The sequence below is a fragment of the Populus alba genome, chromosome 4 (assembly GCF_005239225.2).
Source record: "Populus alba chromosome 4, ASM523922v2, whole genome shotgun sequence".
Lineage (NCBI taxonomy): Eukaryota > Viridiplantae > Streptophyta > Magnoliopsida > Malpighiales > Salicaceae > Populus > Populus alba.
In genome coordinates, this window is record NC_133287.1 from 21,942,944 (window position 1) to 22,084,936 (window position 141,993).

At 32.7% G+C, this 141,993-nt stretch overlaps 13 protein-coding genes across 24 annotated transcripts; 5 read left to right on the plus strand and 8 right to left on the minus strand.

The window, feature by feature from the left end:
* Positions 1-10,075: 10,075 nt before the first annotated feature.
* LOC118038837 (zinc finger transcription factor YY1) lies at positions 10,076-14,913 on the minus strand. The gene is made up of 6 exons (XM_035045284.2): positions 14,644-14,913; positions 14,312-14,370; positions 13,781-13,980; positions 12,660-12,749; positions 11,608-11,751; positions 10,076-10,717 (listed from the first exon to the last, which is right to left on the minus strand). Exons 1-6 carry the CDS (start codon positions 14,751-14,753, stop codon positions 10,175-10,177), a joined length of 1,146 nt encoding a protein of 381 aa, XP_034901175.1. The 5' UTR covers positions 14,754-14,913; the 3' UTR covers positions 10,076-10,174.
* A 2,049-nt stretch (positions 14,914-16,962) lies between these two features.
* On the minus strand, positions 16,963-18,768 carry LOC118038836 (serine/threonine-protein kinase-like protein At5g23170). The gene has a single exon (XM_035045283.2). The coding sequence runs from the start codon at positions 18,431-18,433 to the stop codon at positions 17,351-17,353; it is 1,083 nt and encodes a 360-aa protein (XP_034901174.1). The 5' UTR covers positions 18,434-18,768; the 3' UTR covers positions 16,963-17,350.
* Positions 18,769-20,406: 1,638 nt separating this feature from the next.
* Positions 20,407-23,245, minus strand: LOC118038835 (transcription termination factor MTERF8, chloroplastic-like). 3 transcript variants are annotated; one of them, XM_035045280.2, is made up of 2 exons: positions 22,020-23,245; positions 20,407-20,892 (listed from the first exon to the last, which is right to left on the minus strand). In XM_035045280.2, exon 1 carries the CDS (start codon positions 23,119-23,121, stop codon positions 22,048-22,050), a length of 1,074 nt encoding a protein of 357 aa, XP_034901171.1. In that variant the 5' UTR covers positions 23,122-23,245; the 3' UTR covers positions 20,407-20,892; positions 22,020-22,047. The 3 variants fall into 3 exon arrangements, with proteins under 3 accessions (XP_034901171.1, XP_034901170.1, XP_034901172.1); XM_035045279.2 differs by having other exon boundaries at positions 20,407-20,896; XM_035045281.2 differs by lacking the exon at positions 20,407-20,892 and adding an exon at positions 21,155-21,565.
* A 9,007-nt stretch (positions 23,246-32,252) lies between these two features.
* Positions 32,253-34,686, plus strand: LOC118038834 (transcription factor TCP8). Of its 2 annotated transcripts, none has more exons than XM_073408617.1 (2): positions 32,253-34,339; positions 34,420-34,686. In XM_073408617.1, exon 1 carries the CDS (start codon positions 32,561-32,563, stop codon positions 34,319-34,321), a length of 1,761 nt encoding a protein of 586 aa, XP_073264718.1. In that variant the 5' UTR covers positions 32,253-32,560; the 3' UTR covers positions 34,322-34,339; positions 34,420-34,686. The 2 variants fall into 2 exon arrangements, with proteins under 2 accessions (XP_073264718.1, XP_034901166.1); XM_035045275.2 differs by having other exon boundaries at positions 32,254-34,339; positions 34,443-34,686.
* Positions 34,687-42,586: 7,900 nt separating this feature from the next.
* On the minus strand, positions 42,587-46,850 carry LOC118038832 (protein EI24 homolog). Of its 2 annotated transcripts, XR_004685838.2 has the most exons (12): positions 46,672-46,849; positions 46,507-46,572; positions 46,131-46,281; positions 45,753-45,805; positions 44,850-44,984; positions 44,645-44,708; positions 44,330-44,415; positions 44,167-44,249; positions 43,846-43,922; positions 43,627-43,742; positions 42,990-43,111; positions 42,587-42,896 (listed from the first exon to the last, which is right to left on the minus strand). XR_004685838.2 is itself a non-coding variant. In XM_035045274.2 (11 exons), exons 1-11 carry the CDS (start codon positions 46,791-46,793, stop codon positions 43,045-43,047), a joined length of 1,020 nt encoding a protein of 339 aa, XP_034901165.1. In that variant the 5' UTR covers positions 46,794-46,850; the 3' UTR covers positions 42,587-43,044. The 2 variants fall into 2 exon arrangements, 1 of the variants encoding a protein (XP_034901165.1); XM_035045274.2 differs by having other exon boundaries at positions 42,587-43,111; positions 46,672-46,850.
* A 7,721-nt stretch (positions 46,851-54,571) lies between these two features.
* Positions 54,572-59,963, plus strand: LOC118038831 (ATP phosphoribosyltransferase 2, chloroplastic). Its single transcript, XM_035045273.2, has 11 exons — positions 54,572-55,023; positions 55,129-55,188; positions 55,288-55,401; positions 56,289-56,354; positions 56,457-56,564; positions 56,678-56,761; positions 58,231-58,332; positions 58,486-58,599; positions 58,694-58,774; positions 59,004-59,123; positions 59,602-59,963. Exons 1-11 carry the CDS (start codon positions 54,739-54,741, stop codon positions 59,695-59,697), a joined length of 1,230 nt encoding a protein of 409 aa, XP_034901164.1. The 5' UTR covers positions 54,572-54,738; the 3' UTR covers positions 59,698-59,963.
* A 3,695-nt stretch (positions 59,964-63,658) lies between these two features.
* Positions 63,659-72,117, minus strand: LOC118038830 (ribosome biogenesis protein BOP1 homolog). 2 transcript variants are annotated; one of them, XM_035045271.2, is made up of 18 exons: positions 71,840-72,117; positions 71,494-71,577; positions 71,008-71,112; positions 70,738-70,892; positions 68,178-68,295; positions 67,950-68,051; positions 67,599-67,755; positions 67,415-67,523; positions 67,229-67,331; positions 66,979-67,129; positions 66,752-66,884; positions 66,563-66,669; positions 66,407-66,477; positions 66,226-66,286; positions 65,233-65,460; positions 65,063-65,147; positions 64,638-64,816; positions 63,659-64,000 (listed from the first exon to the last, which is right to left on the minus strand). In XM_035045271.2, exons 1-18 carry the CDS (start codon positions 71,981-71,983, stop codon positions 63,915-63,917), a joined length of 2,178 nt encoding a protein of 725 aa, XP_034901162.1. In that variant the 5' UTR covers positions 71,984-72,117; the 3' UTR covers positions 63,659-63,914. The 2 variants fall into 2 exon arrangements, with proteins under 2 accessions (XP_034901162.1, XP_034901163.1); XM_035045272.2 differs by having other exon boundaries at positions 71,487-71,577; positions 71,840-71,980.
* Positions 72,118-76,334: 4,217 nt separating this feature from the next.
* LOC118038829 (nifU-like protein 2, chloroplastic) lies at positions 76,335-80,013 on the minus strand. The gene is made up of 4 exons (XM_035045270.2): positions 79,795-80,013; positions 79,571-79,682; positions 79,101-79,411; positions 76,335-76,661 (listed from the first exon to the last, which is right to left on the minus strand). Exons 1-4 carry the CDS (start codon positions 79,888-79,890, stop codon positions 76,473-76,475), a joined length of 708 nt encoding a protein of 235 aa, XP_034901161.1. The 5' UTR covers positions 79,891-80,013; the 3' UTR covers positions 76,335-76,472.
* Positions 80,014-82,714: 2,701 nt separating this feature from the next.
* On the minus strand, positions 82,715-83,730 carry LOC118038828 (WEB family protein At1g75720-like). Its single transcript, XM_035045269.2, has one exon. It carries the CDS (start codon positions 83,616-83,618, stop codon positions 82,884-82,886), a length of 735 nt encoding a protein of 244 aa, XP_034901160.1. The 5' UTR covers positions 83,619-83,730; the 3' UTR covers positions 82,715-82,883.
* Positions 83,731-91,467: 7,737 nt separating this feature from the next.
* Positions 91,468-118,901, plus strand: LOC118038827 (DExH-box ATP-dependent RNA helicase DExH7, chloroplastic). Of its 4 annotated transcripts, XM_035045265.2 has the most exons (34): positions 91,471-91,862; positions 91,930-92,035; positions 92,149-92,357; positions 92,777-92,830; positions 93,811-93,961; positions 94,045-94,436; positions 95,042-95,260; positions 97,141-97,252; positions 97,352-97,534; positions 97,984-98,063; positions 98,365-98,487; positions 98,683-98,769; positions 100,446-100,546; positions 101,563-101,620; positions 101,894-101,959; positions 102,980-103,062; positions 103,152-103,335; positions 104,148-104,294; positions 104,384-104,485; positions 104,584-104,736; positions 106,250-106,354; positions 107,996-108,136; positions 108,273-108,362; positions 108,449-108,505; positions 110,083-110,166; positions 111,920-112,018; positions 112,134-112,274; positions 113,032-113,102; positions 113,984-114,053; positions 114,308-114,400; positions 116,269-116,481; positions 117,183-117,275; positions 118,127-118,249; positions 118,565-118,901. In XM_035045265.2, exons 1-34 carry the CDS (start codon positions 91,566-91,568, stop codon positions 118,640-118,642), a joined length of 4,365 nt encoding a protein of 1,454 aa, XP_034901156.1. In that variant the 5' UTR covers positions 91,471-91,565; the 3' UTR covers positions 118,643-118,901. The 4 variants fall into 4 exon arrangements, with proteins under 4 accessions (XP_034901158.1, XP_034901159.1, XP_034901156.1 ...); XM_035045266.2 differs by lacking the exon at positions 97,352-97,534; XM_035045267.2 differs by lacking the exons at positions 118,127-118,249; positions 118,565-118,901 and having other exon boundaries at positions 91,468-91,862; positions 116,269-116,509; positions 117,183-117,274.
* Positions 118,902-121,909: 3,008 nt separating this feature from the next.
* On the plus strand, positions 121,910-125,326 carry LOC118038826 (uncharacterized protein At5g49945). The gene is made up of 3 exons (XM_035045264.2): positions 121,910-122,974; positions 124,563-124,766; positions 124,855-125,326. The coding sequence occupies exons 1-3, from the start codon at positions 121,994-121,996 to the stop codon at positions 125,083-125,085; spliced, it is 1,416 nt and encodes a 471-aa protein (XP_034901155.1). The 5' UTR covers positions 121,910-121,993; the 3' UTR covers positions 125,086-125,326.
* A 1,762-nt stretch (positions 125,327-127,088) lies between these two features.
* LOC118038824 (embryogenesis-associated protein EMB8) lies at positions 127,089-137,341 on the minus strand. Of its 4 annotated transcripts, none has more exons than XR_012169762.1 (14): positions 136,933-137,341; positions 136,785-136,846; positions 136,238-136,335; positions 135,854-135,943; positions 134,525-134,647; positions 134,037-134,114; positions 132,329-132,414; positions 132,108-132,156; positions 130,219-130,275; positions 130,008-130,138; positions 129,126-129,209; positions 128,752-128,821; positions 127,622-128,240; positions 127,089-127,429 (listed from the first exon to the last, which is right to left on the minus strand). XR_012169762.1 is itself a non-coding variant. In XM_073408888.1 (14 exons), exons 1-13 carry the CDS (start codon positions 137,289-137,291, stop codon positions 127,803-127,805), a joined length of 1,725 nt encoding a protein of 574 aa, XP_073264989.1. In that variant the 5' UTR covers positions 137,292-137,341; the 3' UTR covers positions 127,089-127,384; positions 127,791-127,802. The 4 variants fall into 4 exon arrangements, 3 of the variants coding, with proteins under 3 accessions (XP_073264989.1, XP_073264988.1, XP_034901154.1); XM_073408888.1 differs by having other exon boundaries at positions 127,089-127,384; positions 127,791-128,240; XM_073408887.1 differs by having other exon boundaries at positions 127,791-128,240.
* A 998-nt stretch (positions 137,342-138,339) lies between these two features.
* On the plus strand, positions 138,340-140,147 carry LOC118038808 (protein WHAT'S THIS FACTOR 9, mitochondrial). The gene has a single exon (XM_073408488.1). It carries the CDS (start codon positions 138,500-138,502, stop codon positions 139,808-139,810), a length of 1,311 nt encoding a protein of 436 aa, XP_073264589.1. The 5' UTR covers positions 138,340-138,499; the 3' UTR covers positions 139,811-140,147.
* The last annotated feature ends 1,846 nt before the right edge of the window (positions 140,148-141,993 follow it).

A 141,993-nucleotide genomic window follows, 5' to 3' on the forward strand; every position in this document is an offset into this window, starting at 1 on the left:
TTTCTTGAATGGTGGCTAATTTATTGTTGAAGCTGCTTTCCATGGCTGGATTTTCGTGTGTATATATAAAAAAATAATATAAATTATATTTTTTATATTTTTGATTTTTTTGTTATCAGAGTTTTAATAACCAAGCGGTTAAGAGTTTAAATTTTATTATTTTTATTTATTTGATAAAAATTAAATACAACATAGTGTAAGTTTGTATAAATTTCAGGTCTAAAAGATTTTTTAATAACCAAGTGTGTGTATAAAAGAAAATAATATAAATTATATTTTGATATTTTCAACTTTTTTGATATCAGAGTTTTAATAACCAAGCGGTCACGAGTTTGAATATTATTATCTTTACTTATTTGATAAAAATTAAATAGAATATAACTTTTGTTTGTACAAGTTTCAAGTTCAAAAAAATTTTATTTAAAAAATATATTAAAAAATAATATAAATTATATCTTATGATATTACCTACCAATTTAAGTTTTTAAATTAAAATGATTTGTATCATTAACAACTCGTTGAAAGGTTAATAGGTTGTTAATGTATTGACTGAAGCCTTGTCTCTATATATTGACTTCATGTATGTAACTCTAGTGTCTGTAGTTACAGTTTATGGATGAAATATCCTACCATAATGTTATTATTTGAGAAAATAAATAAAAAATGAAATTTTGTTGGCAATAAATATAAAAAAAAAAACGAAAAAAGAATTGAAATTAGGCGATAACTGGTAATTAGAACAATAACATTCATAAAAATAAAAATAGAAATTAAAGGCTTTTGAATCTGAGACATCCTGAGCTTCAAGCAGATCATAAGCTGGACTTATTTATTCTTCTGAGAAGAAAAACATATATGCATGGCGGTCGATAGAGCACATGCAAAACAAAGAAGAAACGAAATACAATGAACTTGGAAAATAAAACAATAAACAAGAACGAAAAACAAAGTGCAACGGAACATATATGGTTTCCATTTTGATAGCTTGATCATCTGGTCTTTCTTCACAGATCTTTCCTTCTTTCTCTTTTTCTAGGCGCGACTTTTCACTGTCATTTTGTACCCACCTTGGTCTTCCCTGCGCAAGGTAACGACATCACCGGCGTTGAGCCTCAGATGGCGAGCGATTTCAATCCAGCCTTTAGTAAATGCAAGCCTTCCCGCTTTGCAGGAGCAGTGAACACGAACTTCCACTCCAGCTTGCTCCAACATGATTGGAAACATGTTTTCCCTTGCATCTTGGAAAGGTGGCAAGGCTTCTCTTCTCGTATCGGTCGGTAACTCCAAACGTCTGTCAATGTCAACAGATGTGAGTTTCTTCATGAAGATCTCCATAGCCATAATATGTTTTGAGATAATTTGGGATTCAAGAAGATGGTTTGCAAGCACGTTTTATAGAGGGGAGAATCAGAAGACTTGGTATGATCTCTTCGTATGGATCATGTCATATATATATATATATATATATATATAATTTTGATAAAACAAATTGTTAAGAAACCAATCAAAGGTTGGTTTGGTAATTGGAAATGCACAATTCACAACGTATAAGTAACCAAATCGTCGGTGGATTTCTAGATAAACCTTTTATAATATTTATTTATTTATTAAAGAAATGAGTTCAAAAGAGTGGTAGAATTAATGTGACAGATTGCTTTAGCATGTTGAACAAGTCTATATATTCAGGAATGGTAACGAATTTTACAACATGTTCATAAAATAAATAGATATATGAACATATAACCTTTATTGACTACTTATGGGTTTTTAGTGACCATAATACTTGGTGTCAACTCCTTAAATAAGACTTTTCTTTATCTAAGAATAAGATGCCAATTTTTTTTTAATGAGATTTGAATTTTTTTAAGGTCACCATGTTGTCGAGTGCGATAAAAATAACAACAACAACAACAATAATACTATTAATGTTATTGATATTAATAGTAATAGTGATAATAATAGTTACGGTGTTAGTTATAAAAATAGTAATAATATTTATTTTAGTAATGATAATAGTTATGATAATGAATAGTAATAATGCTAGTAAGGCTAATAATAATATCAACAACAATAGTAATAATATTAATTGTAATAATAATTGGCTTTAGAAATGCAAAAATATAATTCCACTAGATTTCATAACCCGATTCACCGGTTCAACATGCTAGCCCGGGTAACTTAGTTCACAAGTTAGATGAGTTTACTCACTAAATGAATATGATTTTTTTTTTTAATTTTATCCTTCAATATTAGATTGGTTGAGAAATAAACTGTAAGATTTATTTTTTATTGTCTCAAATAAATGTCTATTTTTAGGTTGATGTTCAATTTCGTGAGCATATTTTTTATCATATAAATAAAAAAATCATTTATAAATTTTTTATTAAACTTAATATAGTCCATTACAATGTCATCAGGAGATTAAAATCAATCCAATCTATTATTGTTTCAATAATTTTTTAAAAAACAAATTGTCATCTTAAAATTTTGTTAAAAATTATGTCATGTTTTTTATCAATTATCAAAATTGTATTTAGATCAATTAATAAAATCAATCAATTTAATTTGGATTAATTCTCGTATAATTTAGTTGGCAATTCATATTAAACAAAGAGTTAAGTCACAAGGTCTCAAGATTGATCCATTAATTAAACTAAGTTTATTAACATGATAAAAAAAATCTCTTCATAATCTTAATATTTTTTTTATATTTAAAAAATTATATACATATATATAATTTTGATAAAACAAATTGTTAATAAACCAATCAATAGTTGTGAAATGAACATTTCATAACGTGTAATTAACCAAATTGTCGGTGGTTTGCTTTAGAAATCAAATGTTTGACTGAAAGAAATTAAAAAAAACTTGCTATCATTCTTTGGTGCATATATGGTAACATCATCTTTTTTCTTTATTTATTTATTAAAGAAATGATTTCAAAAGAGTGGTAGAGTGTGATAAGACTGCTTTAGCATATTGAAGAAGTCTATATATGTAAGAAACCAAATCCTTCATGAATCGTAACGTGTTTTGCAACATGTACATAACATAAATAGAAATACTAGCAAAAATAAATAAATACAGAACAAATAACAAATTATCAAGCTCGGTTATCAAATATTATGATCATTTAGTTGATTATAATGGACTGAACTTAGTTTATTATAATGAGGTGATTTATTATAAAATGAATCAGAGCTTATAAAATATTTTAGTAGGTTCACAACCAAGGGCGGAGCCAGAACTTTTTTTTTTCCTGGGCTATTAAATAAATATATAAATATCTTTTAAGATTGATTATTAACTAATGTACATGAATTTTTAAAATTAATAATAAAATTTTAATTCAAATACACTATTCAAAATATTAAAAAATAAATTTAAAAATACATAAAATTAAAGCGAAAGTAAAAATAAACTCACTATTAAAGTTACATCCTTCGATGTTTTGTAGAATATAATTCATCTATAATCGAATCTGAATCAATATTATAACAATCCCTCAACCAGGATAAAATAACAATCTTATGTCAACTGGAAAACAAAGTAATTAATTTTTTTTTTCTATTTCAATTTCTTCTTTCTTCACTTGATTCTTTCCTAGATTAGTGTTTTATAAGTTGGACTTTGTAAGTTTACAAGATTATTATCTCACTTCTTCTTTTTTTTTGGAATTTTTTTATGTTTTCTCTTACTTTTTCTATTTCTCTCTCGCCTTTTCTTTTCTTTCTTCTTATATTCTGCTTCTGCTTAATCGGCAACATGTAAAAGGAAGGAGGAGCTTATTTGTTTTATTTTTTAATGACAAATAACCATTTTATTCTTAATGAGTCATTTTGCTTTTATTTGACAGTTTTTTTTTTGTTAGCACTACCAAGCTCCGTTCATCCTAAACTCTTAACTAGATTTTATTCAATATATATTTTAAGATCCCTCGTAAAATTTTAACTTGATCTGACGGTTGGATTGAAAATTACGTCCAATAACGTAAAACTGATCAAATTGTGATTTTTCATTAAATTTCTAAATTTCTCCAAAAATTCTAAAATTTTAACCTAAGCTAAAGCATCATATTAGAAGGCTCCACGCAAATTTTTAGATTTTTTGATAAGTTGATTGAGAATTATAATTTTTTTTTACATATAACTAATTAAAAAATATTAATAAAATCTTGACTAGGCTAAAGCCCACCCTAGCCTTTGTCATCCGCCTGTGTTCACAACATGCCTTTTAATAAAAAAAATAATTGAGTTTTGCTCATTAGCCACCGTTACAAAACTATAAATGTAAATATCAATATAAATTTTTGTTAATAAAAATGTAAAGTCTAGTAGTGATTTAATATTTATTATGGAATGTATTGTAAAATAAAAAACATTATGGTTTTCTTGTATAGACTGATCTTATATAATATAGTATATTACTCTAATTACCTGATTAAGACAGCCTAGCTCTTTATTAAAGTATCTAGGTTTTATCTTGCGAGCGCGAGACGGTGCGTGAATGAGTGTTAAGAAATATGAGAGCATGCTTGTCGGTATGCGACAATTTGCGAGCTGAGGATTCAGAATATCTTGGTATGATAAATAAAAAAAGCAAGTTGGTGTGGACAGCACACAGATCTATTAGTTTTTCAACCAAGCTCCCATGAATGTGGAATCTCAACTTAAAACGGTTTGATTTTTAACTTTTCGCGTCAAAAACAAACCTCGGATCTTGCATCATCACACGACGTCAAAACCTGAGAATCCGACAATAACAATATATTAATGCACGACCACTCAACATAAAACGATCGTTTTGTCTCGGACCAGTATCAGATATGCTGTGATATTGAATTTAATTAGAAGACGAAATCGTAACTACTTAGTCAACGGATGTTCACTTTTGTGTACTGAGAAGCTCAAAATATGTGGCAATTTCTTGAATGGTGGCTAATTTATTGTTGAAGCTGCTTTCCATGGCTGGATTTTCGTGTGTATATATAGAAAAAAAATAATATAAATTATATTTTAATACTTTTGATTTTCTAGTGTTAAAGTTTTAATGACCAAGCGGTTAAGAGTTTGAATTTTATCATTTTTATTTATTTGATAAAAATTAAACACAACATAGTGTGAGTTTTGTACAAGTTTCAGATCTAAAGATTTTTAATAACAAAGTGTGTATGTATGTGTATAAAAAAAATAATATAAATTATATCTTAATACTTCTAATTTTTTGGTATCAGAGTTTTAATAAAGCAAGTGGTCACGAGTTTGAATATTCATCATTCTATTTATTTAATAATAATTAAACACAATATAGTTTGGGTTTGTACAAGTTTTAAATCTAAAAATTTTTTAAAAAATAATATAAATTATAACTAATATCATGTAACTGTTTAAGTTTTTAAATTAAAATGATTTGTATCATTAACAACTCGTTGAAAGGTTAATAGGTTGTTAATGTATTGATTGAAGCCTTGTCTCTATATATTGACTTCATGTATGTAACTCTAGTGTCTGTAGTTACAGTTTATGGATGAAATATCCTACCATAATGTTATTATTTGAGAAAATAAATAAATAAAATGAAATTTTGTTGGCAATAAATATAAAAAAAAAACGAAAAAAAATGAAATTAAGGGATAACTTGTAAGAAAAATAACATTCATATATAAAAATAAAAATAGAAATTAAAGGCTTTTGAATCTGAGACATCCTGAGCTCCAAGGCTCATTGGCATTGCAATTACTATCCGTCTAGATCATAAGCTGGACTTATTTATTCTTCTGAGAAGAAAAACATATATGGTGGTCGATAGAGCACATGCAAAACAAAGAAGAAACGAAATATAATGGAATGAACTTGGAAAATAAAACATATATGGTGGTCGATAGAGCACAGAGCTTTCCTTCTTTCACTTTTTCACTGTCATTTTGTACCCACCTTGGTCTTCCCTGCGCAAGGTAACGACATCACCGGCGTTGAGCCCCACATGTTTAACGATTCGAATCCAGCCTTTAGTAAATGCAAGCCTTCCTGATCTGCAGGAGCAGTGAACATCAACTTCCATTCCAGCTTGCTCTTCCATTCCAGCCTCAAACATGATTGGAAACTCGATGTCCCGTGCGCCTTGGAAAGGCAAGGCTTCTCTTTTCGTATCGGTCGGTAACTCCAAATGTCTCTTAATGTCAACAGGTGTGAGTTTCTTCATGAAGATCTCCATAGCTATAATATGTTTTGAGATAATTTGCGATTCAAGAAGATAGTTTGCAAGCACGTTTTATAGAGGGGAGAATCAGAAGACGTGGTGTGATCTCTTCGTCTGGATCATGTCATATATATATATATATATATATATATTTTGATAATTGTTAAGAAACCAATCAAAGGTTGGTTTGGTAATTGGAAATGAACAATTCACAACGTATAAGTAACCAAATCGTCGGTGGATTTTTAGATCAACCTTTTATAATATTTATTTATTTATTAAAGAAATGAGTTCAAAAGAGTGGTAGAATTAATGTGACAGCTTGCTTATAGCATATTGAAAAGTATATATATGTCAAGAAAGCAAAAAATCCTTCATGAATCGTAACATATTTTGCAACATGTTCATAAAATAAATAGATATAAGAACAAGAAAATTATAGAACAGATAAAAAATTATCAGGCTCGGGTATCAAATATTTTTATCATGTTAAGTTAATTATAATGAACTAAACTTAGTTGATTATAATGAGGTGACTCACTATGAAATGAAATATAGCTTGTAAAATATTTTAGTAAGATTTGTGCACATTATATGATCAAATCAAATCAAAGGCAGTCCAAAAACAAGTTAATTACAACATGCCTTTCAATAAATAAATAAATAAAAAGCCTATGCGAGCTAGCTAGCCGGTTTCATTTTTCAATATTTATTTTTTGTATTTTAATTAAAATATATTATAAACAAATACTTGACATGACATGATATTAAAATTATTGTTCAGTTTTTTCATAGTTTTTAAATAATAATATTATTTTTATGAGAATGTTAACAAGTTTTTTATATTGTTTTTTATGAGTATGTTTTTTATGTTCCCATAAAAATATGTAATACTATTAATAGCCATGAAAAACTTGAAGAATAATTAAATATCATTTTACAATGCATTTTAACAAAAATAAATAAATAAAAGCACAGAAAAGAGAAAGCACGCTTAGGCCAAAGTTTATTTTTATAATTGTTTAATTAAATAAAAAACATATTCTCAATAACAAGGTTGTTAAACAGGTCAGGATCATGATCTAGATCTCTGACCTGCGGAGTCCATACGCTGTGGCTGAAGCAGGTCAAATGTAGGGCCGCCGCTGTTTCGATCTCTTCTTTTCTTTTTCTGGCTGACCTGAAGTGGTTCAGTTGTTTGTCTGTATCATCTTTGTATTAATTAATGTATAAAATTATAACCTCCCATTGATTCCGTTGTCAACTTTCTTGAGACAAGCTAAGCATGTCGAGTTTGATAAGCAAGCAGTGGCGGCTACAGCCCGTTTGTCTTGTCTGGTGAACTCTTGACAGTATAAAGTTCAAGTATCGCACCACCCTTCCAAGATTATCAACGATCTCAGGGGCATAATCTTCATATTTTAGCGCGAGTTCATCACTGTATACAAGCACTCGAGGCGATTATCTTTATTTTGATAAACTAAGAAAAAATTATTTTATCCACATGTCAAATATTATCAATCTAAAAATCTAGTCTAGTGAACTCTTGACAGTATAAAGTTCAAGTAGTCCTGCTATCGCACCACCCGTCCAAGATTATCAACGATCTCACGGCCATAATCTTCATATTTTAGCGCGAGTTCACCAGTGTATACAAGCACTCGAGGCGATTGTCTTTATTGTGATAACTAAGAAAAACATATTTTATCCATTTGTCAAATATTATCAATCTAAAAATCTTGTCTAGTGAACTCTTGACAGTATAAAGTTCAAGTAGTCCAGCTATCGCACCACCCTTCCAAGATTATCAACGATCTCACGGGCATAATCTTCATATTTTAGCGCGAGTTCACCAGTGTATACAAGCACTCGAGGCGATTGTCTTTATTGTGATAACTAAGAAAAACATATTTTATCCATTTGTCAAATATTATCAATCTAAAAATCTTGTCTAGTGAACTCTTGACAGTATAAAGTTCAAGTAGTCCTGCTATCGCACTACCCTTCCAAGATTATCAACGATCTCACGGCCATAATCTTCATATTTTAGCGCGAGTTCACCAGTGTATACAAGCACTCGAGGCGATTGTCTTTATTGTGATAACTAAGAAAAACATATTTTATCCATTTGTCAAATATTATCAATCTAAAAATCTAAACTAAAATCTTATAGTGTAAGGTGAGTCTCATTCTAGACGAAATCGAAGGCCATGCTCAAATCGACCGTCTTTCGTGCAAAAACTGACAGAAAGTTAACCAGACAGATGCGATAACGAACCTTGAATGTTCGTAAATCGCTAGACCATCATCATCACACACAGCTTCCCTAGCTATCTATATACATGGCCAAGCTCCAACTCAATATCTCAATCAAGATTTACAAAGCTCTTAGCATAACTTCTTCTATTCTATACCTGCTTAGAAATGGAAGTGCTCGTGGAGAAGAAATTGAGCCAAACTGACATAAAATATCGTTTGGCGTTTCCGACCAATAGTCTGCGGGCTTTCCCAATGCCTGAAGGAGAAACTGCTGTGTATTTTGAATCAGCAGATACCCTTGAGAACGAGTGGAACTTTAGGCTTTCCATTCGTGGGGAAAATGATCACTGGGACTGGCTTCAATTTGTGCGTGAGAAAGGCCTTAAAGTGGGTGATAAAATCTTGCTGACGAGGGAAGAAGGCGTGAATGGAGAGAGATACAGAATAAAAGCAGAAAGAAAGATTTTCAAGGTTTGGGCTAATGTGCAGTAATATTGGAGTGCAGTAAATTTGGTTTTGGCCTGTCAGTCTGGGACGTTATAGCCGGTGATGAGCTAGCTAGTGATAGAGCACGTTGCATTAGTTTTCCAGTGTCTTGTTTGTTTTCTTGTCTGCTTTCATAATTATGTCAGAAAATATGAATAATTCCTTGCTTCCCTAGCAAGATGAAAGAAAGTGTCTCTGCCTGTAATCTTGTTGTGTATTTTGAGCTTTAATGTTTTTTACTGCAGCTGGTAGCATAAACATTCTGTGTTCTTAGTTAGGATATGATGTACAAGCCTTGTCTGAATATATATTACGTAATTCAACAACTTAAATTTTTAAGTTGAAATTGTTATTTGACAGGATTTAAAAACCCTTGAAAAGAAGAAACACTTACCGTTGAACCATAGCTAATTGCCCTAATTTAGGTTTCCCTCAAGGAATAAGAAATGGTGATAAGAAGTGGTATTGTGGTAACTGGTATTGTGGTTCTGATTGTCAGTGTTTGCAACCCAAGATGAAAAGTTACTATTGAAGCTTGGTATCAATATATATATTTTAAATAAATTATACAACAATACCTCATTGCAAGACGTGAGATGCTTGAATTTTGTATCTTTCATGCTCCATTAAATAAATAAAAACGATGACATAAACTCGTGCTGGTATGCTGATTTATAGGATATTTGACTAATGAAAAAGGATGAATATTTGACCATCTTTAAGGTATATTAACCTATGAAAACCAGATTTAATTCCTTCTATTCACTTCACTGAGATAGCATCAAGAAATTGAAAGAAGAAACCCTAACGACTGGTTAAATTTTAAGTTTATTATCACAAATTTAAATTTTGAGAATCACTAAATGCTTATATAATTATTAATTTTAAAATTTATAAAATTAATCAAAATATATACAAATTAACCTAACACTCATGTTAATTAAAAAATAATTCAAAAAACAAGCTGCATTTGACCACACATTCTTTTGTTAAATTGATGGGTAGGGAATATGATATATTTGAAGTATGTATAATAGTAACGTTATCCAGTAGTTTTTTTTAATGAAATAAAGTTCGAGTAAACAAACAAAAAGATTTAAGAATGACTTGTTGGGGCAGAGGAGGAAGGCAATACGAGCCAAAAAATTATGTATTTATTTAAATTTTAGCATTTTTTTATTTTTATTTAGAACTTACTAAAAGCACAAACCCCAAAGGAAAGGAAAGTGCCCTAGTCTTCATCCTCCGTCTCTTCATCATCATCCTCGTTTCCTCCATACCTCCATCCATCCTCTGCATTGTCACGATCCTCTTCCTCGGTTTCTTCACTATCTTCTTCTTCTTCATACGTCTCATCCTTAATTGTCCAAGGTTTTTTCACTACATTCAATGTTGCAGGTGGTGGACTTGAGCCTTTTCGTTGTCTGATTTTTACAGGAGGCATCTTCAAGTTTGGCTTGGACCTGCTCTGTTTCTGACTTTTCCCATTCACACGCTTTCCACCATAAGCATCTTGATCACTGCCTTCATCCAATTCATTGTCAGCATTAGGTGTTGCATTCTCAGCATTCTCATCTGCCATGTGGCCAGGATGCTCTCTTCTCAGATGGAGTTTGAGCTTGTATTCATGGATGTAATCCTTTTCACACCCTTCATAAGGGCAAATGTATGGTCGATCTGATGATGCAGAGCCATAAACCCCTGGAGGAGTCTTGGCATTCTTAGGTATCCTCTCTGGAGGTGTAGCATATTTCACCACTTCTGGAGTCGGATTCTGTAGAATTAAAGAAAAATCTGAGGATCAGAACTAAATTTTCAAGTGATTTAAAGTAATACACTAAAAGTCCCCTGTCTGAGCAGTGAATTCATCCATAGAATGGGTGCCTGGAAAAGAAAAGGATGGTTTGGCCCTTAAAGTGTGGATGGTTCCATGAAAAGAGAGAGAATATGTTCACGCCATATTACGAGTTGCAATCCAACATGTAAGACCCACATGACATTGATTTGTGTCAAATTGCATCTTTAAACTGAAAATGCAACAAAATTCTTTTCAGTGCAAAGTTTTTTATTCAGATTAGTCCTTCAACGGGGACGAGATTTCCACTACTTATCCATTACCAGCCCAGCATTTGTTCGAAAATTCCTCCCAAATACTTGGTTCTCAGGTTACAAGAATAACACATCAAATTTCCTCACAAGGTTGAATCGATCCCAAACTATAATCTAAATCAATCCAATATGTATCGTATGCGGTATAGTTCTGAGGACTCCAAGCCATTAGGGCATTTGAAATTGTGTTACAACTTTTACTCCAAAATCCAAGGTTTTGTCATCTCTACCTTATCTTGCATAGAAAATGTACTTTATTTTAAAAAATCAATGTCAACAAATGCTAGAGATATGGTATAACATTGAACAGTCAATGCATCAAGGTACCTTCATCCACAAACATGAGAAATAACTTCGAAAATCAAGACAGTAGAAAAGCAAAGTACTGCAAATGTTATCAATTTGTCCAAGAGCATCATGGTACATAGTATATGTTGATAGCCGCTTTAAATGACTTACAATTAAGAAAGTAAATGAATAGATGCAGAAACTGCTCAACTATTTAACAGTGGAATGGCATGCCAAAAGCATTACAAGTGAATGATTGGAACTTGCCTTTTCATGATGAGATGCAATGTGGTTCTTCAGCTTGTATTCATGAGCATATCTCTTTCCACATTCTGGGAATGGACAGATATGATAGTTTTCTTGTGAATGTGTTTTCATGTGAGATCTCAGGTTGAAATCCAAGGAGAATGCCTGAATCAACCAAAATCGAAATTAGACAGAAGTACAGCCCTGAATATTAAGTGATGCATCCACCACAACACAAGTAAAGAAGCTATCCGAAGCACACGATATACAATGATGTAAAACAAGTCATCAATCTGTCACAGATGATAACTCTCACAAGAGCCTAGAACAGTGAACACATCAGTTTTCTGCCTTGGATTCCAGCATAACTTGAACCAACCATTCTCTTTGAACCTCCTAATCATCTGCCAAGTGCAACAATCAACCAACCCTTCCCTGTCCCTTAAAAAAATAAAAATAAAATAAAAAACAGAGAAAAATAGGTTCTTTGACCCATCCAACCTCCAAACCAATTGTCCAAGGCATGTTAAGTTATGAAAAATTGGGAACTTTATTCTAAAAAAATTCTCATTGAAAACAGTAATCAGGATTTCTTGCACAAATGTAGCATTTCTCCAACTGATTGTTTCTCTGAATTTGGGAAACACAGTAAATATATTTTTCACTGTTTCCCTTTTTAAGTTGTTCCTTTCTCAACGAAAAATAATATGCAAAGATGAGTCTTTTATTTTTAGATTTTTTTTTCCAACAAGTGGATGCATATCCAATTTTCCATTAGAAAATGAAAACTTGATATGGAGAACAAAACTGAAATTGGACATGAAAAATGTTTTTTTACAACTTAAATGCCTCCAAATTGCTGAGGTTAAAATACAGGTTCAAACTTTAATTGTGGAATTTGGAAAAATCAACAAACTGATTGAAAAATAATAAGAAACCTGAATGTAAGATAGTAATGAAAGAATTAATTTACACACACAAGAAACATGAATATCATTTATTGAGAACATAACAATCTAACCATCAAGGTGTCAACTAATTAAAAGAAAAATGTTAGTGGATAGATTTATCACCTTACCACAGCCTTCATGAGGACATATGAAATCTCTTTCCCCTGTATGAATTAAAAAGTGTCTTTTCAACTTGGAACTATCCAGAAATTTCTGCAGCATATACACAACAGTTAAACACCATATTACAAGTTCAGAAAAAGGAAATAGTAAAATGTTTTAAGAGAATTATAACATTTGAATGTTAAGAATAAATTGAAAAAAAAAAAAAGCTTTTTTGTTACAAAATTACACTTAAAGATGCATTAGGCTCGATCATTACAGAAATCTATGCTGCATATGTAGGTTAATTTCACAATTTCAACAACAAATAACTTTGAGCAATCTTGTTTTTCCCATGTTCTCTTTCTGATATGTGCTTTTGACATCAACTATCAACCTCTTCTAATTATTTGTCCAGCACCCAAAAAATTAATAACAAGAATTTTAAAACCTTGAGGGGTGTAACTCAACTGGTCAGGCCCTAGGTTTGCTCCCTAGAGATCACCAGTTTGAGTCTCACAAACCTCAAGACCACTGAAAGCTTACATGGTCGTTAACTTCAAGGCCTATGAGATTAGTCAAGGTGTGCGCAAGCTAGCCCGGACACTCACGTTAATAAAGAAAAATATAACAAGAAATTCAATGTCACATTGCAAGTAGTTAACCTCCAACATGATTTGTCAAAATTCCAACTGAAATGTGTTCTCTCAAGCTTTCCCTCTTAGCTTAACAGAAATTAACTTCATGGGGACATTCCAGGAACATAATGAGACCTCATCATAAAGAACACAAATGTTGAACCAAAACATTAAACAGTACTGGCTTTCATGGTAGCAGTAGTTGTAGCTTCTACAGGCATAAATAATCCAGAGTCACCGAAACCATGTTACTTATCATTCATTTTTTCACCACTTCACAGCTGCTCAAGAATTCTTAAAACAGTTCTTTTATGATTTGAATTAGAAGTGTAGTGTGTCCTCTCTTCACTGCCTAAATATTTCAAATGCCTCGTGACGTTGATATTTCATCACTATTTATCTTCTCAAATTGCAAAGTACATATAAAAACACTCAAAGGTTTCACCACACAAACGTAATATCTTCAAGAAACAAAATAAAACTTAAAAAGTTTAAGCTGAGCACCTTTCCGCATCCCTCATAGTGGCAAACATATTGTCTCTCTCCATGTATGTGAGAATGCTTTCTCAAAGCACCAGCATCGATAAAGGTCTTGCCACACCCTTCAAAACTGCAAAGGAAAAGAACCTCGGTAGTAGGCTCTGGTTCTGGCTCCGATGCTGGGGGCTCTTTTGCCTTCTCTTTCAAGGCATTTAATTGGTTCTCTAACGTAACAGAACAAAGAACATAGTTAGGTAGGATTAGCATATCAAAATTCATTCAACTGAGAAACCTCTCAACAACTTCTATCTTCTTCCATAACTGCAAGAAGGCTCTACAAAACAAAACCTCAGCTAAGCAAATTAACTGCCAAGTCTTACGTCATCTGCATTGAAATGTGGTTTTAATTAAAGAAGACAAAGGCATATACTTCAACCATAAAACATGGAGCAAATTTAATGATTCTCCATAGATTTGCACAAAGAAAAACATTATATTCTGTTAAGAACAAACAAATGTGATCACTTAAAAAGGAAATGTACTAGTATAATTTACCTGTTACCCATTTGAAAAGAGAACACCTTCCACCAGTTGCCACCACATCTTGAGGCACCCTGAGACAACAGAAGCAGAATCGATCAGATTGTTGGGATTGGACAATTTATCAACCCATTTTCCAAAAACGAAACACCTAACCCAAGTTTTCAAAGAAACCAAACAGAAAGCCATAAGAAAAGAAAAGAAGAACTCAGTAAACAAGAAAAATAATAAAAATCGAGTCTTTTGGCTCCTAATTGAAAAACCCAAAATGCATAACAATGAAAAGAAAGAGATATAATTGTACAGCTGACAGGAATTGAGAAAAAGAAGAGAATTAGAGGAATTACCATTCTTTGAACCATTTAACAGTAGGAGCCTTTGATCTGATAATGGGGCGTCTCTCAAATATATTGTGAGTGAACTGATGATGATGATGATGATGATGATGAGCCTCCATGTTTTTCTTCAATGGCAGCAATAGATAATTTGAATAAATCTTGGGTTAGGGTTAGGGTTTGAATAAGAGAGGGGACTAGGAGATAGAGAGAAGATATGGAGTATGCATGGACGATAGAGCTTTAACAGTGTCCCTGTTTCTCAAGGAAAGCCAAGACATGTTGGATGACTCCCTAATCGACTTTCTATGTGTTAACTACAACTCGGTACCCTGAATATGACAGGGATGTCCAATTAGTCTCTAAACAATAAGTTCTTTCTATTTTTTTTTATTTTTTTTTTTTTGAAACCCTGCCGGTCCAGGTCTCATACGAACCAAGCCAGCTAGGTATAGGGAGTGTTTGTCATTGAATTTCAAACTGGTTTTTATCAAATTTAAAATAAAAAAAAATTAGTGTTTTTGAATTTTTTTAATGTATTAATATTAAAAATAAATTTTAAAAAATAAATAAATATATTATTTGAATGTATTTTCGACCAAATAACATTTTAAAAATCAACCGATATCGCACTCACAGTTTACCACACTTTGAAAATTCACTTTTAGAGATGTGTTTGGAATTATAGTAGTGCAATGACAATTCAAAATATTTTTTGCTTAGAAATACATCAAAATAATTTTTTTAAAAAAATTATTTTTGATATTAAACATGAAAACAATAAAATATAAAATATTTTAAAAAAAATAAAATTTAAAGGAACGCCTTCCCAAATGGGTAAGAAACAAAACAAGTTCACAGCCTAACAAGTTTCTGAGTTTTTTCACTTACAGATACGGATTCATTCAAAAACAACACTTCCACCAGTATCTGCAACCATGCATCTTGCTGAGACTCCACATACTGGACGTTGTAAAATCCATCTTGGATCTTTCAAAATATACAGGTAATTAATCCAACTCCTTGTCAAGAATCAATGAATTCATGTGACAGCGCTTGTTCACTAAAGAACCTAAACCCATCATATAAAGTGCAAAAAACCCAAAAAGTCTAAGCCAAGGTGGTCCATTTGTGACTATGAATTATGTATGCTAAATGGTAGGTGGGAAAAAGGAGAAGAAAAATGGCTAAACCAAGTTGTTTGATCATGCAAAGGATGATCCTTTTGCATTACCATGTATTTTGAAACAATAATCCTCGAGAAACTTCACAGCCACAGCTGCATCTTTACTATCTTTGGATTCCTTGTCTTTCAAATCCGAGGTTATATTATAAGAATATAAATTATATTTGAGAATTTTATTTAATAATTTAAGCTTTTGAATTAAATTGATTTATTGATATAATATCATAGTTTGATATACAAGTAATCACGAGTTTAAATCTCATTTATTTCATTATGTTTAATTTTAATTAAACACAATATAATATAGATATGTTCAAATTTTAAATTCAAAGAATTTTCACTTGAAAAAATATAATAAATAATAATATAAAACATATCTCAAAAATTTACCCACCTAACAACTTAAAACAATTATTTCCATCATCTGCGCTTTTAAAACAATTATTTTTTATCAATTCTGAGATTGCTGCTAACATCATGTAAATCCGCAGGTCCAAGAATATACTAACACCAATATATTTTTCTCCAATCTTTTCAGTCTCTTTCAAAGCACCGCTGCCTTAATTAGATGTATTAGGATCATTTTCTTGGAAATCTTGATTAACCACTTCATTAGTTTACCATATCATCCATCAAGAAAACCCCAACAGGTTGTCTTCTTCATCCTTCCATATTGACTCTGTGTATAGATGTTAACATTGTTTTTCTTTTATGTAACATGTTTAGCTGCAACAATGTCTTTGTAAGTTGCTTTTGTCTGTCTGCCTGCCATGGACATGAGGCACTCGCTAGCTCTCACTTCGAAGGAAAAGAAGTAAAAAATACATGGTGGTACAAGGAATGGAACTGCTAATGATCTCCTCCTTGTTGGCGCGCACGTTACCACGAATCCAATAGGCCTCTTTTGTCTGTGTGTGTGTGAGTGAGTGACCTGCTGATCAACAATCGACAACTGACTCTACTGCATCTAGGTTTAATTACAGTCTGTGACTGCGATGGTTTCTGTTTTTTTAAGTGTTTTGTGTACTGATGTTTTTTTAAGGTTTTTTCAATAGTTTTATGTGTCAAGTGTTGAAAAAAAGCTACATTTTAATAGATTATCAATTAAGAAACATTATACATCACGTTATCAAACATTCACTTGCTAAAGTTCTAATAAAACTTCATATTAAAATATGTGATCAAGAATTGAGATTAAAAGCTAGGTCACTCAAGCATGTTCCTCATGATAATTACATAATTGAGTGCACCCCACCTATGCAATAGAACACGTATAATATAAAAGGATATTGGACAAGAAAGTGGAAGCATACATATATATTTGTAACTTCGCCATGGAATGACAGGGCATCAAACCAACCTTCGTTGATGTAAGCTTTGCGCACCAGCTTTTGGGAATTTTCTGCTTGGACTACATGCGCTGCAGGTTGATTGTTCACTAAAAGACACACCAGTCGTGTAACCAAAAACCAGAACTGTGTGGCCAGCCCCTTGACTGGTCTAGTTGATTGAACCAACCTTGACCAAGACGATTCAATTTTGTGTGATATTAGCCAATATCTCCCATAAATACACCTTCCCTTTAGAGATATTACTGTGCAGATCATCACATTTTTCCTCCTGCCATTGCTCAAGAAACTTTCTTGGCCTTCTCATTAGCATCACACTCCTCATAAGACTTGTCCAACTTGGGATTTTTACTCTTCCAGCCAAGCAATTCTTGTCCATCCCCATGACAATTTCACTAATTGATGGACGGTTTTCTTCCTTGCATGAGACACAACGCGAGGCTACATATAACAAGTGCTTAATCGTGCCCTCCATGAATGTTGGCAATGCGATTCTCGCGTCACATATATCCATCAATCTTTGCTTCTCAATCAATGGCACTGCCCAATCAACTATTGAAGCCGGCAGCCTAGAAACATCGATCGCTTTTTGACAGCTAACGATCTCTAACAAAACAACTCCATAGCTGAAAACATCATTCTTGGTGCTTAGTTTGCTAGGTGTGGTGTAACAAGGATCCAAGTACCCAATCGTGCCAGCCGGTTGAGTCTCGTGATCAGGGCTTGATGATGAATCCACGCGCAGCACAGCAAGTCCAAAATCCGCCAACTTAGCCTTCCAATTTAAATCAAACAAAACATTAGCAGATTTAATGTCTCTGTGAATAACCAAAGGCTTGCCCTCGTGAAGGAATTGGATTGCCCTTGCGATTTGGATAGCAATTTCTACTCGTTTAGGCCATGATGGTGGAGTGGCATCAACATGCAACAGGTCATGGAGAGAGCCGTTAGGCATATGCTCCATAACCAAAAGCCTGTTCTTCTCCTTGCAAGTTGAGTGGTGATCATCATCATGAGTCGTTCCAAGAAAGTTGATGACATAAGGACTTTCACGTAGGGAGGACAAAACACATATTTCATTCTCAAGCTTCTTGGAGTTGTCGATGGAGACATGGTCACTGCCAACAGATGATTTCTTGATCGCAACAAGCTTGTTTTCTTCAAGTGTGCCCTTGTAGACTGATCCATGGCTTCCTTTTCCTAGGAGTCGTGAAGGAGAGAAGCTTCCGGTTGCCTTTACAAGCTCCTTATAGTCAAACTCCACCATCGATCTTTCTTGTTCTTTTCTTTTCGTTAACAAGTACTTGCTAGGTTTGAAAGAAACTGAAGTGAAACAAAGAAAGAAAACCAGTACTACTGGCTCAAGCTGGTTGGTTGAAGGGGAAAGTGGGGGCTTCCTGGAGTTGGAAAATGTAAAGAAAAAGGTGATGTAGAAGGCGGAGAATAAAGGGAGCTTTGGGTGGCATGAAAAGAAAAAATATAATGGAAGAATTATTGGAGAAAGGAAAAGATAGTAAGAGATAGAGAGAAAGTTGGAGAAAAGCAAAAGCTGTGCTGTCCTAGTTAAAAGAAACGCTTCTGACGAGGGATGAGACCCCGTCGGTCGTTTTGTTCCCCACCACTCTTTCATTTTATTTATTTAGAAGATGCTAGATGATTCACATGTACTATCGGGTTAAATTAAAAATAATAATAAACATAAAAAAATATTTAAATATTACTTCTTCTTTCTTAAGTAGATAACCTTAAGATATAAAACCAAAAAATTGATTTTTAATGGTTATTATCGGATTTAATATTAAATAATAAAATTTATAAAAAATTTAATTAAAAAAATAATGTAGAAAATAAATCAAGTTAACTCAAGTTAATTGTTAAGTAATATTACCGAGTTATAAAACTAGGATAACCTAATGAAAAACAAACAAAAAAAATCAGGAAACTTAATTTTTAGTTAAACACAATATCAATTAATGAAATTAAAAAAAAAAATAAGTCAATTAGATTAACTTGCGGCCTAGGTCATGAGACATGAACCACCCAATACAAAACAAGTTCAATGTTAAATGACTCATAACTCAGGTAATAGATCAATATAACCTCTTAGAAAGGGAAAAAAAATTGATTTAAACGGGTTAAAATATCAAAACTCATGACCTTGATCTTAAAACCAAAATGTCCTCATAAAAAATAAAAAATAAAATAGATTATAAAACTTAATTTCCAACTAACTTAATATTAAATAATAAAATAAATAAAATTAATTAAATAAAAAATATATAAAACAACTCAAGTCTATATCGCTATGAAGGTCCAGGAACAACGTCTATATGGTGCTGAATTTGTCTCTTGAACTGTAAACTCAAAGGAATCTTGTCAAAAACAACAGCTTCAAGTTCTTTCAGCAATGGTTGAACAAGCTCATTATAATCATTTGAAACAATTTCATTCTCTTCACTATCAACAATGAAAAGAATTCTAATTTTTCAGAGATGATACTTTCAAATTAAGAACCGAACCAGTACTGGAATTTTTAAATTTATCGATTGAATGTTTTGTTAGTAGTTAGATACTAAATCTCTCGAGATAACTTTGACCAACAAGCTCATGAATGGTTACTGTTTGTAAAAATAAAAATTATTCGGTGATTGTTGTTTTGTCTGTACCGTCAATAAAATAATTACAGATGAATTTATAAATGAAATAAACATGTCAAAAAAAAAAAAAAACAATATTCATTTTATTCTGCCAATATATATCCCATGATGAACATGACACATCACCAAAAAAAAAAAACATATGTAATTTTTCGGATGATTTTTTTAATATTATCTATGGAATTAAATTGTTAGTAATTAAACACTAATAATAACATTTATAAAATTCTTTCTTTTAATTTTTTAAAATATACCGACAAACTTAATCTATCAATAAAACCAAACCGTTAGTAATATTAAAATAAAAAAATCAGTTATAAATGAAAAAATTGTTTAAATCCACAAAGTTTTCACTCACATGTCACCATAAAACACTTAGGCCTTCAAGGTATTTTTTTTAGTTCCTTCATAAAATCGATCCACATATATGAACAGTCGAACATATGGCATCAGTAGAATGAAAACTCAAACCACAGTAAATTTTAGGTGACTTCATGATGTTGGGGGCTATGAACGATCGAATATGGATTTGTTGTAACTGGAACATGTGAAAAGCCTAATAAATATATTTAGAGACCAGATAAATAAGTTTAAACCCAAAAAAAATATATGATCATGTCAAACAACCTATTTGATAGAAATAATCTTCAACTTTTGATTTGATATTTGAATTACATGCAAACAAAGTGACTTTGTCGACTCATGTTGAGAAGGCCTTCAAAAAATAAAGCCTAAAATGTATTATAAGGGGCAAGAGATGGCAGAAGAGAAGAAAGGAATGCCAGAGACAGCCAACCATCATCGTCTCCATACGCTCTGCCCAGTCGAACCATCCCTTTCTGCGCGCACCCATGAGCACTAGGTAGGGCTAGCACCACCACGAAAAATACACCACCAGGTCCCTAGCAAAATGGTCGGAAAATTCTCCCACCGAGACGAGTGAAGATCCCAATTTATGCAGAACTTCAAGCATGCTCACCAACTGCAAGCCTTTTCCGAATTGGTGCACAAATCAGCAGCAACACGACTCCTAACATTTGGAAGACATAACTTGCAGAGCTCGCACTATCTGTCTAGATTGATAGAGTGAGAGAGAGCGCTTCTAAAATCTTAAATGCGGTAAATCCTATGCTTAAAGCTTTAAAATTAAGAATGTCTTCTAAGGTATTGCATAAATGATTCTCGAAAAAGAAAAGACTGCGTCATAAATGCAACGAATTCAAACATCCAGTGGAAAATGTAGCACAGGCCGAAAGATTGACAAATAAATAAAATTGATGACAGAAAAACAAACGATCAAGAGAGAACCTTTAAGAGTAGAATGCCCAAAATGATCAGAAAATGAACTTGTTTTACTTGTCATATCCAAAAATCAATTAACCAAAATAGAATGAAACCCAAGAAAGCAAAAGTAACTCTAGAGGTGATTCTAGAAGGCCATTGTATGGTACATTTCAAAAGTGAATTGCTCCTTTGGCTATCCATTTAGCGTTGCTGGTACCAACACACATCTCGAACAAGCAATGGACATTATCCATACGCTTGATAAAATATTTCTTCAAAACTTTCTTCCCATGTGTTTTTAGCAAATGGGCAAGTTTCTTTTCTCTTTAACCAGTTTATTCGACCCCAAAACCTTCATAAGATGGTACCTTGACAGAATCATTTTGTCAATCTTAACAATGCAGTAGTTGTTTTCTATGTTCCCATATAAGTGTAGTGCGTTGAAACAATAGGTCGAACTGCAGCAAAAGCCAAAATCAAATGATAGAGCTAGGAGAATCACCAAGAGATGACAGTAAGAACCAAATGTACATATAGTGCCCCTTCAACAAACTGAGAAATACCGATTGGAATATGAACAAAAAGAAAAGTAACTGAAGCAATTTACTCGACTCTGATGATGTGCATTACACAAGGGAACTCTCTTCCATGAAGTGACTATCGTTTACTCTAGCTGGTACCATCTTATATCTCCAATAAACCGACAATCATTGGTAGTTATACAAGTATTTATTCTCAATTATTGCCAAGCAAACTCAAAATGTTAGTCCCATTAATCAGCATCTTTGACTCCAAAAAGAAAAATTGAACAATAAAATCAGAAACATAATTCGATCCGAGCACACACACAAACTACTTCTGAAGCAAGTTAAAGAGTACTATTACGCTGTGCATTGCAGAAGCAATACTTACTTTTTTGTCATAAAGAGTGAGTTCTTTTTTACTTGTCAGTACCGCCATATATCTGCAATAAGTCCGGAGCTTTGTCCGCGTATTTGGTAACATAATTCAGCAGGAACTTCTTCTCGCTGATTGTTAGCGGAGTAGCAATATTCCAATCTCCTTCAATTAGCTTTCTCGACTCCAAAACCTTCATAACATTGTACCTTGGACGAACCCTCTTATCAATTGAGAAACCAATAAAATAGGGATAGGTAATTAAAGATTGCCGTCCCAATTCCATGGTATTAAAGAAAAAATCCATTGCGCCCCTGATTTTCTCCTCTGAACAAGTTAATAGCGGGGGGAATCGCTTAAAGGCACACAAAACCTCACCTTCACTCCAACCCATACTTTTCATCACCTCAATTCTCTTCCTCCAGGTTGATTCAGACACTATAACGAGCACAGCAAGAACACGTACAAACATACTATCCCCTGGTTGAACGCCCAATTTTTTAGTAGCAGCCACTGCATAAACCATCTTATCATGCTTCTGCCCCATAACCCTTGGTTGCCACTGCATCAGTTTTGCTATTCTATCGATGGACACTCCCTCTTTTATCAGGAAATCGGTATTTAACTGCATATCACCATTTAAGGGAATCGACAACAACCATGGAGCACGCATAATAGCTTCTACAATTTCCTCGTTACTGGCATAAAAAGGCTTCAAAAACTCAAAAAATGGCTTAATATGAGAACCCAGATGCCTTCTCAAAACGTCCGGGTTTGATACAATAAGCTGGGGCAGAAGCTGACCCGCAAAGCCATTTTTTATGAAGAAGTCAAACTTAGGCTTGAGAGTATCTTCTGTTCTGGAATGGAGGACAGCAGGCCACTTCTCGATCGTTTTGGCGATGTGGGTATCCTTAAAGTCGTTAGATTTCAGGAATTGGATGACAGATTGGGGCTTATGGAGGTTATTTTCATCGATTTGGAACTTTTTGGAAACTGAGAGGGCAGATTGTAGAGGAAGCCCACAAGAGTTGACAAGGAATTGAACAGTAAATGATGATGAAGATGTTTGCAAGAAACGTTTTTGAATCAGAGAAAGCAGGAGGTTTCTCCTCATGGCTATAATATTGGTGGCCGTTTCCAAATTGCTCAGAGAGAGAGGGTTTTCGTTAGGGTTTTCGGCAATCAGCGCAGCAACGGCCACACGTTCATTGAGGTGAGGCTATCACTGTCCCGGATCCGATAGGGTTATTATAATCAACAATCCAGTTTAAACCATTAGTTTTTAAACAAAACTGATTAAATAATATATTTTAACAAATAAATTATTTAGAAAAACATAATTAAAAAGATTTTATAGATTTTTCAAAAATATTTTTTTAAAAAATAAAAAAAATATTATTTTAATATATTTACAAGCAAGAAACACTTTATAATTAATACTTCTAAACACCATCATCAAGCCATACTTTGATCCATTTTAAAAAATAAATTATAATTGACTCCTTATTATACAAGCTAGTGAAATGAGAGGAAATTTATATGTTTTAATGCTAAAATGGTGTTTTATGGCAAATTAAACCTTATGTTTTAGCCTCTAGAATAGACATATTTATAATTAAAAATTATGATGAAAATTATAATTAACTCTTTTGATATGTTAATGTTAAAAAAATTTTAAAATATTATTTTAATATATTTTTAAAAAATACTTTAAAAAAAATCTATTATCATACTTTTAAATATTCTATTCAAATTATTCTTAGATCTATTTAAAGAACAAATTATGTTGAATTCCTTTTTATACAAGCTAGTGGAATGAGGGGAAATTTATATGTTTTAAATGTTGTTTTATTGCAAATTAAACCTTATTTTTTAGTTTCTTGAATAGACACAACTACAATTAGTTCTTATTTTTATTGAGAATTAAACCTTAATTATACACAAAATCTCCTACGTCACTCATCCCAAGTTCTTCATCATCACAAATTTCTTTTTTTCCAAATTGTTTTCATTGCAAAGTTCTTGCAATTGCATCAGCTTTGCAACCCCATCAACATACAATCCCTCTTTGATTAGGAAATTAATATTTGATTGTGGAACACACCTGAAATCAAATGAAAATAACCATGAAACTTGCTTATTCAAAGTGTTCATATCATTATGGAGTTTTTCAATATTCTTAATTGGTTAAAAAAGTTTTGGTTTGACTTATTTTAACGTTTCGTTTCAAAGTTAATGTCATAATTATGGCATGGAAAAAATACTATGAAGATACTATGGATATAGATTTATTGTTTCTTAGACTACACTACAAACATAGAATATTTGTATTATAGTCGATAATGTAAAGTCATAGAAAGTATTGTTTTACTGTTTTTTAGTTAAAAAGTAATGCTACGGACTATTGTCTTTTTATTTTTTGTATCAAAAGTTGTTGGTAAGCTTAGCAGCCGAGCAAAACTTAATATCCTTAGGTCTGGCTATCCAAGAATACCAAAAATTAATACAAAAAAATATTAATTTGAAGTAAAGAAAAAAACTAATATAAAAATTAAATTTTTTTAAAAGCATTTTTGAAACACAAAAACAAAATTACTTTAATAAAAAAATTCAACCCAACCTCAAATAAAAAATAACTATCATCACCCAACTTTTATAGAATATAAAGATGTTTCAAAACTGAAGTGAAAACGATGTCTTTCAGCTATTAAAAACACTTCTTTTTTTCCCTTTGACTTTTTTTGTAAACTTTTTTTTTGCTCTAGTTCTAATGTTTTAGACTTTAGCTAGTAGCCACATCCAAAATATTGGGTCTGATTGGACCACCAAATTTAAGATATTTAAAATATTGTTTATACTTTTTATATTTGTTTTATATTTTTTAAAAAAAAATTATTATCAACTTATTACAAAGCACGGTCCTATATATATAGTTTTCTACATACACAAGTTATTTGTGCACTAGAGTCTCAATAGTGCAAAACTAGTTTCCTATCTCATTGTTGGTATCTTATCAACATGTAAATTCAATTGTTATTTATTTATTTATTTATTTTGACTCCTATAGTTATAAAGTTGTTTGTCTTTAAAGTATGGTTGTTACTATAAAAACAAAGATATATATATATATAGAATAAAAATTATAAAGAATGTGTTATTGAATGAATCGATGTGTAGTTTTTAATAAACTTGAATGAATTTGAATGTTTATATTATAATTAAAGATATTTATAAATCTTAATAATATCAATTTATCTCATAGAAAGTGGTATAATAATAAAAATATCTTAAAAGTTAACTTGTTGATTATTATATTTATTATGTTATTGGTGGAAAGAATTGGTGTTCACTGTTAATATGATCGTGGTGATTTGTTATGTTGGTAGTGGAGAAATTAATATTTTTACTCTATTCATTTTTTACTTGTGTTTCTTTGTATATATTCAACAAAAAATCTAAAAGGAAAAATCAAATTTTCCCTATTTTGTAAAACTTTTCTTCCAATTGGCTTGTTAACTCTTGCTGATGAGAACTAGCCATATGGCACCTATTTTATGTGGAGAAGAGGATCTTGTGATATGCACGTGATGCTCAGTCCTTAATTAAACTTCTCAAAAGTATTTGAAAAATATATACAAAAGAAAATGAAAATGATTTGCCATCATGCTTGCTATAAAAAAAAATTAAATATGTTTAAGCTATAAAATAAAAAATGAAAACGTTCTAGAAGGAAAAAAAAACATATTCAAGACATAAAAAAAAAAATCAAAAGTACTCAACCATTAAAATTCCAAAAATGCCTATAAAATAAAATAATTTAAAAAAATTGTTTTTATTTTATTAAAAAAAACAAATAGCTTTATTATTTCTTAAACATTGTGAAATATTCTACTTAACGGCTCAACATACCTTGAAGGAAAAGACTAGAGGTCCATTATCTTCATTAAAAACGTTCAGTCTTGTTTGTTTTTACGTTTCAAAAATATTTTTTTAAAAAAAATAAATTTTATTTTTTATTTTTTAGCATTTTTAGATATTTTGATATACTGATGTTAAAAATAATTTTTTAAAAATTAAAAATATATCATTTTAATATATTTTTAAATAAAAAATATTTTAAAAATTAACCGAAACCTCGCTAAAAAGCTACTGGCCTTCTGCCCTTCATCACCACCATTGGGCTGCTCATGGACTGAGGCACTGTTTACAACAAAGCACTCTCTATTCATGCTGAATGGTCTCCTCTAGGCCATTTAGGGCAAAACATTGTGCCCTAACCCTACTTTGCTACGTTTGCTTGTTCATGGTGATCTTCAAAGTCCATTGCCATGGTACTCTCTTTGTATTATATGCAAGCCATTAATTATATACGGCAGCTGAAACGTTTGATTTGCCAAAGATATAGATATCAAAAGAAATTTTAAGATGATGGGATTTGTGTCAATTTATCATCTTATTTTATGATTTTCATTATTGAAATACCTCAAAGTTTCAATCTTGGTATAAGGTATAAAATGTAGATGTTATGGGCGCAATTTGACTCGTTCAAAATTTTGAAATTGCTAACCTTCCTCTTGTACTCGCCAACATTAAATTCTAACAACCACTCGCTTCATATTTCTCTAAATATTTTATGGATGATTCAAAAAAAAAAACCTTCCATGAAAAGGGTATCACTTAATATTGTTTTTGTGTGCATCCGCTATTTTAAAACAATAATTGTATTTCAAAATATATTTTTATACACTATTACATATATTGTTTAATTATGTTTCAAGATATGTTATTTTTACAAAACGATAAGATTCAAAATATAATGAAAAAAAAAAAGATAAGATAATATGATAGAAGAAAGAAATGGGAAAGTAAAAAAAAAAAAAGTCATTGAGAATATATCAGGGTTTTATTTTCAGTATATTCAGTGCAGTTAAAAAATCTCATTGAGATAATTATAATTACATCTTTGAAAAACATCAAATAAAATTATAATTAACCACATAACTTCAAATAAAATCTTTAATATATTACGATTATATTTGGTGGTTTTTCAATGTATGGTTAGAATCATTTCGTTGATATCGTTCTAGCAGTATTAGATATATCAAAAATTGAGCTCTGATGTGTTCTCAGTGATCTATTTTTTTTGTATTTTTTCTTGATCATTGAATTTTAAATCTTATTTATAACTATTGAATTTTAAAATCTCTAACTAATAGAAGCAAATAAAAAGTGACATAATTTTGAAAGAACTATTATTCTGAAATTGTGTAAAAAAAATAAAAAAAATATATATATATATACTTTTCTAAGAAAAATTTGAAATTGCGTTGGAATTCTAAAATACCCCCATAAAAACGCAGCAGGTCCTACATCACTGCATTGTACCCCAAAGTTTAGCTGAGTGCATTTGAAAGCCGAAGCAATGCTGACAAGGATGCCTGAAAGTTTCTGTTTATGGGTCAAAGCAATCCACCAAAATCTAAGGGTAAAAGTATAATGAATAATAATACAAAGCCCTTTCATTTTTCAAAATCTTATCCTTCATAAGGTACTGAAATTAAATTAAGATGTTTATAAATATATATATATATATATATATAATTAAAAGCGAGGGAAAGATGAAGCTTCAAGGTAATTATAATTTAGTCCTTCGTAGTTTAAACAGAATTAATCAATTAGCTCACGTGATTTTAGAAAACAATACATCTAAGTGTTCTTTATTTTCTAAAATTCATTTACTTTACTTCATCTTTTTGTTTATCTTATATTCTTTTCCACCTTGCTTTAATGTTTTATTTTAAGAAAAAGAAAAGGGAAAAAAAGTAGATAAAATGGAGAGACTGGTAAAAAAATAAAGTATTTTTTAAAAAATAATTAACACTAGTCAAATGATTATTTATACTAATATAATAATTATTAAAAATTTATATAATTATTAATTTTAAAACCTATAAAATTATCGCTGAAATTAACTAGAACTTCTAGTTAATAAAAATAATTATATCTTTTTATAAACCACAGGGACCAGGTCATGGCTAACTTTTTTTTTTTTAAGTCCTAATCTGCAGCTATTTGTATTTCTTGTATTTACTTTTCTGGCAAAGAGGAAATAAATTCAGGGTCAAAGGTCAAAAGGGGAAATTGAGGGATACAGAAAGAAATGAGGATTTCAGCACTGAAAATTCAAGGGGAGGCACTGTACAAATTCTAGCAAATTCAGGCTGTACACAGCGACAGACCACTCATTTCAAAGAAGTAGACCACGTGGAGGCTGAAAAAATCTGACAGTCCTGTGACACCATCATTTTGGAATATGATGTAACATTTAATTTTTTATTTTAGATTTTTTATTAAACATTTAATTTTATTATTTAGAACAAGAGTTTTTTTAAACAAAAAAAAAGAAGAAGAAGAAGAAGACACTTTGATGAAATTGGGAAACAAAAGTAAGATAATCATTATAAAAAAGATTAAATGAAAAAAATTATTATTAAAATCTACTTCTAATTTATTTACCGCGAGTTAGGTTAAAAGTCAATTTTCATAAGAAATTTTTTTTATCAAACATTGTTAATATTGTTGTTTCACATGCTAATATGTATTTTATATTTAAATAGACACAAAAAAGAAATTCATTGTTGCTTATTCAACACACCTTTATCACCTAGACTACATTAACAATATATTATATATTTTGATAGTAGGTAAAAGAAAGAAAATCAGTTAGGTGTTCACCATTCATACAAATAATGAAGAACCATAAGCTTTCTCGAATATTTTAAATGTACTGAGTAATTTATTTAGTTTTTTAAGAAATTGAATTCCAAATCTTTTCTTTGTAAAATAAATAAATAAACAAATTTCATTGAATGAAATAATTTTTACAAGATATCACAATCTTCTTGATAGAAATAAAATAACTACACCCATATAAAGGATGATAATGTTGATATGAACCAAGTCAAATATAAATTTTACCTTAAAATATTTATAATCTTGCGAGATTATATATATTTTTCAAAACGTACATTAGATCGAGTTAAAATTTTATAGGAATATACTAAAAACATTGAAATATAATGTTGTAACATTTTAGATCAATTAGAGTTTTGGAACATTTTATTTAAATTGGTTGAACTTGATACTATTGTTTGGGAAAATTTATCAACAAAGTGTCATTTTTTTGCTATTTTCAGCTCAATTAATCCATACCTTTAATAGATTAATTTTGGACAACAAAGAAATATTAAATGAGGTTTATTTGTGCTCTAAGCTTGTGCATGGTTTTAAGCTATAAAGAGTTTTTAATGTAGCTTGAATTCATTAAAAAAATAAAAAATTTTCTGTTATAAAATATATATAATGGCTAGAAACTTTATAAATACTCTAATTTCAGTTATTTTTATTTATTTATTTTGGCTTTCTTTAAGTTTCGGCAACATAGAGAGTTTTTCAATATACCTATAACTCTACACCACCGTTCATAGATCTTTAATTGGATTAAACATTGGCGAGATGATGGGACAAAGATATGGTTTTATTATTATGAGATTATTTGATTTAATTATGTTAGATGATTATCTGTTTAGTGTTAAGTAGTAGCTTTTTAATAAAGTGGGTCCAGTTGGAATTAGCTGGCTGATTAGTGCTGTCAAAATTAATTAATTAATTAACTAAACAATATATAAAAAGTTCAAAGATCCCATCCCATCAAAGAAATATAAACATAGACGGCTAAAATGATTTGGGCACATGGTAAAGGTTTAAAGTGGCCGGCCCTAAACATGAGTGGACAAAAATGTACTTTGCCATATATATTTTTTAGGACCACTTGGGGGATTTTTCAAAATTGGTTTCTCCTTCTCTCATCTAAAAGGGACATTATCATAGTAAAAGGAGACAAAAGAAACTATTCATATATATATATATATATATATATATATGATAGACAAGGGTGTCATCTATTGGTTTTGAAGTTAGATCTAATTTGTAAAGATAGATGGATTGAATTTGCAGTTTAACATTACAATTTTATTGGATTAAGTAAGCGAATGTTTGATTTTGTTTTACAACTTGTTTTTTAAAGTGTTTTTTGTCTAAAAAAACATTAAATTGATTTTTTTTAGTATTTTTGAATGTTTTTGATATAAGAATAAATAAAAATCTAAAAAAAATATTGTTTTAATTTTTTTTTAAGGTATAGCTTCATAATATAAAATGTGTAATCATGTACGTTTATTGTATAAAAAAATATTGAATTAATTTTTTTTGGTGTTTATGAATGGTTGGAAGTGCTAACATGAAGAATAAATAAAAATCTAAAAAAACATTGTTTTAATTATTATTTTTAAGCATAACTTCAAAATATAAAATGTGTAATCATGTATTTTTATTTTATAATTTTAGAGTTGTGAGAAAGAAGTTTTACATAAATATATTAGTTTGAATGTAGATAATTTAATTCAAAATGTGATCTGAAATGTATTTAATTTTAATGCATGAAAAATTATAATTGTTAAAAGAATTTCAAAAGTATAGATTAGTGCATGCATGGAAAAACAGCTCATAATCTATATATAATCACAAATTATTGTATTTGATTCCTTTTTTCCCATGGGAAATTTTAGGGCTTATGATGATAAGCATGACAAAAGTATATTAACAGTTTAAGATTTGTAGTTTAGTGCATGATGACATCTTTTCATAGATATCTCTTGACAAATAACCTCCAAATGGAGTTTCAAAGGGTACTTACGTTTTCCAAACATATAATTAGGAGTAAAAAATTTGCATGTAAACACTTTAAGTTATTTATTTGAGAATATAATAACAGTTATTTTTTATAATATTTTTATTTAAAAATATATTAAAATAATTTTTATTTATTTTTTAAGAATTATTTTTAACATTAACACATTAAAATGATCTAATATATATATATATATAAATTAATTAATAAAAATCAATTTGTTAGAAAACTGAGTTCCCAAACACACATAAAATATCCTATAAGATTTTTGTTAAATTAAAAAAAAAAAAAAAAATCTTCCCCCTTGTCATCCTTTGATTTTTTGGTGTTTTTGTTGGGTACTGAAAATGTATTTTCTCTCTCTCAACCTCCATAGATTACATTGCAATAAACACTTCTCTCCTGCTTCAAAATCATAAATATTTTCCATCCCCAAACCAATAATTCCCAAAAAAAATTATATCCATGTATCTTTTATTTTTACCCGATCAATCAAATTGCTTTGTTATTTCAAGTTAATTCTAATTCTTTCCATATATAGTGTCAATAGATAAAAATAAACATTTTTTATTTTCTATCAAGAATCATAATTATTAAATTCGATTTGTAAACCAACTTGGCGTGCAAGATCTGAGTTATTAGTTCAGTAAAAAATTATTTTAAATTAAAAGATTTTAACTAAATTGAAACTAGAATTTTTATTTGAAGTTGAATTAAAAAAAAAAAAAAAACCTCTACCTAGAGGCAATTCCAATGTCGATGACTAGCAAGTAAGCATTCCAAGAACACATATTGTCAAACAACATCATGATGGTGACGGTACCATTGTATAGCTTTATTAAAATCGGCATCATTTTTCAATAATTGCTACCATGTCGACTTTACCCAGTTGAAGAAAATAATTATGGGTATTTTAGTATTTTCACACGTAATTAAGTTGTGTAATCAAAAGTAGGCGTTCCCCAATTGACTTATTAATTCAACCCTAAAGAAAAGATAATGCTATTATAAGTCCAAAACTATAAAGAAGGAAAAAACAAATTTAAGAATTCATAGGTGGGATGAGCTGTCCCACTGCATCAGATGCTCTGGGCTCTGTATTCAAATCATGGCTGGTGGAGGAGACATGGAAATAGGTATGTATTGGGATTAATTTGCGAGTTACTAAATCATTTTCAGTTAATTATCTTTATTAAATTAGTGTTGTTTTGTTATTTTTAAAAACAATTAAATCTCGAGGGTGGTCCGAACAGGTTACCTAATTAGCCTATTAAAATCTACTTGGATCGATCAGGTTTTGCATGATTAATGTTTTTATTTTCTATTTTAACTTGAAATCCGATTAGGATTAGGTTTTCGAGTTATAAATTTTTGGTTCAACCTGTCATGTCGGGCTAAGTTTAACGATCACGATTGAAATACAAAATATGACCCTACCAATAGACTTATGCTACATTTTCTTCGTCCAAAGGTCCCCCAGCCCACCTGCTTCATTTTGGACAGCCTCTTCTCTCAAGTCTTTAACCTAAGCTCTCTCAGGCGAAGACAAGAATCAAGCAGCAGAACCCCCACGGACTCTTAGTCTTACTTAGGAGGTCATCCCTGCAAGATTTTTGAACTCTCTTACTTTTTCTCTTCACTTCAAAGATAGATGAGAGAGAAAAAAGAGATGGGCTTGATCAATCCAACAAGAAATTAATATATTTTTGTTTTTTTGTATTTTTATATATATATATATAACAATAAAAAAAAGATAAAAATAAAAGGAGAAACCAGGCCATCAAATTCCTCCACTGCCCCACAAATGGAACTCTCAAATTCGCAAAGCAACAAAGAAAATAATACAACTCAAGAGCCCCACCAATCTCACCAGCACCACCGTCACCACCTCCAGCAACAACTATCTTTTGATCATGGCAGATCATCATCATCAGGAGGAGGAGGAGGAGGAGGACCATCTCATGGTCCTTTCATGGGCTCCATCTCCATCCAAGCTGGCCTCCACCATCACCATAATCTCGGTGCATCGTCAACTCCAACCACAGCTAATACTGGGTCTGTACCTTCACCATCATCTTCACCTCTATCTTCTTCCTCTTCCTCCACCTCCGCATCCACCTCATCCACAACCCCACCACGCCTGGTCGACGCCTCTCTCGCCATCGCCACCAGTTATGACCCTTCTCTCGTAGAATCCACGAAGAAGAAGCAACAAAATCTATCCATTGCTCCAGCTGCCACAAACAGTACTAGTGCAGCCACAACAGCAGCAGTAACACCCGCAAAGCGGTCCACAAAGGACCGACACACAAAAGTAGATGGTCGAGGGAGGAGAATTAGAATGCCAGCAACGTGTGCAGCGAGGGTTTTTCAATTGACAAGAGAACTGGGTCACAAATCTGATGGAGAAACAATTGAGTGGTTGTTACAGCAAGCAGAATCAACAATTATAGCAGCCACTGGGACTGGTACTATCCCAGCAAATTTCTCAACGCTCAATGTTTCTTTAAGGAGCAGTGGCTCCACTCTCTCAGCTCCTCCTTCTAAATCTGCTCCTCATTCTTTCCATAGCGCTCTTGGTTTGCCTCATCATCCTCATTATGAAGAAGGGTTTGCGCACTCAGCCTTTTTAGGGTTCCACCACCAGCAGCAGCAGCAGCATCATCATCATCTAATGACAGCAGATCAAATAGCGCAAGCACTGCCAATTGGTGCCGATGTCGGTGGCAGTGGCGGCGAGAGTCGTGGCGGTGGAGAAGAGAATTATATGAGGAAACGCTTTAGAGAAGATTTATTCAAGGAGGATAATCCACAAGAACAAGGAGAAAGTGGTGGTGGTCGCGGTGGTGGTGGTGATGGAGGAGAAGAGCCTCCCATTAAAGCATTTAAAAGTGATTTACAGCTGCCAAAACCACAGCAACAAGAGACAGGATCTTCAGGGTTGCTTAGGCCATCAAATATCTTGCCTACCACTGCCATGTGGGCAATGGCACCAGCTCCGCCGAGCAGTGGTGCTGGCAACACATTTTGGATGCTACCAATGACTGCTGGTGCCGGTGGCGGTCCTCCTTTGGCCACAGCCACATCTGTGGCTTGTCCTAGTTCAGAACCCCAGATTTGGCCTTTCGCTACAGCAACACCAGCAAGTGGAAACCCATTGCAAGCTCCACTACATTTCGTCCCAAGATTTAATCTCCCCACTACTAGTCTTGAATTTCAACGTGGAAGAGGGAGTCCTCTACAGTTGGGGTCTATGAGTCCTTTACAGTTGGGGTCTATGTTAATGCAGCAGCAGCACCAACAACAGCAACAGCAACAGCAACAACCTTCACCTTCTCAGTATCTGGGGTTAGGCATGCCAGAGTCTAATTTGGGAATGTTGGCTGCTCTCAATGCATATTCAAGAGGTGATTTGAACATGAATCCCCAGCAAAATAATCCATTGGATCACCACCACCAACACCACCACCACCACCACCACCACCAGCAGCAGCAGCAGCAGCAGCAGCAGCAGACTCAGGGTACTACTGATAGTGGAGATGAAGATCCGAATACTTCTCAGTGACAGAATATCACATAACAAGTTGGTTGCTCTTGCTCTTAATTCATCCCTAAATTTTAATTTTTCATTTTGATGATCCATTGGATCAGCGAGAAAGCTAGAGATTTTTGGTTTCTTCTTGCAGATTTGGGAGTAGAACTATTATTGCTAAGTACTAGTAAGTAGTACCGTGGATGTTGATGCTCAAGTCAAGAGTAGAGGAGAGAGTCCTGGCTAGCTTCTAGTTTCCATTTTAGTGTGGTTTGTTAATTTTAATTTATGAAAAAAAAGATTCTAGATTGATGTCGAGAATTAAGTTAATTAATTTGCATATGTAATTTGTTAGTTTGGTCCAAAGGGGACAAGAAAAGGAATATATATATATATATTTTTATATATAAATATATATATATATAGAGAGAGAGAGAGAGTTTGTATAGGAGGATATTAATTTATTTGTATTTAGTAGTATAAAAATTATTTATTTTTGTTTTGTTTTGAATTAATGAGAAGCGAAAAGAATTTACAATTGAGATTTGTTTGCTCTCTAAATTTTCACCTTCCCCTTCTTTTTATGTGAAACCCATCTTGGTGGTCGGCTGATCTACCAAATATCCAAAACGCGGAATCTCATCAAGTTTCTTATAAAAGTAGATAAAGATATTGACTTCATAAAAGCTGATTTATCTACTTTGATTTTTAATGATCAGATCGAATCTAAATCAAATATAATCAAAGCTAATTTTAAAATATATTTTTTAATTTTTTTTAAAAAATAATTTTATTTTAATAAAAATAAATAACTCAATGACACGTGGTTTATTTAGAGTGTCTTTCATAGTGAGTTATGTGAGTTTTTTTTTTTTTTTTTTAGAGTTACATGTTATTTAAGCACAAATGACATTTCACTAAGACATGCAACACAGCTAGGCCAAGCTTTTGGAAAATTGAATTTTATTTTTGTTTTAAATTAATTTTTTTTATTTTTGAAACCTTTTAAATAAATTTTTTAAAAATAAAATAAAAAATTATTTTAATATATTTTTAAACAAAAATTACTTTTAAAATTAATTGTTACTGTAATGTCAAATATCATCTAAAAACTACAAATATATGTTTTTTGGTGATTTTTATTATGGACCCCACCCATACTCACCTCACTACAAGTTATTTGGAATTGCGAACGACATTTTAGTTAAATTTGAATTTTTTTTTTCATTTTGATTTTTATATTTTTTAGGTGATTGCATTATTTTTGGACTAAATTAAAGGATAATTAAATTAAATTTATTGATTAAGAATAAAATTAAAAGATAGGAAATTAGAGTGTAAAAAACAACAAATAAAAAATAATTTCAAAGTTCTCATAAAAAGTTAATTTTAGACCTCAAACTTCACATATTATACCTATTATGTCCGTCAATACCTTTTCGATTTAGTTTTGGCATAAAAACTTATTTTTATTTTTTAGTTCCTGGTTTAAGAGTGCAGAGAAAAAGATCACCGAATTCCACCGGCACAAGGAGAAAATTAGCTTTGGAATCAATTCCAATCAACAAAACAGTTGATTTTTGTGTCGAATAATTTTATTTAATAAGGGGAGCTCAACTTAACTGTTTTTTTTTTTTAAAAAAAAAAAACTTTAAAATGTCTAGAAAAACACATTTGAGCTTGAGAAGGTTTTTTATTTTAAGTTTTGGGACAATCTTTTTAGTTTTTTTATGCTATGAATAGATTTATCAAGGTCACTAAAATGTTTTGAACAAAAAATGGGTTAAAAAAATTAATTTTTGATAAAAAAAAAAAAAAAAGGAAAACCTTCATCCCCAATGCTATTGTGGTGGCTGGAATTTGAGCAAAATCTAATGACGCTCGATTGCCTCAACGGACAACACATTGTCAAACTTATTTCTTTTTCAAAAACAATTGGGGTGGATCATAAAAATATAAGGGCTAGGCACGCAAGCTCTTACTAAATATGCCAGATGTGTTGGTCTAGCAGCACTTGATCTTTTTTTATATATATTTTTTTAAAAATTTTTAAATTTAGATTTAAATTGATGCTCAATCTCTCTCTTATTTTGTTTATTTATCCTCTTTTACATAGTGAATATTTTTTACTTATTTTGCATACTTTTAGTTTTTGAAAATATTATTTTAATTTATTTATATTTTTTATATATAATTTTTTTTATTCAATTAATTTTGTGTGTATTTATTTTTATTATTATTTGATTAAATAAAAAATTGATGTAGATAAACAAAATTATTAATTATAATCGGGTTCAAAGTTTTGTTTTCACTTGTACAGCCAATTCAAGATGGCTTTATTAATCATTTCCATGTTTTCTTCCTGAATTCTCCATGGATTTCCATCTCCCCAAGCACAACTAAATAATACTCATGTAATGAGAACATACAATAGCAACAAAATTGAACTCTTGTGGAAATTAAATTGTTTCTTGCTCTGAATATGATTAGCTAACACTGAGATAATTCATATATTAAAGCAATTAAAATAACTAGTTCATGAAAAACACCAAGATGGAGATTTTGTCAAAACACTAAATTTTCATGTATAATGAAGAAGTCTAAAGCAAACTTTGAGCTTCTTCATAGTTAATTATTGGGTTCTGAAGGTTGAAAACAATGTACTTGAATGATCCACAAAATTGTTTTTGTACTTCTTTATCAAAATTATTGATTTTAAATAAAGACTTATTATGATCTTAAAGCAATTTTCAATAAAAGATGAAAACTATTGAACAATAATTTTTATGCATATGTATAAAAAACAATAAAAGAATAATAAAAATGATAAAAATGTATAAAATACTTACCATAAAAAATAACAAAATAGATACATTGAATATTAATGAGTAACCTTTTTAAAAGAAATTTATATTAGATTAATATATAATTATTTATAAATTAATTTTAATATTACCATAAGATTATACATATTTGGATAATTATTTAAATATTTTTTAAAATAAAAAATAAATTATCGACCATCTCAAAAGAAAGCTAGGCACAACTAAAACTAGAAAGATGGGTCTTTACACATGGCTTTCTTTTTTCTATTGTCATCTACCCTTATTTTTCTTAATAAAATAGATGATGTATTGTTAGTTTAGATAAACAACACGTCATCTTCTAATTCAAATTTTAATTGCCTCTAACGATAAGACAATTAGGATATAAGTTTTTCATCTTTAAATATCTAAATTTTAACTTTTTTTCACCTAAAACACCTCAAAAAACCCTACAAACCTCTATAAATTCATTCTCAACCTCAAAAACACTTTTTAATTAGTTTAAAAGATTGTAAATTAAACTTAATAAAAAAAAATTCACGGGTCTTAATTTATTTTTTTTACATGTTTGAAGGGCAAAACCACTTCCATTAGATTTTCATTTCTAAAATGAACTCATTGACAATAAAATCAAACTTTTATAAATTGATCAAATGCTCTCTCCCTTTGCCAATAACTTTCTCTCTCATCTCTTAATGTTTAGGTCCTCAATCTAAAAAAAAACTAAAGTTTAGAATCAAGCCATAATTATCTTAAAAAACAAGGATTAAATATGCAAATATTTGAAATTTAAGGGGCCAAATTAAAGTTTTATGCGCCTTTGAACTATGTTAATGGAAAAAGGCTCTATTTTTCAAATGTTAATTTTTTTATCCATATTCCTTCAATTTTCATTTCAAAAATAATCTAAAAGCCAATTCTATAAAATTAATATTTAATTTAACCACAAAATACTTCATGACAAGTTGAATAGGTGAGAGCATGAAAATTAAAATGGATACAAATACACAAAACCATGCCAAAAAAAAAAAACTTGCACGGATAAAATTGAAAGAAAAGTTTAGAGACCAAAGTACTAAAAGATGAAAAAGTCAAGTACCTAAATGAAAAAAACCAGCTATAAATAATGATACAAACAAAAATATGTGAGGATAGATAGAATATCAAAAGTGAAAATACCAAATTGTTTAGTTTTATTCAAACAAAAATATGCTAGGATAAATAGAACATAGATAATGAAAACACCAAATAGTTTAGTTTTATTTATAATTGTAATTATAATATTAATAGAGAAAAATGTTCGACAAACCAAAGAATTTCATGCTTAACATTGAACTCATATCTAAAGTTTTTTTTCGTACTATTTATTTTTATATTTCAAAAATATTTTTGAAAAAAAAATTAATTTTTTTTACTTCAAATTAATATTTTTTTTTTGTGTTTTCAAATCATTTTGAGGTGCTGATATCAAAAATAATTTTTTAAAAATAAATAAAATATTATTTTGATGTGTTTTTAAATAAAAAAACACTTTAAAAAACAAATACAACCATACTTCTAAAAGGACAAAAGTCAACTTTCATCCACTAATTAAGCAAAACTAGAAAAGAACATTACTGTATATATTAATTTAATTGTTTTGGATACCCAACCCAAGACTGCTCCACCATTCCCTAGTTTCCGCAAGAAATAGACTCCTTTGGGATTAATTTATATATTTTTCTCCTTAATGAAATGATGATTGCCATGCACAAACTACGCGGAAAGAAACAACATAGAAATAAAATAAAATGAAAAACATGGTAATATAAAATTATATTGAATAGGGATTACACAAAAATATTTATTTAAGTTTTTATTATTAGATATTTTATTTTAAAGTAATCTATATAAATATAAGCTAAATAACTCTATTTATATTTATATTAGTAAAAACATCATGGATAAACTTGAAAAAATAATAAAAAAATTCTTTATCAAATAAAAAATCTTAAATCAGCTAAGAAAAACAATGTAAATCTTGAAAATTGGTCTTGTTTAAAAGCCTTTATGATATCTAATTGGTATAAGATTCTAATACTACAAATTTTTTTTTTAAATTTTTCTGTTAAAATTTTCAACTCAATCTAATTATCAAATAAAAAATTATACCAAAGAGATTAACCAAACAAGGACATGAATGTTATACCCGACCCGGTCTAATAGATTAATATGAAAAATTTAGGATTTAAAACTTAATTCAAGCTAATTTTTTAGTTAACTAAACAAGATATTAACCGGTTAAATTTTTATTGACTTGGTTGGGTTTTTAGTGAATTAGCTATTTTGATTAAATTCAATTCAAACTCGGTTGAGTTAATATCAAGAGAATTTCTTAAAAACTCATTTCATTTGTTTTTTTTTTAAATGTCTTCTTTTGTATCAAAACAAAGTAATTTTGATTATATATATATATATATATATGAAGGGTTGATTATTCATTACCGGAACCTTATCTCTTGTCGGTTTATATATCTATGATCGTGATGAGTATCCCTGATTGATTTGTTTTGGTAATCATGTGATGTGTCGTGCTCCGTCTTGTATTTACAAGACAACCTCGTTGTGCTGAAATTAATTTAAACCGACGCCCTCACGTGAAATCATTGGACTCCTCTGTGTTTGGGGACTCTTTTGCATCCCCAAATATTTGTAAATCTCACTAATTTATTGACAACGACATTGACAATTCACACTTGGAATTTTTTCCAGTTGGATTTATATTCGAGAAAATCTAGTCAGATTAAATATGTTTAGCTAAGTCAAAATCTTATTTGGTTTAACTTGAAATTTAGTTCATGTCAAGCTTTACATATAATATTTTTTAGGTTAATCTACCAGGTTAAATTTAATAATTATAGATAATATTATGTTAAATTACTTTAATTTTTTTAAGTATAATATTAGTCTTATAACTATTGTCACGAAAATGATTTCAAGCTAATTTTTAATGCAAGAAAATAAAGTGTTAATGTTATGGATGTGCTTTACATATATTATGATTTTTTTAATTGAAAAATGAAAATAAATATTGTTTATGTTTAATAAAATAAATTAAAAATATATAAATAGAAAGAATTTTTAATTTTAAATAAATACTAAAATGAGAAGTTAATATTATTCCCAGTGAAATCATAAGTTGTCTTTTTTATATTATATATTTATATTTATTTTATCCTAAAGATTAATTACAGTTACTAAAAACAAATAATTTTCATTTCTATAATTACATCATACAAATATAATTTATTTATATACAACAATAATAATAAAAAAAAACTTTATTTTTTGCAAATAAATCATCAGGCTAGCTTGCTAATTTTTTTTATTGCACGTGTTATTAAAAAAAACTCTAAAATCTAGGTGAAGGGTACAAATTAATATCCATTCCCATGGGGTAGTATATATATCATAGTTTTCAAACCCGGTTTGGTAGATGATCTAGTTCAAGGTTCGGGTTCCAGATTTTAACCGGGTTATTTTTTTTTAAAAAAATAAAAATAATGTTGTTTTAGTAAAAAAAAATCAATAGGTTACAACCGGGTCGTACCAGGTTTTTTTATTTTTATTTTTTTTCAACCCGCCCCGGTCCAGTCCCGGTCGGCCGGATTCCAGGTCAACCTTCCAAACTGGGTTTTCAAAACTATGATATATACTACTGTTGGCGAGTAATTGACGTGACTGTTCTTAAAATCAATTAACTTTTTTTTTTACAAGTGTTTTTCTAAATTTTTTTTATTTTTAAAACATTTTAATATGTTAATATAAAAAATAAAATTTTATTTTAAATATATTATTTTTAAAATAAAAAAGAATATGTTACTGTACCAAACTGGCTATCATTAAAGCCACCGTAAGCGTCGTCGCCACCCGGGTGGCAGCAACAGTGTCGCCACGTCCTGAAGTGACAGCTTTCATGTAAGCAACGGTGACTGCTCACACAAAAGCAATTTCCACACGTGGTGGAATGAAGAACCAGTAATTGACGTGGTAATAACCTCCACGCCCTGTAATTAAAACAATTTTTAATACTAAAGCGAAAAGTGTAAAAAGACATGTTCAAGTACCCAAGTGAAGTCTTACATGCCAAAATGAAAAGGGGGTCTGTTTTATTATTATTTTTGTTTAATTTAGTCCTTATTCTTTTAATTTCTCTTTTTATTAAACAACAAGTAAGTTGCTGCAGCTTAATAAATCCTTGTATCGGTAGGAAACAGAGAAATCAAGCCTTCCTTTAAAATCCTTGTATCGGCAGGAAACAAGAAGGAACAAATAAATTAAGCCTTCCATTTAAATTGCTAGCTTCCGAAGTAAACAGGGAAAGATTTCCCTCTCAGACGTCCCGACCGTTTGTGATTCATAGCTCTATTTATACAGCACAAAGACAAAACAATAGTGTTCTGTCTTAACGGATCTTGCTTTGTAGTTTCTCTAATTCAATCAATGGCAGAGATTAGAACAACTGGAATGCCGAATCACCAGAGGAAGAAGATCCTGAATAGAGACCAAGCAAGCCAGGCTATGAGCTTCTCCAAGCGAGCGAAAACCTTGAAGAAGAAAGCTCACGAGCTTCAGACACTGTGTGATGTCAAGATTTGCATGGTCTGTTTTGGTCCTGACAGCACCGTCCAGACATGGCCAGAGGGTGCTGTGGAGGTCAAGGATGCAATCATGTCCTACAAAGGACTCGGTGATAGAAAGAAATACGAGAGCAGCCTCTTGGGTTATTTGCATGATAAAAAGATGAAGCTTGAAGTCAAGAAACGGAAGGTGATGAAGAAGAAGGTTAATAAAGAGCTCTTTGCCAAGTGGTCCGATCATGTTGATGGGTTATCTGATGAAGCTTTGAGGGACACAGTCAGCACTTTAGAGTCTAGATTGTTTGATTTGAAAGAGAAAATAAAGTTATGCATGCAGAGGGACAAGGTCGAGGCAATTCAAGATCATGTTGATATGGAACTTGAGATGGATGGATCATCCGTTCCTAGCAGTGCTGCTAGTGCAACTGCATGGCCAGCAGAGGTCATGGATACAAACATCAACGTTGTGGAAACTGTTGCTAATAATGACAAGGATGCAGCTTCCACCAGCTTTGAGATGCCACCACCACCAATAGATTCAAGTGACTGGATGGAGAATTTATGTAACTGGATGGCGAATGATGAAGCCTATCAGCATGGTTTTGAAAATGATGATTGGTTTAATGAGTGGGAAGCAACACAACAATGTGATGATTGTCAGCTGTAGTAGTTTTTGGCTTTCTTTTTTAATGTTAAGATGTATCTAGATTCTACACTACTAATTCTGCAACTCAAAGGTCTACTGAAAATTCAGTGCAAACAACAATTGAGAAGAAAAAAAATGTATGTATGATGGTCAATTAATCATGCCTATTTTACAGAGGAAAAATCGGTAATGAAATAAATAAAGAGAGTTTGACAACTCAGTACAAATACTTCAATTATCAATGAAATATTCTTGAATGTGTACTGTTTACAGTCACAGTGTTTACAATTTCTGAAAATCGAACATCAAAGTTATACAGGAATTAGAGTAATTAATAATGATCCTTGAACTGTACATATATGCCAACCGGAGTTGATAAAAATGCTATAGATATAGTAACAACAGCTTCCTCCTACCCACAAAAGATATAATATGATCCCTCTTAAGTCTTAACCATGATGCCATACTAGTCCTCCAGTCATTCTATTGATTTCTGTAAACGTTGATTTATAATATTTCTGTCCCACAAGAACATCATAAATCGTGTTGAATCACACCACTATTCGACATGCTTAAAGGATCTTGAATTTGATAAAATAGAATGAACTTACTGTTGTCACATCATGGAAGAACCGCCACATTGTGGAAGAATTATGCCAGAACTTCTTAGAGTGCCTTATTGTCTCCCATCTGATCTCGAGTATCCAAGGGCAAGAGAGATAAAACCCGCATCCTACAGAAAAAAGCAGCCTATCAAGATAAGTAGAAATGAAGCCAGTTTTTCATCTGAAAAGGATTATAAAATTTGGAAGAAGAAGCCCAAGACCTAAATCCAACAGCAACTTAAGGCTATTAAATTTCCTGATCTAAAAGAAGCCCATTAAATTTTATCCATCTCTGGCCATGGGAAGAATGATACCGAAAACACAACTTAAGGCTAGTGTAATTTCAAAATCAAGCTTGAGCACAATATTGATAAGCTGAGTGCTTTGTCACATTCTAACGAGCCGCACTCCTGAAGCTGCCCTCCATTACAGAGGCTCATTCAGCATTGTTCAAGAAAAAATGAGTTAAGTTTACCAATAACTCAAGCCCAGCAATTATAGTAGGCTGATGAAAGGATGAGTCCAAGAGTTCATAATTCTGATAATAACAAATGCTGTCAACATTAATACCCCAGACAATGTAAGCACATCCAAATGCTATTTCTTTTCAGTAGGAAAATAACTCAGCAAAGAGGAATCTTACGATAATGTATCTGCTGCATAAAATATTGGAAGCCTTCCCAATCCCACACCTTTCCATTTTCTTCTTTGTGAAAAAATAAGTTGCTCAGCCCCTGAACCTGTCGCAGCCAAAACAAACTGCAGGATATCTCTGTTACTACAGTAAAACCTAGCAAAATGGAAGCATGTGCTTTTGAGGAATTGGAAAATTGAGCAGAAAAAAAGGAATAAAACTATGTACCAGAGGAAAAAGAATGGCCATAACACCATAGCTCACAAGAGGAGAGAAGAAGAAAATAGCCAAAACACAAGGGCTTCCTGGAAAGACAAGGAAGAAATCACCACCATTAGGCAAAAGAACATTAACCTGCTATGTATAGAGTGTATTACAGGTTCCACATAGAACCACGTGTGGATTTTATCAAGCCAGTATCACTTTACAACAAGCAGCAGAGGAGCATGGAATCTCGAAGTTAATACAACCTTAAACATTATAATTTTCCTGGTAAAATTATTGGCTAAACACTAAGTGGCATCAACTCCAGTTGAAATAATATATTACCAAAACCAGCAAAAAAGGCCCAGTTAGATTCAAAGAAATCTAGCCTTTTGTCCAGAGCCACTTCAGATAAATTCCATTTGTACCTAAGAAAGTTAAATGCACAATTAGTAACTACCCAGTCAATAATAAGACAACAAATAGCAGATGTACATTCCTCACTTACTCGAAACAGTAGTAAGCATACATCCATGAAAGGAGTACAAAATTGAGCGCCTTTCCTATATGTGGTATAAATCCCGTAGCATAAACCTGCATGTAATTTTCAGGTATGAGAATTAAATAAAAAGCAGAGACACAGAAAAGTGGAGCCTTGTTAATTCCAAATCAAACACGTATCAGCTGATAAATTGCTTAAACAAAAAATAAGTTGCTGCGAGAAACTTGAATAGGATAAAAATGGAGGTAAAATATTAATAAAAAAAGAAAAAGAAGGATGCCATAGTATCTATCTATTCACATGCAAAGGGGCATAGTCTACCTCTAGAAAAAAGAAGGTCAAAAGAAGTATAGAATACACTTGCTCTCCAATACCAATCATAACCCTGCATAAAAAATTATAAAGAAAAAGTGAGCCATGCATGTTCATTGTCGAATAAGATTGTTTATTTGAGGCAAAGAAATGCAAGCAATGAGGAGCAAAGAGTCCATTCTAGAAACAAAATATTTACAGGTTGGAATCCTACCCTCCTAGACCTGCAGGCTTGTCCTTCAAGGCTGTATTTTCTGGGGTCTTGACCTCATTCTGACTTGAGAGTTCCAGTATATCATGCCCGTTTTTTCCCATTGCCGCAAAACCATACTTAGCAATATCATTGTACCTTGATTAAGAAATTAGTTGAAAACATTTGTGGATAAACGTCGAAAATTTTGTCAGGACATGCACTAAAACACTTGTAATGCAATTTTCAAAGTGTATGGTAAATCTGATGCAGACCACATAGGAAGCAAGATTAATGTTTTTCTGTAGACAAGGGTATGTCTGTATTTCCAGATTGTTTAAAGGAAATTCAGATCCAGAAAAACCTCCAAAGCTGTCATGCATCAAAAGTCATATGCTCAAACTTTCTAATTAATTTGATAAGATTTCAACTATTTGTTCATACGCTATTCTCCATTTATATGGGTCATGCACAGGGGCATACAGGAAGATATAGCAAGCAAAGTTAAGGGAGCATGAGAAGTTTAAACTCTACAACAAAATAGAATGGTGAAAAAGAAACATGGATAACGGAAAAAGGCTGTAAATAAAACAAAGAGAGAGGAGAAGAAACAGCGAAAAAGAGATGTTGATTGGATAGTGCAAACTAGATGAAGATAACTCTACTTGTAGAAGCATGGAAATTGCAAATTCCACTCTAAACTAATGCATCTTAAGATAGCCTTGGTATTGTAATTGACAAGCCACAGAAGCAGAATGTAATCTAGTACCTAAAAAACACAGATACTCATAACCTTATAAAGAAGATTGTGCCAAAAAAACCCCATCCAACTCACAGACACCATAAGCTGGCCAAACCAATCAAGGAAATATTAATTAAGTACAGAACGCATCAACAGAATAGGCATATAGAATGAGAGAACAATACCAAATTGTGCTCAGAATGATGCTAAATATGTACAGCGGATAGAACCAGAACACCTGCACATAGTGAGTGGATAAGGAAATTAACCTTGGTAACAATTAATAGATATCTACAAGAATATATTTGTGCACTAACACGCATATGCAAATCCACACATGCACGTATGTAAATTTGTTCACTCTGCGCCTATAATTCAAGAAACCATTGATTATACTGGCATGAGAATGGTGGTGAAGGAGAAAATGACCATAATGTTGTTTAATCATATCGACTATAAATAGAATACTAAAGGTCGAGATTGCAAATGGCGCTGAACCATGCTGTTTTACAAGACATGTAACAAAACCATATAAATGAAGATGACAAGCACAGAAGACTTACATAAAAGAGTTGTATGAGTCCAAGGCGCAAAGACGAGTAAAGTTTTGAAACACTGTCAAACGAGCACGGTCCTTGAGAAGAAACTTCTGAGCAATGATTAGGTAATATCCATAGTAATGTTGGGATGACCACTGATTTTAAAACAAGTATACTGCAGGGAAATGAAGACTCAAATATTCATATAATCAAATAACTAATGATGAACTGTTTTCAGCCTTTCTTAATTCAATAAACCAATAGAACGTGAATTTTGCATGCTTCATCAGGTTCTTGACATTTTCTCTAAAACTGACTAATACCCAGATAACAGCACAGCCTATAAACAATCCAGAAACCATCAAAAACATTATATATACAAAGAGAGAGTCAGTTTTACCTTCCTAAGAAAATAAAACCATTCAAAAGAAAACACTGCCCAGTTCGAACCAACAGATTTCTTGACCTGCCACCACAAGATTTAAAAAACAAAGAAGAAGAAAAAGAAAAATATAAACTTGATTCGTTGATTATTTTTTTTTTTTGGGGGGGGGGGGTGATAAACCTGGAGCAGAGAAAAACAACTCTGTGAAGACAGCAAGCTTCCCTGAAACCTTCAAGCCATAGTAACAATCCTTGCTTTAATTTTGGTCTCAATATGCCTATGAAGCGCTTCGTCGTTTCCATTCAATTCAATTGTGGAGAGGAAGAGAGAGAGAAGGGGGGGGGGGTAACAGGGACGATGGATACAGAGAGACATGAAAAGACAAGGACTTCGGCTTGACTTTATTACCTTAATTAACTCATGACTTTGCTTACGTGACAAGCTTGTATTGGTTCCTAACTATCCATTTTCATTCTTCTGAGAGCAGAAAGATTATTTTATTATATTTTTGAAATGTTTTTGATGTATATTAAAAATAAATTTTAAAAAATAAAAATATATTAAAAAACAATTATTAGTATAATATCGAACATTACCTCGATCTAACTTAAAAATAATATTAGTTTTTCAAAAAATTTAAAATAATTTTTTTAAATTTTTTTTTAAAAACTAAATTATTTAATTCAAGTATTAAATTGAGACTCTCAGATAAAGTCTTAAAAGCTTCTCAATTTATAATTCTTAAGTAATTTGTTTTTGAAAATAACTTTGTATTTGAGAGCTATTGTTATTCTTATTTTTTTGTATTTAAATTAAGTTGTATATGTTAATTAATAATTATATATTAAAATTGATATAATTTTTATTTTTCTAAATTATATAATAAAATATCATCTTTGATTTTCAATTAATATATTTGACTCAAAAGTAATTAGTGGTGAATATTTTTAAAATAATAAAGATATTTTCCAAGCTTGGATTTAAAAAAAAAAACAAAAATATATACTTTAAATAATTTATTGATGTTAAATCCGGCAAGGGGGTAAGGTGCCTAGAAATAAGAATGTGAGTTTTTAAACTATTAAATAAGATAAATTACTGACATGTTATTATTTGAAACTACATAATAAGTAACTTTATATGTATATAGATACACGAGACTTTAATGTTTCTTTAAAATACCTTAAAACTCTTTTACAACTTTATCAATGTGCAGTTGTAGGATTACACATATATTGATATAGCTTGTTGACAATATAGGCCATGTATAATCTTGTTAAGCAAAAATATTACATAGAACCAACAACAACTTGACAATACAATTAGGTCATATATTCTAATAAAAAAAATTTGGGTTATATATTGGATCATCATCAAGATACTTAGTTGTAGATTGAAGAAAAGATGAGTTTTTACTTACTTAGCACCATCTATCTTAGTTTTGGCCAACAAATCTTAAAGATATTTGTGTTGTGATGTAGAATATCGTTATCTTTTCTAATGACTTCAATACCTCAAAAGTAATGAAGATCACCAAGATTTCTTAAACAAAACTAAGGCTTATTATCAATATAAATTGACTAACCATGATGGGATTGGTTCACATGATGATTATGCCATCCACATAAACAAATATATACAAGACTTCAATACCATGTTTATAAATAAACAAGGAGGAATCAATGTGTGAACATGTAAAAACCAGCAGTAAGCAAAAAAAAACTCAATATTTAGAACCATGCTTTTAGAGCCTGCTTCAAGCTATAAATGAAATTATGTAATTTGCATACATATTGAGGGTATTTATCATTAATAAAGCCTTGTGTTTATGCCATATATACCTTTTATTTGAGACTTCCATTAAGAAATGCATTAGAGATATCTAATTTTTTTAATGTCCAACCTTTAGAAATTACAAGACCTAGTATAATTCTAATCATAATGGCCTTAATAACTTGGCTAAAAGTAGCTAATTAATTGATTACTTCTTATTTGGTATAACTTGTTACCATTAACCTTGTTTTGCACCTTTCCATTGTCTTATTTGCCTTATGTTTGTGCTTGAATACCTATTTATTGCCTATAACATTAGCATTAGGTGGTTTTGGAACCAAAATTCATATGCCATAAGAAATTAATATTGTAAGCTCAGTTGCTATGACAACTTCTCATTTTGGTTGTTGCATTATTTTAGTGTGAAAAATTGGTTCTTTCACATACTTGTTATTGGTGCTAGTAAGAAAAACTTGTTTCTTTTTGGGATTTGGCCTTAAAGTCATGGGGTGTGTTCTCACCAATTTTGTAGTTGTAGAATCAACTTGTGATAATAGTTAATGGAAAATTATTACAAGAGCCTCTATAAAAACTACAATTTAGTTGATGTTCTCTTCAACATTGAAATTTTCTAACATGTTCACTCTATTAGTTGATTTAATTTGTTAAGTAATAACAATATTTTAAGGTGTTGAAATAGGGTTATTAGTTGAGGAATCAATAAGATTAGTATTTGTAGGTGGTGGAGGTTGGAGGGACTATAGACACCTAGGATTATAGTAAAAAGAATTGGTTATAGTATGTTGACATTTTGTTCTTGGAGTGACCTTCTAAGAATTGAGATACTTAAACCATTTTTTAATTTATACATGAAATAACTCTCATCAAACTTGACATGTCTACATGTATAAGTCTTATTTGTATCTAAATTAAAACACAAATAACCAAAATGATTAGGTGAATATCCTAAGAAAACACAAGGTCTACTTCTATAAGCAAACTTATAGGTATTATATGGTTTTAGCATAGAATAGATAGTACAACAAATTTTTTTTAAGAAATTTATAATCAGGTGAACTCTCAAATAATTTCTCAAAAGGACTAGCATTATTCAACACGAGCATTCTATTAATCAATTAACATATTGTTGCAAAAGCATATGACCAAAATCAAAAGGGAACACTAACATGAACCAACAAAGTGGGACCAATATCAACTAAATGCCTGATTTTTCTTTCTAAGACTCTATTTTATTTATATGCATGTGGGCATGCAATCCTATATTAAATACCATGCTATTATAATACTTGTTTACAACTATACTTACAACCCTAGTCTAATTGTAAGGTCTTTAACTCTTTACCAAACTGTCTTTCTATCATTAAATAAAAATTAACAAATATCTGATAAACATCACTCTTTCTTTGAATTGGATACATCCATGAAAATCTTGAAAAATCATCAATAAAAAACACAAAAAAACTTCTTTATTAAAAGAATTAATAGAAGTTAGTCCCCAAACATCTAAATGCATTAAGTCTAATGGTTTAGTTTTAATGGAACATATACTAGAAAAAGTAGACCTACTCATCTTCCTTAAGTATCAAGAACATACAACTGTTTAGATACATTTATTGCATCAATATAAGGTAACTAAAATCTTCTAATGATAGATAAAAGGGAAGAATAATTTAAGTGCCCTAATCTCACATGTCAATCCTCTAAATCTGCCTTCTCTTTTCAATAAAGGCTTTTGCTCTTAAATTGCAATTTTACGGTCCAATCCCAAAGAGCCTTTACAATCCATCTTCAGTATGGCCTCTAAGCAAGGTTGTTTAAGTTTTTTGGTCCTTCATAGAAAAATAATTAGAGTGGAATTCAAAGAAACAAGAGTTGTCTTTTTGTAAATTTATTAACAAAAAAAAAAGTTTCTTTAAATCCTATGAGCATACAAAATGTGTTTGAGTTTATTTGAATTTGCTCCTAATAAAATGGATTGGCCTATATGTTTAATTGGGATACCATTATCATCATCAATAATAACAATATGTACCTTTATAATCCTTAGAGATATGCAAACTAACAAGATCTAAAATCATATGATGACTAGTAGCAGTGTCAGGAAACCAATTTAAATCATCGATAAAGATGGTAAATGTAGTCATATTTGAGATGGGTGAATCAAAATTCCTTTCATACCTTTTTTTTGGTTGAATGATTCTTTCACCTACAGATCCGAGGAAGACCCTTGTTGAATTTCTTAGAATTTCTGAAACTATTACCTTATTAATTGTTATTGTTATTGTGATTCTTATTATTAGTAGTGGTTTAGCAACATTACTAGTAGAGGCAGGTGAATGAATAGAGTTTTCCATCAAAATTTCATAAGCAATTAATTGACCTGATAGATCATGAAATGTGACATGATCTTTTTGGGAAGAAATGGTTGTAATAATAGGATGATACTCATATGGTAAGAGTATGAAAATATTGGCATTAAATCCTGTATTAAAAATTTGTAATCCTGCAAATGTTAAAGTATCATCAATTAACTTTGCTTTCTTTTAAAAATTGTGTCATAATTTTGAAAGCTAATGTCAACTCTTTCAAGGCCAAATGGAGTTGGAGTTGTATGTTGTTTAAGACAAAATTAAAAGCTTGTTTTAGTGCTTATCAAGCATCATAAGTTGTTGTCATTCCAATGACATATGGACAAACTTCTTCTATCAAAAAAGAAAAAAAATTCAACTCAGCAACATTTGATCCTTATAAAACAAGTTTGAGACTCTAGATTAGGTTTAACTTGGTTAGATCATGCATTAAAAACTTGTGGAGAAAGAGCTGGTTTAACGTCTTTAATATGACAATTAAGATTGTAGCAGTTCAAAATTTATGTGAATTAGGTATTTTAAATAAGATAATTGGATGAGGTTAGTTTGATAGAGAAAGATTAATGAGAGAAAGGCATGGTAGGGGGTAGTAAGGTAGGAAGAGAAATAAAAGAAGGTTAAGAGGTCGTAGAAGTAGAAGAAGATGAAATTGTCATGTGTGTTTGTTATAATACCATGTTTGAATAGAAACAGATGGAGAGCAAAACTCTTCATTATATTCATTGAATGTGTCATTTATAAATACAAATTACTGAGTGAACTTTTAAACTATTAAATAAGATAAAACATTGATTTATTTTTATCTAAAACTACCTAATCTTTTTTAATTTAAATAATTTTAATTATATATTTGAATATTTCTAACTTGGAGGAGAATGTGTTGGCTCATAAAGAAAACGAGAAAAATAATAAAGAGTGTGTGGTGTTGGTGGATCCAACTAAATATACCAAACTCAAACTCATGCTTTTGTTAAACTGTTGTAAACCTATTTTTGATTCTTGCTATTGATGACTTGGTTATTAAGAAAAGAAAAGGGGAATTAGTGTGCTGATAATTAGGTTAAGTTCATATTTGACATTAAAAGTAGGTTATAGTTATAGTTATGGTTGTGGTGCAGTAAGGAAAAAAGATGTTTAAAACAACCGAGTTTTTTGTACTTTTTAACTTAGGGCTTAAATAGGTTTCATATAAAAGTTGTTTTAATCCAAACATGGAAAGTTATCTTTTGATGTTAGAAGCTCCAAAGGCATGGTTACTCTTTGCCCCAAACGAATCCAAAGTTGGATGTTTGGTAAAATATGAATTTGCAAATATGGAATACTTCACCTCCAAGTCTAAGTAATCTTTTACAAGTTAATTGATGTAGGATAAGATAGTGTACTACAAGTATAAAGAAGTCGAACTCTATATAGAAGATGGAGACTTAAAGAAAGAAGAGAGAAACCCTATAAAAAAAAATGGTGAATCTCTATAGAAGATGGTTGGAGAGTCGGAAAAAAAAAAAAAAAACACCCTTGAAGCATGGTTATAAAAATTGACCTAGAAATCAACCTAGAGCAAGTCCTAGGTCACAGGTTAGGAGGATTGACAAAAAAAATCAAAACGATGTTGTTTTAACAAAGAAGATTCAGGAAAAAAATCAATGGCTTGATTGGGTTAATCAGGTCAATTTAAGTTTCTGACCGGGTTAGTTGAGTTTTTTTTCTAATTTTTCCTCAACTTAAACCGATCCAGGTCTTGGGTTAGCTAAGTCTAGACTTGACATGTCAGACTAATATGAGTTTTAAAATAATGCCTCGTAAGAAAGGGTTCAAATAAATAAAAAAAATACACACTCAATTCTAAGAGAAACCTATAATCGAAGAGGTAAAGCAGCTTTCTAACATTTCATGCCCATAAGCAAAACTAATCTTTAACAAATCAAAGTGTTCCAAGTTTGGGAACCATGTCATGAGATGGATATGGTACGTGTGTGTTTGACATTGCGGTTTATGGTGTTTTTTAAAAGTGTTTTTCACTTAAAAATTCTTCAAAATAATTTTTTCAGATTTTTTTTTTTTTTTTACACAAACACATCAAAATCATCGTATAACACTAAAAAATACATCAATTTGATGTTTTTTTACACAAAATACACTTTTAAAAAGCATCCAAAAATAAAAGTTCCAACACTCTCAAACACCTTTTAAAGTCATGCATCACACTTCCTTTATAGCTTAAATTAGTTAGATGACTCGCACTATACTAGACCAATTTTTCCTGATATAAAGAAAAGGATGTTAATGCGACACCAGCATTTTCAAATTAGTAAGAAAAAACTAAGCTTTAGGTGACTAAAAAGACTACACGTGTTGTCAGAGGAACAACTTGAAAAGAAAACCAAACAAAATATCATGAAGGGAACATTTGATGCTTATATTCAATCAATTAATTTAATTTAATTTTTAAAAAATATATTTTAAAAAAACCTAAATTTAATAAAGAAAAAAAACATAACTCAAGTGGTCATGTCATTTTCAAAAGGATTGAAAAAATCCAATAGAAAGTGAAAACAAAAGAGCCTAATTTCTAATAAAACAAATATCAAAGGATAAAACTGAAAAAAAAATGAATTTATAAAAAATATCAAGCAAACTCGGAATGAACATTTTAAACCCTAGTTAATCTTTTAAATTCATAACTGTTAAATCCTAGACCCAAACTCAATAAATAAATTCATCACCCAACCAATTGAACGTTAAATGATGAAACTGGAAAAAAAAAAAATATCAGCCTCAAAAAATTTCTAATGTAGAAAAAACAACAATAAAAAATGAGGATTAAAATTGATAGGACTAAAAAACTAAAAAACAATGAAAATATAAAAGAAATTCAATTTTAAAAATGTTCTAAAAAAAAAAAAAAAATAACGATTAAGTTTGACATATGAAAAAAAATTCAAAGGGGATGAAACTAAAAAAATTCTAATTTAAGAAATTATTTGAAATAAAAACAAAAGGAGGTAAAAAAAACAAAAAGTAATTTTGAAGGAAAAAAACAAATTATAGGATATCTTCAAAAATTTGAAGGGTTAGCACGAAAATCAAGAGGTGAGGGGGAAGGGGAAAAAAGGGTTATCGACTCCAAACCAGAAATCCAACGACCACACGCGTCATCCAATCATGGAGGCATCACCGAGATGAATCCAATACTATCCTAAAAGGCAGTGTTTGGCCATTGAACAACGCTATTTGCATCATCCAAAGCACAGTCAGAGTGTTCACTTATTGCCTTAATTTTCATCTTTATCAAATGACTAAATTAACAACTAGAATCTAAAAACTACAAATAAACCAAAATAAAAGGATATAAACACCATAAACTCAAGCTTATTCATTTTTTTATATATTTCAGTGGCAAAAAAGGTTATTTTATTGTTTCAAAACAAATAAATGGTCTAAAAAGCCCTCGAGTGCTTTTTTGTTTTTATTTTTAATGGTATGAGTGTAATTTTATTGTGTAAATAATATTGAAAAACAGAAAAGCTCCTGAATAAAATATATATACTTTTTACAAAAAAAAAAAAACAAAATCATTTCACTGTGCTAAAAAAAGCATATTAACAAATTTATCCCAGATAATTTTATAATGGCTAATAAATCCCCTGGAAAGGATAATTTTACTTCTAGTTGCAAGTTTGGCTGGTTTTGTTAGAAGGATGAAAAAGTCATTTTACTATTTCAATAATCATTATAATGTTTCTTGTGTTATATTATTTTGCTGATGCATTTAAAGTTTTTGTTAATTTTATAGAACTAATAGCACGTCAAATCAAAATTATTATGCTTTTAATAATTTGATTCTAAAGTTATCATGCTAAAATAAGCAGTCGTGGCTGTAAGCTTTGACGTTTGAAGCTTTCCAAAGGACAATGTGTTTTGAAGCACGTGGTTATCGCCGTAAATATTTCATTTAATTTTCCGACCCGGAGTGTAGCTGACAAAACAGCAGAAAGCCAGGAGAATCAATTTCAGCATATCCATCTTCTTCCCTGCTGCCTCATCTCTCTGTCTATCTCTTCGCTCAGTCCCGCATTCAATAGAGATGTCTCTGTCGCGACTTCACTTGCCAAACTTCCAACAATGCTCCTCTCCTCTCTCTTCCTCCCTTTCTCTCCCTCCATGTTTTCATGTCCCTTGCTCTCAAAGACGACGGCCACATACCACTTGGAGCAGCAGCATTGCTTGCTGCTTGCCCCAGCAGCTGCAATCTGTTGCTGTTATTGAGAAAAATGAGACTAGTACTAGTGTACTGTCTGAAAGAAAAGTGATTCGTTTCGGTTTGCCTAGCAAAGGACGCATGGCTGCCGATACTCTCGATCTCCTCAAGGTAATGTTACTGCATTCTACATCAGTGCATGGTACTGTCTGTCTCTTTCAATTTTCTGTTTTGTCCCCACATATATAAATGAAGTCTGTCTTGATTATTGTTTAGGATTGTCAGTTGTTGGTGAAGCAAGTCAACCCTCGACAATACGTTGCAGAAATTCCTCAGGTTTCTAATCTCTCTCGAGATGTTAATTTGATTGATACTATATACGATAAACAGGCATATGTAATAGTTTTACTGCAACTACTCTTGTCTCTTGTACAGCTTTCCAACATGGAAGTGTGGTTTCAACGACCCAAAGACATTGTAAGAAAGTTGTTGTCAGGAGATCTGGACATTGGAATTGTGGGTTTTGATACTTTCAGTGAATATGGACTGGTAAGCAGAATTAAGGACTAACTATAGTGTACTGTGGAAGTTATTTGGCTATCTTTTTTTTACTTGCGATTTATGTCTATTCATTGATGTCTATGAGATCCAAGCTGGAGAAGTTACTCACCCCTTTTGTGTATTAATTAAAACATTGAATCTTCTTTTAGTGAGTAATTACTGTTCATTTATTAGAACACATTGAATCTTTTTCTCCCCTTTTTAGTTTCAACCTCATAGAGACAACTGATTTTATGTGTTTTTGAAATGTTGGCATTGAGATTCAGTGTAGAAAACCGTTGGCACATGTTCTTGTTCGATTCTTAAAGCATTTCCATCTCTAGAAGTTAGGTTAAAATGCGATAGGTGCATGTTTAAATTGGTGATACATTATCTCCCTTCGTTTTTCCTTTCCTAAATTGTGAATAGCTGGAACATGGTAAATGTTGCTACTGTTGCTAATGGTCAAATCTCAATTATCAAGGGTTCTTGAGTGTTGCTGTTGTTAATGATGATTTATAATTGAACAAATCTCAACTACATAAAGGGTTCCCTGCAATACAAAGACAACTGAATTCTTGTACCATGCAAAATACTTGGTATACACAGGCTTTAGAAGGCCATAAACTCTTACTGCAAAGCTAAATTCCCAAGCTTAGGATCGAGCGTTGGTTATTTTATAAATGTAGGCCAAACTTCAGTTATATTTATGTTTCTTTACCTGGTGAATTCAACTGTTGTTTCTCTGTTTTAATATGAAAAAGTATATGGTTGGAGAAATGAAAATCATTTGGTTGCATCATTTCCTTTCCAAGCTTGTTTCTGTTTCTTTCTATCACAATTAAAGAGTGCATTTACATTGGAAACTTATTATTCAATCTAAAACTCCTTGTCAGGGAAATGAAGATCTTATCATTGTTCATGATGCTCTTGGATACGGGGACTGCCGTTTATCCCTTGCAGTAAATTTTCCCTTTTTCTACTTGAAGTCAACTTCAACCTTTGAAGCTGATTTGCACATAGTTTTCACCGTCCATAACATTTCATTTTTTTTTTCCTTTCAGATTCCTAATCATGGGATATTTGAAAGTATAAATTCACTGAGGGAGCTATCACAAATGCTTCAATGGACAGCTTCGAAACCTCTACGAGTAGCTACTGGCTTCACTCACGTATGATAACTTTATTATAACATACCCTGATCAATGCTTTCTGGGAACATTTTCTCTTGCATTTGCCTTTGGTGAACCATTTGAATTTAATTCTCTTTTGCCTTTATCTACAGCTTGGTCCTAAATTTATGAAGGATAATGGGTTCGTGAATGTGACATTTTCAACTGCTGATGGAGCACTGGAAGCTGCTCCTGCGGTGAGAATCGATTCTTTAACATAAGTGAATCACTTTTTTCCTCGTCTAATATTGTTTTGAATGATTTGATATTTCAGGTAAGCCTGAATGAAAAGCCAATAGAATGTTGCTAGTATCTAAGCTTATTTATACAGTTATTGTATGTCATATATTTACTACCATTACATATTGAAGATTTAGCTTCATGACACCGGCCCTTTCTCTGCTTCTTTTTTTTTTTTGGACTTCTTTTCTCTTGCGTTTACAGGACAACTATTTTGAATTTATAATGAACATAATCTTTTCACCGATTAGAAAGTGCCCCAGCCCCTTCTTTGTTAGGTTTCTTTTCTTTTGCTTAGTTTTTATCCTTGTCTATTTTGATTCTTTTTACAGGAATTAACTATTTGGTGTTTTATAATAAACTTTATCTTTGCACAGATTAGAAAGAGAATTTCGAAAGTCCAACTTTCTTTCTAGTCTGGTGCATTGATGCAAAGAGAAACAGGGAAGAATCCTGTTTTTTTTCTTGGCCCACCGAGGTTCTTGCCTCGTGAATGAGGTTCTTGGAAGATAGTTTTGATTTATTTCACCACAACTCAGCAGGCTGCAGTGGACATACAGTTCTTACGTGATCCCCCAGTTCATCATTTCATATTTATCAATCTTCTTTTTTTCCTGCAGAAACAAATTATGAGACATGCTCAACTTTTCTTTTATATGACATTGTCTTTCCGTTTGATTTTTCTCATTAAACTATTAACAAATCGGTAAATAGCTTTACAGAATTCGACTGTCTTCACTAACCATGAAAATCCATTGACCTGTAATTTCAGTGCAGTGAGAATATTTCATTTCAATTTTCAACATTTAGACATTGTCATTGTTAATGTTTTAGTCCTGGAGGTTAGTCAGGAAAAAAGGAGTTGATAAGGTCAAGATTTCAGTTCATAATCTAGAAAAGATTACATGACTTGATCCTGTTGAGCTGCACTTCTGCAGCTGTGTCTCTTGCTTCTTGGTTTAAGAGTTTCTTATCTTGGATGATGATGCTCTGTATCCCCACGCTTACATGGAGATTACATGTGTTCCTCCCTTCCCCGTCTTCTCTTTATCCTCTCTTTTCTTTGAAATCGTGCATCACAGTATTTATTTGTTTTTCATTGGATTATTTGCATGAGTCAAAAGTTAAAGATCTGACCTTGTTGACATGCTGTGAATATTCAGTGACTAACATGTTAATTTCCATCCAACTTTTCACGTTTTGACATCCTATTGGTTAGAGATATTTTAAGCCAGGTGGGGCTGCAATGAGGTCAAGTGTTCTTAATCTGGAAAATTTTAATTATCATTAACAATAGTCTTAATGAGCTGCACTTCTGCTCTATTCACTTGCGACTTCCACCTCTTGAGCAATCATAATTATGTGAATTTTATAGTCTGGCCATACACATGTATCTACTGAGACTATCGTTTTTCTATTATTGTAGATGGGGATAGCTGATGCTATTTTGGACCTTGTGAGCAGTGGAACAACACTGAAAGAAAACAACTTGAAAGAAATTGAAGGTGGAGTTTTGTTGGAGAGCCAGGTATGCGATCAAGGTGCATTGAAGCTCAGTCGAGGGTTTCTCTTTTCTTTTCTTTTCTTTTCTTCCTTTTTGTTTATAACCTGTCTAAATAACTGGTTTTACATTCTGCCTTTAACACGTTTTGTCTTGCCTTAAAATCCATACATTCTTCAGGCCGTTCTTGTTGCTAGGAGAAAATCATTGGTCGAACAAGAGGACGTGAGGTGCAGAACAAAAGAGATTCTAGAAAGATTTGAGGCTCATTTGAGGGCGGTTGATCAGTTCACGGTGTGGTTATCATCTTTCTCAATCTTCACTCTCCCACCTTATTCTCTTTCCTGTTCACGTTCTGTTGTTTTAACACTTTCTCATCTCATGGCAGGTGACTGCACACATGAGAGGAAGTAGTGCAGAGGAAGTGGCTGGACGAGTGTGCAGCCAACCATCTTTGTCCGGATTGGAGGTGAGGTTTGAGACAGAAGCAAACTTTCTCGTGCCCTCTATCTTTAGTTTAAGATCCAATTAATGACTAGCATATCCGGTATTTTTGCTTGACGAAACTCACACTACCAAAACGGGAAAAATCAAAGGCCAAAGCCTCATGAGGCCGAGAATGCTGAGATGCTAACCACCTATCTACCCCCTCAGGTTTTTTGCAATTTGGAAGCTCATCTGTGTTCTTTTTATTACAGGGACCTACTATAAGTCCAGTTTTCTGCAAACATAATGGGAAGGTTACCCCTGATTACTATGCTATAGTGATATGTGTTCCAAAGAAAGCAATATACAAGTCTGTGCAGCAGCTGAGAGAGGTGAGTTGTCTAACCATAATAGACTAACAGAAGCATGATGCCGTGATACACAAACTGGATCCATATTCAATGCTGAGAAGAGTGCACTTGATGTTCTGTTTATTCTTACTCTCGCTGTCAGTTGCTGTAAATCTAATCAGGAGGGGTTTGGGTCGGTGGAGTGGTAATCTTGTCTCATTGAACAGTTCATCCCTCAGTCTCTGTAGATAACTTGTATATCAATGATGGCTCTGCATAACTTAACTTGGCAATCCTGACACGACAAACTTTTGGTTTGGTGTGGACATGACAGGTCTCCAGAACCCTTCTATATTGGCTTGAATTCTATTATGTGTATGTGACAATGTCGTAACATCACTCTGTGAACTCTACACTTTTACCTCCGATGCATGCATTTAAACCATGGCTAGATTTATTATCTGAATCCCAACCTAACAGGACTGGGTTAACATGGCTTCTTGTACATATTTTGATGTAGATTGGAGGCAGCGGTGTTTTAGTTTCTCCTTTAACTTACATTTTTGAGGAAGTCACGCCAAGATGGAAGGAGCTTCTTTTAAAACTGGGGTTGTAATTTAGGGTTCTACCACTTCCTTGCAAATTTGAGCCGCTCTCAAGGTCGAAAAGCTTTGTCAAGTTTAATGAATGAGCAGGAAGGGAAGAAAACGTGTCAACAAGGCTCTGGTGACTCATGAATTTGTTGACAGTCTGATTCTTTAATGTTCTTTCATGTCATGTTTTGTCTTTAATTTATTCTAAGTCTTTAAATTAAAATTGAATAAAGATGATTTAATATTATAACAAGAGCCCGTTCCATTTCAGTGTTTACCTGGACATAAATTATTATAGATTGAAGCTGTGTGATGATAAAATTATATTTGGCAAAGAAATTTGTGAAGCATGCACTTAAGGGTAAGATTATCTCTTCCATGTTATATATTTGGCATTGAAAAAATAACTGGGGATAAAATGATCCATTTAGGTGTTTTTTTGCTACAATAAAGACATTGTTTACTCTTCAGAACACAAAATTTTAACTTTAAGTTTAGGGTTTTTTTTTTATTTTTTCAAAAAAAATAAAAATAAATAGTGAAGATGTAACCATGTTCTTGGGGGAGAAAACATATATTTGTTGAGGGGCTTCTCCGTCCTTTTTTTTTATTGAAACAGTTCAAATACAAAATTATTCCTTGGGTTTCAACAAAAACAATGGTGCATGTAGGGTGTTTTAGTCATTTCCATAAGGTTTTATTGTAAATATCATGTTGGGTCAAGGTAATTGGGTACTTATATGTATATAAATTATTATTTATATTCAGAATTGGTTGATGCGTACTGTGCACGCTCCAGCAAGTTCTTGGGTTTTTCCCTCCCTCTTCTTCTAGAAAAATCACTTTATCTGTTGCAAAAAAAAAAAAAAAAAAAAAAAGATGGTCCAGATATTTTTATGTTAAATTAACTTTGTTCTTCATTCGTTGATAGACTATAGCAAAGTGAGTCTAACATGCTTTACAAACTCAAGTAAACGTGGTAAAACATGTTTGTCAAACCCAAGTTAATGGGTTAGTCATGTTTGTCATATCCTATTGCCTGACGTACTAGACCATGCAAGCGTTTGACCTGTTTCTTTTTTTCATATGTTATTTTTTTTTTTTTAATTTTTTAAAAAATAATGTATTATTTGTGTATATTTTTTCAAATAAATTTTTGATTTATGTTTTAATAAGATTGTGCTTATTTTAAAATGATATTGATTGCGTTTAGTTTTTAGGGAGATAAGTACGATTTCATCCATGGTTTTTTCTTAATTTTATATAGATTTTTTTATAGGAATTTTTCATACATGTGCAGTCATGCATTGTTTATATTTTTTATATATATATATATATTATTATTCAATAAATTTTATGTGGATCTGACATGTTTCCCACACCAAGGTGTCAGCCAAATCCAAAGTGTATGGACCAAGCAAGTAGCCAAGTCTAAAATAACGTAAGTCAGGTATTTTATCAGAATCAAGTAAAGTGAGTCTAACATGTTTGCCAGAGTCAAGGCACCTGGACTTAGCATCAGCTAAGTTCAAAGTGGGTGGACTTAGGGGGTAACCAAGTCCAAAGTAACATGGGTTTATCATGTTTTTCAAATCCAAGTAAACATAGGTTAGGCATTTTACCGGACCCAAGTAACTTTGGTCTGCCATATTTGCCAGACCCAAGGCACCTGGACTTGGTGCCAGTCAAGTCTAAATTGCATAGACCAGGCGGGCAGCCAAGTCCAAAGTAACGTGGATCAGATATTTGGTCAAACTCAAGTAAACATGGGTCAGATATTTTGTCAAACCCAAGTAACATGGGTCTGGCAAGTTTGCCAACCCAAAACCCCTGGACTTGGCTAGCGTCAAGTCCATATAACTTAGGTTTAACATGTCTGTCAGACCCAAGTAAGCATAGGTTAGACATGCTTACCATATCCAAATAACGTTAGTCTGACATGTTTGTCAGACCCAAAGCATCTAGATTTGGCATTGGTCAAGTCCAAAGTGTGAGGACCATACGGGCAATCAAATTCAAAGTAATGTTGGTCAGATATTTTACTAGGTCCAAATAACATGAGTCTATCAAGTTTGTCAGGCCCAAGATGTCTGGACTTGGCTAGCACCAAGTCCACATAACTTGGATCTAGCTTTTCTGCCACACCCAAGTAAACGTAGGTTAGGCATGCTTGCCGGACCCTACCAATATGGGTCTTCCATGCTTACTAGACCCAACCATGGTTTGTATGGCATGTTTGCCAAATCCAAGCAACGTGGGTGTGACATGTTTGTCAGACCCAACCAAGTTTTGTCTCGTATTCTTGCTAGACCCAAGAAACATAGGTATGTCATGTTTGCCAAACCCTATTGCTTGGCTTACCAAGCCTACAAGCGCTTGGTTTGTTTTTTTATATATTTTTTTTGTTTGCATTTTAAAAAATAATGCATTATTTGTGTGTATTTTTTCAAATAAATTTTTGGTTTATGTTTAGGTTGGTATAATTCATCTGTAGTTTTTTCTTAATTTTATATAGATTAAAAAAATTTTAAAATTGATTTTTTTATTAGATTTTTCATATATGCAACCTTGCATTATTATTTTTTTTTTTTAATTATTGTTCAATAAATTTAATGTGTTATGAGCAATCTTGCATTGTTTTGTTTTTTTATAATTATTATTAAATAAATTTATGTGAATGTTGGTTTCTATTATAAATTTTACGTGTTTTTCTACTATAAATTTATTTTGATAAAGAAATTTATTGAACATAACCACGTAAAATACATGTGTTGCGATGTGAGATATCTTGATTTTTATTTTTTGCTTAGTTGTCTCAATTTCATTTTTGTTTATTGTTGGTGAATTGTTTTCCATTACTTTACACAAAGTTATTGGATTGTTTAATTAGATGTGTGCATAGATTTTTTGATTTACATTTAAGAGTTTTTTGGCCAATGCTTGATCAAGAAAGTTTAAAAGCTTAGGTACTCTTAAGTTACTTTCTCTTGGGGGGGAATTTACCTTCTAAGACGAATGTTAAAGGTATGTACCATACTCATTTTATACACTGGGTTCAGGTTCAGACACATAAAATATTTTTGCAGACATTTAACTAAGTTATTAAAAGTCTTTGCAATAACAAAAAGTTGACAAACATTTGTTATTCTTTACCTGTTAATCGTTGTTGTTGGGACTTCACTTCTCACTTAAAAGTTGGGCTTTCATATTTTTTTTATTTATTATGTCACTTTTTGTTTCGAGTTGCTCAAAAAATTTTATAATAGATTCATGTGTCTCTTTACATTTTATAATTTAATTTTTATATGAAATTTAAAATAGTTTAATTAAGTTTTTTTTATATATTACTTATTTATTGCTTGAAAACCAAATCATATATCTTTTATTGCTACTTGAATACATGTTTAGAAAACAATTTTTTTAATTGTTTTATTTTTTTCTAATTGTTTTACAATTAAAAACAGCACGCATTTTCAAAAATAACCCCCTGCATAAACAACCTATCTAGTACATTATAAAAATAAAAATAGCTTAGGCTATTATAAACCATCAAATTCCAACATGTTAAAGAACAATGAACCATATTTTAAACTTCACCCAAAGTTTATATTTTCTTAAGAACATGTTCCGAAAGGTTTTTCGAGTCTTGTAACTCTTTTTTGTGATGCGAAGTGGCAGTCAGCCATAGTTTTATAGCCACAATGGAAACTTGCTGTGACTAGCAGTCAGATCATCAGATAGCCATTGGCAAATGGTCTCCGGATGCTGTTCTGGAAAATAGAGCTGGAATAAAAGCATAGACCAGACTACAAAATAGGAAGCTTAGAATACGTATTTGAATCAGTTCATATCCAAGCCATCTCTGTCATGTTTCCAGGCAGTATCTCTTCTCACCATTACTTTATTTCATTGGTTAATTGAAGCTACTATTAAGAATTGAATGACTCAATTAATTGAACAAGGGAAATTCCCAAGCACCAAAACGAAGAGAATCAATATTGGATTAAAATGATAATAAGAGAGTAAATTTTCTGTCACCGTCAAAATTATAATCAAGGCCTGTTCGAATACCATATGCAACACTAAATGATGGAATATCAGTAGCTGAACCTATTTGAAATGCCTGGACTGTAATTTCTACCACACAATACAGCTCCAACTCCATTAAATCCCTACGTCATTTGGCTTGCAATCTTTTCTCAAACTGGCCTGAAATAATACATTCTTCCTTTTGCATCATCTAGTGACAATAAAGTTTTATCAAAGAATCAGCACCAGCAGTGAATAACCAAGGTTGCCGTGGGTGGAACTTGCAGTCCAATACTCCTACAATACAATCCAGAATCAATTACAACAGTGTCAGTTTCATCTCAACGGTTGATGTTGGGAGGGTTCTTTTGACTGGTATGTAAATGCATTAGCACATATATAATATGACATGCTACAAATACTACACAGGAAACAGAAAGTTTAACCACAATGCAACCCCATACTATCACTTCTAGCAATAAATGAGAATCAATTTGATAACTTGTATCATTATATATGATGAGAGGAGAGTATTAATAGCCAAAATGGATCAGTAATTCCTGTTATATCCGTCCAACCAGCCAATGAAGATGTAAAGTGATGATTACGAGAATCAAAATATGTTGAACATCACAGAGGTGAAGTTGTATCAGATCTGTAGTGAACATGGATTTTTTTGCCCCAACTCAGATCTAGTAAAACAAATTATGGCTGCACTTTGGCCAAAACTGTTCTATTATTGGAAAGTCATATCCTTCAAATGCTTATGAGGAATAGACAAACACCACAGCCACAGCTTTGCTCAGAGTAAATACTAGTAGTATATGCTCAAATTTCAACCCAATCCTAATTCAGGAATAGGACATGTATCTACCCCATACTTGACAATATGTGTGCATATGTGTATGTGACATGTGTATCACAAAGCACTGACCTCTTCCATTTGAACTTGCATGCCCACGGAGAATTTCCAGAGGAACAATAAGAGGATTCTGATTAAGATCTGAATAAACTGTCCCATGAAAAACATATGCAGTGCAATCATCAGAGCATGATGCAAATAATGGGTATGAATGGTGGAAGGCCACATTGGTTATGTCTTTGGGATGACACCTGAGAAATTAGAAATTCACATCATATAAGGCATGAAAAGAAAATCACATCAGGAAAAGATGGTTATCACATGAAATAAAAGCATAAAAGGTAGGCAAACACCAAATTTAAGAGTAAGCACATGATTTTATACGTGTACATTTTCTGCAAGATTCATCTGGCTGAATGCTTGAAATATGTCACTTGTTTTAAAATTTCATATTGATTTAAAATTAGGTGACCAAATAATATGATCAGAATTCATACTTGAGAACTTTGTAAGGTTTAGATGAAAGGTCCATGTCAAACCAACATAATTTCCCCTCTCTGCTTCCCACAATTACGTTATCACCTGCATGGAAGTCAACAAGAATGTTGTAGGAAAAGAGATATATATGATAACTTGGAAAATCTATCAACAAGAATGAGGAGCAGACCAGCAGGATGAATTGAAATAGAGGAGACTTCACGTAATCCAGTCTCCAGCTTCTTAATCAGCTTTTGCTTCAACAGATCATAAACACGGACATTCTTCTTTGTTGAAACAAAGAAGATGGAGCGAGTAGGATGAAAAACTGCCGACACCGGTAGTCCATGCAGCTTAAATGGATGTCTTTGTGTAAATTTCTTTGAGAGCTGGTGGATAAGAATTGCTTTTGAATCACGTAATTAATTGGTCAAGGCTACAAATCATAGGCAATTGGCATTCTTGTTTCTTTTGGCTTTAAGTAAAATTGCTCTGACATGTGCTTTTGTTTGCATGTCATTAGTATGCATGTCTAATTTCATAGATATCTCAGACTGACTTGAGCATGCATACCTACCTATTTCTGATAAATGAATATCACACTTTTTGATATAGAGTTTCCCACATTACACATGTTAATTTCACAAGAAGATTAACAGTCCTTGGAATCAAATGAAAACAAAACCAGAATACAGTATACAAGATGGGTGAGCTTCAGAGCATGGCCTTGCTTTGGCAAAAAGATGCAAAAAATCCCAATGGACTAGTAACACTAGAACACAAAATGGCAATTCTAAGCTCATGGACAAAATAAGATCAAAGGATTGTCAAAAAGTGGAAATAAAAACTACCCAATGAATCTACAAAAGATGAGAAATGCATGCTTTTTTAGTTTAGAAACATCATCCACATTAACATGCAGTTTTTCTACCAACCATTGGCACTGAATGCAACACATCCCTCACTGCATATGAAGGAAAAAGCATTCCTCTGCGATCATGAAATTGTCTTCTTACAAAGAATAAGAATGAATAAGAGCCAGAAAAGTATAAATAAAAGGAAAACTAAGTAACCAAAATGAGCACAGAAAAGTTAATTGAGACCGGTAGACTTCATGCATGGAACAGTACTATATAGAACTAGAAACAAACTACAATCAAATGACAATGAAAGAAAAGGATATCAGCTGGCATCACAGTTGAGAAATAGTCTCCTTTACGATGCCATTCAACTGAATATACAGCCTGCAAGAGCAAAAGAAAGTGAGGGATGAATAAGAAAAAAGTTTTCAAATGAAGTATCTTCCATTAAAACTAGTAAAATAGTCTTTTTCACAAATGTTCAAAATGAGCAAAGAAAATTACCTTGAAATGCCTTAACCTGATTCCTTCATGCTCATCATCTTGAAGCCAGCTCCAGCCAGACACCTTGTTGCCTATAAATAACCAATAAATGGCAAAAAATAAGAAAATTCCCGTTGGCCATAAAATAACAATGCATGAGCCATTTTTTACACTGACCAGAATCTTCTGGAGCTGTAGGTGTCTCAACTTGCAGAAGCTCCTTAACTTTTCTCTGTATTTCTTCGTTTCCCAACCCACTGTTCAAAAGAAATACATCTTGTCCCCTGCCAAAGTATGCTTGCTTTAATTATATGTGATGAAAGGCTCAACAAAATTAAACCCACTGAAAAATGCAATAAGCCTTACACAGTGACAGCCAAGATAGGAAGCTCTGGCAAAGGATTCCATGCTACATATTGGACAATTTCACCAAACTCCCAGACTTTAATACATCTACAAGTCTCAACCTCCCACAAACGCACAGTTCCATCACTAGAACCTTTCAGAGAGCATGAAAACATAAGATCCACATCCAAGGATAAATTTGATGTTTGATGGATAATACAATAAATGGTGAAGATGAACATCCAAACCTGAAGCAATCCACTGTCCTGAAGCTTCAGTGGAAATGGACATAACTGCACCCTTGTGTCCTCTATACTCAAGATAGCACGTCGCTGGGTAAGGTCTAAGATCTTTTCGGCTTGGCAGCTTAGGCTTTAAAGATTCAGGATCGATATTAATCTGCAATATCAAGAGTCCAGATTCTGATTAGCTTTATGACGTAGAACTTTGGATAGCTTGCAGACTACCTTTAATCTCCAATCTGGACTGGTAACTTACACGTTTCTTGCGAACTCTAGGACACAAGTATAAATCCAAGCAACGCTCAAAAGAGTCTTTAACAGCATTCTCATAAGCTGGGATGCTCCTCAAAGATGTAAACCTGAGTGGATGAAATATTGTTAAGATGCTAGGTGTTCAAAGATAAACAAGATATAAAAATGAACAGGTCAAGAATTGAGTTACCTTTTAGGGATAAATTTAGGACGGTCTTCCTCATCCATCAACTGATATGAATTGATCTCCTCTTGTGTTGGGATGTACTCTAGAGAAGGATTATATGACTCCTCATGACCTAAAAGAAAAATCAAGTTTAATAAGTCCCGTTCATTCAAGCAATGTGAAAAAAAAAAAGTATATAATATCATACCTGGCAAATTTGGTTTTGGTGCAGGAATGTAAGACAAGTGCCCAGTCTTTTCTGATGAGCTAGCATCATCCCCCCACAACATGTAGAAACGTGGTTCTTCTTTTGGCTTGTCAAACTTTATATATCCTTTGCGAATTGCCCTAACAAGTCCAAGAACCTGTAGATTCATAAAACAAAAGGCACAGAACATGAAGCATAGAACCATGTCATGATTTCACAAATGAACCTCTCCAGATAAAATTCAGAATGGTAAGTAATTAAAACGATGATGGCCATTCAAATAAACCCTAAGTTGAATGTAAATTATTTCTCCTCAACGATCTTGGATCAATAAAATATGAAATGACTTGCCTTTTTAGCTTCCCATTTTGAGGGGATGAATCGACTCTTTGGCTCTGGTGCATTTGACAATGGATGCTTTGCATCTTCCCATTTAAACCAATCAACATAAGGCTGAATGAACACATAAGATATCAATTTTGACCATATAATGTTAAGCATTATATGTGTGGAAAATGATAATCCAAAATTATAATTGTATAAAATATTTGAACATGGAAATGAATGAGAACTACAGACCACATATGGATCAAAGTCAGCATGTGGAGCTTTTCCTTTGAGCACTCTACGAACAAGTTTGGTTTCTTCTTTTGTAAGCTCTACTTCCTCATCATTGTACTCATCATAAATCTTGCGCCTGAATACAAAAATATTCACCATTAGCAAACACATTAGCTTAGATTAAACTTGATTAAAGTTGATACTTCACAATTTTCTCAAGGGGTTGGGTGAGATTGCTATGTGCATGTGCACTTCAAAGATAAATTTTAGTAAGATAGAAAAGGATAAGAAAATGATTCATCCTCCTGAATAGGAAGTGCAAAATATTGAAGGATGAGTGTGATCCAATCATGCTGAAAACAATCAAGACAGTCATTATAAAGTTCCAAGTTTTTTTTGTTCAGGTTGAAATCAGCCAATTCAATTCATACAAGGAGTGCCAAATCAATCCACAAAAGTTCCATGAGTTGGACATCATAAAGACTCCATATCCAACCTCCACAATAATTGCTATGACAAAAAATAATTATGGAACATTTTTCCCTCTCAATCAAAACACTAAAATCACTAGAAATAGCATAATTCTAACAACTTAATTTTTCAAACCCAATGTTGTTGAAAAAGCTCAGGACAATAAAGCAGTGATCCACTACCGCTCTTTGAGCCTATGAACAAAAAGCAAAGCACAGGCACATATACCTGGCACACACGTTTCTATAGCACTAAAAAAGATCTAGAATAATAACTTATCTACCCAAATAAGAAATGGTAGACTGTTGTGCTATTGCACAAAGGTTGTAGGGGTCCAGGCTATTTAAATGTTTTGAATTTTCTATCTAGTAATCTGCATAATGATTACCAATCATTGAACACTAAGACATGATAATGCATTCTTTTCTATTGTCCTTACAAAACATGAACATTTTAACGTTATGTGTATGATTCAAACAATGACTCTACCATAGACAAAACTATTAAAAATTACTAATAAAATATTTCCAAAAGATAAAACCATCATCCTCATTAAGTATAGGATGAGCATTAGATGAGAAAGATAGGCCCCTCTAGTCTTCCTTGACTGCATGCTTTTTTTCTTTTTCTCTTTCTTCTTTTTTCTCTTTTTCAGTTGCAATCTTTTACATTAAACAAATTTCCTTAAAACATGAGATTTCCATGTCCTAAACCTCTCGAATTTAGGGCGCCAACAATGAACAACCTAAATGGTCACCTTTCATTTCCTTTCCTTGCTACGACTGAGGCAAATCCCTCATCAGTCAGTTTCTTTTATTCAGCATCCGCAACATAAATAGGAAACAAAGGTAGATGCCAAAGCTGTGTTTGGTAATGTTTTTAAGCTACATTTGGCCAGAAAAGGCATCAGATTGGTGCTTTTATGGGTGCTTCTAGATGATTTTGATATGGAGATGTCAAGACCATCAAAAGCACCCAAAGAAATATTAAATTGATGTTTTTTAGACCCAACACACTTTCACAAAAGCACTTGCATAGCATTACCAAGCACACACTAAATAGGAAACTAGCATGCTTGAATGATGAAAATGCAAACCCCGATAGGAAATATGTTCTATCACTTTTCCAGACTGAGTAAAACTCTCTTGACAACATGATCCTGAAATGCTATTGAAAGTAATATCATTCAATGAGGAGCAGAGTACTAGGTCATTCCTAAATGCATCCCTCTCACAAGGCTCGATGTCACTCCTCTCTAAGTCAATTCTACCGAGAACAATGACAGCAACTTTGCATAAGAAAGAAGATGAAGGATCATTTTCACAAGGTCACAAGCCCATTAATGATGCTTTAAGCTCCTCGTAACAATAAAACATGGTGGAGGAAGAGCAACCTCTAACTCAATGCCTCCACCCATATTTAAATTTACTCACATCCAACACTATATTGAAATTTCAACTAACAAAATTTTAAACCCTCTAAAAATCCAACTAAGACAGCTCCTTTTCCCTGTTTTCCTAGTACTATGCAACCATTTGTTATAAATAAGGAAGTGTCAAACCAGAGAAATCAGAGACACAGTTGGGCCCTATCTAATTCATAACATTGTGATATCTACCCAATATTTTTGTGGACTAGAATGGATTAGCTTGAGAATCTTTCAAGGAAATGAATTATTTTTTTATCGTATCTGATAAAATAGTTTCCCCAACTTCTGATGCTCTAAAGCTGGTTAAATACAGGGGTTTCTTACTAGATAAATGAAAATTGGGGGGGTCATTTGGTACTAATTTCTACTTTTTTCTGGATGCCTTTTATTCAATGATGTATGGCAATAATTATTCCTAGTCACAATCACAAAAAGGAGAAAAGAAAACCATGATATTTATGTTGGAACAACAGCTGACCAGTCCTTGCTCATAGAACCACAAAACATAGGAAGAATAGAAAAAGATAACTCCAAAGATAGGAAAAAAAATACAATGCAGCAACTAAGTGTGGATGGGGAGAAAAGCCTAGATAACAAAAGAAAAATAAGGAAAAAGTAGTTTGCAGTCATTGATAAGTATTGGCAAGAGAAACACATGGATTCAATTGAAAAACTCACCAATTTTTTGAGTCGTCAACATTTGCCAGAAATGAATCGAGTTTATCTTGTTTTTCTTTCTTTTTTATCTTCTTTCCAGCAATGTCATACCCAATATGTTTTTCGTCCATATACCACTCCAAGGGAACATCACCAACCGTATTTCTAGGAGCCACCTTTTGAATGAAAATAACCAAGCAAAATAAGTTCCGCTCAATAATGAATTAAGAAAATACCGAAATAAATTAAAATTTATTTTTCCAGCATCAAAGGAAGGTGAAAAAAATTTACCTCATCCTCAGAAGAATCACTTTCTTCAGCTCCTTGATCAGGTTCAGAGTCTTCACTCTGACCATCAATGGCCAAGCCCTCACTACTGCCAGTGTTGTGAATGCCCTGCAATAGTTATTATTAAGATATTAACGTACAAATGACCACAATACCATGGAAACGTTTCCAGGTGAAACATGAAACTTCTTAATGTCAAAGAACAGAGGAAAAATATTTCCCTCTGTTTAACTTTAATAGCCGGGAATCTATAAAAAAGATTTCACTATAAAAAACTTGAGCCCTAATTTTGATTAGAGCCCATTCAAATTACAACCACTTCTAAACCAAGCATTATGGCTGGACGAACTTTTAAATACAACTAGCCTTCTCTTTATTTTCTTTGCCCTGAAAGAGCACATGCTAGATAACATCAAAATTTATAACATTTTTTTTTTAAGTGTATGTTGGTAAGTATTGCACATGCAAATGCAGGCAATTACCATGTACCTCATCTCCAGAGGATTCACCATCGCCAGCTTCTGACTCTCCTACTGATTTATAATCCTCAGAATCATCATCCGCAGAAATTTCCTACCATAAGAAAGTTACTCAAAACTCATTAACGTTTTACAGAACAAATAGTCAAACAAGCACAACACTAACAGCTCAAACAACCAAAACATCAATATCCCATCAAGTATTTATCACAAAATAACCACAGCAGCTTATAAGAACCAGCTGTGAAAGCACAAAAAATACAAGCTTATATGAGCACGAACTGAGGTTGTTTCTGCAGACGGTAGAAATATTTCATGCTTCCCAGAAAAAACCCAGAAGATGAAACGTTGCATACCTTGTAATCAGTTGCTGTGTCTTCTAGTTTTTGAGCAAATACAGATTCTTCTGTGTTGTGCTTCTCTTTCTTGGTGGGTTGGTTTTTTTTACTGTTCTTCTTCTTTTTATCCACTTCAACTGATTCTTTCTTGTTCGCCCCCATTGTATCTCCTGTCTATCTCTCTAAAACTCTCTCCCTTCTCTCTATAAACTAAAGTTGGAGCCTTGCAGGGGAGAGAAGGCTGCCTGCAACAAGAAAATGGATTCGCAAGGTAGGGTTTCAGGGTTTTAGAGGGAGGCATAAATTACTGGGCTGAATTCCTAACTAGTACAATGTTAACCCAATACCGAAGTTTCAAGCCCACAAGCAAGACACGCCCATGATAAAGAGACTTCATATATAAAAAGCCTCGATACCAAAAAGACAAAAAATATTTGGTTTAAAAAATAAAGATTTATTATAAAATAAATTTCTTTTGAAATCAATTTTTATGCTCTCAAAACTGAAAAATACAGAAAGTATATTCCTTTTGTTTCTATTATTTTTATATTTTTTATTCTAAAATAATAATTAAATGCTTCCTAATAAAAAATTCTGTTTATTTTGCATGAAATATTTCCCAACTACATGGTATTTTCTCTTTTATTCTTAAAAATATTTTTTAGAACTAATTGAGAATAAAAAATCATTCTTCCTTTTCTCACATATCACTCAGCAATGGAATAGGGATTTAGTTTTTTTTAAAAATATTTAATTTTATCCTTTAATATTTAATGGGATTAAATTTCATAATTTATTTTGATTTTTTTTTCTATCAAATTATCCTAGCATCATTACCCTAGTCACGAATTCGATTGATTAACCTGACTAACTTGAGTTTTTTTTTTTTTTTAATTAAATTTTTTTTCAATTTCATCTTTTAACATTTAATTGGAAATTGAGCTTTATAATTTATTTTGGTTTGCTTTATATAAGGTTATTTCGGTTTCATGACCTGAATCACAAACTTAGTGGGTTAACCCAGTTGAATCGGATCATTCTTTTATTTTTTTTAATTTCATCATTCAACATTAGGTTGTTAGGAATTATGATTCACAGTTTATTAGTTTATTTTCTATGAGATTATCATGATCTAATTATCCGGATCATGGATTTAGCTAGCTAACCTGAGTTAAATTGGGTTGTTTCTATGATTTTTTAATTGATTTTTTAAAAAAATTAATCATTTTAATGTTGGATTGATTGAGAATCTGGGTACATAATTTGGTTCAATTTACTTTTTACAGAGCTATTCTAGTCTTGTGATATGGGTCGCGAAATTGACAGGTTATTCCAGGTTGACCCGAATCAATACAGCATGTCGTCGTCTCAATATTTTTTTTTTAAAAAAGTATTGTCTTGAATTTTTTTATTCAAAATATATTTTTATCGGATGTCCATGTTATTTTTAGATTCGTAAAGTCAACTTTGTCACATTAAATCATCTTCTTTGTGGTTTAATTTTTACACACACACACACGTATAAAACACATGATAGAAATGCACTTGCATCATAATTTGGGTCTATAATGTACTTCACTCTAAATACTTCTACAATTTCTCATATATCTTTCTACCAGTTTTTGGAAGAACACTAGTTACCGAACCCAAGTTATGCCACAAGTTGTATTTTTTTCAATAAAAAAAATAGATATATAGGCTTTACTAATGTTTTTTTTTTTCTATATAAAAAAAATTACAATTGTAAATTGACAAGCTCGTGCAAAAATCTTATTAAATAAACCGAGAATTGAAAAGAAAAGGACATTTATGCCCTTAATAAATTTCAAAAAGACATTTGTACACCGTGATGAGACCATAATACCCTTGTCTTTTGTTTTGAGTAAATAAGGGTATGGTGGGGTTTTCACTCTAGATTACTACAGTGAAAACCCAACACATTTTTAATTTTTCTAAAAAACTCTAAATTAAAAATTAAAAGAATAAGGATCGAGTTGAAATAAATAATATATAAGAAATTATAATTAAAGCACTAAATTGAAAACAAACAAAAATTTCATAAAAGAGCCAATAACAAAAATAAAAAATCAAAGGAATAAGAATTGAAATTTAAATACCAAGAAAAAAAAGGACCTAAGTATGCTATTTTTAGAATGAGAGAAAAAAAAAAAACCCACCAACAAAACATATCATACGTTGTCTATGTGCATATTTCACACTAGAAGAGAATGCAACGACACTTCTAATGTTGTCATTGAAGGCAATATTCCAATAATAAACACCACCACATGCGTCAACCAAATGATACAGGTGGTGTCTCCTTGCCAAGGTGTGCGGGGCCTGTGCCCAACAACTTTTTTATATTATTAAAATACAGATATGCCCCTCATGGCTCCTAAATATGACAAGAAAACCATGATAGAAAGACTAAAATACCTTGATAGGACAATTTTTTTAATAAAATTATTTTTTTGCCTAGAAGATTATATTGTTCTAAGAGAAGACAAAAGGATCTTTGTTCCCCTGTGATTATGGAAAAGACCCTGATACCCCTATCCCTTGCTTGTTATTTTGTGTAAATAAAGGCAAAGTGGGGATTTCACCGTGGATTGCTGCAGTGAAAACCTCACATGATTTAGATTTTTCTATAATTATCTTCAAACATAAAAAAAAAAAAAATTTCAAAAGATAAAAAAAAAATTGTAATTTTTAAAAACTTAAAAGAAACTTGAAATCTCTATAAAAATTTAGAAAATATAAAAACACCTAAAAAGAAAAGAAAATTGAAGTAAAATCTAAAAAATAAAACAAATCATGTCCATACCTCGTAAAAGGAATATGTTATTGTGGGACATGAGTTTTTAAAAATTTAATTAAAAATGTTTTTTAAAATGTCCATACCTTGAATTTTTCTAATTTTTAAAATGTTTCTAATTTCTTAATTTTATTTAATTTTTTATAAAATTACTTTTTTTTTTCTTTCAAAATCAATTCGACCATCCGTAGCCTAGGACGAAATTTTGCTTAAAAAGTAACGAAAGAGCATATAAAGGAAAATATGAATATTCAAAAATATATAAAAAAGAATTCTTAAAAAGACACAGAAGAGGATACATCTAACACATAAAGATAATGAATCTATTATCTTCATCATCTTCATGTCCCGGACTATAAATCTGCAGCAAAACTACAGGAGCTTGCAGCCACTAGTTCAGGAGATCCTCCAGCAGCCCCAGCAAAGTATGGCCTTGTTTCGTCGAGCTAGTACCTGGCAAAGTTATCAAGCATATTATAAGCTAACAGCGATGGAGTTTGAGAAGAAAACAACCATCATATTTTTCTCAACTTGGGCTTCTTCTGGGATTGGAGAGCAATCTCATAAGAAGCCGAAGTAAAATACCCTTTTTATATTTTAAAAATATTTTAAAAAAATTTAATGTGGTTTTAAATCGTTTTGATATGTTGATATCAAAAATAATTTTTAAATAAAATATATTATTTTAATGTATTTTCAAGTTAAAAATACTTTGAAATGTAATCACTATCAGACTCTCAAACACTTATTAAAACATAAAAACTTTTCCAATTGGACTCCATATCTTTTTATGAGAAATACTACTAATTAATTTTTGGTTATTATCTCAGATAGAAAAAACAAAAACAATAAAGATAGAGTGAACATGTTTTTATATACTTTATATTTTAAAAATATAAAAACTTACTCCAAAACTATTATAAAAACATATTTATTTTATATTTTTATCTAATTTTTTCAATCCAATATATTTTTATCTTTTAGCTTTTACACTAACTAAACGCTACCCGCGTAACCAAAGAGAAGCTTGAAGAACTACTTGATGATGAAGATCTGCGGATGTACTTTGGGAACTGGAAGCAAATTTAGGTGAATCCTCAATTTCGGTATAACAGGGATTTCTTCTGATTTCTTCTTCTTAGCAGGTATATATGTCTAGAGCCATATGAACTCATCAGGTCTTATGCTTTATGCAGCTATCAAATATGCTTTATTTGAAGAAAAAAAACAAAATTAGAGAAAAGTAAAGTAATTCAAAAAAAATGTAGGAGTAATATAAAAAGTAATTTTAGTAAGAGTAGAAATTTTAATTTTATAATATAAAAATATATTTCTTTGGACATTTTTTCAAGAGTTTTCAATTTTATGTATAAAATACAAGTAATAAAAAATAAAAAGTCACAACAAAATTAGGCTAAGAATTGTTATGTTTAAAAAAACAATTTTAGATTTCATTCAAGCTTGCAATAATTCACCTCCAGTTTTTAACCTAGCACCAATAACCAAAGTTTTACGGGACACCTTTTCCCCTACTTATCTCACAAAGTGCCTGTATATCTACGCGGTAATGCCTCGTTTCAAACCATGTTTAGCTTGAAAAGGCATAAATATGTTTTTTCAAGCCATAGAAAAACATAGCCTGTATATCTACAGCTATATTTCACTGAACATGGTGAAGATGGTTGTGTGAACACAAAATGACTTGCAATCTCAATTTCCTTTAATTGGATTTTCAGAATATCAGTATTCAAGCAATTGCACCCATCTAAACTGTACACAATCTGATAACTGTTTATTTGATAAACTCATGTCCTGGCCTAGAAATCTGCAAGAATATCATAGGAGTTGAACTGCAGCAATGGCTGGAATTTTCTCTCGTAATTTCTGGGTAACAGCCACTCGTACGGTCATGACCCCAGCTGCTGGTCCTGTTATTCGGATTTTAACTATTGGCTCCTCAATTGCCACTAGTTCAAGAGATCCTCCAGCTGCCCCAACAAGGTATGGCCTTATTTCTTCCAGCACCTGGCACAATTAACAAGTAAGTTATCAGCTAAAAACATTGAAGTTTGAGAAGAAAACAGCCATCACATACTTTATAACTTGCATCTGCATATACATGCAGGTATTATAGGCTTCTTCTGGGAGCGGGAAGCAGGGGTGTTTACATAGGAAAAAAGAGGAAGATATAAGTATATACATATCAACCCAGCCATCAGCCCATATCGAGGCTATGGGCACTAATGAAAAGCAGAGCATTGCCAGTCAGAAACAGCTCTTATCAGATATTGTATCTTGAAGGCTGCAACTTCAGGGGCCTTGATAAAATGAACTGCACTACCACAAAAATCCTGTTGCACTTCTGACCATCTTAGACTTGACAGAAGCAAACATATATTTCGATAGAAAAATAAACTTTAGTATCAGAGAACAGGGGAAGGATGTATGATGCAGGAGAAAGAGGCTTCACCCTTAAAAGCTGTAAAGAACCATCAAAAAACAACAATGGTATGACATCAAACTCTCCAATTTCACTGCAAACCTGCTCATGAACACTACATATTAATGTGACAGCATTGATTTGAAGCTAGTAGAGCTACGACTAAATCCTAAAGCAGGACAAAAAAATGCTTCCAACCCTAACACTGTGTTTGTTTTGAGGGGTTTAATGGGGAGTGGTGGGGTGGGCTTGGAACTCCCAAACTTTGTTTAGAAATTTTTTTTTAAGAGGAAGGGTATGTAATGAGAGGGTTTGCAAGGGAATGGGAGGGTTTTATATAAGCCCCCAAACTCCAGTAACTGCTAAAATCCTTAATACTCCAAACGAGTGAACGGTACAAGTTTTATAATTTTTGGCCTCTTTTTATCTTTGTTAACCTTTTTTTTTAATCTAATTCCAGATCTATCCTTTCTATTAGAAGGATAAATCAAAACGTATATGGCCTATCATCTTTCTAAACCCATATCTTTACAACAATACAACAAATCTTCAGTTAACAAACACCAAATCTCCTATTTCAAAAGCTTGATTGAGTTTTTCCTTTATAATCTGCCAATTTATTATTCCTTCTCTCTAGCTTTTGTGCTCTTCTACAATAGCTCATTTCAAGATCTGCAAAAAGGTAATTGATGTAATTATAGTGTTTGGTTCTTTGAAATTTTATTGTCAATTGCTATGTATTTTTTGAAGCTTACTTTGATCACTTAATTTTCAATAATGTCGGCTTAAATTGATTATTGGATGCATCAAGTTTGTTTCAATTTAACACACTGTTCATGAATACAAGAATTAAAATTTATAATTAAATACATCTTAGTAATTACAAAACTAAACCTTACCTTCTTTCCTCTAACAAAACAAAGGTGGGTTCATAACCTTCCTTTTCCATCATTTGATCCAAACAAGGAAATAATTCATATCCCACCTTTATGTTCCCTTCCCCTTCCATACCTTACCTTTATTTACCCCCCCCTTGCCCTTCCCTCACCCAAACCAAACATAGTTTAAAAGATTCTAAAGCTGCCCTCCAACCAAGGGTTTCAAATCAATGACAAAGCCCAGTTTCACTACACTTCCTCCTTTTGAATTCCCAACACCCTCAAACCTTTGTTAAAAGCAGCTCTTATAAGGCATCGAACACTAAAGACTACCTAGAGATTTTGAAAACCCTATTCCAAAGGCTGAAAGTTGTTTAAAATTAAGGCTATTATTGATAGACATCCCAGTCAAAGACGTTACCCAATGGCTATCTATCATATGTTATGAGCACATCACAAAAACTGCAGCACCCTATTGGGATATAGAGTCAAGTAGAATCTTATTAAAACTTTAGGCAACTATTTGTTGGTTTGCCTTGATGACAGTTTTCAGACCTCGTAAGCTAATCATCTGACAATAGGCCATGCAGGAATGAACCTGGCCCATAATTCCCATAATCATGCAAAGGTAAAATTCTCTTAGAAGGGAGGGAAGCCTTGGTATTAGGCATGATTGAGCAAGTAGAAGACCACTGACCATGCATTCAATGATTTCAAAGATTTAACCTTGCTCAAAATTCCATAATGGTACTATGCAATAACCACCTGCAATTTAAGTTTCTCCAAGAGAGGGGAAAAAACAGGAGGGGGTTGAAACGCTTAGCCAGTAGATGCAGTTGGTGGAATATGGCAGAAGGGACTCTCAAAGTGCATCCTAGTTTAGACAACTTTAAGATGTATCTTAAACAAACACAGCACCCTAGACCAAAATTACATACCAACAGCTAAAATAATAGTTGATGCAAAACCATGCCGGTGAAGATTAAGTTGTAAATGAAGGAAAATATACCAGAATTCCTGAAGCAAGTAGAGAACCACAGAGATGATTTACAATGTGGATATTTACCCGAGGTCATTCACCATTCAATAACTGTTCAATTCCACAACATATAACAGCACTAAAAATTAAGGCTCCAATTTCATTACCTTCTCTATATTTTCTTCGTTCAACTCAAGTCCGGTTTCTTCATCCGATATAGCTTCTACTGCAACTATCTCAGGAATCTTTTCCATTAAACGACGCTCAATACCCATCTTCATTGTCGTAACAGAAGCAGAACAAGAACTGCATGCTCCTTGTAGTTTTAACCGTACAACATTCCCATCAATCTCATGTAATGCCACATTACCACCATCTGAAATCAGATAGGGTCTAACCTCATCCAATACACTCTCAACATTATCCGCGGTTAACGGCAATTCTACCGCCGAATCTGGAGTAGCAACAGCCTTTACAACTACACAATACCAAAAAATACCTATTCAGAAACATTACTTGACAAAATAAAATAAAATAAACCCATAACTCCAAATTAAAAGAAGAGAAATGGGGATGATGAGTTAATTGAATCAGTATCCTGAATTACAAGAAAGAAAAGAAAAGAAAAGAAACGAACCTAGCCTCCTCTGTGCGAAAGAAGGCAGTCGAGCCCGTAAGGAATGGCAAGGGGTGCCTTGCCGCAGCTGATTGGCGCTCCTCGCATGGGCACCAGAAAAGCCTTTACAACTCTGTGAAAGCATACGGGATTCAAATATTAAACTTCATAATAAGAACTGATTAATAATTCCAGGAAAAGAAGAAGATGAAGAAGAAAAAGGAGACGGGGAGAGAGAAGGAGACCTTATGATGAAGAAGACGAGGAAGAGGAGAGCTGCAGGAAGTGTCTAGGGTTTGTTGGGCGCTACAGTGAGTTGGGTTCCAAACCACCGATTGCATCTCTCTACTTCTTCCTTTATTTTGGATTTTGGCAAGAAATGGGAAGAGCGGACAGTGGTTTATGGGAGATGGGAAAGAAAGAGGAGTGGAGAGTCTCCGTTTGTTTTGTTTGGGGTGCTGAATCCGCCAGGAAGGCATAAAAATAACTAGTAGCTAGCAATTTTTTTATTTTTTTCATTTTCCTGATTATTAATCTTTTTTTTTCTTTTCTGTATTGATGGCTTGTTTGTTTGATAAAAATTATTTTATGAAAATTATTTTTTAAATTTTATTATATTTATTTTTTTTATTAAAAAGGTTGTTTAACATAAAATATTTTTCAATCAAAGAAAAATTTGACTTGATTTTCAAGAAAATATATTTTTTTTTATTTTAAGGGGAAATACTTTTTGAAAGTTATTAAAAATTTAGAAAAATTATATTATTTGCTGATTACAATAAATTTGGTCCTCAAACTTTTAATTGCTATATATATTTTGTTTTGAATATTTTTTTTTCAATTTCATTTCTTAAAATTTGATTTTTATATTAACTTTAGTTCTCATTTTTATAATTGTCATTTTTTTTTTCCTTGTTATTTTTTAATTTAAATTTTTTATCTATCAAATTTTATCTTCATTCTTTTGATTATTACTTATTTTATTTGAAATAATTTACTTATTTCAATTGTTTTATTTGTTAGATTTGATCTCTATTATTTTGATTATTATTTAATTTATTTGAGATTATTTATGAAATTATATTTTTTTTCAATTTCATTCTCATTCAAATTTTTAATTTGTAAGATTTTTTTCTCATTATTTTAATAAATTAAAAAAATAAAACATTAATAAGTTATTTTCCATGACATAACTAAATACTGGAAAGTGTTTTTCAATTTATTTTTCATTACACTACCAAACATTGAAAAATAATTTACTTTTCCGGAATTCACTTAAAAAAAAACTATTTTCTAGCAAACAAACGGGGTCTAAGTATAAAACTAAAAGTCGTCATTTTTTTCATTATAAAGAAGTGTATTGTTAATCCTTTCACCTATTATTGCGGATAAACTAAGTGAAATTTTTATTTTTTTGATTTGATTTTTAAATATTTTTTTTACTTAGTGATTTAATCTAATTGAAGATTAATTACTTTTTATTTTTTATAAAAAGATGTTATTAAAATATGAGGACCAAAATGAAAAAGATATCAAACATGGATGATATGTCATAAGTTTTGTAAAAGATAGATATACTTAGTTCTTGAACTTCAAAAATAACATAAATTTTAGTACCTTAATATTTTTCAAATTCAATTTAGGTATAAATTTTTTTTTTTGTTATTTTTAGTTGCTAGTTAAAAAAAGAGAGAGAAAAATCACCAGATTCTGATGGTAGAAAGAGAAACATGTCGTTAACACCAATTTAAACCACCAAAATGGATGACATATGTGTCAAATGATTTTATTTGATGAGGAAAGTTTATATCATGTGTTTTTTTACATTTAAAGTTCATGAAAAAACAGATTTAAGCAGAGGTTTTTTTTTCTCAAGTTGATTTCATATTTCAGGATGGTTTTTTGGGGTTTTTTTTAGGGCAGAGATAGGTTTATTATGGTTCTTAAGGTGTTTTGGGTCAAAATGAGTTGAAAAATTGTTTTATGATTCATTCATAATTTTTTTAAATCTTTTGTATAGATGAACTTTATTTTTTAAAATAAAAACAATATTTTCAGATAATAATTATGATGAGATTACATATAGTCATTTTGTCGGTGATATGTCATATTCACCGAGAGATATACTGACAAAATAAAACAAATAATTTTTTCATTTGGTGTGCTTATTCCATATGCAAATCCATCAGTGTGGTTAATTTTGTTAGTAATATTAAAAAAATCACTAGTAGAATTATATATAGTTTTTTTTTATTGATAATATGTCATATTTATCCATAGATGTACTAACAGAATAAAGTAAGTAAATATTTTTTGTTTGTCATATTTATTCCATATGTAAATCTATCGGTGATTATTTTACTGATGAAATTACAAACAAAACAGGAATTAATACGGAGGAAAGTTTTTCCAACAAACAATAATCGTCTGTGAGCCGATGGGTAAAAGTCATGCCAACGAAATCAGTTTCTAATTATCGATGGAATATTCTGTAAATTCAGGTAATTCAGGTAGTGAGAATTGCGAGAATTGCATCCTATAGGAAATTCATGGTATACTTTTGTTTTATAAAAAAATTACATAAAACCTTTCAAGGTTTGAGCATGGTATGTAAAGTGTAGTTTTTTAAATGTTGCAGGCAAAATATTACCACGTTGTGAGATTTTAAGTAATTTTCCATGTTTTATTAATGTCCTAATATCTTAGTATTTTCATGCTTAGAACATCCTTGCTGTTTCATGGGTAATTAAGAACATATAGATATATAGTAATGATTTTGATTTTGATTTTAATCTTGATGCAAGAAACTTGGAAAGATGTGATGCTGGAAGAAGGAAAACACAAGAAAAATCCATCCAACGCATGCAGCTAGTCCTCATGCTCTTTGCATTAATTATTGGATGCTGGAATCCATAGTTAACTTTCTTCCCTAATAATTAATTTTGGGAACCAAAAATATTGTGGAGTGCCTGAAGCCATATATATATGAGCTAGCTAGTTTGTCTATGCACACATGGAGTTAAATGAAAATGGACAAGTGGTTCCTCTTGCTTAATTAAGGAAAGAAACATGACCCAGATAAAAAAAGATCCATGTCAATGGAAGAATCAACTCGGGATTAATTCTTCCCTCTGCCCTGGTATATTTAGGGTTTGCAAGGCTGCAAAACTATGAACAAGCAATGGAGAAATTCTCCAGTTTTTTAATAGCGTGGGCACAAAAAAACACATTACATATGCATCATATACAGAAATTTAACTCACCTTGCATGCAATACAGTGCATGCATGCACACCTTTTTCTACAGCATCAATGGAAAGTTTTTCCAAAATTTCTCAATTAAAATACATTTCAGGGGATGCATACAGAGGGTTGTTAAGAGTATTAGATGAAACTTTTTTCTTGAAAAAAAAATCTCCCACAAGAGGAACAATAGGCTTTTTTTTCATTACCTTCCCCTCCTTCTTCCCTCGGAAGGACCCTTGCTCCCCCCCAAGATTCAATATTTGAGCCAAGGTTGGAAAATTCTCCATTCTTACCGTCAACTCTCTCCTCCTTTCTTCCTCCTTGAGAAGATCTTCCATCCTTTTCCTCTCAAAACTCACCGCTCTTGTCGACTCCGCCGCCTTTTTAGCCGCAGCTGCCTCTGCCTCAGCCAACTTAGACAGATTCATGTGAAGCTCAGCATTCAATGAAGCCAGTGCAATTTCGGTCTCGGACTCTCTCTCCTTTAGCAACTTCAGTTCTGCCTTTGTTTCCTCAAGTTCAGCCTCTAGTTTCTTTAGAGTACCAAAGACCTGATCATTTTGTACTTCATGATGATCTTCTTCGCGGCTTTTGCAACTGGGGCTTGGTGATAAGAACCCCCATGCATCAGTTTCTTCTCTTAGAGGAGTATAATAAGGCTTTGGAGAGTATATTTCTCCTACGAGAAATCGCTCGCCGAAGATGGCAACAGCTTCTCTGACGGATCGAAACGGGCGGGAAGAGTCAACCGAGGAGCTGTAGTTTTTTGCTGGTTTTGGAGGAGTCATTGGGGTTTCCATATTGATGCAGAAAGTGGTGTGCATGGAAGGGGTAAGAGGGAATATTTGATGATGGCCTGCAGGGTTGGCTTGGGCCTGGTTTTCTTTGCTTTCACTTCAAAAGATTACAGAGAGAGTAAAAAGAAAGAAGAAGGTATGGGAAATGGAGACTGTTGTTTCAAGGTTAAGACAATATCAGAAAGTTTGGAGGAGGAAGACAGAGACTTGTAAACTACCAACGGTTGAGGCTCGTGAGGTGGAGTACTTGAGCACGTCATTAAAAAATAACAACAAAAACATTAACGGAAAATCCATCTCTGCAACTGTCATTTTTGGATCTGCCAAACAAGTAACGATCGACTAGAAAAGAGAGAAAGAAGAGTTTTGAATAATCGTTGACACATGTCGTTCTCGGATTTTGATTCGTTGTCTGCTTACAATGGCGACTGCAAGAATTTTAGAGATAAAACAGTCGTGATCATAACTTCAACACTTCAATGTCTGCTTCTCTATCCATATTTGTTCTATACGTTCAGTTTGATTGATTCAAAAGCAAACAATTTGATATGATCTTGTGCTTTTTTTATTATTATTGTTGTTGTTGTTTAGTTCAATGGAGTAATGATTTATTTTATTTATTTATTTTAAGCTTCAAGTCTAGTTGAGAATATATTTTGTAATGTAAAATGACTTGTAATTTTATTATATCTGATAACTAATTGGTACCTAATAAATAGAGTTATTGATATTGGCTGGTAATGACATCGTCCCACAAAATTGATTAATTAAATTATAATATATTTGATGAATCGAATAGTTTGTTATTTTATAAACTAATAAAAACTAAATTAAATAGCTAAGTCTAAACCAAGATGAAAGTTCTAGGATTTCTGACTATTATTAATCCTCTATATGCAATGTTTTTTATTGAATTAATTTCTATATTTCTTATTTGTGATAATTGAATTTATCTAATTTATTCACTAATATTTTTCAAGTATCAATAAAATATCTTAACAAGCAATTTTCAGCAACTTTGGCAAAAATTCCAAACCTGTCAATATTTATTAAGAATGAAAAAACTCTAACAATTACATATATAAGGCCATAGATATCTCTACCCTATGAATTTGTTATGGTATCTCAAACATTAACAGAAAAAATATTATCACTTCTTATTTTCTAATTAATTCCATAATCATGTAAATGGTGATCAAGCATTCACAAGCAATAAGTTCACAGAGAAATAATTAACAAAAACTAAATTAATTCAATAACATAAATATCTCATAACCATAATTAGGCTACATCATAATACAAAAAAACAAATGTATTTCAAATTCAAATTAAAAGAAATCATATGAGTCTTATGAGATATGTTTAACATCACTCAAGAGTTTGGTACAATGAAGGAATTGACATCTTGAAGGATGTTGTCTCATGCTCAAATCGTTTTATGCCATTTTCTCTTGTCAAGAGTCGCTTCCCCTTCTGTATTCTCTATATTCTTTTGTTATGTGTATATCATTGCAACTTTTATCAAGAGTTTTTATATCTTGGTCGTGTCCTTCTAAAGCAAGAAACTCATTCCCCCCCTCTTATAAGGTATGTTGTCAACTATATCTTTAAGTTGCGGGCTAATTTTGAGGTAAAAAATATATGAATTAGAAATTATCTATTTCAAAAACAATTGTAGCACATCGAGTTAGCTTTCCAACGCATCTAGTATTGCATTTTTCTAACTAGTAAACTCCATATATGGGCTAAAAATCAAGATAGTGTATGGGTTGAATAAATTCCTGTATTGATTGGACTTTGTATTTAGACTCTTTTTTTAGGTTTAAAAAGAAAACACCAAGTTTTGCACTCTTTATAAAAATTGTATGACCATGTCTCACCTTTCTAGAAAGGTAAAGAACACATGAAACTGAGTTATATAACTTTGGTTATAATCTAAACCCAATTAGTGTTTTGGCTTGACTAAAACATACCAATTAGGATTTGATTTCTAAGATGATCCCCTTTATCTTCCTCTTCATATTATCTTACTTTCAACCTAATTCAACAATTAAAAACCTAAAAAATACCATGAATTCCCAATAATTAATTAAATACAAAACATTCCTGGAATTTTAGATAAACGAGCTAAAAAAGCATACGAGACACTCTAAATCAAACAATTAAGACTAAGAAAATGCGTGAAATAAATTCCCTTATTAATTGACCAAATTTAGTTAGGCCTTTTAATTTTAGTTGCTTATAATTTTTTGACTAGCTACATTATGTCAAGATAATGAAATAATTGTGTGCTGATTATTATAATTTTAACATCCCGAGTCATAAAGTCATGGAAAAACTTCATAGAAAAATAGACTTTTCTTAGATGATGAATTTTAGACCTTTGTTGATCCTATAAAACAAGTTCCTTGTAGAACGAGGTACACTCTAATGTTTAAGTCAACATTTAAGTTTATTTAATCAAGTGACAAGCAAGCAGAAAATCAAGAGAATAAAATATGTATTTTTTTTTTTATGTAGAGAAGAGATGTTAATTGTAATGTTATTTATATCAATCCTTTTTTCTTTCTCTCAAAACTTGAGAATATATAGTCTTGAAAAATATTTGTAAAAAATATATAAAAAATATAGCTGAAAAATTATTATTCATAAATAGTATAATGCATATTACTATTCCTGAATAGTAATAAATTGTAAACTGAGGTGAGCCAAAATGGCTTAATCAAACAAGAGGTTGAGCTCGGTTAGACCCCAACCTAATCAAACTTCCTGGAGCTTAGTGGAGCATGACCAAGGAAAGAGAGATAAAATAGATGAGAGAGAGGGGGGTAGGGAAGCTTAGTGGAGCATGACCAAGCTTCAACATACGTTTTCTACTATCATTTGTCCTCTTAAGTCTTGTAAACATACATATTTAAAATACTTTAACTAGTAAAAGATGAGAGAAAATATTTACAATGTAAAAGTTTGCCATTATCATGCTTGTAAGAAAAAGTTTCATGCCTTAAAATGTTTACCATTTTTTGGTGAATTAATGAGAGATTTTTGTAATATTTTATGGATAAAGATTCCTTATCTTATAAAGATAATTGGTTATGAAACCCAAAGACAACAATCACGGGGACGTGGAGAAAATTGATCACGAAGACCTAGCAACATAATAGAGATTTCTCCATGGATATTTCATAAAGACCCTTCATGTTTGGAGACATGAAGATGCACTATTTATTCAATTCAAAAGATGATGAAGATATAATTTCTAAGATTTACCTTATATCATCATAAAGATTGTTTATGAAGAACTCTTGTCTTTTTATTTCTTATTGGCTGCAACAGAAATACATGAATATATACAACATCTATGAGTCTATTTTAGGATAATTTGAAAATTGTTATTAACAGCACATAAATAAATATTACTACAAGATCTTATTTCTATGCAAAAGGATATATGACTTTTTATTTTTATATCCCTACAAATTCGGGTAAATCAATCTTGATTCTACCAAAATCTTTAACATTCACCCTCAAGCTGGATGAAAGAGATCTTTCATTCCCAGCTCATCCAAGATACTTTTGAATGATGGATTTTGAATGCTTTTGGTGAGTATATCATCAAATTATCCACCAATAAGAATATATAAAGTGCAAATCAATCCACTATCCAAATTTTCTTTGAAAAAATATATGTTAACTTCCACGTGTTTAGTTTTGTCATGTTGCATTGGATTGTGTGCTATTTCAATGGTAGATTTATTGTCACAATACAACCTCATTGGCTTATCCCACTTGATCCTTAAATCCTTTAAGATAATCTTTATTTATAGCAATTCACAAATTCTAAGGGCTATTGATCTAAACTCTATTTCTGCATTTTATCTTGACACAACATTCTACTTTTTGCTTTCCACGTTACAAGGTTTCCTTCAAGTAAAGTATAATAATCTGAAGTTGACCTTCTATCTATTAAAGCACCAACATAATTCCCATCTGTATAACATTCAAGTTTTAGATTCTCATGCTTCTTGTATAGAATTCATTTGTCAGGAGTAGACTTTAAATATTAGAGTAGTCTATAAAATGCTTGTGGATGTGAATCTTTTGGGTTGTGCATGAATTGACTAACTATGCTCACTACATAGGCAATATCTAGATGAGTGTAAGCTAAGTAAATCAGCTTACCAACTAACCTTTGGTATTGACTAATGTCAATTATGGCTGCTTCTTCATCATTGTCAAACTTATACTTCAGATCAATAGGTGTCTCATATGGTTTACAATTTACTATCCTTGTTTCCTTTAAAAGATCAAGAATATATTTATGTTAGGAGATGGAAATTCCTTTTTCTGAACGTGCTGCCTCTATGCTAATAAAATATTTCAACTTTTCCAATTCTTTGATTTCAAATTCTACAGCAATTCTCATTCGCAACATGTCCTTTTCAATAAGATCATCACTAGTTATTATGATGTCATCAATATAAACAATCAAAATAGTACTCCCCTAGAAGTGGAGTACTGTTTAATTAATAGAGTGTAATCTCCTTGACTTTGTCGATATCCCATTGTGATCATGGCTTTTGTGAACCTTTTGAGCCAGGCTCTAAGTGACTGTTTTAAGCTATAAAGTTTCTTTTTTAGTCTGTAAACTTGGTTGGGAGAATGGTTGTATCTTGGTGGTGGATTTATAAAAACCTTTTATCCCAACTCTCTATTTAAGAAAGCATTCTTGACATTATATTTCTACATACACCATTTAAAATTAATTGACTAAAAAAAACAAAATTCGAATGGTGTTCATCTTAGTAACTAAGGCGAATGTCTCTTCATAGTCAATCTTAAATGTTTGTGTATATCTCTTTGCAACCAGTCTAGCTTTATACCATTCTAAGTTATCATCAGCCTTATATTTCAAGGCATAAACCTACTCACACCCCACTATTTTTTTTTCCTTTTGGTAACTCAACTATTTCCCACATTTGATTCTTCTCTAAGGCATTCATATTCGCATATAAGGTTTTTGAAATAGGTATGATGTTTTTTTTTTTTAGAGTAAACATTTATGTGATGGTAAGAAATTTTTAAAGGACATAAAATTAGCTATAGGATATACGAGGTATTTATTATATTTTCTTACTCTTTTTTTTAATAGCAATTGGCTTATCAAGATCATTAATATTATGAGCAAATAAAGATGGGTGAAAAAGTTCATTAGCTTGCTTATTTTTGGATTCTTGAGCTTGCAAGAGCATTTGGGTAGCTTGTATCCTCATTTTAAATATTTGAAGAGGTCGGGCAATGATAGTTTTTGGTTGTAAAGATTCATTTATAGGATTTAAAGACTCATTTTGTTATTGATCTGATATGATTGAATGCTCATTATTTAGATTTTATAATGGAGACTCAAACAAAGGTGAAGTGAAAGGAGGTTGTTGTTTGTCGAGCTAGGATTTGGAATGAAAAAATATCAAAGCCGTCATTCTTATTCTTATCTTTTTTGTAAATGTCCTCCCTTTAATGATTAGAAATGTTAAAATAAGGTTGTTTCTCATGAAAAGTGATGTCCTTTGACACGAAAAGTTTCTTTAAGGATGGATAATAACATTTGTAACCCTTTTTTTGTGGTGGAATATCCTATGAAGCCACATTTAAAGCTTTGGAATCAAGTTTGCTTTGTTGATGTTTATGAATATGAACATAGGTGACACACTAAAAAATCCTTTAAGGTATTTTAGAAGAAAAAAAAAATTATTCTTTGGAAAGAATTCTAACAAATAGTTTAAAGAACTTTTAAAACCAATAACTCTTGAAGGTATTTGATTTATCAAATAAGTAGAGGTTAAACCAACTTCCCCCTAATTATTTTTTTGAACTTGATTTTGGACAAGTGACGCTCAAGTAATTTCAAGAATTTGCCCTTTCTTTCTCTCTACTAGCCCATTTTGTTAAGGGGTATTAAGACAAGATGATTGATGGATAATCCTTTTTTTTTTTTAAAGTATGGTGATATAATTTGATTAAAGTAATCCATAGCATTATCCGTTCTGCTACCTTTAATGCTAACCCCAAATTGATTTTTTTTTTTATCATATTTGTAAAAATTGAAAAGATATGACTCCCATCAGATTTTCTTTTAAGAAGGTAAATCCAAGTTATTCGGGTGCAATCATCAATAAATATCACAAATTCTTTTGCTCTTGAAATATTAGGAATTTTATATGATCCCCGTATATTAGAGTGAATTATAGTAAACGAAGACAAAAATCTTAAATCACTTAAAAGAAAGGACACTTTATAGTGCTCTGCAAACTCACGAATTTCAAATGAAATTATTCAACATCAAAATTTTTAATTAAAAAGGGCAACATTTTCTTAATAGTTTTAAAGGAGAGATGCCCTTAACAATGACGATTATTCCAAATATCATCTTTATTAGAATTGACTAAAATAAAGGATAGATATAAAAGGTTACTGCTGCTGCTTTGTATTCCAAGTACATACAGCCCATCATTGACCTTAGCTTGCCCAATTATCCTCCCTGCAACTAGGTCTTGAAATATGCATTGATCAAGAAAGAAAGTTACATTAAAATCTTGATCTTTGATTATTTTATGGATAGATAATAAATTGGCAACAAGACTAGGAACATGTAACACTTCTTTAAGATACAGTGAGGGACTAAGAGAGATTGTTCCTTGGCTTGCAACTGTAGTTAGGGATCCATCAACCATTATGATTTTTTTTTATTGCTAGAACAAGGTTAATAAGATATGAAAGAACCTACAAAAGAGGTCATATGATCTGTTGCACCTGAGCCAATAACCCAAGAGCTAGAATAACCTTTATTTGAGGCACTAAAGACATGAGAAATTGAAAATTTACCTCTTGACTGGTTCCCTTTGTCTTCTTCATTTCATTTCATTCTCGATGGTTCTCCATGGAGTTTTTAGCAAGTCTTCTTTGTATGGCATGATATTTTACATGATGTTGTTTTGTGCTTAAGAAATCAAGAAAACTGTAATCCCTGTCGGATGGATTTCGTATGTGATGAAATTGTAGATAATTTAATGGAACAATAAAAAATATTTGATATAAGTATTATTTATTTCATGATGTAATAACACTAGTTAAATCTATAATATTTTAATTAAAAACTATCAATACACACACATTAAATTACTTTTTGTTCAATTTCAATTTCAACCACAGTTTTAACCAAACATATATAAATACCAAATTAACCTCAACTAAAAATACTTTCTTGTAAATCAACTTTTTTCAAACCACAACCACAACTAAAATCACAACCACAATGTCTTTTAATTCCTATCATCAATCTATAAAATCAATAATTTAGAATCCTTTAACATGAAGTTAGTCTTATTAATATAAAACTATATAAATTATTGGAATCTACTTATTAAATATTTATAAAATTACTCATTAATTAACATTAAAATAAAAAATTCATATGATTTTTTTTTCCAGAATAGCACATATAATAACATATTATATACATGTTGGATGCATATTCAATATATAAAAAATCCTAACCATACTTAATTTTCTAACGAAACACTATTATTTTTATCTCTTTATTTCATAACTTTATTAACAAGATAATTGATCAATAAACTATAAATTAACAAAATATACATAATTCAACTCCTATCCTATTATAAACTTTAAATAACTTAAGAAGAGATCTTAATAAGAAATAATATTATAGATGTTTTCTCGCTTTCACAGTTTAATGAAAAAAAAAATTCAATATTCTTTTTAAATTTTCGATTGATTTAAGTTAAATAATAAAAAAAAACAAATGTATTATCAAGAGTCAGGTTGAAGGCTAGAATCAAATCACACGGTACCGTTTCACCAATCCATTAAGTACTAAAATACCCTCCCATCGTCTCCCTTCCTCTGCTCTCTGCAGAGAAAACCCAGACCCAAAACTCCCAAAGAAGGGAAAAAATGGCTCCCAAGAAGAATCCACAGAGAAGCAGCAGCAACAACAAAGCATCCTCTTCGAAATCAAAATCATCTTCTAATTCCGGTCCAAGACTCCAGATTTCAGCCGAGAACGAGAACCGCCTACGCCGTCTCCTACTCAACTCCACAACCACTCCGCCTCTACAAACCACCGTTACTGATAACACTAACTCTCTCTCTAAAGCACAAAAAGCTAAAAAGCTTAAGAATATTTACGAGAAACTCTCCTGTGAAGGCTTCTCTAATGATCATATTGAACTCGCTCTTTCTTCTCTCAAGGTAGTTATTTTTCCCTTTTACTTTCTTAAAAAACGGTGCCGTTTTATGAAATTTTGTTTTTGGATAGGATAATGCGACATTTGAGACCGCGCTTGATTGGTTATGCTTGAATTTGGCCGGAAATGAGCTTCCCTTGAAGTTCTCTGGCGGAACTTCTCTCAATTCTGATCGAGGTGAATATATTTTTTTTAAATTTTATTTAGGTATAATAATGGTCTAATTTATGATTTAATTATGTCTATATATGTGTGTATTTTTTGGAATGTTGTTGACGCATATTTTGTAGGTTCTGTTAGTGTGGTATCGACTGCCAGGGAAGATTGGGTTCCTTATGTGGATTCGTCTAGAAGGATTGAGGGTGAGGAGGAGGAGCAGCGAGTTTTGGTTAGAACCAAGGCGCGGTGGGATGAGGAGGATGGTGATGGTAATGTTCTTGATTTCCGCCAACCGTCGCAAGCGGATTGGATTAGGCAGTATGTAGAGCAACAGGAAGAGGTATGCATTAGGAGAGCTTTTTTTTGTTGCTTGTTATATTTTTATATGCATCTATTTTGTTCTTGAAAACAAGGAAAGCGATGGGGGATTTTAGTACTTTCATGGGTTTTGCCTACTTAACAATTTTGCTAACTGAAACTGATGGAAGGATCTAATTGAGAATCCATTGATATGTTGGGGACCTAATTGAGATGAAAAATAGGCTGGGACATTTTTTGAGGTTTGCCCAACTTTGCTTTAATTTGTGTTTAATAGTTAATCATGTACTTGTATGGTTCATGAAAATGTTGCTGATGGACAGTGCTTCAGGTTTGTTTTGGCTGCGATGTTTTTTTTTTCCTTTTCGAACTTCATTTGAGAAAAATTGTTGGAATACAGTCAATGAATCAGGAATTCTGTCGGTATTGTAAAATTTGCAGGAGGAATCTAAAACTTGGGAAGATGATTCAGTTGATGGAAGTTTCACCAACAAGGTCCATAATCCTTTTCCCTTTTCCCTTTGTGTTTTAATGTTTTTCTTAAAGTACTGTGACCAATATTAACTTTTCTTATTTTGAGTAGAGGAATGTAAATGGCTAGTTATGTGTGTCTGATTCGCATGCATATGCCCTCCCTTCCTCTCTCCTCTTGTCCACGCTCCCATGGGGTGGCTATGAGCTAAGGCTTGTTTTTATGTGGGTGATTAGGAATTACCAGTACACACTTATTTTGGAATATCTGTAGGTGGCAGTTTTTGGAGATGGTTGTTTTTGGCTGTTAGGTTGCCTTCTTAAGCAGTTAACTTTATGAAAGCTGCTGAAAAGCTACTGAGATCATTGTGTTATTGACTATAAGTTGCAGGATGCTAACTTGAACGTCTTGTGATAGTTATATTCAAGTTAGGGCTGTACTGGTGCGTTACCAAGGTGTTGAGTCTCTGATTTAAAAATAAAAAATTTCAATTCAGCCTACCTGTTTGGTTCCTGATGCTGTCATATGGAGACTGATCTTGAAATTTTAGCTCCAATAGTGCATTACCAAGGTGGGGAATCTGTATGTATTATAGTTTTTCCCTTTTGTGTTTGTAATGGTGTTTTTCTGGGGAAACTGTGTCTGTCTTTTTATGTTCTCAGGTGTGAAAATTACTGGTTCTGGCTAAACCTTAACTTGATGTGATGGGTTGTTTTCATGCTATTAATTTCTATTTTGATGATAACATGCTGGCTTCCTGGTTGTATAATGATTTTCATCTTACTACTAAATGAATTTCACACCATGTTACTGTTTTGGCATTTAATATCATCATCATGATTCTAGCTTTAATTGCTTGCTCCAACAGTGTGCTTAATTAGTACACATGATGACTATTCATATTATGTCTATGGTATGCAATATTTAATTTTCAGAGAAAGAATATTTTGGAAGCTTACTTTGTTTGATTGGTGTTTATATCCTTTTGTCTATATTTTGATAGGATCGACAACCAAGAACTTATGATGTTATTGCCAAAGAGTACCATGCAGTGCGTTTGGAAGCTACAAAGGCCAAGGAAAAAGGGGACAAGAAGAGCCAAGAACAGGCAGGCCATGTTATCCGCAAACTCAAGCAAGAAATATCTGCTCTAGGTTAAATCTGTTTTTTTCTTGATTTGTATAAAAACATGGTCATTGTTCTGATTTCCATGACCTGTATTGCATTCATTGATCAGGATTATCACTTGATCTCTTGGAACAAGATTTTGGTCATCAACATGTTTATGAGGACATGTTTTCTACTTCCACTCCTTGCGAGCACTTTGAGGCAATAACATCATTTGACGTGGAAGGTGATTCCACCATTGAATCAATAGTTGATGAAAATGATTTGGAAAGTTCAAGCTCCATTGGTTTTCCATTGAATCCTGTTCCCCCTAGTGTGCCCCTTGAGGGAGAAATTGTCTCGGACGAATCGGAAGATGTGGAGATTGGTGACTTCTTCATAGATGATGCATCACCTAATGATGCTTTATCTCCTGGAATATTGGAGATACAGAAGAGGGAAAAAATGAGAGAGCTGTGTAGTGAGAAGAATTTAGAGAAATTAGAAGGTATCTGGAAGAAGGTACTACCGTCTGAAATGTAGCAAACTTGTTAGGATAATATTACTGATGTTGGATCATAATGCCATACATGATACTTGGTCCAAATTTCATGCATGTACTTATTTTCGAACCTCAGATCTCTTGGAGAATATCTACTATGCAGTGAATTCATTCATTTATCTTTTTGTTGAAACTGGATGATTTGAGGACAATTTGTGATGCATGAAAAATGTTGTCTTTTGTCCTAACGGATTCAAACACCAAACTTGGATATAGCATCTACATGATAGTAGTTTAAATTTATTTATCAATTTTTTTTAATCTCATTTCTCTTGGAGAACATCCACTATGAAATGAACTTGTAAAGGATATTGTTATTGGGTGATTTTGGCTGTAAAATATTTAAAACAATGTGCTTTCTACATAGCTGTTTCTTTGATCTTAATGGGTTTAAATTCCCATCATTCTTGTTTCATTTGTTTTTGGGAAGATTATCTAGTGGCAATTACTATATGTTCTCCTCTATTTGCTTCTTTTGTGTGGTTGTTTGATATACTTCTGTTGCAATTGTCAATTGTCATCTCTTCATCCGCTATTTTTTTTGATGTAGTCAAAATGATTACAGGGGGACCTGCAAAAGATTCCTAAAGCTGTTCTTCACCAACTATGTCAAAAATCAGGCTGGGAAGCTCCAAAATTCAATAAAGTGCTCGGAAGGGAACTAGGGTTCTCTTATGCTGTTAGCATATTACGCAAAGCTAGTGGGAGGGGCAAGAGCAGAAAAGCTGGGGGGCTTATCACCCTTCAACTTCCTGATCAGGATGACACATTTCAATCTGCTGAGGTACTTTCCTCTTATCCTGCTCTTATAATTCATATGCACAATTCATATCACTCTATTGGTCCATTCTGTGAACTTGGCATAAGGCACAATTTAAGAAGTGAATTGTGAAGTGGTAATTTGGGAGATGCTTGGTGTGTGTTTGGTAATGCTGTGCAAGTTGCTTTTCAAAAGTGCTTTTTAGTTGAGAATTTATCAAAATGATGTTTTTCAATTTTTTTTTTAATTTTGATATTAGCACATCAAAATCATTGAAAAAAACCTAAAAAAGCATCGATTTCATACCTTTTCTGGCAAAAACCAGTTTGAAAAGTATTTTGAAAAGTCGGTCCAACCAAAAAACAAACACTCATTGGAGAGTACTTATATGCCTGTTCCAATTTTAGAGTCCTCTATAAACCCTTCGCTTGGATCTTCCCTCACATGAATGTTCACCTCTCCAGGCTGTAGTCAAGGAATGCAATAATGTTGCCAAACCAAGTTTTCTGCTCAGGCCTAATTGTAATAGAATCTCACAAGGGAATAAAGAAAAGCTAATGTGTTCAGTTTCGATCAAGAATGAGATCCATGTGTTTTCTTAGCATCCTGGTGCAATAAATTTTGGATTCGTTCTCCTCCACACCAACTGTTATGATTGAATTTCTTTCCAGCATCGCAATGATGTTCACTTTTATTTTGGGCACGGGGATTGGGTGCCTTCTTTTTGGTTCCTTGTGCAAGGTGCAAGTGGGAATGAGAGTGGAGATGTCAACACATGTCTGTTAATTTGCAATCTTTAAGGAGTTTGGGGGTGCCTTTAGGATACCATACAACTATCAAAGGATTGAAAAGTGGTGTACAACAAGCAGGTTTTACAACTGCTATGATCGGTTTTTGGCCAAGGATTGAGGTGGGGCTGTGTTGCCCCTGATTCCAAAAGCTTTACCAATGGTGAACTTCATGGGAAGCTGGGCTTGAGGTGCTCTTGATATTTTCTTGATAAGGTGACATTGGTAAAAGCAAGTCTGTAAGGTGCTAACACCTAGCTGGTTTGAACTAAAGATAGGGACAATTTATCTCCCTGAAAGGCCTTGAAATTATAAACTTCTATTTTGTTTTAAAAGCACGTGCTACCATCATGCATTTACTATCCCCATGTATCCTTTCTCTCTCTCTCTCTCTTTGATGGCACCCCCCCTTTTCTCCTTTTTTTTTTTCCCTCCTCTCTTAGCTTGTATTTATTTTTTACAAGCACGTCTCTCTACCCATTGCCCCTTTCTTGTTTGTCTCTTCTTACAAGCTATGTGTGTAATTATAATTTAGCATATCCCACAAAAAAATGACAGCTTCCAATACTCAATTTTGATTTCCTTCTTAATGTATTCTGCTAAATTCTTGCATGTATATGTATATTGTTGTATGATTTGACAGTTTATATTTCACACAGTAAAATTTGCTGCAGGGGATATTTCTAGATATATCCCAACATAATTAGTTTGGAAAATATCATAATTGGTTTATTCCCCTTTAAAAAATGTCCTAATCTGCCATTGGTTTTGGCTGCTATGTGCATTTACTGTGCTACACGTGTGTGGTACTAATAGCAATCAAGTTTTTTTTGTATTTGTCTCTAGTTGAAGAGAGTTTATAACTAGCATCACATCAATCTGATTAGTGGAGATTTTTAAGGTTCAACTTTTTTTTTGTCATCAGTTGTCTTGGCCCTGAAACTCTGGCGCTCATCATCTGGTTCCATCCATTCCCCCCACTCCCACATTCATCAAATTTAGGTTATAAAAAAAAATGATTACCCAGATAGAAAAGAAAAGGAAAGAAAAAGAAAATAAATTGGATGTTTAGACTGCTGTTATACATTTATATCTTGCAATTTATTTGGATTGCAGGATGCCCAGAACAGAGTTGCAGCATTTGCTCTTCATCAACTCTTTCCTGATCTTCCTATTCATCTAGCAATCATCAACCCTTACTCTTCTCTTGTTTTGCAGTGGAAACAAGGTAATTCTTTAAAATCCATGCCACAAAATTGAATTAATTGAATTATTTTCTGGATTGGTGGGAGTTTTGAGCAATGCAATAATCTATAAATACTTATAGGGGAAACATCAAAAAGAGTGGAAGACAGTGTGGAGGATCGAAGGGCTGGTTTTGTGGATCTATTATTGAAGGCAGATGGTTCTAGTTCATCTGCTGTTGATGCTACAACTAGTTCTCAAGAAACTTTAAAAATTAATGATGTCGAGGAAACCAAGGATTCTGGTGCTGATGCAAAAGTAGAAAGTATGTCCTTTCTTGTTGTAGTAAATTTTGCAGTCAACATCCTTTACTGATTCACTGTCTTTTCAAATTTGATTTTTAATAAAAAAGCGTATCCTTTTTTGTTTGGTTTACTCTACTGCTATTTTCAAACACAAATGGCTGAACATGTTTATTTATTATACTCCTTTTCTTTTTCCCTTTTATCATATTTCCATATATGTGATCAAAGTCTTCTTCTACTAGTGAATAAAAGGATAATGACACCCTGGAATAATGGTTAATATTTAGGAGGATTAAGCTAATTGTTAAATTCATGAAATGTTTTGGACAACATATGGCAAATTGTGAGTATGCTTCAATACTGAAGTTTATGTGGCAAATTGTGAGTATAAGTCAATAGAATGAAATTTGTACTTCTAGTCTGTTATCATTGGATTTTTTTTTATAATTTTTGACCATTGCATGTTTAGGAAAAAAATATGCCAAGGATGCAGAAAGTTCTTATTTGAGACAGCAGCAAGAGTCTAAAAGGAAATTGAAGAAATACAAGGTTGGTGTGTTTTGCTCTCCATTCCTTTTGTTTGGTTGTGTTTGTTGACTGTGATTCCTATTTTATATTTATCAGAAATATCAATGGATATGTCATGGTTTAGGCTATTATGTTGGTAAATGGTCAGTTGTTTTGTAATGGAACATAATTTGTCTATTCCAAATCCTGTCAATACCATTTGTTCTCTTTCCATTCACCCCCACTTTTTTTTAAATAGATTTTACTCCTTTGAATATCTGCTTCTTGAGGTGATCTCTCTCTCTCTCTCTCTCACACATGTGTAACTCTATGCTTGTTTTAGGACATGCTGTGCTCTAGAGCTGCACTTCCTATTGCTGGATTGAAGGTTGATATTTTACAAATGCTGAAGGAGAATGATGTTCTTGTTGTTTGTGGAGAAACAGGTTCCGGAAAGACTACTCAGGTCTCATATTCCTTGCTACGATATATTCATTCACATCTTAAAAAAAAAAACATTAGTCTGCACACAACTCTGTTCTTGTTTCCAGTCTTAATTAAAGAAAGAAGTCGGTGCACTTGAAAGGGTACTTTTTTATTTTGTTGATCTTCTTGCCTGGAAATGGTCATACCATGTGTTCCCTAACTCACCTTTATACAGGTCCCACAATTTATACTGGATGACATGATTGAGTCAGGTCATGGTGGAAACTGTAACATCATATGCACACAACCAAGAAGAATAGCGGTGGGTGCATGCTTTTATCCTCAACTGTATTCATTTCTTAGATATATATCTTGTTTCATGCTATTGTTATTCCAAACTTATGGTGCGAATCAAACATCCATATTATTCTGTCTAGTTCACACAATCTCAGAAGGGTAAGTTATCATACTGGATGCAGCTATATATTTGTGTAATGTAGGAAAAGAGGAACGGGGGTCGTAAAATGAATGTTACTGGAGAAAACATGTTTTCTATAAGATTAATTAGGATCTAGAAGATAAGATCTAAGGTTGTGTTTTCTTAAGAGTGGACCATTGAGAAGTTTCCATGGCTGTCCTCAGAGAGAATTGTGATAATTGAACAGGGAGAGTTCCCTGTTTGATATGGTCATTGGGTGCTTATAAATGGAGACTAAACTCCCATGGGCAATAAGAGCGTTTCATGTTTCCCTCGAGCTATTGGATCAGTGGGAAAGCTAGAATGCCAAGGACCAGTTAAGTGATGATAATTTGTCAAGAATAGATTGTTTGTGATGTGGTGTGAACAGTGGGCAGGCGATACATTTTCATATTATCTTTGAATTTCTAGATGTAAAGATCGAGCAAAATTCCATACTTTCCTCAATGGCAATACAGACGCAATGCATGTGAATGAATATGATGTGCTGTCTTTGTGGTTATTTGGAGTTTTTGGATGTAATGGAACTAGAAAACGACTCCTTTTCCAAGAAATTATTGTGGGACAGGACCCTTTTTATAGCTTTTTTATGGTGCATTGCATTTGGGGTGTTTCCAGAAGTGTCTTTAGCTAATATCCTGTGAAATTGATTGCTTTCATTGGGTAGTTCTTTCCCTTACCTTTCTTTCTTTTTTTATTTAGTATGATAACTTATCTCCCTCATGTAACATTTTTCTTCTTTATGGTGCTTTGCATCTGGGGTGTTTCCAGGAGTGTCTTTAGCTAATATCTGGTGAAATTGACTGCTTTCATTTGGTAGTTCTTTCCCTTACCTGCCTTTCCTTCTTTCTTCCCCTTTTCTTTTCTTTTTTAATTTAGGATGATACCTTATCTCCTTCGTGTAACATTTTTCTTCTTTACTTCTTTTAATCTTTTTCATGAGAAAAATATAAAGTGAAAATCCCATGATTGGGAGCCTCCAGATCCTTGAGGAGCCCTGTTACTTTATTTGGTGACTTTACAATAAAGGTTTCTTCGGTCCCTAGTCATGTTGATGCAGTCCAAAGAAAAGAAGAATCGGAGTTTCTATCCCTTTATCTGTAATTTAGTAAATTGAAAAGTTTTCTTTTTGGTTGATTTCAAGGACACCCCTGAGGTTTTGTGAGGTGTCTCAATTATTCAATGACAATTTTTTTTTCTCGCCCCCAACCAAACATTAAGAATTGTTTGGATTACATCCATTTGTCAGTTACAGATAAGGTAACTTATGAAATGAGCCTGACTAATTTCCTGGAATGGTGAATTACAAATTCTCTCCTTTTGAGGTTTGATGGTTGTTTCAACTTTTTTCACCTACACTTGCAATGGTTGTCATCTCATGCATATAATGAAATACTAATCCAGTAAAGCTCATTTAGTATCATTGTTATTATTTTCTGCTTCTCTGATTGTATTAAGGAATATCATGTAAGCCCTATGTACTTGTTATCTGCAATTTGTGATGCTGCATTACCATGTAGGCTATATCTGTCGCTGAAAGAGTTGCTGATGAGCGCTGTGAACCTTCTCCTGGTGCAGTTGGTTCTTTGGTTGGATATCAAGTTCGTCTTGATAGTGCAAGGTCTTAATCTGCCTTATCTATTTTTTCTGTTTTTAATTATTTTATGAATGCACTAACAAGAAACTCATACCTCTGGCCTCATTTCTTTAGATGCTATCAAATTGTTGTATTTAATTACTTCGTTTCAAACCCTCTCACCACATATGCATACATACTATCAAAATTATCATTTGTTTCAAGATTCAATTGAAATATCAAACTAGGATTTTTATTAATAAAAAATTCTGTAAATATGCCAATTCATGTCTTATTATTGCTCTTGAAAAGTGTCTAGTTTTTATTTGCTTTTGAGATAGGGAAGCATTTGTTTGTTTGTTGGTTGCTCTCTCTCTCTCTCTCTCTTGTTTCTGTGTTTGTGTGTGTCCGTTTGGGTTGTAAATGGTTTGCTGTGCCTGGGTTTTTAGGCAAAAGTGACACTGAACAGAAGTATTGAATTCCAAGTGAGTAAAACCAAACCAAATGAAAGAAAAAACTGAATACAATCAAAATTAAGTTTTCGTTTTGGTTCTGCTTGGCTTTATAGGCTTGGGCTAGAATATTTGCAGTTCATGTTCGTTTAGATACCCTACAATGCCTAGTCAATTGGGGCTATATGAATATGATAAGCCTAACCAAGTTGACTCATTATTTTACTTGTAGGTTCACAAAAGCAAAGCCATAGCTTCCTGAAAGATACTTAATATTTCTTAAATATGGATATAATCTGATACTCCTATTTTGCACAAAATGACTTCAGTTATGATTTTCCTGCTGCTTACATATTCACCAAAACTCATACTTAAAGCTACACAATTTAAGTACCACATTATTATATTATCAAAAAAAAAAATCACATTATTATTAAATTTGTGTTTACATATTGATCTAAGTTTTAAACAATTGTGCATGATGATCTATGTCACATACCCCTTGCAATTGGGCAATCAAGAATCAGAAGACTCTGAGATTCTCCTAATATTATATTGAATATTTACTATTGATATTGATTTTTTTTTTCTCACTCTTTATTTTCTCAGGAATGAAAAAACAAAACTTCTCTTTTGTACAACAGGCATTCTTCTAAGGAAGCTTGCGGTATGCCCATTATTTAACTTAACTCTTTTGAATCTGTGGTTCTTAAGTTTGTCCCAAATAATGTTTCACCAACAATACTTAGAGGCCGACTTCATTGTTTTTCTGGAAGTAGTATATTATAAGAATTATTTATTTAGGATTAATTATTGGTGATCTGAAAGATCTTCAAGTTTCGAGGACAAGTGTTTATTGTTTTGCATATTAGAAAAAAATATTTGGCACTGCATTTTCATATGCATGACATTATCTGATTATGGATCTTATAAATTGCAGGGGGATAGGAGTTTGAGTGGAATAACACATGTCATAGTTGATGAAGTGCATGAACGATCTCTTCTGGTGAGTGAAGTTTAACATAGTTTTAGTAGTTTAATTTCTTGATCTCCTGGATTTTGAAAAGTAGTTTCTTTTGGATTCCTTCTGTTTTAGCACTCTTACTCATGCATGTGGTGTTCCTCTTCAGTGCTATTTTCATCAAGTTAGTTCCCTACACAGAATTGAATTATAAGGTAGTTTGGTTGCATCTTGTTGGAAGCATTGATTTTTCGCATGCAGAAGGCATATATAGTTGGCTTGGCAAGTTTGTAAATGTTAATAGCATATACAATACCCCAAAGGTTGTCATTCAAAATGTCACCAGGCTTACTAGTGGATGCCATTGGTGCAATATGACTAGATTTATCATGTCCATTAGTCACTGCGATTCACAATGTAGGCATTACTTGAATTTTAAGATTCCTCTGTTACTAGCCTTCTTAATTCCTCATCTGATATTGGAAAACTCTGAAATGTGGGACTCATCATCCTGCTCGTTTGGATTGTGAATGTGTTGCTATTGGTTCATGTGATCCAGGATTCAGACTCATGTCTAGGTGGGATCACCACTTTGTTAACATGTCTCTACAGTCTAAACACTCCAGTAACCTGTGCATGATGCTTTGATGCTATGCTGACCTGGTTTGTTGACATTCATGTGATTGCTGTGTTATGAAAAATGTGATGGTTTTGAGCCTTTTCTAATTTTCTTTCATAGTGTTTGATAATTGATGTTTTGGAAACCTTAGCTGGGAGCATATTTAGTATCTAGAAAAGGAAAACTGAAGGAGCAATTTGTTATCACGATTTGTTTAACATGGGTTAGATTCACATCGTTACAATTCCCCCCCCCCTCTTTTTCCTGAAGCATTTCTACTGCTGCTAATTCTGGGAAGTGCCTAATCAGTACTGGTTTCTTTATTTTCTATTTTATTTGTTTACTTAGTTTGTAATAGACAGGGGCCTGTTCCCAGCTAAAGGCAGTTATATCAGAAGAACCAAAAGTTGAATTAAACAAAATTAATCACTCTTTTCCTGTGACAGGGTGATTTTCTACTCATTGTTTTGAAGAACCTGATTGAGAAGCAATCTTCTCAAGACACACCAAAACTTAAAGTTATTCTTATGTATGTTTGTTCATTTTCAGTTTTCTCTTAGCACGTCTGTTTTTCTATAATCTTGCATGTGTTCTTATTTATTCAATCACTTTGTTCAGGTCTGCCACAGTAGATTCAAATTTATTTTCGAGGTACTTTGGACAATGCCCTGTACTTACTGCTCAAGGCCGTACACATCCCGTAACAAATTACTTTCTTGAGGATATATATGAATACATCAATTATAACCTGGCTTCAGATGCTCCAGCTGCTTTAAGATATGAAACATCTGCAATTGATAAGGTGCTTAAACATTTTTATTCCAGAATGTGGTTGTTGTTTTCATATTGTTTTGCTGCTTTATTCTATTTAATTTCCCCTAATCTATGGTTTGATCTTTTTTTTTTCTGAAATGTTCCACATTGTGCATATGCACATAGTAATTCAGTAATCATGACCATGTATACCTCTCTCTCAACTTCTTTCTATTCATCTGTTACTCTTTTTGGGACCTGGAAAAGGAACAAAAACTGAGAGCAGAGGAGATGCCCATTGGGCAGGTTGCTGGGTGTGTTGCAAATAATATATACCCATATTTCATAGTGAAGACCCATAATTTTTACTAATCACCTAATGATGAAGATTTTTCAGTTTTTATCATTGCAACATAAGGGAAGTATGATAGAAAGAAGCTAGTAATGTATATTTTTTCAATTTTTTCAACTTAGGTAATGTATATTATTGCTTAATGTGGTTGGGTCATTGATGACGATCATGATTGCTTGGCAAGTAGGATACTGACGTGGATTGTCTGCTTTAATCTATTCCATTCAGTCATTCACTTTGTGTGTTTGTGTGTGTAATTTTGTGTGATCATCATGACCTTTTTCCCATCTCCTACCCCCGCCCTTAACAGTATCAGGTCTTCAAAGTCAGCTAACATTTTAACTCTAGTTTTCTTAAAATGGTGTAATTTATGTTGCACTGGGTTTTGCATTCTCATCTTATGTATGGTTAAATGGCTTAAAATTTTGTAACAATTTAATTTGCTCCCTATTAATGACTTCATTGTTATTTAAGCTGATTTTAGCTTGTCACGTGCATGACACCTGCAGAATGGTCCTGTAGATAACCACAGAGGGAAGAAGAATCTAGTTTTATCTGCATGGGGTGATGATTCTCAGCTTTCAGAAGACTGTGTTAACCCCCATTATATTTCAACTAGCTACCAAACTTACAGTGAGCAAACACAAAAGAATTTGGTAAAGTGCCAGTTCCGTTTAGTGGCTTAGAGTTCAGTCCATTTAGTTTGATGCTCTTTTGCTTGCTGAATGCTCAATCTTTTTTACAGAAAAGATTGAATGAAGAAATCATTGATTATGACCTTCTTGAAGACTTGATATGTTATGTTGATGAAACATGTGGTGAGGGTGCCATACTCATCTTTTTGCCAGTAAGTCTGTTCAATATTTTTCTTTCATCAACAACTGAGTGGCTTGTCTTATTCTCTTCAAGAACCGTCATTCTTATACAATTTGTGCTCTATAACAGGGCGTGTCTGAAATTTACATGCTACTCGATAGGTTGGTTGCTTCTTATCGATTTGGAGGACCATCTTCTGATTGGGTTCTTCCTTTGCATTCATCTATAGCATCAAAGGACCAAAAAAAGGTGTTTCTATGGCCGCCTGAAAACATACGCAAGGTAACTTAACGCTAGTTATTTTTCTTCGGTCATATTCAGGTTTGGGTTCATAAGCTGTGTCGCCACCCTAAATTATGATATTGTAAAATTACAATGTTCATTTCTTAGACTGGCAAGGGCCTTAAGACATGGCATTCATAAGTTCATATATTCATATAACACAGGTAAATCATAAATGATATAAAATATAACAAAAGGCAGATAAACTAATCAAAGATTAGAAAGATAACAGCTTTTATAACTTGAATATATCAAGCATGAAGGTTTGAATGGTATGCCAAAAACTTGTTTTACAAATAGGAAGAGAAAGAAACAAGAGGTCAAATGACTCATTTCTCAAGTTGTTGCTTTATACTTGGTAAAATTAGGGATCTCAAACTCTGAAGCTTTTAAAGTGGCTGACTGATGGAATACCTGGAGGTTGATCCAAACTAATCTAAAATTTTGGTCACTTTGGGTTAAAATTTAGAACTGTGATCCTGTTTTTCAGCTGGGTTAGGCTGGTGGGTTGAGTTTGCAATTGTTGCCTCCATTGTTTGTAGCAAATGAGACCACCCTGAGACCAGCAAATGACCTTTTTGATTTGTCAAAAGCAATTAAAAGCCTTTCATGGAAGGTGGGTTGTCAGATCACCAAACATGTTCTTCACAGAGGAGGCCGGGAAAGAAACATGATTTCCTTTTTGTAGAAGGGGCCTGTACAGTTTTGAAATACGCCATTATTAGTCATCAAGTGAAAATCAAACAGCATGTTATTGGGAAAATTATTCTGGACAACTGGATGTGGTTACTATAGAAATCAAATAACCTACTCATGTTACTTATTATAAATATTTCTAGAAGCCATCACCAAGAAAGGATGTTAAAATTGGATTTCTATCTTAGATTGGCAAGGACCATCAGTGTGCGAATCAAGTTCACCATGTGCTAGAAATTGTATGATAAAAGAATCACCTGCAAGATAAATAGCTGGAAAAAGGCAGCACAAATTTGTAAATGGATATAAAGAGAGAATGAATGAGGTGGTTGTTTTATTGCAATTGCAATGAAATCAACAAGGTGAGGCTAAGAGTGTTTTGACTAATGACAGAAGAAAGGATGGAGTTCAGATTGACAACTACTCCAATAAAAAAAATGAATAAGAAAGCTAAAAAATATGGATAACTTTTGTTCAATAGAAGTGGGCACAGCACTGACCCTAATTTGTGAGAAAGTTCACAAAACCCTATGGGAAAGGGTAAACTTAAGGGGATACAGAAGAGAAGAAAAGTTAGCTTTTTGAAAGTTGAACCTTAAGAAACCTTGAGCAAAAAAGAGGAAATGTAAGTGCAGGGTAAGTAGCCTGCCATATGCTGGTATATCATGGTGTTATTCTTCAACTGATTAAGTGAATGCTTGATCTTCTTAGTAGCTTGCCAACACCTCTCTCTTGGGGGTGGCCCTTAAGTTTCCATTTGTTTTGGCCATTGATGTATGACATAAAAATTGCTAATTTTTGCCTTTACTTTATCCAGGTTATTATAGCCACCAACATTGCAGAGACAAGTTTAACAATAGATGATGTCGTCTATGTGATTGATTGTGGAAAACACAAGGAAAATCGTTATAATCCTCAGAAGGTTTGTGCGTTTCTTCTTCTTCTTTTTTTTAAAGGCAAAAATAGTTTGATTAAGAATTATCAAATTTAAAGAAGTAAGATCGAGATATGTTTGATGTATTGTGGATAAGTTGGAAGTAATATTGAAAACAGTTTATTTCCTAATTAGATGCACTCGCCTATCTTACATAAAATTTCAGTGCATGGACAATTAATGCTATTCTTCAGCTGTATGGCCTACATGAAGAAAACAGCTATGTTTACTTATTTATTTTTTAATATAGATCACGTTAGTTTCAACAATTAATGCTATCATGTTTATTTTCTAGGGCCTTTTCCTTTAACTGCGTTAATAATAGTGGTTGGATTTATAATTATCCTCTCCTATCTGGAGCTCTTGGAGATCAGTTGTCATTTTGAATGTTGAGATGATATATCCACATGTTTGTTCCTTTCTGTGTCTCTGTCATTAGTAATTGATGAAAATAATATGCTCCTGTGTAACTCCATTTTCTTCTAACCTCCTTAGTAGTGAGTGGTATTGAACCATGTAAGAGAACCTTAATGTTGTGCAGCATTTGCACTCTTGATGAGCTATTATCTGGTACAATGAACGAATCTTGAGCTGGCAATCGATGACATGCTGGCAAGAGTCTTGAGAGAAGCACTTCATAAAAGAATGCTGTAATTCAAATTGTTTTCCTAGATCCTTCTTCTGCAAGACCATAGTATTGCTTCCTACCACCAAATGCTATGATCAACATTGAGTCTTTGCAAAATGTTGATAGAGCAAGTCCAGGATCCAATACATCTAAATCTTCTATGGTTCGTCAACTTCTAGAAATTTAGTCTTTACATGACCTTAGGACTTTCTCTTGTTAGAAACTCTTCTTTTGATCATGAGATTGTCAGTTGCATTTAGCTACTTCTAAAAATTATCTTTCATCCTTAGCAGATATTCAGTGTAATTGGAAATTCTTTTCTTAGAGCGTATAGTATGTTTCTCAATTGGAGGATATGTTATTCTCTCATTTTTTGACATTATTTCCTTTCTTATAAAATTCACCTTTTATAATAAGTAGCCTTATCTTTCAAAAATTAGTTGCCTTATTCTTGAGGAAAAGGTCAAAGAAATAAGGTGAAGAAAAGGTATGGTCCATAAATTTCATTTTAACTTTCATGTCAAATGTATATCAAAACGGCAAGCATTTTGCTATTAGCATTTTTGATTGGTAGTATTTTTAGACTATGCAAATTGTGCTTTAAAGGTTGCTCAAAATCGATATATTAACTAATTTTGTGGAGATGGCTTGGCCTTGAACTGTGATCTAACATACATTTCTGCATGATAGAGGGAATAGGATCTCTCCTATTAATTGGATTTTATTCTTCTTATAGAAAGATTGGAAAGCATGCACGTTATAATATCCTGCTGTTCCAAAACATATAATGAAAGAAACAGGAACTCCACATGCTATATTGATCCAAAAATCTCCAATTTTCTAGTCATACTATTTCCTAGAAGTACACTATCTCTGATATCATCTTTAATTTTGGATGGCTTAATTATGTGATGCCACCAGCAACAAGATCAATGATGAGAGTTATTATCTGAATATAATTTCTCAAACTTAAGTGAGATCTGTAATATCTGTTGCTTTAGAAATTGACAAGCATGGTCGAAGATTGGATATCTCAAGCAAATGCAAGGCAGCGCCGAGGGAGAGCTGGACGAGTAAAACCTGGAATTTGCTTTTGCTTGTACACACGCCACAGATTTGAAAAACTCATGCGTCCTTATCAGGTAGATTCTGCATGAAAATCCATTAGACTTTTGGTACCTATACCTGTGATTTGTATTTTGTCTTTATTATGTCATTAAGCTTTCTATTCATGATTGTTTTTACTTTCATCTTACCTTGTATCTTTTCAATGGAAAGGTTCCCGAGATGCTTCGGATGCCATTAGTGGAGCTTTCTCTGCAAATTAAATTACTTTCTCTGGGACACATAAAGCCATTTTTATCCAAGGTAACTAATTCTATCTTTGGTTTCTAGATTATTGATGGTTTGATTGATAAGATCTAGAAGCTGATTTTGTTTGCCATTATTTTCAGGCTTTAGAACCTCCAAGGGAGGAGGCTATGACTTCTGCAATTTCACTGTTATATGAGGTAGATTTATCTTGTTTAAACTATGGTTCTAACATGCTCTTGTCAACTAGAGCCATATATGCATAAACATCTGTCTTATATGAGTGCTACTAGCTGCTTCACTCACGTTAACTTTCTTGTTTCATGTGTGATGTGAGTGTCAACCAATCAACACTGGTCTTAATCATTCTTACATTAACCTCAAATCTTGGTCTTTTCTTCATTTTCTTTCTATTTTTCATTTAGATACTAGGGTGGGCTGTGCCCAGGGTTTTGTGGGGATTGGTACAGTACTCAATATCATGGAGAATATGGAATAGAGGTGTTTTCCTAATGTTCAGTAACGTGGACAAATTCTACAGAGCAGTGTAGACTTAGTTAACATTGATTTAGCTTTCCAAAGGGAGCAGATACTCGTTTGTCACAGAAGTTCTCTCTGGAAGAAACAAGAGACTGAAGGTCTTAGAGCTAAAGAGAAGGAAGTATAATTTTGGTCTATCAAGACTTAACTGGTGCAACATATGAGAAGCAGTTAGCGAAAGTAAATATGCTTATTTTTTGGGTTATTTTGGTCAGAATATGGTCTAGCAGAGTTGTCCTACAGCAGGAGGTTATTTTTAATTGTTTTTGCTTTTAAGAACCAAAATCCTTTCTATTTAGAAACATCCTCAACAGATATCTGGCACACAACTCAATATGACCTTGCAAAGTAGTTCAGTTGTTTCAAAGAGTTGGGTGTGAAAAAAAATAATCATCTAAAGTTGTCAATATTAGAAGTGGATCAACAAACTAACTCACATTTATTGGATTGGTCTAGATATATTGCTTGCAGTTTTTGTTCTTGGCAATTGTTGTTTATTTCAATTGATCTTATCTTGTACTTATGCATGAATTTTAATTTACTGGACTGCAAACAGATATGAACCTTTGTTATTGGTTTCCAGCTAATTTTATATTGTACTGATTGCTTCAATGTGGATTCAAATCTTGCTACTCTTCTTGTCAGTTTATTTAAATGCTGTTAGATAAAGTTTAGGCTGATGTGTACCAGTGACAACTAAGCAGTTTCTTATGGAACCTTCTTTACTAAAACTTGGTAGAGTTATGTAAAGCTTGTTTACCAACATATTTGTTGTTCTTTTTATATCTACACTTGGAATTCTTAGGATATGCCTCAAATTCTTATTTGGTTCTGGTTTCCCTTATTGTGAGATTTTTTTATTTGTTTAGGATCCTTCCTATTATTTCTTTTGCTGAAAGCATTCAATGCTAATCCATTTAAGTAGATGCTAGTTATCGGCTTTGAATTTTTCCTTTAACCCAGTAGGAATTTCTAGCTCTTAAAGGCTTTACTATTTTGTTAGTGAAATTTATTGTGGATCTGTCATGACTGGAATTTTTGTGACCCTAGGTGAAATGAGATTCTTCTTCTATGATATAGTGCTGTTCTCTTAATTTGAATTGATTGGAACTGTTTCTCCTGGTATTAAATATTCAATGAAAGTTATGTTTATTGCAAGTATTTTCCTTTTGCAAAAGAATAACTAGCTACATGTTGTAATGCTTGTAATTTACTTCAATTACCTTGCCATTCTCAGGTTGGAGCCTTAGAAGGGGATGAACAATTGACACCTCTTGGACATCATTTGGCAAAACTTCCCGTTGATGTACTGATTGGAAAGGTGTTCATCAAAAACTTTTTATACCTCTTATATTGCCACCCCCCCCCCCCTCCCCACCCCAAAAAAAAGAAGAGGAAATTGACAAAGCACCCAGGACTGAATCCTAGAGTCATCATTTATTGCTCTACTGTTTTGGTTAGGCACAGCTTAGTTCAGCAGTGTCAGGAAGTTGTAGGCGCCTCTGTTCTTTTTTGTAGTTCTTATTTGGTCTATTGTGTCAGGTTCTTTTGCCTGAAAGTGTCTGCATGTCTACGAGAAGTTCTCATCTTCAGATTTTGTATTATTACAAACCTTTTCAACTTAGGTAGCGGCAGTCATTTTTGAAACTGAAATAGCCACCAGAGATGAATTCAGGGGGTGCCCCCCCACCCCTCAAGTTTGAATTTTATTTAGAACCACTCTTGAACCTGTACAATTTTTAAAGGGAATTTCATGGAATGCCACCCCCCCCCCCCAAAAAAAAAAAAAAAAAAAAAAAAACCTAATGAATGTGCTAAATAAGATTTATGATCCGTACTTGTATTATACTGGTTAATGTTTGCCCCTTAGCCTTTCAGTTGTTACTGCAATTTATTTCCTCCTGTATTTAAAGTATGTTTATTTGCAGTCATTCCTTATCCTGAGAACTCGTTTTTATTAGATATTATTTTGGTTGACATTTTTACCTCCACGATCCATTTTTCAAGAACTTGTTTTGTTGTGGAGCATTTTATCTAGTACTCTGAAATCCTGATCTAGGAAAGAATTGCCTTCAAACACTTGTGGATAGCCTAAATCTGGGGATCTATTGATTTGAAGTAGCAAGAGAGTGTAGGCTTAATATAAGCAAATATGATCTGTTGAGGCATGAAGTTGAATGTCTTAATGTCAGTGCTGATTTTTTAAGACAAGTAGAATAGAAGGTGCAGCCGGGGGAAAGAGAGATGAAAACATGCTTTTAGTCATAAGCCAAACCTTTTAGATTGGATGATGAAAGATAAGAAGTTACAGCCTTTGAACTGTTTCCTTTCCAAGATAGACCTGGGAATTCCAGACAATAAACTACCTTGAACTGCCAAATAACATCTATTGGGAGGAATTTATAAATTATTCTTTTGATCTAATCATAGAAGTGCACAAAACTCATAGCATAAAGGCCTATCCTGAAACTGATATTTTCACACAAAATATGCCTTAGTTTATAAAACCACTCGAGTATATTATCCATTAGATATTTTGATATCAGACCAAAGGGCCACTCAAAATGAAGATATAAAGTTGCGAAGATTGCTATTTCATGGAAGTATTTTTGAATTTCTTCAGTGGCTTTGACAAAGCCTTTATGACCTAAATGTTTTGGTATATACGTGTATTTCCTATCTCTTAAAATGGATGTCATGTTTAGTGTATTGATATGCAACTGTCAGTATCAATTCAATAGTGGATCTTTGTGTTTGTAAATTCTTCGGTTCAGTTTGCTATCTGTATATGTATTATGATTCCAATCGATATCTGATTTCAAATCTTGGTTTATGCTTGTAACATGGCAGCCTGTCCTTCAGGCCTCTTCTAGTGTAACATTCTTAACAAATATATATATTTTTTTGCTGGTTTAGGCTAGTAGCAGTCAGTTGGAATATATTTTACCCCATGCTATTTATATTCTTTAGTGCATAGGAAGGGATGTTAGAGAACATACTGTTCCTGATGTTTTAACTCTCTTCCCAGTCAGATTCTTTAGAATACTCTTAAACTGTTTTCTCTCAAACTGCAGATGCTGCTTTATGGTGCAATATTTGGTTGCTTATCACCTATTCTGTCAATTTCTGCATTCCTGAGTTACAAGTCACCTTTTGTGTACCCAAAAGATGAGGTCTGTGTTCTAATGCAGCAACAAGCTTTTACTGTTTTGTACTGCTATTAAAGCAAAAGAGTTGCATTTTGGACTTCTTTTCTAATCTGATCAATTGTAATTTTATAACTTCCAGAAGCAAAATGTTGAAAGGGCAAAGCTTGCACTGTTAGCTGACAAGATAGATGGCTCAAATGATTCGAATTATAATGACAGGCTTTCTGACCACCTCTTAATGATGGTTGCATACAAAAAATGGGAGAAGATTTTGAGCGAGGTTAGTCGGGGTTTGCTTTACCTTATTAAGCAGTTGTCCTCTACATTAATAGCAATTGACATCTGGTATAGGTGTGCAATCAAATGGTTGTTTTTTGCTTTGAAATGTGCTGCAAACATTGCATAATGGAACTGACTTACATTGGTTTGTAGAAAGCTAGGGGTTTATATAAGAAATCATTAAAACCATGTGATTTTCAGTTTTTCCAGCAACCTATTCCTTGGGTTTTGGGACTTTTTATGTGGCACATATGTGAAATAAATTTGGGCTTTGAATTGGATTTTTCTCAACTAAAGAATGACCTGTGATGCTTAAAAGTGCCTTGATATGATATTCTAAAATCCCCTGCCTGGACATGGATGGAAATTCTCATTCTTTTAATAGTCTGGAAAATTGGTAATTTAACAGTGTTTCCATGCTGTTATCATTTACTGAGTTGTTCTTTGGATGTAATTATCTGATGCATGTGCAGCACATTAATTTGGAAAATAGAAAAGCTTTGGTTTTGGTCGAACAGACTACTATAGTAGTCTAAGTCTAGTAGCAAAATAATGCATCCCCAGAGGATACGGATAGCGGTATTTGTATTGTCATGTGTTTAGCTAACCAACATCATCACTTGATGAGATAATACTGCTGACTTTCTTGGCCTGTGTTAAAATATAATTCATGGTGATGATTCATCGAAAATTATTTTATAAGATATGTAGAGTGTCAAAGTAAATATCTACTAACATTTTAAAGTTCACGCTTGCAGAGGGGATTTAAAGCTGCACAGCTATTTTGTGCTACTTATTTTTTGAGCAGTTCAGTTATGCACATGATAAGGTTTATTTTCTCTTCTTTTGGTCTTTTATATTTCATAAATATATTTCGAATGCCAATATGAGTATTTTATGCCTTTTAGCTTTATGTAGTGTGACAAGCAAGATAATCTCAACACCCCCCCCCTCCCCTTCTCTTCTCATCTGGTGAATGGTTCCTTGTGGGATCTTGCTTTGTGTCATGGGTCCTTTTCTCTCATTTAAAACTTGAATATGCATCTTGATAAGCTTTATAAATTAACTGATATTCATTCTTCATCAATATCCTACAATTTTATTTTAATTTAACTTTTTGAATCAAGAAAAAATATTTTAGTACTGGTAAAGATGAGCAAAAGTACAGTGAGGAGAATCAGACATCATTTGGATGAGGAAACTGCAACATATCAAAACCGAAGTTCCCCTTCTGGTTGTCTTAATGTTTAAGACAAGCCTTGTAATGACATTTAAATTGGAATACCAAGGAAAAAAGAAAAAAACATGATTCTATTCATTAGTTGGAGATTGAGTCTTGAAATTTTCGAACCCTTTGTTGAAATGCACAAAATCCCACCTAGATGGCATATACTAATCTACCCTCATAATGACAAATATTTGGAGATAACTCCACCTGAAGCAAATAAATAGTTGGTTTATTGAGAATTTTAAACTTAAAGGGTACTTTGATTTTCCAAATGAAATTGGATGGAGAAACGAAGATGACAAGAAAATTAGCAGACCAAGCTGCAAAATACGTTGGTGTTGGTATCCAGGAGCATATTCCTGCAACAACTTGGATGTTACAGAACACTATCAAAGAATAAGCAGACATTAGTCATATGAATATTTAATATCCTAAAAAAATCAGCAACTTATAAGAGTTTATTATATTTTGCTGAATGTCAGGGACATGAGGACACAGTTTGGAACACTGCTAGCTGACATTGGGCTTATCAGTATTCCAAAGAGTTATCAGGTAAGTTTTGTTCGGTTGATACATGCATGATTTCTATTCTTTTCTGTTGTGCTTCAGTAATAACCTTTAATAAATTGCTTCTGATGAAGAACCACACAAGCTTCACACTGATTAGTAAAAAAGAAAAAGAAAGATTGAGGGATCATAATAGAGAAAAATTGAAATTGAGGGACTAACTTTTATGTCCTAGAGTAATGCTGTTCTTTCAAGCTTCATGTTAAAAAGGCTCGCAACACTTTGGTTTCTTGGCATAGGTTGGGAGAATGAAGAAAGAGAATCTTGATAGCTGGCTGTCTGAAAAATCACAACCATTCAACATGTATTCACATCATTCCTCACTTGTGAAGGTAGTACTAATATTATTTTTCGTTTTATCTCCTTTCATGTTTTCCGTTTTACTGGGTAATTAGTTGTTTCTGCAATTTTTTTTTCTGTAACACATCATACTTTCCACTAATTTGTTGCCTTGGGTCTTACCAGAGGACAAGGTTTTGTCGATGCTGATGTCACATATAATGTCTCGATTTTATCATATATTTCCCTTTAACATTTTCAACAGTACAGTCCTTACCATTTGGGACTCCTTCACACCATGATATGGTATTTGATTATTGGCATCAGAAAGCTTCAAAAGTGCCACTTGAGGTGCTCAATCTTATAAATTGGTAGCGGAACAATAATGTTCAAATCAGCTGCTTAAGTTTTTATTGTTGTATGTGCTCTTAAAACCATCAGAACTCTGTCATTATCATAGGTGCAAATGAACTGATCTACTCATAGCTTAGGTTGATGTGGACTCACTCAAGGTTCATTAAACTTGATGACTTAAGCTCAAGTGGCATAGAAACCTGACTAGAATACAAACAACATGTGAACAAGCTTGCATTTAAAAAACAAATTTCAGTTAATGAATTAATTAAGGCTTGAATAAGGAGAGTTTCTATATGGCTAGTCCTTCCAATGACCCCCAAAACTATAAGCTTTTTGATCAACACCCTTGAACTGATTTTATTGGATTTTAATACTTGAACTATGGGATTTCTTGATTCGGACCCCCTTGTTTACGTCTTGTCCATAAAAACTGTTAAATAATAGGCATGTGTTTATTTACAAAACCATAAAAAAACATTAAAAACTCGAAATACCTAAACATGTTGGATGTTCTCTCCAGTTCTAAAGATTTCTTTTTATAAGAACATAATTTTAAAAATTTAATTTGATGTTTTTTGTCTATCATTTTTTTGCTGATTGTGAATTTGTGTTTTTCTCAAGAAACAGATGTGATTTCAGAATTGTAGTGGTGAATCACATGATTTTCACATGAAATGCAACAGATTTTTTTTTTTTTTGGAATTTAACGAGGATCTCAACTAAAATACCTCGTGGCTTAATTTTTCTTAGAAAAGAAATTACTTTAGAGGGTGCCAATCGAAACAGGCTCAGGGTTTTTTTATATAGAATAACTGTTTTTTTGTTATCAATCTTGTTTAATCTATCCAAGGCAAGACAAATATGTGCTAGATGATATTTTTTTAGGTTCATATTATGTATTTTAATCTTTTTATACATGGTCTATAATTTGATAATAAGCCTAGTTTAGGTCATAAATCATCTTTTAGCAATGGTAAATTTGCCCAAAGCTTAAGCCAAGTAAAATTTGAATGAGTGGAGCTTGAGCTGTTCAATTAGCTTTGGCATAGACATAAACTGAATAAATTTACAGGAGCAAGAGTCAAGTAAAACATGATGTTTCATTTTGTGTTGTGATTTGAATGATTATGCTTCTATTTGTTTAACACATACAGATACATATTTATGTATTTGTTGTTTCCTATAGATGTTCTTGGAAATATAATATTGTATTTTGTTTCGATATTATTATAATGCAAAAACATGATTTTATATCCAAGTCTATGGCAGAAGGGATATAATGATTGAAATCTTTTGCATTACATGCATTTTTTCTTAGTGAACTTCAGTGCTTATTCCAGGAGTTCTAGATTCTGTTTTTCTGTATCTTTCTAGGCAGCTGCTTAAAGTTCTTATTATGATGGAAATCAAGGAAACATCATTTTTTTTTTCTGTTCCTTACATTATTTGTGTGATTTCTTCATTTTGTAAAGCCTTAATTAGAGCTCAAAATAACATCAAAGATCATTCTAAATTTTGCAGTATTTGTTATGGTTTTAGATAAATTCTCAAGACATTTTGGCAGGCAATTTTATGTGCAGGTTTATACCCCAATGTTGCTGCAACTGAACAAGGAATAACTGCAGCAACTCTCAATGGCCTAAAACAGTCCAGCAGGCCTGGAAAAAAGGGTCTTCCAATATGGTATGATGGAAGAAGAGAGGTTCACATACACCCTTCTTCGGTCAGCTGTAACATGAAAGCATTTCCGCACCCATTTCTTGTGTTCCTTGAAAAGGTTTTCAAACCCTTGACCCTGAAGCTTGGTATATTTTACTTTGATACCAGTATTTCTCTTTTGATTATTTCTGAATAGAGGTGTTTGGTCATACCCATATAATATTTCACTTTTGTGAATATATACTACCAGTTAGTGGCCTGTTTTTGCTGCTGTTCTTTTCAACCTAGCATCTAAGCTTCCCCACTGTTTTGGTAGATGAGCCAATATGCACGTAGAAAATGAGATGGACTGTTAGATAGGTTTGAAGGAAGGTTGTTGAATAGTTTCCCTGCCAGTTGCTGCAAAAATAAGCATCCTGTGGTTTTAGGCAGTCATCAAATAAATTCATTGTAAGGTATTGGATGTGAGATCAAATCCGTTGTACCAGACATCGATGCTCTGTGTGGCTATTTAGTTAATTTTCTATTATTCATAGGAGATCAGACATGTTGGGATTTAACAAATAACAAACTCTCCTTAGAATAGTGGTTCACACTTCCTTGAAACTACATAGTTCTGCTACTTGACAAAGCAGTGGCAGGATGTAGTTTTCAGCCATGCATTGGGATATCAGTTAATTTGCTTCTGCAAATGTCAGGTTATCTGTATCTTGAGCTGTTGTATTATTAAAAAAACTATGTTTTCAGCAATTGTGAAATAGAAGCTGGATGATTTACATAAATTAGGCTTAGAATAAGCTGGAATTTTTTGTTTTTCAGGTTGAGACCAACAAAGTATTTCTGCGAGACACCACTATTATATCTCCCTTCTCTATCTTGCTCTTTGGTGGCGCAATTAACATTCAACACCAGGTCTGCTCTCTGTCAGAACACAAATAATTTAGATTTGTTGTAGATGCATTAATCAGTGTTTAAATAGCTGCTCCTCACCCATCAAGATGTGTGCATTAGCAATTTAGGTGCAACTGAGTTGAGTGAATCTTATGGTTTCCCCTATTATATGCTTCTCCTATTTTCTTCAGTTACATGCATGGCAGAAGATTATTATCTTGTATATACTAAACTGTTGGACTGATTGGATTAAATTGTCTTCTAATATTGACTTTCTATCAAGTATAAACAGTATTTAATGATTTTTGGTGGTATGTTCATGTAATATCCGGTTGCCATGCTTGATAATGAGAGGCACTGTTTTCTCTCGCTCTTCCACCTATTAATTTTGTGATTGTTATTCATTTTTGGCATGGTTTAAATCATGGTTTCTGTCATGTCACCTTGTTGCTAGCCGGCACCTGTGTTACCTAACAGTTGCAGCCGCTTCATTAAACTAAAATAACTTTGCATATAGACATTTCACACTGTTGAGACTGTAGACTGGTGAAAGTACACAGCAGAAATGAGTTATTTTTACTGTATTTTTGAAAGAAAGAAAAAAGACAATTGCGTTATTTCCTTAAATATAATGTTTCTGATGTAAGTTATAATTGTTGTTTGCATATTAGCTGTCACAGATGCTCCTGATGCAAATGCTAATACAACCCTTAAAAAACCATTAGGCTATGGATATCACGTAAAACTATTTCTTTTTTGGTCCAGATAAATGAAATAGCATGATATTCGGTGGTGCCTTGAGCTACAAATGATGGCTTATTTGCTTTTGATATTCTTCCTTCTTGAATGACCTTTGTTTTCTGTAATTTTAGACCGGTCTTCTCACTATAGATGGATGGCTAAAGCTGACAGCTTCAGCCCAGTATGCTGTCTTATTTAAAGAACTCCGGTCAACACTTCATGCTCTATTGAAGGAGCTGATTCGAAAGCCAGAGGTATCTTTCATGCATTGTTAAGTTTGTCATATAATCTCTAAGCGGCATATTTTAGAATGCTGATGGTGCTTAACTTGGTAAATGGACTACCATATGCTAATCATGTTAGTGTTCTTCGTCTTATGGGCATTGAGGGATTGCTTAATGAGTGTGAGGCCTGTGACATACATGCAATGCATTGCTTTTGTTTCTGGGTGGTGAACATGCATCCTGCCCACAATTGTTGATGCTACCGTCTATTTCCTAGTTGGGCAACTCTTTTCTGTACGGCTACCATGTATCTACATCTGATCATGAATAATTGTTGTCTGGCAGAATGCAACTCTTGTGGATAATGAGGTCGTCAAATCCATGATTCAGCTGTTGTTAGATGAAGACAAACCCCAAACATGAAGTCGTGAGCATCTTTAGCTAGCTGTCCTGCTATAAATCATTTGATATCGAAGAAAAAACGTGCTGCTTTATTTTATATATAGATCAAATTTTGGCATATAAAACATGTAGATTCAATTTTATTTATTTATTTAGTTTAAAAAAAGAACTAAACATAATAAAAAACAAGATACGAACACGGAAATAAAAAACTCACCCCATTAGAAGTATTAAAATTAATAAATGTGTCTTTATTTACGTATTTGAATTTCTTTTCCTAGATTATAATTTTTAACTTGATTAGCATTTTACTATTAGGAATCCTACTGTTACATGGATTTTAGGCTCCGTTTGTTTGCAGGAAAGTGAATTCCTTTTGGAAAATGAATTCCGGGGAAAGTGAATTCTTGGAAAGTGAATTCCGGGAAAGTATTTTCCGATGTTTGGTAGTGTTATGGAAAACACTTTCCAGTGTTTGGTTGTATTATGGAAAATGAACTGGAAAATAATTTATTAATAAATTATTTTAAAAAAAATTTATCTAATATATATAAAATATTTAATCACTTACAATAAAAAAAAATGAAATCTAAAATGTATAATGATGAATTTTTTTTTATTATATCCTATATTCATACATAGCTTATTTTATAAAATATAACTATATATATCATGAAACCATTTATAATTCCATTACATACGAAATAAGGTTGTAAAATATTTTTTACTATTCCATGAAACCATTTATAATTTCATTACATATGAAATACATCCGACAAAACTATAACTTTAATAATATTTTTAGCATGTAATAAAATTGAATAAAATATTAAGGTATAAAATTTAATTTAAACTATTTTTTTTTAAATGTTAAAAAAAAAAAAAAAAAAGAGTTCCGCAAGCAAGTGAACAGTGCAAGAGAACTGCACTGTTCACTATTTTTTAGTAAACAATATACGTAATTGCACTGTTCATTGAACAGTGCAATTAACATGAACAGTTACAAAAGCACGAGAACGCAGGCTCAGGAAAGTGTTTTCCAAGAATAAAAACCGGAAAACACTTTCCTGAGATTAATGTTAACATTTCCTTTGACCAGAATTTCCTTTCCTTTGACTCACTTTCCATGTATTTGCCAAACATGGGAAAGTGAGGAAAATGGTTTCCAGGAAAGTGAATTCCTGGAAACAAACATGGCCTTAATTAGGTATCCTTTTTCTACGAGGGATTTCAGGTGGAGTGTCTAGTTTATTTTTGTTGGATTCAAGCTTAATTAATAAAATCAGAGATTTTCTCTCTGTTACTTAGTTTTCGCTCACCATTTCAGCTTCTGAGTTTCATCGGGTTTGAGGATGGTTCATGAATGGACTAGCCTTCCTCAAGACATGTTAGCTTTTATATAACCAAAGGTACAGATCCTAAGTGACAAATATTGCTTTTGGAGCAGTGCGCAAATCATGGCAATCCACAATATTGAGAAGAAAGGGGTCGTAAGAGGCGTTATTATACTGCTAGTTTCTCAGTTGTACATCATATGAAAACTGTTGGGTGCCTATGAATTCGTCTATTTCAATGTCCGTTTCAGAATATCTCAACGGTTGCTTTGAAGCCAGTTGCATCTATTTCACAGATGACGAAGTTGAACTCTATCTTAGATCTCCTGGAGGAGGTTATGACATGGCCCGTGGGGGTTTATAACATGAAAGATGGAACCATTAAACGCCATTTTCACACGCACATACACGTTACCATCACGAGTAATAATGCAGGTGAATAATCTTACGTCCAAGTCCACCTTATAAATTAACGAATATATGGTGGTTCTGTAAAAACAAGCAAGAGCTTCACGTAGCACTAGTAAAGCTTATTGATGAGAACCTGTAAATTAATATATGCCTAAGTTTCAATAATAAAAAGATGGGAGTATAAAATCATTCTTGAAACCCTAAATAATAGCTTTTTATTGAAGTTGTTTTCTAATACTTGTCGAGACTTTTTGTACAAACAAACTTTGGCACATAAAAGAAATTACAGACAGAAAAGGAAAAGGCCAAAAAAAGGAGGGTGGGAAGAAAATACTTGGGGGGATAGTATTGGCATGGCAGCAATTGTGGCAAAAGCAATTATTGTGTAAAAAGCCAAAATCGGAAGATGTGTTGTGGAGTAGGATCTCCATGTACACCACTGCAATTCTTGCTTCATTGCATTTACTCCCTTTCACATCTCAAAAGGTAACTTTTACACTCTCTTTTTCCCTCGTTTTGGCAATTTCTTCTAGTTAACCAAACCTATTTTCGTTTGATCTTTGTCCCAAACAGTACCTTAACAACCAAACTACTTCATTGGTTTGCACTCCGTAACAAATCAGTTCCTAAACCCGGAAACAAGTGCATTGATTTTCTTAAGTTAAATAACATGACGATCAAAATCATGCTTAATTATTTTATAAAAAATATAATGTCAAATCTGTAAGTCGAAGTAATCAAGATTACCGCTCTAAACTTACAAACATAATCATTGACTTTACAATTAATATGATCAAGTAAACATAATGATAAAGTATAATAGTGGAAAAGAACATGAACTCCAATCATATCATAGCAAGTTCATTTGTTCGGGGGGAATTATTTTTATTAATCTATCAAAATCCATAATATTTTTGTATTTATTTCTCCTTAGATATATAAATTTTCCTCGGTTTTTATATTAAATTGAGTAAAGTTTTAGAGAATTCTCAATGGATAAATAATTAAGTAAAGGTTTTTAATTTTTTAAAAAATGAAATGAAAAAAATATAGAATTCTTTTATATACAAGCACTTTTTTAGCAATGTAAAGGGTCAAGTGTTTTTATATTTTATATAGTTTTATAAATTTAATTTTTATTATAAAGATTTTTTAAGTTAACAATATGATTTTTCCATGATTATTTTTAATATATAAAAAATATTTTATAATGAGATTATCATGAATAAAAAATATATGAAATGACCATTACAAATTAAGATTTTGATTTTTTATGAAAAATAGTTTTAATCTTAATGTGTTTTTTTTTCTTATCTTTTTATAGAAAAATTCATCCTCTTTCAATAAATGAACATATTTTTCAATTTTTCACTGAAAAGAAAAGAAAAGGAAAATAAACTGAAAATGAAAAAAGAAAATGGTTTTCAAGTAATGAACAACCTTAGGGCTTCAATTGACATAAGCATTTCTTTGGTGACTAAAACAAAACTATTTGTATAATTGGGTGACTTACCAAATTTTGATCTAAATTTATTCCCAGTCTCTCCACCAGCAATGACAGTGTCCTCACGCCCGTCTCCACCTCTCACCTCTCTCTAAAATTGAAAAACCCGAATAACCCATCACCATGACCCGACCCATTTCCCTTCTCTACTTCCTCCCTCTCTTACTTCTCCTCCTCCTCTCTCTCTACTACCATGTCCTCGCCGATTCCCACTTCGAAGGATTCGAAGCTGAAGAAGAAGACGACGTCGTCGAGGAAACAATAGATCCCAACGCTTTCAAACTACCCGATCTCCCTTTAACTCTGTCCGAGTCACCGCCCATCTCAACTCCAACTCCGGATCCTAAAGAACCGGATCCGAAACCCACCAAACCCTCTCCCCCACCTTCAACGACCAACTTCGAGTTCTGGGACGAAGACGAATTCGAAGGACTCCCTTCTCATCAACCCCACATCGAATCCGTGGTAATTACGGAGTCTGCCACTCCAGATGCCACCGTACAAACGCCGGATCCAAAACCCACCACTGTTTCGAAAAAGAAGCAGTCCTACTTGGTGGAGATTGTGTGTGTGAGTTTCTTGATTATGTTTGTGATAAATTACTTCACTGGTAAAAGAGAGAATGAGAACTTGGCGTTATCTTGGGCGGCGAAATTTGCGACGAAAGATTCGATTTTTGAGAAGAATTTTAGTCTTTTAGGTGTGGGAGAAGGGGATGATTCCCCTTTATTGTTGAAAGAAGGGCAGAATGTGTTTAAATTCTATGCGAGTGGGCGGAGGTATTGTCAAGGGTTGTTGGCGACAATGGAGTTGAAGAGTAGGCATGATTTGTTGTCTAGGATATATAATATGGTGGTCCCATGTAAGGATGAGATTAGTATTGAGGTTTATATGAATGATGATGCGATGGATCATGTGGTTTTTGCGTTGGCGAGGAAGAAGATGGCGAAAGCAATGCAGAAGGAATTGAGGGATTTGCAGAGGTTTGCTGGGAGTGTTGTGCAGCCGCCTAATGGGAGGAAATGGGTGGCTGAGGAGTTGGCTGTTGTTTCTGAGTCTAAGGAAGTTGCTGGGGATTTGATCTCTGAGGCTGTGCTTGAGCAGGTTGGATTGTGTGTGATTTTTAGTTTTTGTTGGTTTGATATGATATTTGAGCATTGTGGTAGTGACCTAATTACTTGCATTGTTTTTTTTATTACTATTATTATTAATACTGTGAATGTGTTTATTGATGCTGTTTATATGAGTTTTAGTTTTTGATAAAAGAACACTATGGCTTGTGTTTCGAAAGTTTGTATGTTGAAGCTGTGAATGATCAGGTTAGAAACAGGGAGTTTGGTTGTCTTGAAAGAATTAGCTTGGTTCAGTTTGGGTATGTGGCTCTAGTTGTAGAGGCTATTTTTCATTTCTTTGAATAGTTGGCTATTTTTCATGTACTGCATTATTTTGTAATTGTTTCTTTAAAGAGGAAGACCAAAGTGCTGTTTTTTATGTTTTCTTTTTCTCGTTGCCTTTTAACGATTCAATGCTATTGGGTAACATAACCTTCATAAATCTTAGGTAGTGTTTGTTGTTGTAGTAGAGTTTGTTTTTTAAAGTGTTTTTCGCTTGGAAATGCATTAAAATATATATTTTTTATTTTATTTTTGATATTAGTGCTTCAAAATGATAAAAAAAAAAAAAAAAAAAAAACACCAAAAAGAATTAATTTGAAACAAAAAAATTGTAAATTGTGGCTGGGCCGCACAAACAAACATTGTCTTAGTAATGTCATTAGCATAATTAGAATACAAATGCACTGAAAACTATTCTTTTCTGAAACTTGGTTTGGTGCTTGCTATGAGAGCTTGAACCTTAGTTGAGTGCCTGGTCTTGCAACTCCAAACCACATGGCCAAGGAGCATTGGCTTCTACAAACTAAGATGCAATAGGAATACCAGCTGATGACATTATCCATTATGCTACACCCATGTCAGTGACCAAAACTGCTATTTTAAATCATGGCCTTCAGGTGCCTGTTTGGTTGCATTTTCCTCATGAGGAAACAGTGGCAATTCGTACTTTTCAATTTTTCACATGTTTCCAAATAAAAATACATTAATTTCCCACATAATTTTTCTTGATCTTGTCCATGGAAAAATTGCTCCTTAAGAAATATGTCCAGCTTCAACAAGTGGTCCCACTAGGGCGTGTGGTGGAATGAGGGATTTTTACTACATGTTTGGGGAAGGACCGAGGAGATTATCTCTGTATTCTGATGCAGTGAAGTCTTTCTTCCCCCCTCCCCCCCTAATAATAGCAATGAGATTAGATTGATATGGATGGGTGTAGTTGTGATTTACTTTAGACACTTCTAGGAACATTAAAATGATTATTCTTAGAACACACTCTCAATCTTCTTTATGATTGTTGTGTAACCTTATCCTTTTCCCCATTTTTAAGTTATATTGCTGGGCTTGGATTGGTGTGGACACACACACACAGTTTATTCCCCCAGTTTATAGAATATACCATGCTCATTTCATTAATCTGTTTCTTGGAATGTTTGTATTATGTCTGATTTCTTTATATGTGAAATTTGTCCTTGAATGTCCTGGCCTTAATCAAATCATTAGTGTGATGTTTGGAGCTTTGATCAGCTGTACCAGCATTATGTTCATTAAATTATTTCCCTGCTATTTAAAACGTGCAGGTTTTTGGTGAGAAATCATTTGAGAAATATGGCAAGGGCTTCATCTCAATGCATGTCTCTGATCAACTCCCTGGCACACAGAAGAAGATGCTATTGTTCAAATTTGCTCTTCCTGATGCCAACAACATGGCTGACATGACCCGGCTGGTGGCTTTGGTACCCTATTACATTGATCTAGTTGGGCGCTACAAGCTGAGTTCACAGGTGAGTTGGATTTTGATTGTCATCTATAATCTAATTTAACGTTGTGTAAACTTAGATAGTCTTAAAACTGTGCTCTGCTGTACTGCAGGCTCGTTCCAAAACAGAGGCGGCCAGAGCGAAAGCTGCCCAAGAGGCATACAAAGAACTTCAAGGTGCAAGACAAGAAGCTTTACAGAAAAAGAAGGCAGAGAGGAAAAAGATGTTAGAGGAGGCCGAAGCAAAGCTCAGTGCAGAGGCAATTCGCAAGAAAGAAGAAAAGGAGCGTGCTCGTCAGATGAAGAAGGCAATGCCAAAAGTAAAGATGACCCGTGGTCACTAGCTCTCGTATTTCCATCAGTGAGCAAAATTAAACCTCTTATTAATTCTTCCCAGTCTTGCTATAATTTTAGTTGTGTTTCCTTGCCTTCCATAGGTTTTTGGACTTTGTGCTCTCACGCAGTGTACTTTAGTTGTTCCAGTTACATTTTAGCTAGAAGTCTACAACACTACACCCATCTTTAAGGGTTTTCGATGTACCGAAATGCAACATTTTGGAAACATGAAATTTTTTTCTTCGATAACAGTAACCAAAACTTTGTAGTGCAAGAGTTTTTCACTATAATAATAATAATATAACTTACTGCGGATTCCCATTATAGAATTATCTATTCATCCTTTAGTGGAAAAAAAAAAGAAGAAATTTTCAAAGTAGGGGTATTTTGGTATTTTTCATGGTCGATTGGTTATTAAAAAATTGGAAGTTTATGTTTTTTATATTTTTTTTGCACAATAAAAATATATTTTTATTGTTCGAGTCAACAAAATTTAAGGATGTTAGTGATTGATGTTGAATTTGTTTTAGTTAAAATTTGAATTTTTTTTATTTTGTTTTTATTCTAAAAGTTTTTTTTTCTTAATTTAGTTATTCAATTATAATTTTTTATATATTTTATTTTTTATTTTGGTCTTTATTTTTTTTTTTTTTTCCTATCCCATTTGTTAAAGGTTTTTTGATTTTTTATCTCATCATTCAATCAAAGTTTGTTATTTTATTTTTTAAAAAAATTTAACCCTCATTCTTTTTATTTATTTTTTCTTCTAATAAAGTTACTTTTTCTTCTATTAAAAAATCCTTTTAATTCTATTAAAATTAAAAGGATTTTTTTTTAATTATCATAGTAATTTATAGAATTTTTTTAGTGAAATAACATATTTTTATGTGTTCTGAAAACACAATATTTATTAAATATTAGTATTTTCAAACATAAAAAAAATAAAAAAAATTATCATACTTCAGAAAAACAATAATTAAAACACTAACTTAACATATCATGTTTAAAAACGTGACGTGAAAAATAATTCCAAAAGAATTGTGTATTCATCATTAAGTTGGTTGTAGGGGCAAGACCTTTCTTTCCTTTTTACCATTAGTCTCGTATGTGTTTAAATTATAAGCAGTAGTGGAGTTTTAGTTTTACACTCTTCCCTGTAAAAAATAGAAAAAAAAAAAAAGAAATTGTTGCTGAAGATAAAGAATCTAGAGAGAGAGAGAGAGAGAGAGAGAGTATTGTAGCTTAAAGCTTGAATCCATGTTTTGAAAAGGCTGAAAATATGTTGAGAGAGAAGATTAATTTGTTGATGCTGAAAATATGAAAAGGCTGCCATTTGAGAGAGAGAGGGAGAAGAAGCTTTGGAATTGAAAATTATCAAGTTTTCGAGGAGAGAGATCTAAGAAAGATGCTGGAAAAGGATGAAACTTCGAAGGCAGCCAGAAATTGGAGCCTGGAAAAAGCGATTCATACAATTATAAATAAACTTGCAAATTGTATGTTCTTTTTGTCAGTTTCTATCTCTAAATTATTTAGATTTCTTAATTTAGGAATGGAAATTAATAGAGAAGTAAGTTATGTTTGAAATATATACTCTCTCACTGCCTATTTTATACCAACACAGAGCTCGCACAGTGATTAACGTATTTGTATCAACTAATGAAAAAGACGCAAGACTCGATGCAGGAGAGGATCACTTCTGGGGGAAAGGATACGTACTTTTAAGTCTTCCCTGTAACAGTTGTGTGCCGTACAAAAAATAATAATTTGTGGGGCACCTCCTGCTGGTTTGACTTTATGAAAGTATTTATGTATACTTTTTCCAAGGAAAAACAACTCCTGCCCCCTTCCAGTGATCCATCCCCACCGGGTCATGAAACGTGACGGCTATTAAAAGACATCACGCCGACGAGTTTTGAAAGAACTGACATCATGGAGGCTGTTGAAAGATATGATGCTGACGGCCTTTTAAGAGAAACAGGCTTCTTTATACTCCCTTTCTTAAGAAAACATGGAAGACAAAACAAGCAGATTCATTTATGAAAAAAAAAAAAAAACCACATCACAATATCAAATTATAGCTATTAAATTTACCTACAGCAGGGTCTTATGACCATGTTTTAAATCTATACTAAACTCATAAACAAGGTAATATCTCTAGCATCATTTTCCAGTTATCCGATGAGCGGCCTAAAATGAGAGACTAGTAGAAGCAAATGATGGCAAAACACGAATCAGTGACCAAAATTGATAATCCATCATGTGCTCTATATCATTAAATCTTCAATGCAACACATCCATCAACTCATCCTGAAGCATGGTGAAGAACATGACCAGAACACACTCAGCTTAAACCTAACATATAAAATGAAGCTAACATTATCAGGTACAAGTCAGCATGTGACGAGAAACTGAGATTCATGGATGGCATGAAGAAACTAGTTTTCATTTTATTCTACTTTTTTCAGAGAACATTGTTTCTCTAGAAGTAATGGTAACAACACATAATCCAGGCTTCTTCCAAATTTGTGACCAGATACAACTGACCTGTGTTCTTGGTATTACAGGTTGACTCCTTTATTATCCTTCACCATGAAGGCGGTTTTGTACTGTTATAATTTATCACCCTTGCTTTCCTTTTTCAAGAAAATAATTCATCACATTTTATATTCATCAAGAATGACTACTATACCATAAAGTAAACAATTATCATTACCCATAGAGATTGCTATCTTCTACGCAAAGCAGATGGTATGATGCTCTTGAATCTTTTCTTGAGAAAAGGAAGAAGTGCAGAACCGACAAGGGGCCAGGTTGTTACGACAGCAATGTAAGCAAGGAGCCAGATCGAATTTCTATTCAGTCGTAAAAGCTGATCCATTCTTCTTCTAACAGGAACATCCAAATCATTGAGATTCTGATCCAATGGCTGGTTGAGGTCAACTTTAGAACGGGTTTTCTCTGTCAAAAGATCACTTCTTTCTTCTTGCAAAATGGCATCTTCATCCTTCCTGATGAGGTCCACATCTTCATTGCATTCATCTTCAGCTATGAAATCTTCTTGACTGTTGCCAACAACAGTCACCATGCCATCCTCCAAGACATTCACATAAGGTCCTTGATCAATTGAAGACTCCGGTGGAATGGACAAGCTAGGCCCTTCCACCTGAAAGACAACCAAACAAAGAAATTTCAACTTCCTGGAAACTGACAGTTAAACTAGAATAAGTTGTCCCCTTGCAATGCTTGCGTTGGAAGATTCAAATTCAGATATTCCCACCGCAAGACAAATATAACTGGTAACAGTTGAACGAATGACTGGACACTGGAAACAGCTGGTCATTTAATCTCTTTGAGTTCCAAAAACATAATCTCTTTCCCAGGAATTTTAACCCACTCAAAAAAAAAAAAAAAGGGTTTAAATTATTGCGAAAACATTTGGCTTTCACAGCCAAATAATGGAAATTTCTCCTCCATCTCATGTTTGAAAGGTGAATTTTAACAAGCAGAAGTAACATTAGGAAAATATATACTTCATACTTCCATGGGATCTGGCAATGTGCTCCACTGTGGTGCTAGAGTATGTGGTATGTCCTTGTCCATTTCTTTGTGTTAAAATGTGTGCATACTAATTTCTATCAATTGACTCCAAAAATCATAAGCGAACTATTTTGCACCTTCTTTCTTCTGTTGCTTAATGGGCTAGACTGCAAGACATCAAAGAATTCATCTACAGCTCTCACCCACCTGCAAGGAAATGAAGAAAACAATTCAATCCAAGTTTATCAAGAAACCAAATGAGAATCATACAGTAACTGCTGCTAAAGATGATGGACAACATTGTTGATTATCATCCAAGAAAAAGAACGTTAGCATGTGAGCTCCTAGATAATATCTAATGCAAACCCTTAATAGATGGTAAAAAATAACCACTCTTGAGCTCCGCATAGGACTACAACAGACTCTGACATGCTCATTTTTTTGCAGATGTCTATGCATGTTTGATAATAAAGAGTTGTCAAACATGCCAAAAGAGGAAAACAGTAGTTACCACATGCTATCTGCAGATATCCCCTCATAATAAGCAAGGTGTCCTCCATGCTGTGTGACAGCAAGGATAATATTTTCATTTGCCCTGTAAGGAATCAAACAGTTTAATGTTGCATGGATTGAAAACATTGTTGAACGCATGATATCATGAGCTGCAAAGTATAGTGGCGACAGCTAGACTTATTCCGGTTATGAAAATTTAGAATTCATACATTTGGTATGCTATTCACATACTGTTGATCATATCTAAATCTTTAACCATGCTTCATGTTGTGGCATTTTCAAACGTATTGTGTTAAGCATCATCTACCTGGTTCTTTCCGACTATGAGGGAATTTAAAATCCATCAAAATCACCCTGATTCCTTATCAACTTCAACAGCAAGTGTTCTAATCACTCCATGGTTGATTGCTGCCCTATGTGACAACTCTAGGTGTGAAATAAAATGTGCACTAGGACACTCAGCTAACTGAGTAGAAGTCAGCAGCATTCAAAATCCCTTCATGTTATAACTAAAGCATTTTAGCTGTGGTGCCACATAAATTTTTGGAATATGGTATTTAAACAATTCTATATCTGAGCATGCACTAGTTAGTCAAAATAATTTTTCCTCCATGATAAATGTTTTGCTTCCATTTAATTGGAAAATGTGACTAGAACTTTTATACAGTGTCTGTGTGCCTACAAACAACCCCATTTATAGTTAGTAGAGGTCAAATTGGAGCGGTTTTAGGAAAGCCAACAACCAGTCAGGGCCTGTTGCAACAGAGATAGTGGAATAAAGAAATCCATGTTGAGCATTCAAGTAATATCATAAATAAAGAACAAATCACACGCTCAAATGATCAGAGAGTGGAGAAAAGTAAAGAAGCTGATTCCCTACCTGCATTCATCCCATGGGATGGCCTCCCTTGTACAAACTGGATCATCCATGGCACTGATGCACAGAAGAGGCACTGATACATTTCCCACAAAATTCACACAACTAGAACGCCTGTAATATGCATCAACAGTCTAAGGAAAAGAACAGTGGTTTTAGTCAATCAAGAAAGGATGAGTCATTTTGGTGAAAATGAGGATCAATCAGCTTTCACCTCAAATTTTCCAAGAATACGGGTTGCATAGTTGTCGAAGTCTCGAACAGAACGTGACTGTCACACAAAGGAAAAAAAAACAGATTCTTTAAAAGCAAGGCATTTGCTTCACCAATACAATCCTCTGATTATGTTTTCATCTTTACATGTCAACATATCAATGGATTGTTAAGGAGTATGTACTTGCTGAAAATAAGTAGAAGCATAATTTGCTTGTGATATATCTAAACCACAAATTTGGAAAGTGTTATATAGATATAGGCTCTTTCCACTTTCCAATGCAATCTCACTTCAAAAGAAATAATGCCAATAAGCAACTATGTCATGCAGTTTCATAATGTGATTTAATTGACAACATGATGATGAGCATGTTGAATGTGAAGAGCTACAATACAACATCTCATTAATCAGCATCCCTCTAAAGATGAATGCATGGTAATCCAATATATCCCATAAATTAAACTAGGGGAAATGCAGCACCTATGGCTTGGTTATATTGGATTTATATGAAAAAATATTGTTCATTTGCCCTTAAGTATCTTGTGCTGTGCTCCATTAGCAGTTTACTGACTGCTGAACTCCAATAGCAATATTAAAGTGGCATTTGGTACAAGGTTAAAAAATGAGGGAATTTGTACAAGAACACTAATTATATGAGGAATTGTTAAAAGTGTAAAGTTAATATTTAAAGGTTGTTTGGTGTGTTAACAAATTATAGGGTAAATTGTTAGTAAAGAGAGAGAGAGAGAGAGAGAGAGTTTATATATATTTTTCTAGTTCTCCTACATGTCTTAACTATTAAGTTTAGTAAATAACATCTCATGTGTTGGCATGGATATAAAACATAATGAGCTGAACAAAAAAAATTTGTAAGTCTGTGTTTACACTTATTGTATAGATTACTTTACATCTTATGCATGCACAAATTTATACATACCTCTACAAGTAAAAAAGAAAAACTAGAAAACTATTACTTTACAAATATATAATTGCATCCCTTATGGTTTAAAATGGGCTTGCTTCTAAAAGCATATTGAATGATTTTTTTACTACTCCAACAACCAACTTCATATATTCACTTAAGTTGAGGAGTTTAAGAAAGAAATAAAATGAAGGCACTCCCTCCATCCCACAAATGATGTCCCAATTGACTATTCACGTATTAAAAAATGAAAATAAATGCTGTGCCAGACCATCTATTTTATTGCATTAACTACATTATCCTTCCAAATTAAATCCAGTTAAAGAAAAAGCATATGAATTTAATTTTTAAAGAGTCAAAGTATTTAAGTAACATAACTGATCCTTCAACATATTGAAAATAGACAATGCATTTTGGTAAGGAAATAAAGAGGTAAATAGCTCAATCTGTCCTTATATAATTGGACAAGTCTCCAATATATCCCTACATTTTTAATTGTGTCTACCACGTCATTGTATAATATTCAATTCTCCAATATGTCATTCGGTCAAGTTTTTCCACCCAAATTGACAAGATTACATTTTTTCGTTCTAAAGTTGTCCTTGAGTTGTATAAGAATATAATAAAAAAGTTTCTTAAGATAGATCAAAATGTTTTAAGAAATAAAAAGTTTGAAAATTATTCAACCATTAAAATTTAAAAAACTAAAGATTTCAATCTTTTCTCACACAACTAAAATTATGTTCCTGTACAGCTCAAGGGTATTTTCAGAATAAAAAATATAATTATGTCAATTTGAATAGAAAAACTCGAAATAAAAATATATTGGAGAATTGGATATTATACAATGACATAATTGACACAATTAGAAACACAGGGATATATTGGAGACTTAATCAATTATATAAGGATATAATGAGTCATTTAACTGAAAATAAGGATGCCTTTTGAGGAACTGAGGGATTACCTTCTTCACACCATCCCAATCTGTAAGACGTGACAAGATAGACTCATGCCTGCATAAAAAAACAGTTAGATCTTTGGAAAACAAAAACCCTGGAAGTTCAAAAAATTAAAAACACAAGGTGAATCATAATTTTGAAGTGATCAAGTGGAGTTCACACAGGATAACTAAGCAAAAGAAGGTTCATTGTCAGAAAAATTAGCAAAGCAGTGATGGAGACATACAGTTTTGCATAACCTTGTAGGCCAACTGTTAGCACTTTGTCATACAATTTCTGCACAAGTCTACGATTGATATATCTATCACATATCTGTAAAGCAACAATAGAGGGACTTTAAATAATTTTCAACAGTTAGTTCCATAAGTGGATTATTTAACAAAAACAAGGATTTTAATAATTTATTGACTTAAAATTCAATAAGAAAGCAATTTACGTAACTTCTGATTTAGTTGAACCTGTCCGGATTAGTACTAACTAAAGATCTTGACATGATCCCACATCTTTTCTACAAATTTTCTTAAACAATTTTCTTCTACTTTGCCTCCAAAGTTGTATTTTGACTTTTATGAAGGAATTTCATAACCAGAGTTGATCTTTCCATTCAGAATAGCATCCACTGGCGAATTATGTGTCTTTTCTTTTAAGTATTGCATCAATAAAATAAAATCATGAAATTATAGATTCAAACAAGCTTGGAACAAGAACTTCCAAGTGAAAGACAACCAAGCATATAGAGGGAGAGATGATCAAAGAAATAGTTGGTCGCATCACATGGAATTCATATGGATGAACATTCAATAAGAACAATATTAAAAACTATACAAATTCATATAAAAAACCGCATAAATTTAATATAAACAACCAAGTTGGTTGGTCGAGCAAGCCCAAGGAAACCCAGTGCAATGAGACACTTCCTATTAGAACAAACTAATATCCATCAAATATCTACTGAGAGAATATCCTTAACGTTCATGATTTTGCAGTTCAATCTCTATTACACAGCCCAATTTCCATTTTACTGCGACAACTGCAAATTTTTTTTTCTTTCTTTTTCTTTTTTTAATAGAACTATCAAATTTTCTTTACAAAAAGAAACTGAGAAATTCCTTTACTGCAAACAAATTTTGCAATCTTTCGAAGCACATGAGGCATGGGGAGCCATTGGCATGACAAGTTATTCCTTTTAGTACTCCACAATCAATGAAGATACCCAAGTTGTTCCTTTTATTCCCTCTGCTTTAATTTCTTCTCTTTTCTAGTTTATCCACTTGAAGGCAAGTGGTTCAGTTCAATGGGACAAATCCCATGCCATGCTGCAAAGCAAAAGTGAGTCATCAGACAGCAGCAACTTCACGTGAAATGCTGGTTGTTAGAACCTATCTGGTTACTTCCCAACATTGCTCTAGCAAAAGTAGCAACAGGTGTGGTCTCTTTTCTCTTCCACCGCCACCGTATATAGTCTTCTTCTCATTGATGACATACTCTTAAAATTCTACCTGTAAATTTTTTCTTTAACTAAAACCGCAAGTAAAGAAGAGCTAGATCTACATTCTCAATACACTAGTACTTCTAGAGGAACCCATTTATGAGCAAGTAATGGTTGTGCAATTTTCTCAGGAAAACAAAGCAAAAGAAACTGAAGATGTTTTCTCTCTCTGCGGAAGACATTTTAGTTTCTACCATTCACTTCAACATGTTGCTGAATATGGTTGTTGGAGCCCCACTACATCACTGTCTACCTTTAACATTTTCACATTACTGTCTTAATTGCAGGAACGAATAAAAATATATAAATTGCAATATCTTGCATCTTAAAAAATCAAGATGTGCCAATGAAACAAGGTACCTAATTTGGCATGGTAATAGATAAATACAAAAACTGCAAAGATATACCTACTCCCACAACATGTAAATATAGATGAAGCACTCACCAAAAGGTCCCAAGGAGAGCAGACAGCTGCAGCTCCAACAAGAAGACAATTAACCCCATCTTCTCCAAGATATTTCACCTGGAACAATTAACGTTAACAACACATCACTTGGATTCAAAGTTCCAACTCTAAACAAAGCAATTTCTTGTATACACCCTTGTTCAATGTGCATCAAAAAGAATCCTCCTAACTGTGATTTAGCTTAACGAATCCACCATAAATAAGTTTGGTTAGAGTTTATCCTCCAAATTAGACAAATCAAACTCATTCAGAATTTGATACAGTCATAATCCATTTACCAATATCTACCAGGAGGCATTGGCATTATAAAACATGAAGCAAAATGGCCATGCAGCAGGTTAAAGATGAAATGTATAAAAATCTCATCAGGAAGGTAGTTTATTGAGATGATAATTTGATGTCTTCCAAGATAAAAAAAATACACATAATACTTTGCAAGTAGGGAAAAAATAAAAGGAGAAGCATACCAAAATATTTGCCCCAATACTAGTTCCAACAGCATATAAAGGAGCTTCAGGATATTGACAATGAATATGATCAATGACCTTTCGTACATCCTCTGTCCACCCAGCATTGTAGAAGCAATCAGACTGACCATATATATTTATAACAAATGACCTTGTTAGTCAACGATTTATTGCGATAAGTACAGACCATGAGAGACGTCTGAACAAGCTTTGATGCAGCTCAAAACACACATGAAAGTTTGACATTTAAGAAAACATATTCAAAAGCAAGCTAAAAAAGAAAAGCAGTCACAGTTATGCAAAGTTGAATATTCTCTGAATAACAAGATCCTCAATAAGCACATTATCTATTAACAAAATAACATATATAAAATCCCCTCTCAACAAAGAAAAGAGAAACCCATGGGTATACAAGTCTGTGAATGAGCAATTTCACGTTCAGAATTGTCATAAAAAAAAGAAAAGAAAAGAGCTTCCTGCATCTTAGCAGTATATTTCTTTTATTCACTTGGATGAATCGAAAGAAAGGTTTCTTCTAAACTGCCTTCTTCCGTTCTAGTATTTTAACTTGTGACAACTAGCTTAAGAGAAAACGATTTAACAAAGTGAAGCCATTTGCACTTTCTTGAAAAGCTTTTGCTACTTCTTCTACTTGGCTTTTGATGATCTGTCCATGTGGGCATGTACCACAGCATGTCTGATGCTTTTTCATAAACTTTTGGTTATTTAACTCAGTTTCTGTTTCACTGAAACAAGGTTTTGTGAAGGAAAACCCTAGAGAGAGTCCCACCTCTAAAACAATATTAAATCAAAACAATTTTCCTGTAACCTATAAGCTCTTGGTTGTAACCCAAAATCTATCATATGTAGGGACAGTAAAGTTGTAAAAAAAAGAGAGTGAGAAAGGAGCAAAGTCGAAGCCTAGGATCCAGTACTTTAACAACAACTAAAAGATATTCCAAGAATTTAACTGTGGAAAAAGAAAACCAAAAGAACAAACTTCACAAGATTTTCAATTTGATTTAACTGATCTGTCAAATCCTTCAAAAATTCTAACATTTTTTTCTTCCTCACTAAATTTCAAAGTCAAGATACAATTAACCAGCCTGTACCACTCTTCCGTATTTGTTGTTTTTCTTCTTCAAAAACCTTGTTTGGATGATATCATACTAAATGCAATGACTTCTTAATGAATGCAAGCCCTTACGTATAATATTCATAAAGGGGAGCAGAGAGAGAGAGAGAGAGAGAAAGGTGATCCATGAAGAATAAAAAGGAAAAGTTGCTTTATGAGAAATCAAAAGCTTGCATATAATATTTGACACTCACAGTTATTGATATGCCTCCAAGTCCGCGATGATTGCTCACAACAACATTCCAGCCATGCTTTGCCATCTTATCTACAAGATGCTTTACATACTGTTGCACCGTAAAATTCCATGAGACATTTAAAAAGGAGAAAGGAAAAAAACCCTACTGGCCACAAGAAAAAATCAAACTCCTCAAAAGAGACACAACAATTAATGCAGCATGTCTATCACCAATATAACTGAAAAGGGCAGCATCAAAAAGGAATTCATAAGTTACTTCTATTCAGCCAACTGAGGTCTTGCTTAGGGGATGAACGCAAGAAATAAAGGAATCTCCAGCAGAAGGTACCAACTACATGAAAATGAAATAAACTTCAATTTCAAAATGATAAAAAGGACTTACAGCAGAACCCGAGTCACTTGTTAAACCAGGAATCACGATCAAAATAGGAGTTTTATCATTTTCTCGAGTGGCATCATTTGTGCAGGAAGCACCTTTAACTGAAAAATTAAGAAGCAAAAATTAGTTTTAAACAATACCAAACAAGAAGTAAAGCAGCAAAAATATAAAACACACATGTTAAATTCAAGACATAAATCATTCCCCCAAAAAAAAATGATACACACGACTCAAACGAAAGTTCAAAGTCACCGTTATCACAACTCGACCCAAAGTCAGCATCTTTTCAGAAAACAATATATTGGGAAACTCCAAGCAAGAGTGATCATAATGTGCAGTGGATAAAAGATGCACTCGACCTATCAGTAATCCTAGCTTACTTCAGGTTACATAAGTTCGCCTCTACCATTCAACGAGAAGAAAAAAATCCAACACCAACGCCATTGCGAATTATTGCGTCAAAAATTGAAAATTTAACCTAATCTAGTCAAAGATAGCTCATGTTTTCTTCAAGATTCAGCTAGTTTCACATAAAATTTATTATACTAACCATCAGAAGACATTAGCCAGTCCAGAGCAATGGTACCGCCATCAGTAGCATAAAACATGTGTCTGCAGAGTACAAAAAAATAAACGTATAAAATTAGGGTCTGCATAAAAAAACAAAAGCAAGAGAGAATAAAGAAAGAAAAAATAACCTTTTGTAGGTGACATGAGGAGATTTTTCAACAAGACTCAAGAAAGCTGTTTGGAGATGAGGACTTGATAGCCATGGAGTAGGCAAAAACCTTCCGTGGAGGATGCGGCACTTGGAAGCGACGGATTTGTAGAGTTGAGAGCTGGGATTATAGGTGAGCGACACAGGGTCGCCTCTGAAGGCGGTGAGTAAATCGGCGAGAAAGTGTATCTCAAGAAAATTGTAGAAAAAGACTAGAAATGCTAGGAAGAGGAGGAGGACGAGGAGTAGGAGATGGTTCTGAGAGATTGAAAAGAGAGACAGAGATTTGACGAAGAGCTCGTCGTAGTCGTATGATGATGCTCTGTAATCTTCTTCCATTTCAAAGATTTTCGAGGTCGTGGAGGTTGGAGAAGAGCAGGTGGTTAAAGCTTTGTCAGATGGAGTTAGTTATAAAAGTTCGTCCCTGTAGTTTAATCAAACTAAATAATTAGTCTTGTAGTCTTAGAAATTATATATTTTATCTATTTATATTTTTTTTTCCTCCTCCTCTCCTCTCCTCAAAAAAATATATGATTCCTACCAATACTTAAAATATATCTCATCTAGACCCAAAAAAAATTCCCTTCTTTTTAGTTTTTTTTCCTAATTTAACTTGATTTTGTAAAATTATAAACATTAACAAAAAAAACTAAAGCATGTTGCGAAAATATTGTTTATTCAGACTCATGTAATTGTGAATTCAAGGAGTATTTCTCACAATAGTTAAGTCGTGTTTTCAATTTTAATTTCCCTTCTTTTCTAACTTTTTGCTGATTGTAGCGTGAACTTACAAGCAAAGATTTTTTCTTTTCATTTCAAGTTTAGAAACACGAATGGAAAAGCACCATAATTTTTCACTTTTTTCCCTTCCCCTCAAGGTAGAACAATTTTTTCATCTCTTTCTTTTCTTTTCTTATTATTATAAGTTGTTTTTTTTGTCCATGGATCTACTTCTTTAGTTTGCTATTCGCAAAGTTTTTAAGAGATTGAGTTTTTTATTTTTGTCTGCCTTTTTTATTTTCATTTGTTCATGTTGATGTGATTTTATACTCAATTTAATACTTTTACATTAAATTAATTTAGAATTGAGTTAATTTTAATATTCAGTAAAATTAATTTTTTTTAATTAAAATTTTAGGAATTTAATTTTAAATTAAAATGAATAGTTAATTTCTTTTTTTTTCTAAGAAATGTTTTTTCACTGGTTTCTGACTCAATCTTGATTGGAATAAGTATATTTATTATTATTTATTAATATAATTTTTAATTTATTTTATTAAATATATGAATAAACTTTTCAATTGGTATTCAAAGAAGAATTGATGGTGAAAAAATTGTTCATTTGATTGTTTTTTCTCAGTACAATTTTATTCAATTTTCTCTGTTTAATTAGTCATTCGGCTTCCTCGTCCTCTCTTGTCCCTGCATATAAGTTTAAAGATTACTGTTTTCTTCTCTGGAAACCATCAATCACTAAAAAAACAATCCTTCACCGCTCCCGCTTCCCCAACACTTTGAACACAGCAGCATCAATTCCATTTTCTTCCATGTTGATGATGATGTCTCTCTACAGTACCAAACTCCCACACCAACTCAACCAAGCCAGGACCTTCATAGCTGCCAGAATCAAATGGGCCTGTGACCCTTACCTTGACACAGCTGTTTCCAAAGAAAAAGACTTGAAACAAGTCATTTCTATGAAGAACCAACTAATTTCCTCTCCCTCCAAATCCCTCCCTCTTTCCTCTCTTTCCGTTCTAAAACCCTACTTCAACCTCTCCACTACAGCCCTCAATTTCTTCCATAAGTACTCCACGGTTTTCTCTCAATTCCAGCCCTCCCCTTCCCTCCCCTTCCACATCAAACTCAGCCCTCAAGCTATCTCACTTCACAAGGAGGAGCAACTAATTCTAAAGTCACAACCTTTACGTGATGACACCATGAAAAGGTTAGCTAAACTCTTAATGCTTTCCGGGGCAAAAAGATTGCCTTTGCATATTGTTGACAGGTTCAAGTATGATTTGGGTTTGCCTCATGATTATATTACTGCCCTTTTATCAGATTATCCTGAATATTTCAATGTCTGCGAGGATAAAGATTGTTTAACTAATAAAGACACGTTCTTTTTAGAGCTGGTTTCTTGGAAAGATGAGTTAGCTGTGTCTGAAATGGAGAAAAGAGTGTCACTTGAGGATTTGAGGAATGTTAAGAGAGGGGAGAGAATTGGGTTTCCTTTAAATTTCCCAAATGGATTTGATTTAAAGAAGAAAGTTAGAGATTGGGTTTTCGAATGGCAAGGTTTGCCATACATATCGCCCTATGAAAATGCTTTTCATTTGAATCCCAACGGGGATCAAGCTGAGAAGTGGACTGTCACGGTTTTACATGAGTTGTTGTGGTTGTTAGTGTCAAAGAAGACGGAGAAAGAGAATGTGCTTCAATTGGGGGATTATTTGGGGTTTGGGAACAGGTTTAATAAGGCTTTGGTGCATCATCCAGGGATTTTTTATGTTTCCAATAAGATTAGGACACAGACTGTGGTGCTTAGAGAGGCTTATAGGAAGGGCTTCTTAGTGCATAAGCATCTTCTAATGGGAATGAGGTTTAGGTATATTCGTCTTATGAGTAAAGCTAAGAAGAAGAGAAGAAAATCAGTTGGTGGTGTTTCACATTCTCAATTGCAAAGGCAGGTTTCATCTACCAAAAAAGGGATAGAAAGAAAAGTTAAATATAAAAGCAGGGAGGAAGAAGAAGAGAGATCAAATGAGTCTTCAGAATCTGAATTTGAGGATGTGGAGTCTTCAGACTCCAGCCTTGAGGATGCGAATAATGAGGGGACGATGAAGATGAAGATGTGAATTGGTGCAATGAGAATTGGTGTCTCACAAACAAGGAAGCAAGAGCTCACCATCAGGATATTGAAATGATTCCTTGAAAGTGCCTTGTCCATTGCTACATCTTTTGGAGAACGTTCCAGGAAACAAGAATTTGGCTAGGGCATTGTCCAATAAGGCAAAAGCTTTGGACTTGATAACAAGAGGGAGATTATTGGTTGATATCAGTGGTTGGAATCTGGGCGGTTGCTTACAGCTTCTTGGGGGTTGGTTCCCCTGTGCTTCTAATTGTTTTGATTTTGCTCATATATGTAACAGCTCTACCTTGTAAATATTTTTCTGTTTTATTTCTCTGCCTACATAGACTATCTTTCCCTTTCAAATGCATATCAATAAAGGTACCAAAAAGAGGGTAACCACCTCCCATACACTGAAAGTATAAAAAAAGATGTCAAAAACTACCGAACTACTTACAACTTAGCTCTTCTCCTGGTACTGCATTTATTCCAACCCATAAGACGTTGAAGGAAAGATCTTTTAATCTAGAAACTGGAGTATCCTCTCCTATACATGTGTTATCAGTATATTCTAATTTGATTGACTGACATTTTTACATGCATACTCAGTTTGACATCATAATGAGTCAACCCAGTTTATATTAGTGCATTTTACAGGCATATATGCTCAGTTTAGTCGAGTACCAAGTCATTTCATCTTTTATTGGTGGCTGTTTCTTTGCTCCAAATATGACATGGATTGAATGTTTGATGTGTCAGAGGCTTCTTCTCTTTGCGGTATTGTAGATCACTTGGGGTATGGTATTTATCCTCCAACTTCTTGTTAATGATGTACAAGAAACTAAAAACGGGAAACTAGAGCCAGAGGGGAAAACATTTCACTGTGAAAAAGGACAAATAACTTACTTTAACATGCTTTATTGCAACCCAAACTTAGCCTCTTTTGGTTTCACTGTTTGTTGACTTGTTCATTTGTGATTTCCTTTTCAACGAAAGGAGAGTCTGCTGCATCCTGCCTCAGCCTTTGCTAATTACTCATATGCATTTTCTATGAATGGAGTTTTAACACTCCACATCTTGAAGTCATGATGTATGCCTTTGATGGGAGGCCGAGAACTGAAACATGACTTTGGTTACGGTTTTCCTCGCTGAAAAACCTAACAGGTATTTGCTGAGAATTCCCTCTTTTCATTCCCGATAATTTTAGGTTTCACGGATAAGTGATCTTGCCATTTATTTTATCTTACTGTGGGAAGCTTGCTGCTACTAAGCATTACAGTAAGGACTGCTAATTGTTGCGTCAGGGTAGAGATATTTGAGGTTATCGAGTAGACATGTTGCCATGCCAGTTACCCTGAATTTTGCTGTTCATATGGCTGGCAATCATATTCTTAATAAAGGATTTAATCTCTTATCCCAACTGAAGCTGTTATCTTAACAGATAAGGTTCAGTTCTGTAGTATTTTTTGTGATGGCTAAACTTTTAAGAGTAGCAGCATTGAAGAAATAGAGAGAGCTGGGCCTCGCTAGTTCTCTCATCTGGTTCATTTCCTTTCTCAGGAGAATCATCCTCGATTTGTATGGTCTGTGCCTCTGTTACTGGATCCATTTCTTTTTCCAAGGGTCTGGACTCTGGTCATCATCACGGTATGTCCTCTGGCCTTGGGTGTTTCCATTCCTTATTTTCCTGTACATCAATCCTGCCAAACAAGCTGAAGTTTAAGATCTTCCACCCTCCCTCCTAAGAAAAGTTACTTGGTTTTGACGATGTTTGTATACTGGTAAGAATTTTTTTATATAAAATAATTTTTTAAAAAATAAATTATTTTTTGATGTTTGGTAGTTTTGTAAAAAATAACTTGGAAAATACTTTTCAATATTTGGTTATGTTATGAAAAATAATTTGAAAAATAATTTATTAATATTTTTCTTTTACAAATCTTACAAATTAAAAAGTTGAATGAAAATGAAATTGAAAAAAAAATATCTAATTTCATAAATTATCTCAAGTAAAATAAATTAAAATTAAAATAATGAAAATCAAATCTAATAGATAAAAAAAATTAAAAGATGATAAAATTAAAATAATTATAATTATAATTATATAAATTATTTCAAATAAAATAAGTAGCAATTAAAAGAATGAGGATTAAATTTGATAAATAAAAAATTCAATTAAATAAATAATAA

What these genes read in the sequence shown, in the direction of transcription:
- LOC118038831 (XM_035045273.2), top strand. Translation starts at nt 54,739, where the DNA reads ATGTCTCTGTCGCGACTTCACTTGCCAAACTTCCAACAATGCTCCTCT. An exon ending in ACTGCCGTTTATCCCTTGCA is followed by an intron (nt 56,355 to 56,456) that starts GTAAATTTTCCC and finishes TTTTCCTTTCAG; the next exon opens with ATTCCTAATCATGGGATATT. An exon ending in CATCTTTGTCCGGATTGGAG is followed by an intron (nt 58,775 to 59,003) that starts GTGAGGTTTGAG and finishes TTTTTATTACAG; the next exon opens with GGACCTACTATAAGTCCAGT.
- LOC118038829 (XM_035045270.2), bottom strand. Translation starts at nt 79,890, where the DNA reads ATGCAATCGGTGGTTTGGAACCCAACTCACTGTAGCGCCCAACAAACC. An exon ending in CTCGTCTTCTTCATCATAAG is followed by an intron (nt 79,683 to 79,794) that starts GTCTCCTTCTCT and finishes ATGCTTTCACAG; the next exon opens with AGTTGTAAAGGCTTTTCTGG. An exon ending in ACGAAGAAAATATAGAGAAG is followed by an intron (nt 76,662 to 79,100) that starts GTAATGAAATTG and finishes TAATTGTGCCAG; the next exon opens with GTGCTGGAAGAAATAAGGCC.
- LOC118038824 (XM_073408888.1), bottom strand. Translation starts at nt 137,291, where the DNA reads ATGGAAGAAGATTACAGAGCATCATCATACGACTACGACGAGCTCTTC. An exon ending in CTGGCTAATGTCTTCTGATG is followed by an intron (nt 136,336 to 136,784) that starts GTTAGTATAATA and finishes TTAATTTTTCAG; the next exon opens with TTAAAGGTGCTTCCTGCACA. An exon ending in ATTGGGATGGTGTGAAGAAG is followed by an intron (nt 130,276 to 132,107) that starts GTAATCCCTCAG and finishes TTTGTGTGACAG; the next exon opens with TCACGTTCTGTTCGAGACTT.
- LOC118038832 (XM_035045274.2), bottom strand. Translation starts at nt 46,793, where the DNA reads ATGGAAACGACGAAGCGCTTCATAGGCATATTGAGACCAAAATTAAAG. An exon ending in GACTCATACAACTCTTTTAT is followed by an intron (nt 45,806 to 46,130) that starts GTAAGTCTTCTG and finishes CACTATGTGCAG; the next exon opens with GTGTTCTGGTTCTATCCGCT. An exon ending in TGACCTTCTTTTTTCTAGAG is followed by an intron (nt 44,416 to 44,644) that starts GTAGACTATGCC and finishes AATTACATGCAG; the next exon opens with GTTTATGCTACGGGATTTAT.
- LOC118038835 (XM_035045280.2), bottom strand. Translation starts at nt 23,121, where the DNA reads ATGAGGAGAAACCTCCTGCTTTCTCTGATTCAAAAACGTTTCTTGCAA.
- LOC118038828 (XM_035045269.2), bottom strand. Translation starts at nt 83,618, where the DNA reads ATGCACACCACTTTCTGCATCAATATGGAAACCCCAATGACTCCTCCA.
- LOC118038836 (XM_035045283.2), bottom strand. Translation starts at nt 18,433, where the DNA reads ATGGTGGAGTTTGACTATAAGGAGCTTGTAAAGGCAACCGGAAGCTTC.
- LOC118038834 (XM_073408617.1), top strand. Translation starts at nt 32,561, where the DNA reads ATGGAACTCTCAAATTCGCAAAGCAACAAAGAAAATAATACAACTCAA.
- LOC118038826 (XM_035045264.2), top strand. Translation starts at nt 121,994, where the DNA reads ATGACCCGACCCATTTCCCTTCTCTACTTCCTCCCTCTCTTACTTCTC. An exon ending in CTGAGGCTGTGCTTGAGCAG is followed by an intron (nt 122,975 to 124,562) that starts GTTGGATTGTGT and finishes TAAAACGTGCAG; the next exon opens with GTTTTTGGTGAGAAATCATT. An exon ending in GCTACAAGCTGAGTTCACAG is followed by an intron (nt 124,767 to 124,854) that starts GTGAGTTGGATT and finishes GCTGTACTGCAG; the next exon opens with GCTCGTTCCAAAACAGAGGC.
- LOC118038830 (XM_035045271.2), bottom strand. Translation starts at nt 71,983, where the DNA reads ATGGGGGCGAACAAGAAAGAATCAGTTGAAGTGGATAAAAAGAAGAAG. An exon ending in CTGACTTTGATCCATATGTG is followed by an intron (nt 68,052 to 68,177) that starts GTCTGTAGTTCT and finishes GTGTTCATTCAG; the next exon opens with CCTTATGTTGATTGGTTTAA. An exon ending in CAAAATGGGAAGCTAAAAAG is followed by an intron (nt 67,756 to 67,949) that starts GCAAGTCATTTC and finishes ATGAATCTACAG; the next exon opens with GTTCTTGGACTTGTTAGGGC.
- LOC118038808 (XM_073408488.1), top strand. Translation starts at nt 138,500, where the DNA reads ATGTTGATGATGATGTCTCTCTACAGTACCAAACTCCCACACCAACTC.
- LOC118038827 (XM_035045265.2), top strand. Translation starts at nt 91,566, where the DNA reads ATGGCTCCCAAGAAGAATCCACAGAGAAGCAGCAGCAACAACAAAGCA. An exon ending in ATGTAGAGCAACAGGAAGAG is followed by an intron (nt 92,358 to 92,776) that starts GTATGCATTAGG and finishes TAAAATTTGCAG; the next exon opens with GAGGAATCTAAAACTTGGGA. An exon ending in GGGAGAAGATTTTGAGCGAG is followed by an intron (nt 112,275 to 113,031) that starts GTTAGTCGGGGT and finishes TCACGCTTGCAG; the next exon opens with AGGGGATTTAAAGCTGCACA.
- LOC118038837 (XM_035045284.2), bottom strand. Translation starts at nt 14,753, where the DNA reads ATGGAGGCTCATCATCATCATCATCATCATCATCAGTTCACTCACAAT. An exon ending in TCTTTTCAAATGGGTAACAG is followed by an intron (nt 13,981 to 14,311) that starts GTAAATTATACT and finishes CTGTTACGTTAG; the next exon opens with AGAACCAATTAAATGCCTTG. An exon ending in TTGCATCTCATCATGAAAAG is followed by an intron (nt 10,718 to 11,607) that starts GCAAGTTCCAAT and finishes TTAATTCTACAG; the next exon opens with AATCCGACTCCAGAAGTGGT.